Below are 140,643 nucleotides of genomic sequence, written 5' to 3' on the forward strand. Positions count from 1 at the left end.
TGGCTGCCTGGCAAGGAACCAGACAAAAATCCTTCAGGGATTTGAAGCAAAATCTTCCATAATAAGCAACATCATGCTCACACTGCAACTAGAGCTGCTTATTGTCCTATTACATCCTTGACAGAGGAAAAGGATGCTGTTTCTTGTAGCAGTTGAGCTACCAGGCTGCAACTGCTGAGGTTAAGGAGTGAAATGTGTTAAATCACTAGCCTAGCCAAGCAGAACAGTAGCCACTCTTCCCGTTGGGCAGCACCCCACCCTGCACTGTCTGAACAGAGCCTTTGGGGGCACTGCTAGCAGCCCAGGTGAAGACTCTCACTTTGAAATCTTCCCTGTAATGCCTGTCCCGCTCAGGCCAGGATCTATAGCAATGGCTCATCCCCTGTTCTGGACTACCATCTCCAACCTAGAACCTCTTACTCCCTGTAGTGCCTCAGGCAGTGAGTGGCTGGCTGTATCACTCTACCTGCAGGATGGGAAGAAAGCCTTTCCATTCGTACAGCTCGCACAGCGTGTCTGTTTGCTCCTGAACCACCCAAAGGAATCCAGTACTAATCCAGCCAAGCTTTGTGGCACACCTGAGACTGGGATTGCAGCTGTCACTTTTGACATGAAGGAAGTGAACAATGTCACTTGAGAACATAAGGCTGCCACCTAAGAGAACCTCCCCTTCCAAGGGCCAGCCTTCTACATCAGCATGAGAGCAGGAATTACCAAACAGCCCCTTGGCCCTGGCCAGCATGCTGAGCCCCTGGGAAGGTGTCAATCCCACAGTCCCCCCTCTGGCTAAACTACAAATAGCTTTGATAGACCTCAAAGCAGAAGGTGCCCATCCAGGCATCCTCAGCTGAGAGAAAGATCTTAATGCTAGGCCTAGGGGGACAGCGGGGAGATAAGTTTAAGCAGAGAGGAAGAGAAATGAGGAACCTCCGTAGAGAGCAGCTGAAGAGAGAAAAGCAGAATTCTTAAGTCCCAGTATTACTCCTTTCCCCAGCCAATAGTAAGTACTGAGGAAAGGCAGAGACTGAAACCAAATCTTGCCCTTGAGCTGCACGTTGCCCCATCCCAAATCAACTACACAAGGACAGTGGGTGGGGCTGGGACATAGCTGGTAGTCAGGCTCGAGAAGACCCGTTCTCTGCCTCTCTCTCTCCTCCAAACTACCAGACACTCTACATCAGCATCTCTTTTTTCCCCAAGAAGGATCATTTCTGCTCCAAGCAAGTCTAGGATACTGAAACTATCCCTTACGAACCAGAGCTCAGAAGCTGGGGACACTCCCAAGACTAGCTCCAGCACTGATTTCTTGCCAGTTTTTGTAGTGTGTGGGAGAAGTGAGATTTAGTGACTCTGCATCAGGAGTTAGCAGAGCCTGCAGGTTCCTAGGAGTTAATGGGTCATATAGCACATTGCTAGGGGGGCACATCTTTGAGGACTTCACAGCTCAGATCATCCAAGTGCTCATTCACTGTGGTGCAGCCAAATGCAAGCCGCAGTAACACATCTACTAAAGAAAGCCCTAATGCGAGGAGCTAGTTCATTCACTCCAACAGAACAAGTGGAAGCAGGCCAGACCTACAGCTCCATCTAGGTACTTAGATGGCTTCATCACCAGAGTGCCTCAGTCAATGCATTTGTAACTTCAACACCCCTGAGTGGTAGCAATGTATAATCCCCATTGCACAGATGGGAATGGAATCACAAGGTGCTTTAAGTAATTTGGCTAAGGTCACACAGGAAGTCTGGCTGAGCCAGGAAGTGAATCTAGTCTCCCATCCACTAGCCCATCTTCCTCCCCACCCAGCTCACAGGAGAGCAGCATGTGACTGCAAAGGGGTTGACACTTCGCATGTGCATTTTTGACCTCAGCCATATTAAGAGAGTAGCTTCAATAAAGGTTAATCGACCAATAAGCCAGGTACTTTTGAGTGGTAGCGACATGGGCTTCCCAGCCATACTGTTTCATGAGAGCTCTCTCCCACCTGATTAGCTTTCCTCTTCGCTCCATTACTGGCCATGGCCTGGCTCTCACCCAATCAAAAGCTGCTGGCTATATGCCATGGCACCTTAAACTAGCCACACAAGGCTCCAGAAGCCTGGGGGACAGAGGGAGGGAGAGCACACAAGGAGAAGCTGTTCCTTAAACCTGTCCACATTGCCGTTAAGGCGGCTAATTCAGTTACAGTACTGTCCATGCTGGGAACAGGAGTGTTCACTGAGCATAAGCTTGACAGAACTGTACTAAAGACCCTTCCTAGTGGAGTCTGAACATGTTTGAGCTTGCAAAGCATAGATGAACTGTGTTCCCATTTTAAACCCTGTTCGTATTTGAACAGATTAGAACTGTGCTAAACACTGGCTCCCTGCAGGCCTGATTCTCCTCACCCACAGCAAGCATCAGGAGTGGTTCTCCATCAGCAGCAGCAGAGGGAAGCTGGTAGAAAATAGAGAACCAGGCTCAGAGGATTAAGACTCTTCTTCCAAAAGCTCTCCAGAATACAAGGGAACCAAGAACAAAGGCAGCTCTCTGCAGCTCCAGGGTTCCCTAAGGACAAGCACAGCTGCATATCTATGATTAGTGTCAACAGTAATTTCCAAGGGGGGATAACTGAGTTCAGGTAAGGTAATTACAGACAATTGGTTGCTATGGACCATCCCTTGGCAAGAGATGGGTATTCCAAAAAGTCAGCTCTCACATATCAAAGAAGCTGCTTGTTCCAAAGGCAGATCCACCCTGCACATCTGAGGGTCTGGTTCCCTGGTCTCCAGTGTTCACATGCTGTTCTATAGCAGAGGGAAGCATAGGCAGAGAATACTGTACGCTATCCTGGATACCTCTGAATTCTCTCATTTCCTAGCAAAGCACAGCAATGAAGGAATTTATTTAAAACATTGGTTCTCAGACTCATTTAATCAGGCCCCCCTTTTTTGTGTCTGTAGTCAGTCATTTACGCCCGCCCACCCCAAGTACATATACCACCACCCAGCTCTGAAGGCAGAACAGAGAGCAGCAGCTATTGGCCGGGTGCCCAGCTCTGAAGGCAGCGCTGCCCAGCGGCACGTAAGTAAGGGAGGCAATGTGAAAAGTGATATTTGTTAATATCACTTTCCACAACAAACTTAGTGCCCCACTGCCATCCTTCTGTGCTGCTGTTGCCACTCCAGGGCTGACAACCCCCAAGTGAGGGACTGGGGGAGGGCAGCCTGAGTGGCAGGGCTCCAGCTGTCCCCTTTATTCCCCACTTCCTGGGTGTGCATGGCCTTTCTGCACAGCCCCAGCCACCCAGGGCTGACAGCCAGAGCATGTTTGTTTTTTTTTAAAATTATTATTTAAAAAAAGAGGGCAGCAGCTCCGTTGACACATTCCCATGCCTCCCCTGGGAGGCCCATCCCATAGTTTGAGAATGGCTGATTTAGAGGTATTGTTCAGCTAAATCACCATCAAGGGGCATAGGGGAGAGAAGGCAACTGTGCACAACTATGCAAAGGGCATAAGCATCAAAAAGGGAGCACTATTTAGAGTGGAGGAAGGGGCTGTAACTAGGAGTAATGGGAGAAAATGAAACAGGGAAAAGTTTAGAGAGAGTATTAGAACAACATTAGCAGCATGGTCCAATAGACTGCAGAGTAATCTTCCAAGGCAAGTAGCTAAAAATCATTTAACTCATTGAAAACTAGACTGGTCAAAGCCCTGCAGAACAATCCTGCATTGTCTGGGGGATGGAAGACTGATTATGTCATCCAGGCCCTCTCTAATTTATCTGAAATTGCCCTGTTCCACAGGGTGTTCCCGCTCCTTCCTCTACTTGATGCCACTGTCCCACACTAGCCCTTGGAACTTGGGAGGTGGGGGGAAGGAGAGAGATGAGCCTCTCTCACACTTTCAAGATACGCTGGTTATGCAAGATGTTTCCAAATGTGGATTTTCTCAGATTGAGGCTGCCCTGATGGGGCAGCACAGAGCAGTATTAGTAACAGGGACCCTGCCAACCACTTCAGAGTTGACACAGAAGAGTCCAGATGTCAAGTATATTGGGACTGGATTATTCAGCAACTCATTCTCAAGCCTCTTGTAAGAGTCTGAGCAAAAATCCATTGCAAGCCAGTAAGCAGAGGATTGAATTCCCATCACTATAGGCTCCAATATCAACCATCCCTATGTTCTCTACCAGGCTGCTTCTGTCTAAAGGTTGCACACAAAGGACAAAAAGGTTAGTTGTGCAGTGAATAAATCCCTTTATTTTCTTTACAGCTGGTGGGCTGCTCAAGACACCATCAGCATTTCTAAAAGCCCTGATCGCCAAAGCATGCAGACACACTGGGGAACCTACAGACAAATACTGTTTCAACAATCCTCAGCCAAACCAGCAGCAAGAAGATTTCCCCATACTGCCTTGTAGCTAACAGGTAGTTCTTTCCAAAGAAGATAGCTCTAGTGAAGAGAAACTATGTGAAGGGTTACATAAATGGATTCCCATTTGCCCACCTTACAGCTGTCCTCTTCTACCTCCCACCAACTACAAAGCTTGCTGGCAGTATTAGACTCAACCAGCTCACCTAGCCCAGCTACAGGGCAGATGCAGCTAGGGAAGGCAACAAAGAGGGTTAGGGTCTAATTGCAGCCATAAACAGAGGTGGAATTGTTTATTGGTCCTACAAGGTTTCAGGCAAAAGGGAGCAGGTTATTAAGTGTTCTGGGATTTAGATGTGTGTCTAACAAGCTAGAACTTGCAATGTTAGTTTCAGTTCAAACTGCATCAAGAATATTTAACAGTTTCAAACATGCCTAATACATGCAATGAGTTCAGAAACACCAATTCTCATTAAGAATCCAGATTTGGCACAAGTTGCTTAGCTCACTGGATTAGTCTTGAATTCGATGACTAACTCTTGGAAGATTTTACATTTTAAAATCCACTTGTCAGGGCAATGTCTAGAAATTAAGTGAGAATTCAATGAATATTTATATCCACAGAACAAAACTTTAAATAAAAAAACATGTTGCAATTTAAGAACAGAGAAATTGTGAGCTAGCGCCACCTCGTGGGAAGTATCTGCGTTACCACTGTGCAAAGCTTTTCAGCAAAAAGTGCTATTTGGGTCAATGAACATTTCACACTGGTGTTGATGCTGATGTTTTTCAATTCACCAAATATTCTGAAGAGTTTTAGTTTCTATTTGATCTGAAACTCCTAGCAAACTAAAACAAACAGTTATTGGCACAGTTCTAATTTGCCCCTCCATATTGTATATTTTCGGTCTGACCATACAGTCAGCTTTCCACAGATATCCTGTGAATTTCATGCCTGTGAAAGATGCTGGACTGACAACACAGGAGCTGGGTGGCTAGTGGAGACCAACCAGGTATAGCAAAAAGCAGGATAAGTTTCCTCCACTCTGCCCTGAATGCCCACCTCAACCCAACACAGACTCCAGGGATAAGATAGTTCAGTCTCCATGGTGCAGTCAGTTCTTGGCCTCTCAAACACTGTTAAAGATAGGACTGATTATTAGTGGTTTGTCTGATGGGGACACTTATCTATTTAGTTTCTGTTTAGGTCCTAATCATTTCACACAGAACAAGGACATCAACCAGTAACAAGTTTTGATCAATACTGACTTAGCCCACATTTAACCATCAGCCTCAAGATGAAGGGTCCTGAACCCCATTCTCAAGCCTCTGTGCCATTAGACACCCATTTTCCTCTCCTTTACCAGTAGGACTAGTGCACAGGGGCCCCAGTCAGATCAGCGCCCCTGGTGCCAAACACTGTGCACAAACAGTAAAACCATAGTGCCTCGAAGAGTTGTACCACGCTACTGTTGAACCACAGCAGTGTGTACATCATGTGCCCAGTGGCATCCTGACAGCCTTCCTCCAGAAGAACAAACTACTTGTACCTGGACTAGAAATGAGAGCTCTGAGCTAAAGTGGAGGCGGTATGTGTGCACACATTGGTACGCTACCGCAGTTCAGAGGCTCTCTCTGAAAAGAATCTGAATGGACAGGAATGCTGGTGCACTCTTGGAAATAAGGAGGTGGGAAGTGAGCTGAGAACTTGGATCCAAATCACTCATTCTAGAGAAACAAGCCACAATTTCGACCTCTCGCCTAGGCCAAGCTGTCTGCTCAAGTGATGCTGTTCATAGCTTAGGACTCGCGGGTAGTGAAGCTTGGTGTGTCTGACTCACAGGAAAGAGCAAAAGACTTGAATCAATACAGTTAAGTTTCATCACAGAGCACAAGGCTACCACTCTCCTTACATGTACTGCCCAATTGGATGGCAGCTCTATCACTTTCGCTCCTGATCTTTGTGGCTGTTCAAATGCTGATGCTTGCTGGGTAGCAGCAGAGCAGATGAACTTGTTTCTGAAAGCAAAATTTTAGTCCAAGGTTGCCCCTTGACTCAGGGCACAGAGAAATAAAATACTAAGCAACCCCTTGGGTGAAGCCAGCTAATCTGTGCCCATCAAAAAGGTGCCGGTGAGTAACAGTTCTGTTTGTAGGCACTGTAAAGAGGCGCAAGGAAGAGCTGTATTAAGGAAGAGTGAAAATTAGAGACATTCATCTTTCTGTTCTAGCCTGGTGCCACAGAACGAGAGACCAGTGTCAAAGGTGTCTCTGCAGGCTATGGCAGTGACTGAACAGCAAACACAGAGTGCAATCCCACAGCGAAGGGAAGCAAAACATTTTTTTCCATTTTCCTTCAAGGGAAGAAGGAACTTTGGAGCATTTATAGAAACTGACAAGAGGCCCAAATATCAAAAGGCTTTGCAAGATTCCTTCTCCATGGCCCTCCTCAATGCACCCCAATCCAGACCAACAGCGTCCCTGTTGGTCTTCAGCCACCTGCGTGTTATACTGGTCTGCAAAGGTGAAAGGCAAGAGCAATGACTCCAGGCATCACTTAACTCAGTATACCCTATCACAGCCCAGCTACTAAAGTTGCATTTTTGCCAGTGCTAATGCTGGTCCAGTGTGTCACCAACTTGGAGAGGTTCATGAAAGAACTTCCACCCCACACCTAGCCAACAGTGGCACTTTGCCATAAACACCCATGAGAGCCAACTCCATTTAAATTATATTTATTTGGCTCGGTTAGTTTTAACAGTTAAGACAAATGTTTGTACAGCGCTTACAGCAAGGTCCATCTTGCCACTGCCACACAGGAGATTCAGACACAGATCCACCCCTTGGGAGCACCATCCCAGCCCAAGACGTCTCCATTTCCATTCTGCAGGAGGCACAGCCTAGAAACGGAGCCAGTACATGGCGCTGCGGATCCGGTTGTAGTCTGGGAGCTGTTCGATGGGACCTGAGTAGGCAGAGGAGAATTAGTCACTTAGAATAAAGTGAAGAGATCCACCGTCAGCTTCTCAATTCTATTGCTCTCTGATCCAATGATGCCACCACACAGACTCAAATCCTTACATTAAAACCTCAGTCCAACAGTAGGAAGAAACAAGTCTATAAAGACAGTTTAACTGGACAGTGGTTTTTAACACTATTTCCCATTTGTCTTGGAAACCCCTTTTCTTATAGCTCCCCTTTGAAGATTCAAACTTAATCTTGGAGATCACTGTGCGGAGGAGGGGAATCCACCAGGCCCTTAAGGGAGGGAAGATGCTTGGGCAAGTTTTCCAAGGGGAACATCTCCTTGGCCGACAGACAGACATGGCAGAGTAGCACTGCAAGGAGTCCAGCCCATTGATTCTTACATTGACTGATGTCACCACAGAGTAAGGAGATGACATTTGGCGGGCACTATTGCGGACCCCACTCAGATTGAAACTCCATTGTTAATCACATCTCTGTAGCCTGTAACAGAGTGGGAGGCTAGCCAGCAGCCCAAAGCCATTGTCTTAGCAGCTGTACCTAACTAGATTTTCAAAACATACTCTGATGAACATGCTTCAGCATATCGATGCACAAAGGCAGGGGAGACAGTAGTGAAGTTACCAGAAGGGTAAATTAGAGGGAGAAAAGCCAGAACTACAAAATTACTTTATACAGAAAACTGCCAGAGATCCACCAAGCAGACACCTTGCTCTCCATTATAAACAAAGACTCAACAATGTTGGTTGCTTTTCAACCTGTGCGTATAACCAGGTCACTTACCTACTGCTGCAACTGCTGGGCATTTGTCATAGATGTATTTGCTGCAGACCTCCTGTACCATCCTGGCATCCACAGCCTAACAGGAAATGACAAGAACAGGCAACAAATCATGTTTCTGATAGACACACATTTACACAAACTAAAAGCCACTCACTCAACTACCACACAATCAGACTGCCAAAGACCAAGAGATTTGACCCTTTCTGCTTATCTGTTCAATATGATGCTGCTTTGAAGTTATTTGGCTACTTGTCTGCCAGGACAGCTTACAGTCTCCATGAGAAATTCCTCTTGGCAGGATATGGAAACCCGTTCCGGTCTATGTAACTAAAGTCCCTCAAGTTATGTATCAGATGTAGTGCTCCACAAGTGCCAGAGATTGCACACACAGGGCCAGGCAACGAAGCTCCTTATTATATGGCTCTTGCAAGACTGCACCCACTATGTATCTTACAGAGGGAGCTTGGGGATAAGTATTAAAAATGAGGGAGTCTGACAAATCAACTTAGAAGTGAAGATTAAGAGTTCAACAAGAGCCATACTTGACCAGAAGGAAGAGTCAGCACAAGGGGAGCCTTTAGGGAAGATGCCCTGAAATACCTGTTAAAGAACACTTCCCTCTCAATATTACTCTAATGCTGCAATAGCAAAGCCAAATGGATAAGCAAAGGAGAACTTTATGAACCAGCTTTCTGCTCATGAGTAAAATATTCTGGGTGGAATCTCTCAAACCATTTCTAGTTCCGGCTTCTGGTTAGAGAGGGTTTAACTGGCATATACTCACTGAAACCTTTCCGGCTGAAACTGTATCCTGGCCACCTCCTCAGAGGTGGATTCACTCAAATGAGGCACATCACTAATGCTATAGGCACGCAAGTCACTTAACATGGTTATATGTTGTACTACTAACCTACAAGGGACGAACCAGCATCTAGACCTAGGGTGCAGGAAGGTGGTGTGACAACACAGAACACAAGTATAGCCTTATTTTGGCAATTCCACGATACATATATTTCAGTTGTTTAACACTGACCCTGCCTCTGACTTGCCAGGATAAACAGTCTAACTAAACAGGTAAGTGCCTTAGATGCCCAGTTTCTCAGCAGCAAGTTTTATGCCCAGTAACAAACATCTGGAGTAAGGTTAATTGGGCTCCCGTAACAACTGATACGTACAGCAATTCTGGCATCCCACTCAGCTAAAGATATACGGCGTCCATAGTTCAAAAGATGACTCCCAATATTTTCACATAAAGGTGTGGTACCTGGGAAAGATGTAGAGATTCGTTAGGAAAGACCTCACGTTTTGAGCAAGACAGTCAAAGGCCTTCCAACACATCACAGCTAACGTTATGTTTATGTCCTGGAAGTCATGGAATCTGTGACTTCCAGAGACCTCTGACACATTCTCTGCTTCAGCCCCAGCGCTGCAGGACTCTGGAGCTGGCAGCCAGCGGGGCCCTGGCCAGGATTCTGGTGACAGCAGCAATAGGGGGCCCCCTGCAAGGTTGCAGTGACAGACTCCTGAGGAGGCCCTTTCTCAGGGTTCCAATGACAGGTGACAGCCTCGCATGGGGGATGCCTTGGGCGAGTGGCTGGGGGTGCCCCATTTTCTCTTTGGGAAATATGGTCACCTTGTAGCTCCCAGCTGCCATGGGTGGAGGGAACCCCCCCCCCCTGCAGTTTCCAGCTGCTGCCAGCAGCGTGGGGAACCCCACAGCTGAGAGCCACCACGGTGGCAGGGGAAACCATGGAGCCAAAGCAGCAAAAGTCAGACAGGTCACGGCTTCTGTGAATTTTTGTTTATTGCCCATGACCTGTCCATGACTTTTAGTAAAAGTAACCATGACAAAATCCTAGCCTTAGTCATAGCATGACCACCAGTTTGGAAAAAAGTATGCAAGCAGCCCATACCATTAGCCAGCTTCCAATAACCCAGCACCCACGTGCTCCTTTAGTAGGCCATCCCAGGCAGCTCCAGTGGGGAACAGAGAAATGCATTATGACTTCCACCTCTGGAGACCATGGTTCACACCTAACTTGGGTCATAACTGAAATCAGCTTGATGGTCTCAACCTTGCCCTTGGTCGGCATCACAAGGGTGGTGCCTAATTTGTTTTGGCACTGCCACCTTTGCTCAGGAGAGACCCATGGATTCAGGATAGCATGGAGCGTTACAGACTAGGATTCAGAATTAACAAAGCTGGGGTGGTAACCTAGGACAGAAACAGAGGATACGCCAGGTCAGGGCTGAGGAGCAACCTTGCACACTGCTTGCCAGTAGCACCTTGCTTCTAGCCAGAGCTCCTCCTTTCCAGGAAGGCCAGAACTTGGAGCTGTTAAAAAATGCAAAGCAGCTGTTCCTTAGATTAGAACATACCATCCAGCTGAGCCACCAGGGCATTCCGTAGGATGTTCTTGGCTCTCTTCACCTCCCCATCTGTTGCACTGGTGCACAGACGCATCCTGAACAGGAATCAGAAGGAATAAGGGGCTCTCAAAGACATTCCACTAGTACAAGATGAGAAGCGATTACCTCCACCCACATTTATTTTGAACACTGCCCCTCGATTTTCAACCTCTTATACAAACTGAATACTAGGTCTTCAACCCTCTTGCTACTAACTAATACACCAAGAACTAACCTTCCCCATGTATTGTTCAGAGTGGCTAAGAACTCAACAACAAGTAGCACAGAAAACTGACAGCTGACTGAAGCAAGCTCAATGCAAGTCTAGTCAGAGCATACATGGGGGGAAATGACAAATACCTTACCCGAGCAGTCACAATTGGGAGCACCTCAATGGCAGGTGTGTCACTCCAACTTGGCAGCAACAAGAAAGCAAAGGGACCAGGGCATGCTGCCAGCTGTTAGTCCTGTTATAAACTTCAATCACTCACAATCTCTGCTGCTAGGGTTGTTAAGGGTTGCAAAATGGGAGTCAGTCACTGACCACTGTCAAGGGATTCCAATTCCTGAGGGTTCTGTGCAGTTTGGTAGGTTTCCTACAAGTCTTACATCCCTTTCTCCCACCCAGTGTATTTAGATAGCAACCTCTCGGGGGCAAGGACTGTTTCCTGCTCTATGCGTACAGTTCCTAGCACAGGGGGCTTCTCCAATTCTGGTTGTAGCCTCTAGGCACTGCTGGAAGACACATCAAACTCTAAGAAAGACTAAACAATGTAAAGTGCCTTTACATTGCCTCCTGGCAATGAATGGTCTCCAGCACCAAGGCATTTACCAGTCAGTCAACAGGACTCAGACTGTGCATTATGTATCACCAGGTCACCTTTCTTAAGTGTAACATGATGAACAGACTGTGCCTTTCACATGCTCTGGGAAAGGCAACCTTGTTTGGGGATAAGAGACCCCAACACTAGAACAACCTCTAATGCACCAAAACAAACAGGGACCACAGCCATCATTCAGGGAGGTCAGGGGGATAAAACTAGAACAATGGGGTGAGATTAAGACAAAGGAAGATTCAGGTGGGATATGAGGAGTCATTTCTCTTACAGCCTGAAGAGTTTCTTCTCAAGGTAAGTTGTGGAAGCCGCACAGGAAAGGATTAACATGAGATAAAACTCTAGAAAGCACAGGACTCTTCTTGACAGTATGTGGGCTTGAACTTTGTAGGATACAATAAGTTCTCTGCTAGATCTAGTCTCCATAATAGGGACTGATTACATGCAGCAAATCACACTCACCACTCTCCCTGAGCAAAATGCAGTGTATCTTCTATGTTCAGAGCATCAGAAACAAAATGGAGTCCAAAGAGGCCTGTGTCAGAGTAGCAAGTGTTGAAGGTCTGGAAACTTTGACAGAGTTTATTCTCTACTGCAATTGTAGCCAGCCTGCTGGATTGATTCTGCACATAAGTAAACACCCTCAGTGATTCAAATGCTCACCTTTCCTTTGACAGTTCAAATGCCTCCCCCTGAGTGGTTATAGGGTTAGAAGAGCAAACAAGGTACAGAGCTCACGGGGGCACTCCAGGCTCTACCCTACAGAGATGACAAGCTTTCATGGTAGAAAGAGTGTACAGCCTGCTGAAGGCTTTTACATCTCACTAAACTTCCTCCTTTCCCAGCACTGCACTCTGAAGGTGGTACTTGGTACCATTCCAGAAGGGTACCACAAGAAAAGTGGGGGGATATAGGGAGTAGGTGGCCTGAAATTAGAGTGGACTATACTACAGGCATGCCCTGCCAGAGGGAGTCTCTATACAGAGATAAGAGAGGTGTACATTGGGTTTTAAACAGGTCCTCACCACACTGCAGTTGTAAGATGTGCCTGTGTCTTAGGGATACACATTACCCTGCCCTGCTTAAATACTATCACCACTAAATGAACATTTCATTGTTGCATCACAGGACAAGTTTACGGAAAGGATACTCAGGGGTGCGAGCACCTTGCTGGGAATTGTCCTACTCAGTCCTATTCTATATTGCTGAGGATCTGCTGTGCAGCAATCCTCTCCGAGAAAGCTGCATTTAGCTCTCCAGAGACAGCTAGCAGGACCTCCTTGCCACACCCCATCCAGCCCAAGAGGTGTCCCAGATCAGCCCTGGTCAGCATTTCTATCCTGCCTTCTGGATTCACAAACTCCATTTCATGGGAACATTTCAGAATTCAATATTATACATAACAGCTTCCCGCTCAAGGAGATCATAATGTTAAGTCACTACAGCTGACTCAACGCCATGCTCCCAAGTTTCTTACCTTACCACCACCAAAGGTGCGGTCATAGCGCCCTATGATCAAGTTAGCTACAAGAAGGGGAATATTGTCTGGATTGGACCATCCTGGGCCCTCCACTGCAATAGCAACATGAGCCAAGGGTAAGGCGTCATCTCTGACACGGATCTGAAAAACATCAAGGGGCATGGTAAGAGCAGAGTGAGCATTGTGGCCTTCTCTCCAGGGTCTTATACAAAGCATGGGTTGATAAATTAGGGGATTTGGTGCGGTCATGGGCAAGATCAGCTAGCCTTTCACCTTTAAGTTCTTGTATGTAATGTCCCATTCACATCACCAGATGCATCTGGTTTCTAGACTCCATTAGGTCATAGATGAAAGTACTAGCCTCAATAAGTTCCTAGGGGATTTTGATCACATCTACAACCAAAACATTTCTGCAAGACTGGCAGAGCTCGGTAGGGGTCTCAAGACTAGAACAGCGGGGCCTGCTGTTGGTCAGGACTGAGGTGCCATCTACTCACATAAAGAAAACATACAAGTTTACACAGAGATTTCATCCCCTAAGTGACCAGGGGATAATGTCACAAAGGTATGCTTTGTACTCAAAGCAATCTGCTGTTGCTGAGAAGAATTTACCTCACTCCCAGTGAAACGGCAGGGTGGGGGGATGGGCACCGCATCCTCCTTGTATTCAAAGGGAACTCCACTCAAGTGCTGCCTAGCAAGGTCTACCAATTCTGTGTGGGAAACACCTGGAAAGGGGAACAGAAGGTACAAGAAATCAGTACAGCTGCTTGAGCCTCTGAAATGCAAGGAAGAAAAAAAAATATTATGTTCCATATGACAGAAAAGAGCCTGAGAGAGACCACTTTGGAGTCTAAACATCAATTTTAAAATATCAAGACTTCCTAGAGCATTGTTTCTCAAACACGGCCACCATGGCTGCCTTTTCTTGTGGCCACAGCCTCCTTGGTGGTGATGGGGGGCGGGGGAGGTGAAACTGCAGCTCCTCCCCTGGGGCTGCCAGTAGTGATTGGGCCCTGCCCCACTCTGAAACCAGAAATGCCAGAGGAACAGGCAGCTGGTGTGAGTTCCCCACATATCCTGCGAGTAGTGGGGCTCAGGCTTCAGCCCTGGGGTGGCGGGCTCTGGTCATGGGCTCTACCCACATGGCAGTGGGCTCTATTCCCAGGCTCACCACTCCCCCCTGTTGCCCTGGTCCCCACTGCCTCCTCCAGCCCTGGGCTCCGGCTGCATGGCAGCGGGCTCCATCCCCCAGGCTCTGGCCAAATGGCTCCAGGATCTGGCCCCAGCTGGGCGGTGGGTGCTGGCCTCCGGCTCACCACCCCGTGCCCGTCGCCCTGGGCCCCGCTGCCTCCTCCAGCCCTGGGCTCCGGCTGCATGGCAGCGGGCTCCATCCCCCAGGCTCTGGCCAAATGGCTCCAGGATCTGGCCCCAGCTGGGCGGTGGGTGCTGGCCTCCGGCTCACCACCCCGTGCCCGTCGCCCTGGGCCCCGCTGCCTTCTCCATCCATGGGCTCCAGCAGCAGGCTCATCCTATCTCCATCATCCCTGGCCCCCATTGCACCCTCCAACCCCGGACTTCAGCTGCACAGCAGCAGTCTCTGGTCCTCGGCCCCAGGTGCTGGCCCCCCACTGCTTCCTTACCTACCTCCCCAGAGAGGGCTTAATTTAGCCCCAGTAAGCTGGGAGCTGAATAAATCTGCCATGAAAAGTGATATCTGTATGTTAGTTAATATCACTTTTCACTGCCTGTCACCCAGCTAACAAATCTTAAAAAAAAAACAACGGAAGACAAGAACACGCAAAGCACCTTATTTTTGTTTCTTTTCTGTTTAGGTCCAGTAAAGAACAGAGACAACGGTACATTACTTTTATTACTGAGTTTGAAAATAACCCCTACACAAATCACAATGCTTTGGACGTGTATATGTGCATATTTGTTTGTTTTTCCTACAGTTAATTAAGTATTTTAGGAAAAATTGTCAGCAGCCACCAGCAAGAGTTGGTGGCTGCACTCTGAGGCCACCAAAAATTTTGTTGAGAGAACCCCGCTCCTAGAGTCCCAGAAAACTAGCACTTACCTCCAGCAGCTGCGAGGACCATGCGAGGGGCCTTGTAGTGAGTGTCAATGTAGGCGGCTAGATCTGCACGAGTCAGACGCCTAAAGAGCATACACAACATTTTAATATCCCAACAATCCAAGTATGGAGGAGATAGGTTGAGCTGTGAGGGCTGGGTGGTCAGGGAAGGCAGGTACTCAATACAACGGAAGAGACAATACTCCCTTGGTTACAGTAAGAACATCTCCTGGGAATCGGTCATCTAGCCCTCCCCTGTGCTGTACCCTGGAGACCACAATGCTTAGGGAATTGGGACTAGGATACTGAACCTTTCACTTCTATGTCTCCAGTTCAAATCCAGCCTATATCACTTGTGACCAGAAATCATTACTTTCCAATGGTTGTTTAGTAGCCTATGTGAAGTGACGTGATCTCTATCTACTTGCTAATGGGTAAGTGTCCATGGTCAAGGCCACCACCATAATGGCACTCCTAGCTGGTGATCTCAGAGGCACCACAGACTAGATACAGGAGAGGGCTGCACTCTTGGCCTAAACAGTCAATCCCCCCTAGTTAGGGCTGAGGCACAATGGTGGAGAATATGTGAGAGAAGCTTGTGTAGCACTGCTCGCCCTAGGATCAGGCCTAGTACAACAGGACTTCAAACTCCAAAATTGATAATACAGCATCCATCACCAGCAGTGGGAAGCACAGAGTCAAGGCAAAAATTGTAAGTCTATGGTGAACAGATCAGCCACGTGTATAGCACTACCTGCTGCGTGCAAATGGGTAGGGTTGGCTTGCCTTCCTTGTGCAAATACTTTTGTTGCTGATGTGCTTTACTAGCAAAGACCTTTCCACCCTCACTGCACACAGTTGCATGTAGTTGTGGTTATGCAGCTCCCTTTTTATCAAGTTCAGTGATCCATAACAGGAACTGTGTGCTCCCAAGCATTGTGTGTTAGCGGAAGGAGGACTGTCTTTGGGTGTATATCATACTCCAGACCTAAAAGAGTGGATTTGCTGCTCACTTGATGTTCTCAGTGGTTCCCTCGACAGTGCGGCTCAGGGCAGTGCCTTGGAAAGCAGTCGCATGAAGATAGTCAAAGACTACATCTGTCAAGTTGCTGTCAATTTCCTGCAGCTCCTGAAGGATGGTGCTCCGTTCCTTCTCGATCTCAGAATCCTCTAGGCTGCAGTTCTGCACAATGTCAGCCAGAATCTCGACAGCTATAATACACACACACAATTTCAGCAATTTCTTTACCTGGCCACTACAGACTGCAGCAAGAAACTGAAGACAGGTCATAATCTGGAGAAGGAAGGGGTATGGACTGAAATAAACACTCTACCAAGACTCAGCAAAAAAGGGGGAATGTAGGAGACCATGATGGGATAGGGTATGTGGGGCAAAATGGGCTACATACTAGCTGTTCACCTAGGTTCAAGTCTCCATCGGGTCACAAAACAGATAAAATTGAATGGTTTCAATAGGTAGAAATTTCAACATTAAAAATCATTTCTCATCTTGGCATAACAACATTTTGCTTTTCAGAGGCATTATAAGACTGGTACAGGAATTACATAGCAGTTCAGGGGTTCCGTACGCTGGCAATGCAGTGTGGGTGCCTAAAACTGGAAGAGATGAGGCTGCATGTCAGGAGTCAAATGTGTAGGACACTTGCAAAAAACTTGCTATGTCTATGGTTTGTCATAGCTAGTCCTGTAGGTCCTTGCTCTTGTGGGAAAATACTACTTCCCAAAAGACACATGAAATCTGCATATGGCAGCAAGGAGCTGCACTGAAAACAGAACCCACAGGAGCTCCATTGAGCATTTCTGACCGTTAATCATAGAATCATAGAATATCAGGGTTGGAAGGGACCCCAGAAGGTCATCTAGTCCAACCCCCTGCTCGAAGCAGGACCAATTCCCAGTTAAATCATCCCAGCCAGGGCTTTGTCAAGCCTGACCTTAAAAACCTCTAAGGAAGGAGATTCTACCACCTCCCTAGGTAATGCATTCCAGTGTTTCACCACCCTCTCAGTGAAAAAGTTTTTCCTAATATCCAATCTAAACCTCCCCCACTGCAACTTGAGACCATTACTCCTTGTTCCGTCATCTGCTACCATTGAGAACAGTCTAGAGCCATCCTCTTTGGAACCCCCTTTCAGGTAGTTGAAAGCAGCTATCAAATCCCCCCTCATTCTTCTCTTCTGCAGGCTAAACAATCCCAGCTCCCTCAGCCTCTCCTCATAACTCATGTGTTCCAGTCCCCTAATCATTTTTGTTGCCCTTCGCTGGACTCTCTCCAATTTATCCACATCCTTCTTGAAGTGTGGGGCCCAAAACTGGACACAGTACTCCAGATGAGGCCTCACCAATGTCGAATAGAGGGGAACGATCACGTCCCTCGATCTGCTCGCTATGCCCCTACTTATACATCCCAAAATGCCATTGGCCTTCTTGGCAACAAGGGCACACTGCTGACTCATATCCAGCTTCTCGTCCACAGTCACCCTAGGTCCTTTTCCGCAGAACTGCTGCCTAGCCATTCGGTCCCTAGTCTGTAGCTGTGCATTGGGTTCTTCCGTCCTAAGTGCAGGACCCTGCACTTATCCTTATTGAACCTCATCAGATTTCTTAACTGAGTTAACGCTACCCATCTTCCCAAACCTCACAGTACGGCAAAGGATGATCAAAGTCACTCTCTCACCCAGCAACATTATTAAAGGCTATATACAGTAGTATGGTAGGCCGCAAAGGCTTATTTTAGAAGAATATGAAGCTGAAGGCTTGAGCACCATTCCATGACTATATGCTCATCAATTAACTATTCAGGATCTGCAAATGCTCAGATTCCCTGGGTACTAAGTGAATCATAGCCTTGGAGTCCCTGCTTTATCCCACTGGCACATAACAAGAGACATTAAAAACAAACAAACCAAAACTAATATTTCTCTGCCCTCAAGCTCTTGATCAGAGACTTAATAGACCAATGGTCACACTACCTCTGGGCAGGTCTTTGGACAGGGCTTTCATGAAGTAGGCAGTCTGCTCCCGGGAGGTATAACAGTTGAGGTGAGCACCCATACTCTCCAATTCCTTTTCAAAAGTGGCACAAGGACGTTTCTTTGTGCCCTAAAAGAAACAAATGTAGCTAGAAATTGGTTAGGTTTTTCCCTGACAACTAAAGAACTAAATTAATGACACAGATCTTCACAGAACTCAGGGTGCCATTTTAGAAGTAGCTATGTTTCATTCCCATCAGATGCCAATAGGTACTTACTAATTAGGACAAATGTAATTTTCAGAATGCCCTAAAATGCTTGTCACCATGAAGTGAGGCTGATCTCCCAGTGAAAGCTACCATAGTATGGCTACTATTCAGCAGGAAGGCCTGCTTGCACTAAAAAAGTGCTGCTCAGCAGGTGGCTGCATTATTAAAAGGCTAGAGACACTCAGCCATAAGGAAAGTTATTTACAGCACTGTTTATTTAATGTGGGCTAAATACTAATACAAGTTTTCTACACTGGTTTCTCCAGTAAATGAGTTACCCCAATATTAGCAGGTTTCAGAGTAACAGCCGTGTTAGTCTGTATTCGCAAAAAGAAAAGGAGTACTCGTGGCACCTTAGAGACTAAGCAATTTGAGCATAAGCTTTCGTGAGCTACAAAATCTGATGAAGTGAGCTGTTGAGCATAAACTTTTGTGAGCTACAGCTCACTTCATCGGATTTTGTAGCTCACGAAAGCTTATGCTCAAATAAATTGCTTAGTCTCTAAGGTGCCACAAGTACTCCTTTTCTTTTCCCCAATATTAGCAGTAAGTCTCCAACTTGTCATATATCCAAATTGTGAGCAACTTCCTTTGCCACAAACTACACGAGTAGCAAAGCAAGAGTGCTTCATTTTTAGTAATTTTCATATATTTACACACAATTCATATAAATAAAAATAAAATTACTGATGTTAAGTTTAAATAAATTAGGGTTCTTTTTTTTTTAAAAAAGTGGGCTAAATTTGCATTGTTTAAAATACTTAACTGCATAGAAAAATTGTTCTGGAAGTTCAGGAGTTCGTCACAAGGACCTCTGCACACCCTTCTTGTATGCAGCGCACTGCCATTGATTTTCATGCCACTGACTGGTAAATTCGCTGTTCAGAGCCAGTTAATATTATCCCATGACTAGCATGGGAAACACTAGAGAGAGTTAGGCACGTAAATCCCCTGGGTAGTGGCAAGAGTAGAGTCCCCTGAACACTGACTATGGGAGTCAGTACAAAGATTCAGTGCACATTCACAGATAAAATGCCTTTTTAACAGAGAGGGCAGCTTGAACTTTTATTTTGCCCTCATAGGTACCTAAAAAAGCCCCTTATTTGTATTACAGTGGAATCCAGAGGTCCAGATCAGGATTGGGATCCCATTCTGCTAAGCAATATGACAAACAAGAACACTTCCTGCCCTGAAGAGCTTAAGCTCATTTTCCTTCTAACTTACACAAAAAGGTGTGTTCATGCTTTGGTGCCCACACATCTTAAGCAGTGGCAAGTGGAAGAAGTCCAATTTTCTAACATGTATTTGACCCACAGGAATCAGAACCACATATAAATTAAAGTCAGACAGAAAAGCTCAGAGCCCAGAGTGATAGTTCAATCGTAAGTAGTTACATAGGGTCAATTCCCATGAAAAGTACCAGACCTAGCACATCATCTCACCTTGAATGCCAGATGTTCCACAAAGTATCCTGCTCCATTGTTCTTCTCACTTTCGTAACGGCTACCTACCCCAATCCACACACCCACCTAACAGAAGATAGATGAGGTGAATAAATACAATTAGGAAATACAACTAGCAAAATATGCAAGTTTCCTGTCACTAAGTGTAACACCTGGAGTTTAAGACAACCCCACTGCTAGTACCAGGACATGCCCTTCAATGCTGGTGGCAGTGTAAGTATTTTTTTTTTTAAATAATCTAGTCTATTTATACCATTTACCTTGCCACATAAGAGAATAATTTTCAGAATTTTATCAAAGATGTATTAAGCAATGAATGGCTGTCAGAGTTAAGCGTAAGTAAGTCTGAAAGCTACTTCCATGCAAACGCAGGTGGGAGATCTGGGCAGAGCATGAGAGCATCAATGGACTTTTGAGACATTTGTCGACTCATTCCAAAGCAAGTTGTGCCTTTTATTTAAGCTCCAGTTTGCCTAGAGCCACAGACAAGTAAACACAAATGGCTGAATCTCTGCTGCTAACCTTGGTTCCAACACGGGCTTTGAAAGACTAGTACATTACCTGAACTAAGTTAACAGTGATCATGGGATGATTCCAAACCCATCTTAAACTTACTGTGCACGTAGGCTGGCCGGATTCCTCAGAAGCCACACGGAGGCCATTATCCAGAGAGGTAACTTGCGTCTCTGGAATGTTATGGAGTGCTTGGGCATAGGTAGCTGCACCTCGATTTCTCCCCAAACTCATCAAGGCTGGCTAAAGAGAAAGCCACCATCAAACAGCAACTCACTATAGTACAGAGCTACCAACATATAGATTGCCAAGAGTCACATGACGGTGCAGACATAATAAACTAATCCAGCAGAACACAGTTTCACTTGCTAAAGCTTTCCCACAGTAGGTCCCTAACCATTAACATATATATTTTAAATTATAAGATCTGCCAGTTTCTGAGATCTCTGGATACATGAGCATGGGGGTGGGGGGGGGGCGATCTTCACAGGTTGAAGGGAAAAGGATGAGAGCAATCAAGTGGGCTCAAGGCAAACCCCAGAAGCAGGAGTTTGGAAGTGGTCCCATTGTTAGGCATTCTTAACATAAATTGAGATCTTTTGCAGGGCTTTAACCTCATCCCAAAATCATAATCTACACCATGGGTCTCCAGAGACTGATATCTGTACCTCTTTACTTTTCTTTCCTATGCTAAGATTTGGGACAGATAAGCAATGAGAGTTTATGTTGTCCTTCAGGTTTGTATATCCCCATTTATCAAACACTCATCTCACAAAGTATATATCTTGGTAGATCTGTACCAAGTGTACAGTGTACATACATCCTCTCCATTGTAGGGATAACACAATGAAAGCGATACATTATAAGCAGCCACTGTAAAGAATCAAGATCTATGTATTTACAATATATGTAGCAGATTAAAATCAACTATGTCACTTCAGATTCAAAGCCCTTACCCGTTCTTTCAGCTTCAGCATAGAGCAACACCACTTATTATTGAGGTTAAGATTTTGTCTCAGTTATTTTTAGTAAAATTCAAGTACAGGTCACAGGCAACAAATAAAAATTCACAGACTCCCATGACCTGTCCCTGACTTTTATTAAAGATGATGGAGACAAAATGGGGCTGATGGCAGGGGGAGGACCGAAGTGTGTATGGCGAGGGTAAGAGGAGATGAGATCCCAAGCACCACTGTGGAAGATGGGGGGGGGGGGATCCCCCAGCACAGCTTAAGGCTCAGGTCCACTTCCCCGCCCCCAGTTCTAACTGGCCATGAATCAGTAAGATAAACAAATTAAGACAGACTTAATCCACAAGCAACAACAAACATGGTAGAAATGGGTCTTCAGGAAGCTTTTGAATGTAGAAAGGGAAAAGGCCTTGCAGACCAGCTCATTTTTAGAGATGAGCATGGAGTAAGGCATGCAGATACTCATAGGAGAATCAGACAAAAAGAGAGTTGAGGGTGGTATCACCAGCAGAAGAGGCAATAGATGGGCAACACAAAATATGGGCCAATAAGAAGGGAAGGGTGAAGAATTATGCAGAGATCTGAAAACAAAGACAAGAAGTCCTTACTTGATATGGAGGAGAAGATAGATTCAAAGGGTGAGAATTATTTTCTCCAATTTTTTTACATTTAATTTGTGTGACAAAGTGGAAATTTTATGTAATAGTTTTGTGAATCCTGTGTACCTCCGTTTCCCCTATATTTTGTATGGCTATGGGGTGGGGGAGGATGGACGACCATTTGGTCTCAGGGCAAGCTAGGCCCAGAAATACATTAGGAAATTACATCAGTATAACTACATTGCTCAGGGGTGTGGAAAATCCACACCCCTAAGTGACGCAGTTAAACCAACCTAACCCCCAGTGTAGACAGCGCTAATTTGACAGAATTCTCACGTTTACAAAGCTACTGCCTCTCAGGGAGGTGGATTAACTAACCTGACTGGAGAAGCCCTCCCTGTCAGCATAGGTAGTGTCTTCACTGAAGTACTATAGCAGCACAGCTGTGCTGTCAGAGACATAAGAGAATGTTGACAAGTGTCTGAGCTTGAAGGGGTCAGAAGACTGACAAGGGGTTAAAAGACTGACATGGCCAACCCCATATCAATGGCAAATCCAATCACCAGAACACTGACACCCAGCAACCAAGGACCCACAGAAAGATGGCTTTCCCCACTTCTCAGCAGGAAAGCAAAGCAAAATCCCACAGGTCGAGAACAAAGGACCGTGGGTGGGTTAAGAGTTGGCTGCTGGAAGGAGCAAGGGCTCTCACCTGAAAATGACCAGGGAGGTCAGATGGCTAAAGAGAGACACAGCCTGAACATGAGGGTTCACAACAGCTTGGCTGGGCTCTGGACTAACCAGAATGGACTTGAACTATGCTTTAAACTTCAGTTCTCTATGCTAATTTAAGGACTTCCAGTGCTGTGCTCCAGTTCAGCAGTAAACCTGAGTGTTTTGATAGTACTGTTTGAGCATCCCTGTAAATACCTGGGGAGGTGCATTAATTCCTGAAAAGCATAAAAGTCTCTACCAGGGGTTTCCCTCAGGTGGACTTGGTGAACAGAGCTCACAGTATGAAGTAGGAGTGCTGAAGCCACAGAGGTTCAGTCTAAAGAGGTGGCATAGCCTGCTCTGAAGGAAGAGCAAGACCTGTACATGGTCTACCACACTGAACAGGTTCCTCCTGGAGATTGCTCCAAAGCCAGGGCATAGCAGCACTGCTGTGGATCTGTGACAGTTTGTTCTGTGCATTTTGACAGTATTTTCCATTGTCTGCTACATTGTTTTGTCTAGATAACTGGCTCTTACCCATGTGGATTCTGCACTCAGCAAAAGGGGAAAATTTTCAAAATAGGAAAACATAACTGCAAAACTAAAGAGTTTGGCAGGGGGACTCAGGGCAGGTGTAGCACCTGAAGCTACTTTGAACTGATTTTTAAAAACTGATTGACATTATGCTGACACGGTCATGGTTGAATGATTGGACCTTTGCTGTGGTGGGCTCTAGGAGGTGGAACTTGCTCCCTGCTGAAATTCCCCTATTTAAAATAATCATAATACTGTCAGAATAAAGAGTTGTTGCTTTAACTATCCCTGCTACATCTGTATTACTATTTTCCTCTTTCATCCATTTTCCTCTCTCAACTACAATTTGTTAAGCTTTTACGGGCTTGTCTTAATAGTTTTAAAATCATTTTATTCAATAGAACCCCAAATTGGATAGAAGGATTTCCTTGGATTATGAACCTCAAACAGAAGGTGCAGTACTCTGCTCCCCCACAGCATCAGAAACGGTACCCAGTTTTAACATACACTAAATGACTTTAGTCAGGAAACAAATGTCTACTTATAGATGCCAACTAGTTGTCTGGTTAAGACTAGCGTCTTAGCCAGAGACCTTCTACTACACAGGAGCAAAGCCTCCCTAATGTATACAGCATCCCAGCACAAACATGGGAACTGGGCGCGCTTCAACAAGCGGCTATACGAGCTTTTAAACTTCTTTGACGCTACCGGGATGTATAGGTGCTGGAAGTAGAGGTGCTGCAGCACCCTCCAGCCGGAAGAGGTTTCCATCATGTACAGGGTTTACAAGTTTGGTTCAATGGCTCTCAGCACCTGCACTGCACAAGCTGTTCCAGGGCCGCTGGCTGTATCCCTGCCGGGTGGGCAGGGGCCGTGTAGGATTCAGCCGCCCGCAGGTGCGGCGTTGGCGCTCTGGGTAAGACTGATCGAACAGCAAGAAGCAACGGGAGCAGCCGCGCTCCTTCGCCAGCTCCGAAGCGAAGCCCGCAGGCTGGCTAGGTCCGGCCGCGGGTGTACCGGGGCTCTCGGCAGTAGGGGAAGCGGAATCCGACCGGGCGGAGTTTGGAGCCCGAAGGAAGGGCCCGCTTGCCTCGGACCAGCCAGCGCGGCAACACGCCCCCCCGACAGCAGCGCCCTGTCCCTCCCCCAACGGGCACGGCTCCTCCGGCCAGCCCCGCGCACCCCGCTCCGGGGGAAGGTCACTGCGAACAGGGACCCTGCCGAGGAACGGCCCCCGCACCGCACTCCCCATCCCTTAGCCCAGCCGCAGCGGGGGGGCGCAGACAGAGCCAGGCCTGGGCCACTGCCGGTCCCCAGGGCCTCGCCGTCCTTGTGACCTTCCCGGCGGCCAAGGCGGCTGGGCCTGCCCCGGCCCCATCCGCATCCCCTCCCCCAGGCCCCGGCGGGGCAGAGGCGCGCGGCCACTCACCGAGGAGCGGGGGCCCCGCAGAAGGGTTCGGCCCGCGGCACAGCCGGCCCGACACACCGAGGAGGCCGCCATCTTATCCCCTCACCCCTACCGAGGCCGAACTGACCCCGAGCGGAGAGAAAAAGACGCATGCGCAGGAAGACGAGCCCTAAAAGCACAGGAGCGCACGCGCAAGTAGGCAAATTGCCGGGTGATACGCATGCGCAGGGACAGACGCTCGCATGGGCGGAGACTGGGACAGCTGTCTAGAGCAGAAAGGCGCATGCACAGAAATGGGTCTAGCGAGGCTGAGACCGTGTTGCGCCCTCTGTTGGTTGGAGGCCGATGCCGATGAGAAACTGTTCTCAGCCGGCGGGGCGGGTCCTTCCTTACCCGGGCAAATAAGGGCGCAGGGAGGGATCGCACTGGGCACGCGGCCCTGCCCCTTCGGGGCACTGGCTTGCTGCAGCCCATGAGCCCCTGCCCGGTTGGACGAGCCCCACCCTCCCAAGGGGGGGTGGATACCTACAGCCTGGGGCAGATAAGCCCTTGCCCTTGCTCATGCAGCCCCGTAGGAACTGGGCAGGGGCAAGGCTAGTCTCCTGCTAAGCCTTGGGCTCCCCTGGCCAGGCTTCCAGCAGGCCCCTGCCAGTGACAGGCCATAGGAGGGAAGCACCTGCTGCTTCTTGCTGGCCTTGCTCTGCATGGTCCAGTCTGCAGGCAGGAAACTCATCAACCCAGAGCCAGGGCCGGATTAACCTTTTGTGGGCCTCTATGGGGGCAAAGGGGCATGGTGCGAGGGGGCAGGGGCATTGGTCCCAGAGCGAGGGGCTGTTGGATCATATTAAAGAAGTTCTGTATTAAAATCACAAATGAGTTTGATTCCCCAGAGTTTAAATTCCAGGGTATTACTAATGAAGAGGTCTCTTCGTTTTTGGTCCTGTTTCTCTCCCTCTATGTGTGAAACTTGCAAGCTGCTAATTGTGTTAGTACATTCTAAGACAGAGTCTGTTCTCAAAGCAATTCACAGAGAGAGAGACTCAAAGCAATACTCTAACAACAGAAACAGCACCCAGAGACTCCCCGCCCTTTTGTTGTATTAACAATTGTGATTAAAATAGAGATAGAGGATGTATGTGGATGGATGCTTGGTGTGGATAATAACTGAATGATCAGGGAGGTGCCAGCCTAAGAATCCAGTGTCCATCGGCTGAAGAAGGCGTCAAGTGGAAATAACCAGAGGACCCCCGGAGGGTAGACTGGAATCCACCCAACAGCCTCAAGAATGGGAGAACCAAAGAACAAGATAACATCTAGCAGCAGGGAGCTGTCAGGAATGTGCTATCTGCTGATTGATTCAGCAACAGCATGATGAAGCAATTCCCATAGACTGGCATAAGAAGAAATTCCTATAAAAATAGACTCTAAAAAGTGAGAACTTTGCGGTCTGATTCTGCAAACCAACTTCCAGGAGCATCAGATGTGCATCTGACAAGGCCCTGCTCCCTCCTCATGTCCAGGCCACCTGGCCAGTGGCTTAGCATGAGCAACTCTCAGGCTGGTAACTATGATAACAACCTTGCAGAACCTGTGTGTGTGTGTGTTTGTATGAATGAATGTGTGAATAAATATGAGATTGAATGGAATGTTATAACTATAACTAACTGCTTACTATGATTCTTTCTGTATTCACAATAAATGTGGTATTTTGCCTTTTTCCCTTTAATAAGATCCTGCTGGTTTTTATTTTATTGCTATAACAGGGCCGCCCAGGAACGATGGGGCCCAGCCCAGGGTGGACGCGCTCTGCCCAGTTCAGCGCAAGGGCAATGTTTACAAACCAGCAGCTGCCAGATGCACACTGGCCTGCCTGGCCCTTTTCTGCACCACACACCCCTCCACCACCCAGTCCCCCCAACTCCTTATGCCCAGCACTTATGCAAAGCCCCCGACTCCCAACAACTGCACAGCACTCCATAAAGACCCCCCACTGCCCCAACACACACAACCCCCCATTGCCCAGTGTCCCCTCCCCCAGATCTCCGGAGACCCACTCCCCTGCACCCTGCCCCCCAGCTGCATTCACTGGCCTCACTGGGAGATGATTGTGTCCGCTGGGCTGAGCCGACAGTGCACCTGGGGCAAATCAGGGATCACTGTGGCCTCTCGGGAGAGGAATGATCAGGGCGGAGTGGCAGCATGTCCGGCCTGGGCTGGGCTCCCTCAGGGCTCAGTCCTGAGCCACCTGAACTCCCACCTCTTCCCCTACTGGCTGAGACCAGCTCAGCCTCTGCACCGGTCCCAGGTGGCTCAGCCCTGGGGAGATGGGAAGGGCCACACAGATGGCAGGCAGCAGAGACTGTTCGGAGCTAGAGCCACACTGGGGAGTGGGGCAGACCCCTAGGATGCAATCCCCAAGAGCCCACCCAGCCTGACTGTGCCCACTGGCCCCGTGGCCAGTAGCCCTGCTCAGCCGCATAGTGAAGCCTAGCTGCTGGGTGGCGAGCCCCCTACAGGTGAGCGGGACCCGCTGGCTGGGAGCCACTCACACAGCAAGGCCTGGGCCCTGGACTCCCCTGGGCGAGGTGCCAGACCCAGCCATGTGGATGGATTAGACAGGTCCATAATAGGCCCTTTCTCAGTGTGGGCTTGGCACTATTGTAAACCCGGTTCTGCTCAGAGCTCAGCTGCTCCCTCTCCCGCACCTCCTACCAGTCAGCACTGAGTCAGGCCCCAAGGCATTACCTCCATCAGTTTATCTCCAGCTGACAAAATACTCAGTCGTGTATAAAGCTGCAGTAGAATGGGGCAAGCTTTCCAAACAGTGTTGGAGCCAAGCAGGGTGTGAGTCAAGCCCCAGCAGTTTGGGTCAGGTTGAGCTGTTTTTTGAGCACATTAATTTTGTATTTAATCTGGTCACTCATACCCTGTTGCTCTCTGTGCTTCTTAGTGGCTGTTCCAAAGCCGGAGTGGCCGTGGCACCAGCTAGCATTAGCCTTCTTAAAACAAAGTCAAGCAATTGCAAAAAGTATTCAGAGAGCCTGGCAGAATAAGGCCATGATTATAAATAAGGTAGGCCAAAAGGACATAGTATTTAACAGTGGCTATAACGATGAAATCTGATGAAATGGTCAGCACTGACATGGATTTGAGGCTAGCCCTGACAAATGTCACATTAATAAATGACAAAAATAGCTGCTTTGTGTAACAACACAATTTATTGAGAAATATTCATAGGTGATGGGCTTTAAGTCAGATCATGTTTTCAAATTAAGTCTTAGAAGTGGAACATGAATCAGGCTAGATACTAGTTAATTATCAGAACTAATTCCTGCTTTCTGTCAACTCCTTTACAGGTCTAATAGTCTATTCACTGACTAAACACATTTTTCAGGTCCTGTATTTACTAGATGCATTAAGCTGCAGAGTTCTTCAAAGGAAGTGGTGGGGCTTGGACACTTGAAAATATTCTGTAGGAACAATCCTGTCCTGGGCAGCTAATGGACTGGATAATCTAAAAGGTCTTTTCCTTTTCTGGCATCTATGATTTTCTAAAGCACTACAAAATGTACAGTATTGATAATAAATAGTAAGCAATACCGCTATGTCACTGAATGAACCCCTGTATTCACACCCTACACAACTGTAATAATCTTTGTACAAAATATGCCTCGTGAAGTATCATTTGAAAACTAATAACTCGATCAATAATGTCATGGTGAAGTGTATGTAGTAACATTATATGGAAAGTTATGAATATAAGCTGAAGTTATGACTGAAATGTGTTTATCAGACAAGTTTGAGGAGCAGGTAAACCAGTTTCTCAAAGGCAAAGGACAAACTGACACCTCTAGCCAGGGGCAGGGCCGGCTCCAGGCACCAGCTTTCCAAGCAGGTGCTTGGGGCGGCAATTAGAATGGGGCCGCAGTCCATGTCCCGCAGCGGCAATTCGGCAGCAGCTCCGCCGCTTTTCCTGGAGCAGCAGCTTTTGGGCGGCAATTCGGCAGCGACTGCTTGGGGCGGCAAAATTGCTAGACCCACCCCGGCCAGGGGTCATTAAAGTTGATTGGCAATCACTGGTCAAGTGGCCATTCTTTGGCAGTGAAGGGGGGCAGTAACAGACCAATTTACATTTTAACCAACACCACAGAACCTCTTTCACAGCTCCATCCTCATAGCTGGAAGGAATTTCATCTAGGGGTAACTCTCAGGAAAATGCATTTCAAAGGGCAACCAGCCTATAAAAGGGGGGGGGGAACACCCCAGATACATTCACTCTCTCTCACTCGCTTTTTCAGCTGAGAAGATAAAGGAACCTTTGAACTCTGAGAAAGGCTCTACTTGAAAATTTAGTCAGCCCTGGTGCTGGGAACATTTGGTAAGAATTTACCTTAAACCAAGTCTAGTTTGTTTAAGTTTAGTTACTAGAAAGTGATTTATCTTTATTTCTGTTGTAACCATTTCTGACTTTAATACCTTTAACTTGTACTCACTGAAAATCTCCCTCTTTGTAACTAAATAAACTTGTTTTATTCTTTATTCTAATCTAATCCAGTATTGTGTTTAAACTGAACTGTTTGGTAACTCCAGTTAAAGTAGCAACTGTTGTACGTTTACCTCGTACAGGGACAACAGACAAATATCTGGACTGTCCAGTAAAGGGCTGTATGGTGCCGAGCACACATTCTTTGGGGAAAATCCAGGACTGGGAGTGAGTTGGAATCACCCTGCAAGTGGTAACCAATTCTGGTGGAAGCCAGGGTGTGGCTGGAGCGTGCTGGCAGGCTGCAGCTATACACAGACACTCAGGCTGTGACCTGCGTGCTGTTTGTGAGGGGCCCAGACTGGGAGTTTCAGCAAAGCATTGTGAGGCACCCAAGGTTGCAGGGCAGGTGATGACAGCCCCTTACTGGTCTGGATTGCACGCCAGAGAGTGATACTCTGATTTTACTGTTCTCTCTCTATCATAAAATCTGTGCATAGTCACAGCTTGCCCCATGTGGCAAGGTCGGATTTTGCTCTTGGTTATTTTACCCACAAAGTTGGAAATGGGATGCAGGGAGGGGACAAAATCTTAGCCTCCAGACTGCGGGCTGGTTCAGTATTGCTCTTTGCAGGAAGTTTTGCACTGTCAATAGAACTGTTGTCTATTTCTATTGAAAAGCATCATCTAATTAAACAGTCAAGTGGAAAACTCTCAAGTGCAGCTTCTCTCCAGTGATATTTCATAAGAATGGCCACACTGGGTCAGACCAAAGGTCCATCTAGCCCAGTATCCTGTCTTCTGCCAGTGGCCAATGCCACGTGCCTCAGAGGGAATGAACAGAACAGGTAATCATCAAGTGATCCATCCCGTCACTCATTCCCAGCTTCTGGCAAACAGAGACTAGGGACACCATCACTCAAAGGAAAGAGCCGCACACGCACACAGACACAATCAGAGATGGTTCCTGGGTCTGAGGGGATTCACAGGGTCAGAAAATCTTGTGTGTGAAGTGGATTCATAAGCCCGTGAGATCCCAGATCTCCTGTGTCTGGAGAAGATTCCCAGCAGAAGGAAATTTCATCTTTGAGATAGATTCCCAGTTTGTCCAGTAGCTAAGTGGGGTCCCAAGGGCAGATGATCTCAGGTCTCCAGTGCCCAAAGCAGATCCTTAGCAGTAGGAGATCTTGTGTCTGCTAGATTCCCAGTGGCAGGGAATCCCATGTCACCTGCCCTTGTAAAAATCAGCCAGCTCAAAGAGTCCTCTGGAAACATGCCTTGGTGGCTCCCTCTCACCTGTTCAGCTCCTGGGGACAGTAGATGCTATTTCTGGTGGCTACAGTTTAGTGCTGGAATAAGTCTAAAAAGTCAAATAATAATAAGAGATTGGTTTGGTTTCCCCAACTCCCTGGAATAACTCCACATTCCCGTGGCTTCCCCACCACCACCTGAAGGCTCTGCATTGTGATGAAAGTGGGGTGCAGCTCATTAACATTGTTCTGTTAATCAGCCAGCAGGAGGGGACCAAGACCAATGTGATGTGTTCCCAGCTCTGACTGGCCTGAAGAATGGGTCTCTCTCTCCCGCAGGAGCTGGGTTTTTTCTCTCAGCAGGTCTCCTAGTCCCTGCTGACTCAAGGATTTCGGGACATGCACTTGATTTCCTTGCATGGCTGCATGTGCAGTAGCCCAGAAGGCCACCTGAATGGGGTAGTGTTAATGAAGGAGTCTGCTCAGAGGTCTGCATAACTGAGAAGCAATTAAGAAAAAGGACAGCAGATATAGTGGTGGTGGTGGAGAGAGAGCACATTGGCTAGGCAAGGATGGGTAGAGGAGGCACACACGCTGGCATGGCTGGTGGAGAGAAGCATGCCGGCCAGCAACTGGCAACAAATGCTGCTTTCACATCTGTAAACCTGGTGGACTACCAAGGAGACTGTTTTTCCCTAAGTGAAGCAGAAAGACTGTGCTTACTGTGACCGGCTGTGGCATGTTCTGTCCCTTCCCCCTGGTGACATAGGTAATAGCATCGTGCACGGAGGCAAAGAGGTGGTGCTTGGTGATGGTTTGGCTGAAGAAGTTGCCCTTTTCCAGCTGGTCAATGACAGAAGCTGAGGGGGAAAGAAGGTGGCACAATAACACCAGGACATCCTAGAGTGAAAGCATGAGGACTGGCTGAGGTGCCCAGCCTTGACCCCCACCCTCCACACACAGAACCACCTCTCTTTTTCTTCGCTTTTTACTGTTTGCCTTGGGGATTCTTTGCTTTGGGAAGTGCTGGCAAAATTATCCAAGCTGGAATTCAGGGAAACAGGAATGCTCCCCTGGATGTGGTCTCTGTTCTGGGGTATAAACGGACTCTGGCATTGCACCTTGGGAATTATGCCTACATGTAAGGGCTTTGGCTGATCTCCTGAATGGGGCTTGGGAAAGATTCCCCATGCACACACGCCGGCTCAAATTCAGCTATGGCAGAAGCTGATGTCAACACGAGTCACCTCAGAGGGATTTACAGCAGGTCTGAATTTGGTTCCTAACATGGGATCTGAACTATTAGTCACACTGGGTTTGAAACCAGTTCTGTGAGCAGTTTCCATCTGGGTAACATCTGAGGCTGGTATGATGTGGAGAGGAGAGGAGGCAAGGGAAGGTGAAACCAGAAGGAAGAAGGGGATTTCAGTGCAACAAGATACATCCTCCTGAAGGGAGGACTTGCTATCAAATGGAGGGTCTACAGTTTTGCTGCACCCGAGCTTTGAGGCCTCCTTACCATGGCAGCCAACAAGAAACACATCCACTTCTATCTCCCGGAAATCTCTGAATATCTGCAATGGACACAAGCACAAAGAGATGAGTCGAGCCCCTCCACAGACTCCTGTCTCTGGGGGCCATGCCCCATGCCCAGCAGCAGCAACACACGCAGAATTGGATGGGGTATGAGGTTACTAGCCAGCTGCCCCAAAGCAGCCCCAGATGTCCCCTTGGCCCCCTTTGTGCCCGCTGCTCGTTGATACCACTGACCTGGAGCCAATCTCCTGTGGGCTAGCAGGCTGCCTGGAAGACAAGTTAGGGATGTGAAACATACTCTACATCTTGTTGCCCAATTTACAGTTGACAGGCCTGGGCAAACAAGGTGATGCAGAAGATGTTAAAATGCCAATATGAGGGAGTGGGTGTGTATGTTTGAGAGAACAGCTCCTCTGTCACACACAGCAATGGCTCAGAGGTAGGGGTGGTGGGTGATGGGATTAGGGAGGGGATGGGGACAGGTTGGAGCCAGTGTCTGGTGAGATTTCACCTTAGCTGGTAGCAGAAGAACAGCGCTGAGGCACTCAACTTCCCAGCACTGGGTGTCTGAATGCTCCCAATTTGCAGAGCTCTGTAGGAGAGTCCCCAGGGCAGTTGTGCCTGGGACATTTTCCCTGCCTTTCCCCTTACGTTCTTTAGGATCTTTATGCAGACAGTATCCACAAAGTTGACGGGGGTGAAGTCCAGTATGAGGGAGTGCAGCTCGGGCTTTTTGAGACCTAAAGACTCCAGGGTGGGTTCATTGAAGGCTTTTTGGGTGCTGCTGGCTTGGAGCTCCAACTCTATCTCGCTTCCATTGGAGTCAACCACTGCAGGGCCAGATCCATTGCAGTGACTCCCCAGCTCCTGTGGGGAAGAAAACAGTCCCGCCCCCCCTGCATCAAATGAGATTATGGCATTCCTCAGGGAGCACCTCAGCCAATAGCAGACGAGCGTCAACTGACTGACTGCACCGTATCAGCGTAGGTGGCAGCAAGAAAGAGGTCTGGAAAATATCTATTTCCAATGTTGAGAAACAAGGCTTTGAAATGAGACATTAAACGGAGGCCCTGACCCCTACTGACACCAATCACCCCAGCACATGTCAGAGTGGAGTGGGAGGTGGCCCAAGCCCTAGATTAGTGACATATCTTATTCCCCAGGTGTCTGGGGAGGAGGAAGGGCCGAGGGCTGGGAGGGTTTTGTTGCTTGCTAATGGAGGGTTTGTGTTAATGGTAGAGAAGACCATTGTGGTTGAGATTTTACCATGACATTCAACTATGTCAGGCACTGTGGGTATGGGTTGAGTGAGGGCTTGGGTTTTTAAAGATCAACATAGATAAATACCTGCGTATTGGTGTCCATGTCAATATTTACAAAGCCAAAGTCATTGCTGCTGGGGTCAGATGCCTCTGAGAGCTTGAGGGTAGTTTTCTGTTACCAAAACCAGATGGGGACAGAGAACGTTAAAGAGGGGTTGGTGTAGCTGCATGGCCCACATCACCCCACAGGAGGCTTGTCAACCCCAGCAAGGAGGTTTGGAACAACGTAGGTTACAACATAAAAGCAGAACCTGATTCAGTCCAGTGAGCCACCTAGTCCAGTCTCTGATCATGGGCAGGTCAACAGAAGGTATAAAGCTGCCAGAGTGGACATTTCTGGAATAACTTGCCCATGGGGGAGGTTTCTTTCCTAGCCCAGTGTGACGAAGTGGGACTGTTCTTAATGTTTCCTCTGAATAGTGTGGGGGTGCCTCAGTTTCCCCTGTGCAGTTCTTAAGTATCTAGGTGGTGGGGTAAGGGTGTATGATCATGGCAGAGCCCTAGAGGGCAGGTGTGTGCAGGGGTCTGGACACAGAGAATGGCCGACACCCTCTTTCCTGGCAACTGATGGCCTGGGCCCTTCCCCCCTGCAAGGTGAGAGCTAAAGGGTTGGAGAACAAAGGAATCAGGTGACCTCCTGGCCCAGGAAAGGGACAAAGCCCAGAGGAGGAGGGGCTGGAGGGAGTTTCAGTTTGGGGCTGGCTGGGACCTGGAGTGAAGTGCAGACGTGGTTGTCTGGCTCACTGCCCCCCAAAATGGATCCAGCTGAGGGGTCCTGATCTCTGCACCTACAAGCTCTGTTTTAGACCATGTTCCTGTCGTCTAATAAACCTCTGTTTTACTGGCTGGCTGAGAGTCACGTCTGACTGCGAAGTTGGGGTGCAGGACCCTCTGGCTTCCCCAGGAGCCCCGGCTGAGCAGACTCGCTGTGGGAAGTGCACTGAGGGGCAGAGGAAGCTGAATGCTCGGAGGTCAGACCCAGGAAGGTGGAAGCTGTGTGAGCTTTGTGTCCTGAAGACAGGCTGCTCACAGGAAGGCGACTGCTCCAGTTTCCTGACTGGCTTCATGGGGAGCAGTTTCAGAGCATCACCCAGGGACTCCGTGACAACTGGTGGCAGAGGTGGGATCTACTGCACCCCGTGGATGGCGCTTCCTGCAGTAAGTGACTGGGGAGCAGTAAAATGAAGGGGGATTGATGGGGACCAGGCGTGCTGAAGATTCAGAGAGAGAGACAGTTTCAGGGGGCGGTTAACTCCTGGGAGTGTGTGACCAGAGAGAAGGAGGACTTGTGGCACCTTAGAGACTAACCAATTTATTAGAGCATGAGCTTTCGTGAGCTACAGCTCACTTCCTCAGATGAAGGACTTTTGCAGTAACAGGGTTCCCCTGGGGATTGCAGCGAGTGGTCCCAGGGGCGGAGGAGTCTGCAGCTTGACCTGGCAAAGAGGTGGTGACCTTGAGAAGGGCTGGCACACTAGGGGTTCTCCCTGGAAACCATGGGGAGCTGAGAGCACACAGGCCTGTGAGTCCACAACAACTTGGGAAGAGCGGAGTGATGGCCTGTCACCATCTCCTTAAGAAGCACATTATAACCCTGTGCAGAAAGAGAGGGTTGAGCATTGGAAAGTTCACCAAAGCAGAGTTAATCAAGCAGCTGGAGTAGTAGCCAGGCATCCCCAAGACTCCTGTCCCCAACCAGATGAGGGTCTTCACGATCGGGTTCCCCATTGGGGGATCTGAGATGCATGGGATTTGAGCTAAGTTCAAGAGAGCAAGGGGACTGTGAGAGACAACAAAAGCCTGAGAAAGAGCTGCAGCAGCAGCATGAACTGGCCGTGGTGGAGCGGAGAAGCATAGGGGACCTCCCAGGGGTGAGTGGGGATAGACCCCGGGGGGCCAGTTCCGCAGGGAACCTCAAGACTAAATTGCTGCCCATGGTTAAGGAGGGGGGGGGATGTGGATGCCCACCTCACTGCCTTTGAGCAGGCTGGAGATTTGAACCAGGGGGACCCTGCGGAAAAGCCCCGGTGTCTAGCTCCCGTGCTGGGTCCCAAGGCCATAGACTCCCGTCAGCCAGATGGGTGGGGTGGTGGACAGGCTCCCACTCCTGATCCCAACCTATATGTCTGTGTGGAGTTTCCTGGGGTCAGGCCCCTCGGATCCCCAGGGGGAGTGGAAGGTGATGGTCAATGGGAAGACATTCCTGGGGTGGCAAGATCCTGGGACAGAGAGAACTGTTGTCAGGCCCTGGGTGGTGCAGCCTCAGATGCTGAGGGGCTGTGTGAGCTGGGTGAGGGTCCCAGGGGCAAAGCCCCTCGCCCTGCCTATGGCCCAGATCCCTGTGCAGACACAGGAGGGGTCGGGTTGGCTGGTTGCTGGGGTTCTCCAGGACATCAGCTGCGAGACCCTGTTGTGGGGTGACTGTGTCTCTTTGGGACAGGATCCAGGCCTTGTTCTTGTAATTCCCAAGGGTTTGAATTTGAATCCAGGGAACCAATCGGTGGAGAGGGAAATGGTCAGTGAAAATGCAGATGACCTGGCTGGCAGCAGGGAGGAGCCGCTAGGCTCAGGCTACCTGCCTGCCTGTATCCAGACCCCTAGGGCTCCCCGCCCCCTTGCACAACGGAGAGGGGGCTCACGCTGGCTCTGATGCAGTGAGGAAAGCAGCAAAGCTCGCTGCCTACCCCCACTGGGTCAGCAAGGGCAGCGCTGAGCACGGTGGGAGCTGAGACCCCAGTTGAGTGGGGGGAGACACAGGCAGGGCAGGGTATCTGTTGGGAGCGGCAAGGTGCTTGGTAAGGAAAGTTTGGATGAGCCTAGGCAGCCTTGTGAGATGATGGCTTTGTCTAGTCAGCAGGGTGGGAAGGCAAGGAGAGTGGAGGATGAGTGTCTCTGGACCTTACCTGTTAGCTGGATGGAGAATTGTGACAGTGAAGGAAACGTGCCTGTGTTTGTCAGGGGTATTGACTTGCCTATGGAGGGAGCTACCCTGATCTCCAAGCAGTTGTCTGTGACCAGCCTTGTGTGCCGGGACAAGGGGAATGAGATCCCAAGCTGTGTGTCTGGGAAAGGAGAAAGTGTGTCTGGCTCTTCTTTATCTGTGGAGCAGACAGAAGGGGCCTTTCAGCTTGTGATGGTTGAGGGTAGTGCAGTTGTCTCAGAGTTTGTTCTGGATTCAGCTAAAGCCCAGGAAGGGAATGGCCCTAAGTTTGTGTCTGCTCAGGAGAATGGCCTTGTAACTAGGTCGCATCCAGTTAGTGTCTATGTAAAATCCCAGAGACCAGACAATTCTGGTGCTTGTATTTTGCCTCTTGCTAGTGTGTGGCTGGGAAAGGGTGTAGCAACTCTGTCTGATCAGGGTGAGATCCTAGCCAGGGCACAAGGAGAGCATGAAGGTGATGAGATTGTGTTACCTACTGAGGGTCTGGAAACCTGTAGCAAGAAGGAAAAGATTCCTGAACTTGTGTGTGGCAAAGGGAAGGAGAATGCTTCTGACCTTTTATCTAGGACGTCTGTAAGTTTGCCTGAAAGGGGATTGTGTAGGAATCCGCCGGATGGGCCGGAGGTAATTCTGGATGTAAGGGAGACCCAGAAAGCATCTGTTGTTGCTCAGGAAAGTGTTCCTCTAGAGCAAGCCCTAGGTGAAGAGGGTAAGAGCAGAATTTCTGTGAGGGGTGAATTGTTGCATAGAAAAGCCCTAGGAAAAGGAATCCTCATGGAGTCTTTGCAAGCAGTTTACTGCAACTGAAGGGTGTGAAAGTGATTTAATCAAGAAAGTTTCAGTTCCTAACAGCCAGAAATTTTCTGTTGTGAATGGATCCACTGACTTTCCTGTTGAAAGATCCAGTGTGGATAGCTCTGAGAAGGTCTCAGATGAAGTGAAAGCTGTTAAGAAAGTTAAACAGTCCGAAAACCAAGTGGCTGTGTTTGGCCAGCTTGTTGGGGAGAAGACCCAATCTCAGTTTGACCCCTTGGGGTTTTGGGGTGGCCAAAGGGCACGGGCCGCATAAACCTTCCCACATGTGGCCTGCGAGTGCTATCGACCACCCCCGACCTAAGGGAAGGCATGAAACTGGAAGGGCCTGGTGTAACTCCTACCAAGGAATAGGAGAGATGCTGGGGCATCCATGGGAACGTTGGTGGCTTCAAACTTCCCCACGTCACCGACTAAAGTGACCCTGCTCAGTTCGATCTCGAAGGGGGGAGAGATGTGACGAAGTGGGACTGTTCTTAATGTTTCCTCTGAATAGTGTGGGGGTGCCTCAGTTTCCCCTGTGCAGTTCTTAAGTATCTAGGTGGTGGGGTAAGGGTGTATGATCATTGCAGAGCCCTAGAGGGCAGGTGTGTGCAGGGGTCTGGACACAGAGAATGGCCGACACCCTCTTTCCTGGCAACTGATGGCCTGGGCCCTTCCCCCTGCAAGGTGAGAGCTAAAGGGTTGGAGAACAAAGGAATCAGGTGACCTCCTGGCCCGGGAAAGGGACAAAGCCCAGAGGAGGAAGGGCTGGAGGGAGTTTCAGTTTGGGGCTGGCTGGGACCTGGAGTGAAGTGCAGACGTGGTTGTCTGGCTCACTGCCCCCCAAAATGGACCTAGCTGAGGGGTCCTGATCTCTGCACCTACAAGCTCTGTTTTAGACCATGTTCCTGTCGTCTAATAAACCTCTGTTTTACTGGCTGGCTGAGAGTCACGTCTGACTGCGAAGTTGGGGTGCAGGACCCTCTGGCTTCCCCAGGAGCCCCGGCTGAGCAGACTCGCTGTGGGAAGCACACCGAGGGGCAGAGGATGCTGAATGCTCGGAGGTCAGACCCAGGAAGGTGGAAGCTGTGTGAGCTTTGTGTCCTGAAGACAGGCTGCTCACAGGAAGGCGACTGCCCCAGAGTCCTGACTGGCTTCATGGAGAGCAGTTTCAGAGCATCGCTCGGGGACTCCATGACACCCAGTATACAGTGGTTGGCTTTATCCATCCTAAGATTTCGTTTGCTGTTAGGACTGCCCTTGTGCAATGAGAGGAGGTTTTCGCTGAGCTGTCTGCAATGGCAGCTAGCTGCCTACACCCACCCCCCATTCTCTCCCCTACGAATATTACCATTAGTAAATATATTCTACACCAGGCCTAGAGTGGAAGCTTCTGGGGCACCCCACTGCTAACATTTGCAATATGGAAAATTGATCATTTATTCAGGAGAAGTGGTGGAGAGAGGACTGGACCTGGGTTCTATTCCTGGTTCTGCCACTTGCCTGCTGTGTGACCTGAGGCAAGTCACAGCTATGTGCCTCAGGTTCCCCACGTATAAAATGGGAGTAAAGATCTGACCTCCTCTGTGAAGTGCTTTGAGATCTTCAGCCAGTTTTGATCAATGACAGAACTTTAGCTCACCCTATGACAACTTAGGGTCCCTAATGGCCTCTTCTGAGAGAATTTGCCTTTTGAAAGTCCAAATAACTTTTGCCAACTGAGTCTCCTTTATTTGCTCTTTACTTGACACACTCAAAGGATTCTAATAAATTAGAGAGGCATGGTTTTCTCTACAGATGCTGTGCTGGTCTGTTCCCATCATATCATGTCCATGTAGGGGGTGTATAAGTCACTCTTTAATTATTTGTCCTGGCACTGAGTTAGGTTCATTAGTTTGGAATTCTCAAGATCACACCTTGCACTTGTTTCTAATAGCTGACCACTCACCAAATGTGAGTGAATCAGTGAATCACTGGCTCCTTAATTATTAACACTAGTAGCCTCCTCCCCAACCTTGGACACAACTCCAGTGTCAGGTGGTTCCCTAGGATTTCTCTTCCATGCCTGATGGCTCCAATCAGAGTACAGATGCTTGTCAGGCTCAGGAACATTCCCCAGGGGCCAAGGCCTACCCTTGGGTTCCCCAGTAGGGAAAGATGAGCCATTTCCAGTGTGGGTCCATCTTTGATTCTGAAGAGTAGGGACAGCCAGTTATGTCTCAAGAGAGGGATTAGGGAAAGAGAGGGAGAAGTGGGGGCAGGGAGGAATGGAGACCTCGGAAGAGGGAGTGAGACGAGAGAAAGAGGAAGGAGGAGACCAAGAGAGATGTGTACGGAGAGAGGAGGATGAGGATATGGTTGAAGGGAAGGAGAAAGAGACAGACTGGAGGGAACCCCAGAAGGAAGGTTCTGGGAGGGATAGGATACAGAAGGACCTAGACAAATTGGAGGATTGGGCCAAAAGAAATCTGATGAGGTTCAATAAGGATAAGTGCAGGGTCCTGCACTTAGGACGGAAGAACCCAATGCACAGCTACAGACTAGGGACCGAATGGCTAGGCAGCAGTTCTGCGGAAAAGGACCTAGGGGTGACTGTGGACGAGAAGCTGGATATGAGTCAGCAGTGTGCCCTTGTTGCCAAGAAGGCCAATGGCATTTTGGGATGTATAAGTAGGGGCATAGCGAGCAGATCGAGGGACGTGATCGTTCCCCTCTATTCGACATTGGTGAGGCCTCATCTGGAGTACTGTGTCCAGTTTTGGGCCCCAGACTTCAAGAAGGATGTGGATAAATTGGAGAGAGTCCAGCGAAGGGTAACAAAAATGATTAGGGGACTGGAACACATGAGTTATGAGGAGAGGCTGAGGGAGCTGGGATTGTTTAGCCTGCAGAAGAGAAGAATGAGGGGGGATTTGATAGCTGCTTTCAACTACCTGAAAGGGGGTTCCAAAGAGGATGGCTCTAGACTGTTCTCAATGGTAGCAGATGACAGAACGAGGAGTAATGGTCTCAAGTTGCAGTGGGGGAGGTTTAGATTGGATATTAGGAAAAACTTTTTCACTGAGAGGGTGGTGAAACACTGGAATGCGTTACCTAGGGAGGTGGTAGAATCTCCTTCCTTAGAGGTTTTTAAGGTCAGGCTTGACAAAGCCCTGGCTGGGATGATTTAACTGGGAATTGGTCCTGCTTTGAGCAGGGGGTTGGACTAGATGACCTTCTGGGGTCCCTTCCAACCCTGATATTCTATGATTCTATGATTCTAAGCATTTGGCAGAGAACCTTTTTCTTCTTTGCCTCTTCCTTCTTGTCCTTCTCCTGCTGCTTCTTCTGTTTCTTGAGGGCTTTCTTCTTCTTCCCAATGAGGTAATCGACATTAATGCCACTCTGCAAAAGATACAGCTCCCTGGGATACGGAAGCCACTGACCTGCTGTCTCCCAACCCACTTCCCAGTGCAGGGAGTCCCTGCAGCTGTTCCTGCACAGAATGGAGCTCTCTCCCTCCACAGTCTTTTCTTGGCTTCTGGGAACAGGAGAGCTTGGAGCACTGATTAACTGTGGGAACAGAGCCCAGGAGCAGGAGAGGAAGGGTTGGCTTGCAGTTTATGCAATGGACTGGGCCTCAGGAGAGCGGGGTTCAATTCCTCCCTTGGGCCTGTGTCTCAGTTCCCCGCCTACCTCAGAAGGGTGCTGTGAGGAGAACATTGCTGGTGTGTGAGATGTTCCAACACTATGAGGATAGAGGCCATATTAGCCCCTCGCTAGATCCACTACATACTGGGGAAGGGAGAACCCCTGCACTGTAGCATGAGAGCAGAGAGAATCAGGACTGTGCAGCTGTGCTGCTCTCCCAGCTAGACTGGAGAATGGCACCCCAGGCCTGAGATGACCTCCTGGCCAAGGTACTGGAGACCAGGCTGTAGAGAGGTCAGGCCTTGCCCCAGAGTGTGCTACGTGAACCCATCTCTGCCCCTGCCTCACCTTCTCCTTCAGGGCCTCTGCATACAGCTCAGCGTTGGCAAAATACACTGTGGCAGAAGAGCGGAAAATCTTTACACCTGGAATTTCCTCAGTCTGGAAACAAAGGCATGGAGGAAGTTGTGGGAGGGACACTGCCTCAAAGAGGGGGATCAGTAATAGGGAGAGCTTGAGACATCACAGAAAAGCAAAGCCACGCCCCACAGTATCTCTGGGCTCCCCTCCTCCTCAGCTCCCTCCTGAGGGCTCCCCATTCTCCTGCCGCTCCACCTCAGGTACTTGGAACTGCTTCCCTCACAGCAACCCTTAGAGCAGTGATTCTCAACCAGGGATACGTATAGCACTGGGGGTATACAGAGGTCTTCCAAGGAGTATATCAACTCATCTAGATATTTGCCTCGTTTTACAACAGGCTACATAAAAAGCACTAGTGAAGTCAGTACTAACTAAAATTTCATACAATGACTTGTTTATAGTGCTCTATATATTATACACTGAAAATGTAAGTACGATATTTATATTCCAATCACTTTATTTTATAATTATATGATAAAAATGAGAAAGTCAGCCATTTTTCAGTGATAGTGTGCTGTGACACTTTTGTATATTTATGTTCGATTTTGTAAGTAGTTTTTAAGGGAGGTAAAACTTGGGGCAGGCAAGACGAATCAGATCCCTGAAAGGGGTACAGTAGTCTGGAAAGGTTGAGAACCCCTGCTTTAGAGCCCCCAAAGTCCCTACAGGGTCCCACCATTAGCAATGCCTGCAGCTTACACAGCTGAACTGGAAGGGGACCTGGCTTTCTAGGGGTTTGTAAAGTGCCAGGCACACTCCCAGTGCTCTGGACAGGAGGAGCTCCCCCTCCCCAGCTGGAAGGGAAAGTGGCATCCAGTCCCTGAAGGCCAGTACTCACAGGCACAGATAGACAGGGAATCCCCAGCTCCTTCTGGGAAGGACAATGCCTGGGAAGGACTTTAACCCTTTTACTCCTGGATGTGCCCCATCTCAGCTCCCCTGGCTGCTCATGGCAGATTTGGCCCCAGTATCCTGATTTGCCTAATACATTCAGCAGCAGCAAAGGAGCTGGTCTGTCTTCCTTCATGGGTCCCCTCTGGCCACTCCCTCAACTATCTCACCACCTGCTTGTACCTTGTTATATTCCACCATGTCTCTGTAGATGTCTGTGTTGGAAACCTGCCCCAGGATGGAGTAGCGGGGCCTGAGGGGAGACAGAGAAAGAGAGCAGGGTTAGCAAAGGTACTGTCTATCCCTCGGGGAGTGATGCTGTGCCTTACACGCAAAGTATTGCCCCAGTGACCTGGTGGTGATATAAGACTGACAGAGCCATGCTGTGAGAGGGCAAAGTAGTGCTAAACCAGGCTAAAGCCTTGTGTGCGCCCATGAGCTGCAATTAGTTATTTGATTCATCCCTGGGTGGTGAAGGTGGGCAGGGGTACAGAATTAATAGCAACTTTTCAGCAAATGGGCTTCTCGGACTGTGCTGATGTCATCAGCGGTTCATATGTGCCTATTAGCAGCCTCCTGTGGTGTACACACGAGTATACAGACAGGGCTGGGTACTACTAGTCGCTCAGTAGCACTTACTGGAGCACAGAGGGAGGTGCATGGTATATGGGGACAGTGCTACTCACAGCTGGGTCCGAAAGATGACTGTGAGCAGGGCAAACGCCACAGAGACCCCCAGCCCCATGTCTAGGTTCAGCAGGAAGGTGGCCACGAAGGTCACGAGCCAGATGAGCTGTAGCAGACAAAGGCAGGATAAGTGCTGGGGAAGAGGAACAGGTTTGTGGTAGACACTGGCTATTTTGGTGTGACGTTCACTAGTGCACTGGCCATCACTGCCAATGCTGATGCTGCCATGCAGTCCCAGGGAGAGCTGTACTGTGGGAGGGACCTTCCTTCAGAGGAGATGTTAAAACAAGGCCCTGCCTGCTTGTCTCTAGTGGGAATCCAGGGTGGAAGTTAGAGATCCCAGGATGCCCTATGAAAAGGGGACGCCAGTGTCCTGGCTGGCATCCCCGCTTTGTTAAAAGCGCCCTCTCTGATGTACCAAGAGGGATAAGCTCATGCTGAGTGCAGATTGGCTATTGCATTTGCCTGCAGAGTCTCTGTGCTGCTGGGATCCAGTTCCCTGCTCTGAATCCTGTGGGGATCTGGTTCCCTGCTCCGAAGCCCCCAGGGCTGCAGCAAGGTGAAAGCAGAGATGGGCTTGAGCCATGGAGGTTAGATTTGGATCCAGATAGCTTGAGTTCTAGTTCAGGCCCATTGCAGAAAGAGGCCTGCACTGTGAGGTCCAGAAACTGGTCCCTGTGGTTTGGGGTTCAGAGTCAGAGTCCTGGTTCTGACAAATTTCTATGGCCCAAATTCTATACTCAGTTGGTTCAAGCCTGGCAAGTTTCCTGGGGGAACTGCCACCTCCCTTACTAAGGGGCTGCCAGGAGCCAGATCAGGGCAGCACTGAGGACTTGCCCTTTTTGTGCCCTCCAAAGGCAGAGCCCTATGGGGCTTGTGTTAGGGGAATCAGGCCCCATGGTCCAAGGCCCATGAAGGCCAGTTGTGTTCCTTACCAGATCTATGCGATTGGATCTCCATAGCATGCAGAGGTCTGTGAACTGCTTGAACATGCCCTTCAGGTTCACAATGACGATGGCAGCTAAGATGGCCTGGAAGAGAAATCCCCAAAGCTGTAAGCATCAGCGGGCACTGATGGCTCCAGGGGCCTGCGTTTCCCACAAGCACCTGCCTGAACAGAAAAGGGTAGCCCTTCCCCACTATTACTCTGTCCCTCCACATGGGACCTGACCTGACGGCAGAGCAAACACTGAGTGAGGAAGCTCAGGCTTTGACCCCCAGTTCGGTGATTCAGCTAAAGTGAGGGAGGGATAGAAAGGAAATGCTGCCAAGGAAACAATGACCTGCCAGTGGAAGGTGAGACCTAGGGCATTCCCTTTTGCAGAGACCATTGAGTCAAACAACACAGCTGGATTTTTAAAGGCAGAAATGAAGCGATGGTAATTAACAACCCCCCCTGTAATTAAGGGAGCTGTGGTAATGCAAAGGGGACTCTAGCCTCATGCAGCAGAATACTTGTCAAAACCATAAGGGTAGCCTAAAATTCCTCCTTACCTGTAAGGGGTTAAGAAGCTCAAATAACCTGGTTGACACCTGACCAAAGGAACCAATGGGGACAAAAGATACTTTCAAATCTGGGTTGGGGAGAGAGGGTTTGTTTTGGGTTCTTTGTTTCTGTGGCTGTTCTCTTGGGACTGAGAGAGGCCAGACACAAATCCATCTTCTCCAACCCATCCTAATCCACGTCTCCAATATTGCAACCAGTATAGGTAAGCCAGGCAAGGCGGATTAGTTTATCTTTTGTTTTGCTTGTGAATTTTCCCTGTGCTAAGAGGGAGGTTTATTCCTGTTTTCTGTACCTTGAATTTTCCCTGTGCTAAGAGGGAGGTTTATTCCTGTTTTCTGTAACTTTAAGGTTTTGCCCAGAGGGGAATCCTCTGTGTTTTGAATCTGAATACCCTGTAAAGTATTTTCCATCCTGATTTTACAGAGATTATTTTTACCTTTCTTTTTTTCTTTTTAATAAAATCTTTCTTTTAAAAACCTGACTGATTTTTCCATTGTTCCAAGACCCAGGGGTTTGGGTCTTTGATCATTGTGTAACCAATTGGTTAAGATATTATTCTCAAGCCTCCCTAGGATAGGGGGTGTAAAGGCTTGGGGGGATTGCTGGGGGAAGAGGAACTCCAAGTGGTCCTTTTCCCTGGTTCTTTGTTAAATCACTTGGTGGTGGCAGCATACCTCAGTCCAAGGACAAATAGAGATTTGTGCCTTGGGGAAGTTTTTAACCTAAGCTGGTAGAAATAAGCTTAGGGGGTCTTTCATGTGGGTCCCCACATCTGTACCCTAGAGTTCAGAGTGGGGAGGGAACTATGACAGTGCTAGCTGGACTCCTGCAGGAGTCAGGATGGGAGCATTTCTCTGTGTGTCACTGCATCACACAACTGGATAGAAGGGTTATGGATGGTTTATCTGTCATCCTGTGATGCCTCGAATGCCGGATAGTGCTAGAGGAGGGACACTGTAATAGATGCACCAATGATCTGATCCAGTGCGTCGGAGGAGGATACTAGACAGGATGCATGGACCAATGATCTGATCCAGTGTGGCAGGGGAGGATACTTGGGAGGATGGACCAACTACGGGAACTCACTTGTCCCTATATTTTTATTGGGCTTGTGACCCATTTTTGTCCTTCATGGGCTGATCTATAAGTGGTGCCAGTAGCTGTAATGGGCCTGGAGACTTAGGGTAACTGTACAGACGGACGAAGAGGCAGGAAGGCAGGCAGAGGCAGGCAGGGCTAGGACAATACGTACTTTGGGAAGGTCTTGGAAGAGCTGCCCAATCTTCAAAATGGTCACCAAGATGAGAAGTGAGGCGATAACCCCGGCCACCTGGAGACGAGAGAGGAGAGATCAGTGAGAGAAGGGTGTGCATGGACATTTCCAGCTCCCATGCAGAGACACCACCTGTATGTTGTGTCTGAGGTAATGGGCACCATGCTGGCCCCAGAGAGAGCATGCTGGGCGAAAAGGGGATGCGGGCAAGCTCATGTAGGAAGGTGTCTGGCCGGTGATCCAGCATGTCCCCCTTAGGCCCTCTCTCATGTTCCCATCAGCTCTGCAAGTGCCAGAGCAAATGACAGGCAGCCCTTGCCCTGCGGGTGGGAGTTATTTATGAGAATTGCCCCACTGCCCCCAGCTCTCTGCTCCCAAAGGAGCATCAAAAACAATTAACCCTTTAACTACTCATTTGGTCTGGCAGATGATCCAGCCCATGAATGGTGGGTAATTACCGCCCATCCACTGCCCACTGTCACCATAGGTTAACACCCTGCCTGGTTTTCAACAACACCTTCCTGGGGTTTTCCCAGTCAGGCCAGAGATGATAGGGGAAGCTTCCTTGCCTCATGATGGAATCCTCCAGGATTCCTCAGGGCTGAAATTAACGGGAATACCAGCCTTATGGGACTCACCTGACTGTTTCCTCCAGTGGCCTCCTGCACCAGGGTCCGGGACATGGAGCAGCTGATGCTGAAGCACTGGAAAAAGCCGCCCACGAAATTACAAATCCCCAAGGCGAACAGCTCCTGCAAGGGGCAAAGCAGTGTGAGGGGTCAGGAACTGCATGGAGGCTCCAGCCCTTGCTGGGCAAAGCAGAGCAGGCCCCCGCCTGGTGTCATGAGAGACCCCGAAGAGAGGGATGGGCACTGCTCAGACTCAGATTCCTGGGGAGTGCAGGTGTCGATGACAAAAACAAAGAATAAAAAAAAAAAAAAAAAGAAAGGGAAGAGAGGCTGGAGGGGAGAGCCCAGAGCGTAGTGGGGTCCTCACCTGGTTACTGTTCACCTTGTAGCCATGCTTCAGGGCAAAGATCTTGCCCATGGAGATGGAGATGGCATAGCCCACCACGGCGATGGCAAAGGCATTGCCCACCACCTGCCCAAAGTAGCTGACATTGGGAGCCACTGGTGGTTTCATCCTGCAGCCAAGAAAAGGAAACCTGGCTGGAAAACGGCATTCCCTAAGGGATGACAGCCTGCTCCCCCAGCACAGCCCCGCCGCGCCATCCCCATGTCACAGAGGCTGTAGCAGAAAAACGTAACATTCTCTGCCCATAATGAAGTGCCTGCTAAAGAGCCCAGGCTGCATCCTCACTCACCCACTGGGGATGTTGCCCACAACAGCAATCCCAAACTTGGCCTTCAGGCCAGCTCCATAGGAGATCCCCGTGGAGACGACGATCTGAAAAGAAGGCACGGTGTGAGGCAGAGTGTCCCTGCCATGCAACCCCCATGAGCCTGATAGAGAACAGCAGATGCGTGCAGGGGTCTGTGCAGGGCCCTCCTTGGAGGGGATCAATGAAAGGGGCCAGCCTAGCTGAAAACCCCAGACTGGTGGGTAGAGCCCACAAGCAGCTAAGTGCATCCCCCCAACCAAGGGAAGAGCCCCAGGTCCAAGAATCAGACAAAAAAGAAATAAACCAGACCAGGAGCACTTTGAAATGAACCAGACCAGGTGAAGGGTTTCAGGAGGGGATGGGATGGGGACAGTGAGCAGAGAACCCCAGATAGAGCCCACGGCCCCATGGAGTAGGCAAGGGCAGCTGAGTCTCCATGACCCATTTCACCCAGAGACAAGCAGGGGCCACTCAGGTCTGGTTGTGGGTTTGGGCTGAAGAGGGGCTGGCTGTCCAATAGGAACTGAACTCATTATGCACCGCCAACAGGCACTGCTAGCCTGGGCCAGATTTAACTCGGGGACCTGCAGATGGAAGGCGATAGGGCTGCCCTTCTGGGCTATGAATGCAATTGTCACCCCTGGGGCCAGTGGATTTGCTGGCTGAGAGACCTGGCTCTGGGTGCTCCCAGCTGCACCTCTCCTGGCAGCTGATGTAAGAGGAGCCCATCAGCAGCCCTGACCCTGGCACAGCCCCTGCTAGCGAAAACTGCTCTCCTTGGACCACTGGTTTTCAGACTTTTTGTATTGTGACCCCTTTCACACAGCAAGCCTCTGAGTGCGATCCCCCCCATACATTGAAAACAGAGGTGGGGGATTCATTTAATTTAATGGAGGCTCGGGGCTGTCAGCCCCATAGAGCTGACAGCTCGCAATCCCCACGTCACCACCTTGCAACCTCAAGGTGTCATGACCTCCAGTTTGAGAACCCATGCTTTGGACAATCCCAGGGAAATCTCAGCCAGAGACAGCCCACTCCCTGGCCGGCCCCAGCACACACCCGCTGGGGGAAGCATTCTAGGAAAACCGGGGCTTGCATCTGGAACACCAGCAGTGAAACTAAGCCAAAACCTGGCCATCTTTGGGCCACGCTGCCTAACCTACCCAAGTGCCAAAACCTCCCGACCTCACCAGAGGAGACGAAACACTAGCATGAGGGAGAAAGGGGCAGCCACTAAACAACAACCAGTACAGGCACCCAGCAGAGAGCCGAGACCCTGTTCTGTGGGGTGACAGCCTGCCCTGTGCGGAGTCCCATGGGGCTGGGGTCTCTGAATGCCATGCAGTTCGTGACACGCCCCTCCTTACCATGATGAATTCTATTGGGATGGGCATGGGGAGCTTGGAGGCGAACTTGGCACTGAGCATCTTGACAGGGAGGATGGTGACCATGGCGATCAGGTTAGTGACCAGGGCGCCCACGTTGGTCTGTGGCAGCTTGGTGCAGATCTCAATGAAGGCCTACAGGGAGAGGAGGAGGGGAAACCATGACACCGAATCCGTTCAGGAGACAGAGCCCCGGTGCAGAGGGGCCACCCACTGGCTACGTCCCGTGGAATCAGAGAGCATCAGTACGTGCCCACGTTCTCATCTCGGCACTGGCTGTGCTATCCCCCGGGCAGGGGTCCTGTCATCCCCTGTGTACATTTGGCAGCTCGCACAGAGTGGGCCTGTAGTGGCTGGGGTCGCCAAGCACTAGTGCGATACAGTAAGTAATACAGACTGCATACCCATAGGGTGCTGCACTGGCCACATCCCAAGGAAAACCAGCCCGAGAAAGCCCAGTCACTGCCTGATCCCAGTGAACACCCAGAGAGCACTACTCGCCTGGGAGTTCTAGGGGAATCCCAGCTGCTGAAGAGACCCCCCATCCCATATAGCCCCAATGCAGACCCCATCAACCCTGGTCTGGCCTCAGCACAGGTCCCTATTAGCAAACACTGCTCCCCTTGGAAATCCCAGCCCAGTCTGACCCCAGCAAACCCCATTAGCAAACGTTGCTCCTCTGGGAAAGTGGCAGGACTGGATTCTTCCATGGTTAAGAGATTTATCAGAAAACATTAGTGGCAGCATCCAAAATCCTGGGGGCGGCAGATCCCCTGCTGGTGTATGTGGTCATAGCTCCACTGAAGCCAATGGATCCCACTGAAGTCCATGCAGCTATGACCATTGACATCAGCTGAGGAACTGGTTATATAAAATATGAGGAGCTTGGTCCCTTTCCATGTGACTAAGATCTGGCACATGACACCTATTTACCAATCAGCTGCCAGCAGTTTGGGTTGGTTCACAGCTTTCATAGAATCAGCCAGCAGTTTGGGTTGGTTCACAGCTTTCATAGAATCATAGAATTGGAAGGGACCTCAGGAGATCATTTTGTCCAACCCCCTGCTCAAAGCAGGACCAATCCTCAATTTTTGCCCCAGATCCGTAAATGGCCCCCTCAAGGATTGAACTCACAACCCTGGGTTTAGCAGGCAAATGCTCAAACCACTGAGCTATCTCTCCAGTAAATACAGAATTTTGTCCCTATCAGATGTTCCTTCATTTTATGGATGGAACAAGTGGACCATATCCTGACCTCCTGATTCAGGCAAATTCCCATGAAAGTCAACAAGAGTAAAACTGAGGGAGGAGGGGACCAGTGTTTGGCCCTTAAGAATATCTGCACTCATCAGTCTAATTTGTCACTGGGGATCCCCAGGGGTTCTCCAAACTGTGTGCAGCCCCAGAGAATGTTTTTGTGCACCCACACCTCTTGTCTGAAAGTGTTCTGTAACAGGAGATGTAGGATCAGCGCTGGAATAGTTAAATCCCCCCATCCCCACCTGCCACCTGCCCTAGCTGGGCTCTACTTACAGCGAACATGGAAAATGGCCCTGACTGCTCAGCCACCTCCACCCCAAAGACGTACTTCAGCTGGGAGACCAGCACGTGGACGGCAGCGGCTGTGGTGTAGCCCCGCACCAAGGGCTCGGACAGGTAGGTGACCACAAATCCGAACTGCAGCATCCCCAGGGCTATCTGGAAAGAGACCCAGCAATTGTCGGCAACCAACTTCCTCTCGTAGGGTTCTCACCCCGACGTCAGCCTCGTCTGGGAATGGTGGGGCATAACTAAACATAAGGGTCGCCTTGGGCAGAACTACAAGGCTTGGGGGACAAACTACAACTTCAAGGCTGCCACCTCTTTCAGTTTTCCTGAGGAACAAATAGAACACTTGTATTTTTGCCCCAACAGCCTTGCTTGCCCTGCAAATTCAGTGGGACAGAACTTGCAAGGGTCTGTGCTGGGAGGGCCAGCCCAGGGGGCACCCAAGCTGCACAACTGTGGTTTGTGCTCAGGGCAGTCTATGCAGCAGAGTACACAGGGAGGCTGAATGACATCTCTAGCACTTGACCAGGTGGCTGTTTGGGGTAGCAACCTTTGGAAAGGATGGGGGACAACACAGAAGTCTGGTGTGCTGGGCAGAACCTGGGACCCCTGGTTCCCAGGCTGGTGGGACTGAGAGTGGAGATCTCACTTCACACACCATGCTGATTGGCCTAGCCACAAGCGAAGCAGGAATCAGCCTCAGGGAGGGACAGTGTCCCCAATCCTGCTCTGGGAGGGGCTCACAAACATCACCAGGGGGCTGCAGTGAGCCCAGCCTCTGGACTGGTGCCAGGATGGACCCTTCAGGAATCAGCTGCGTGGCATCTCCCCGAGGACCAGCTCGAGGTCTCCAAGGGTAAGTACAGCTTCTGCCCTTCAGGTAGTGCCCAGCCACTGAGAGACATGATGTGAGCAGCAGGGCTGGTCTTGGTGCTGGGGGGTGGAGGAGGAATGCCCCCTGCCCATGCTGTTCACCTGCCCTGGGGGGGAAATGGGAGCAGCTGAGGCCCAAAGGAGGAAAACAGAGCAGGGAGCATGAGCCCAGCAGCACAGAGAGGTCAGGCCTGGTCAGGGACAGATGAGAGATAGGCATGGCCCTCTCTGACTTGGATCTGTCAGTGTCCCAGGGTGTACTGACCACCTCCACCCCTTGAACACTGGCTCTGCCCATCCACCAGCCTTTGGAAACAACCCAGCCGGGATCCTGGCCCAGTCTCCTGCCTCCCCCAGAGCACCCTGCTCACCTGGAAGACACCCACCAGCACGGTGAGTGTAGCCACTAGTTCCACCCTGGCGCTGTCTCTCCTTGCCTCGTTGAGGACTGTCTCATTCGTGCCATTGACCGGATCCATGAAGTTGCTGTTGGGCATCAGCGAGCCTGTCACGCTGCCGATCATGATGGAGATGACAGCGAAGGGACCTGCGTGGAGGCACATGGTGAGGTCATGGAAGTCGTCAACTCAGGCCTGTGCCCTGGCAGATGATGCGTAGCCGAGACCTGCCCACCCTGCATCCTCTTGAGAGCGGGGTCACACCCAGGGTGTCTCTGCTTATCACCAGTGGAGGGGCTCCCTCGTGTAGCCAGCACAGCTACCCAGCTGCTCACTCATCTGGATCTGGCTCACGGCGTCACGCTGAGCGCTCAGCTAGGGATGTGCAAGAATCGCCCACAGGGGGCGTGTGGCTGCTGGCACAGCGACTGCTGAACGCTTTTTGTGTGGGCAGAGAGAGGGCTGTGCGCAAACTCCTCCAGTCCTGGCGGGAGGACGCGAACCTGGCCAGTTCCCTGGCAGTGGTGAATGTGTGGGCCTGAGTCTGAGCTGTGAGCATAGGCCAGGGGGAGGTTCCTGCTTTTCATGCTCTACGCTCCTGGCTCTGGCCACTTTTGTTTCCTTGCCGATGCAGGAGTGCAAGGTTCCCACAGGCCCCTGCCCTGGGCACCCCCAGCTCACCCACAAGCCCCCCATCCTGGGCACCTCTAGTTCACCCACGGCTCACCCACAGCCCCCTGTTCCCCCTCACCCACAGACCCCCATCCTGGGGACCCTGGCTCACCCCAATCGCCCAACTGCCTGCTCACCCACTGAGATGTGCCTAGATGTCCCAAACAGGAAGTACAGGACGACAGGATATAAGGATGTATAGAGGCCGGTGACGGGAGGCACCCCTGCCAGGAGTGCATAGGCCAAACCTAGACACAGAAATGCAGGCAGGAGAGTTACTAGAGGCTCCCCCACATCCCCTACACCCCCACCCCAGCTCCTCACCCTCCCACATCCCATGCACAGCTCCCCCCAGCTCCCCACCCTCCCTGTCCCATGCACACCCCACCCCAGCTCCCTGTCCCTTTCCACACACACTAACACCAGACCCACCGCACTCTACACCCACCCCTGCGCCCACCCATACACATGAACCCCTAAAGATATATTCCTCCCCCATGCCTACAGCATGTACCGCAGGGCTACAGCCTTTGGCCCACAGGCGAAAGGGATGAGAGACGCCTGGCTGCGCCCCAGAGTGATCACCCCCAGACGAATGTGTTTGCAGGCACTCCCATGGCAGAGGTGGGGGCTGTGGTACTTACCCTGGGGGAGGTGCATGATTCCCACACTGAACCCCGAGGCAATATCACCGAGGACCCAGTCTCTGACTGGGTACCGGGGCAGCCAGCTCAGGACCGGCAGGAACCGGAAGAGAAGGGACTTGGCAGCGCCACATGAGCACCTGGGGGAGGGTGGGAAAGCCACGACTGAGGAGAACGCTCTAGTCTGCACTAGGGCCCTACAGAGTCAGGCAGGCTGGAGTAAGGGGCTCCGTGCCCCGGCAGAGTCCTCCCCTGCCTGAGCTGGGGTCTAGCCCTGCAGTAAATGCATTGAGAGCACTCTGATATCAGCTAAAGTCCATCCTAAACACCCCCTGTGGGACTCCTGGACTCCCTCCCAATGCCTCCCTCTGAGGGGCCCCTTCAGTAGGGACTGGAGAACCAAACTGCAGCTTTAGAAACACCTTGCCAAGTCCGCGTGCAGTGGTGGCAAAGGCCCATGCAGACTACTGGCCCAGGGCCTCCCTGGCCTTCCTGTCCCTTCGGCCCTGGGGCTGGCCAGGGGCCCAGCATGCGCTGGGGGGATGCCTGGCGCACAGCACTCTCCACCTGGCTGGCACTCGGCTGTGTGTGGAGTCAAGGAATAACAGCTCCTGCGCCCCAGAGGGCATGGGCCAAAGGGCAAGCATGGCATGGGTGCATCCCAGCCCCAGGGGCTGGTGCCTTTACACCCCTTCTCCCTTCTCTGGCTCCAGCTTTGGGGCCTGGTGCTGGGCAGTCCCAAACACAGTGCTCGCTCCTGGGGACAAGAGCCATTTCGGCCCTGGGCCCCTGCATATGGATGGGGCAGGAGACAGTGGGAGACTGGCTAGGCGAAGGCAAAGCACCCTGCCAGGGTCGTAAAACCCCTATCAGCAACCCACAGGGCGGTAACACTGTCCCCCTTGTGCCACTTCCCCCTGTCCAGTGACTGGGAAGGGGTGTGAAGCGCCCCCTACCTTACGTCCCAGACCCTGCTGCAGAGAGAGGGCCGCGGAGCCTGGGTTCTCGGTGCCATCTCCTCGAGCTCAGCCTCGCTCAGAACCTCGCGGTCCGCCAGGGACGCCCAGGGGCGGTGCCGCAGCTCGCTCTGCTCCATCGCCACAGCACCAACCCCAGCTGCGCTCCTGCGCGACCTTCAGGCTGAGACGAGAAGGGGAGATGGGCTGAGTGCTGGCAGTGCTACTGTCCCATGGGGGACGCCTGTCCCTGCCCATGCTCTGCTGCCACTGCTTGGAGGCCAGGTCGGCCCTGTGTGCGGGAGAGGCCCTCTGGCACAGCACCCAGGCCACTGGTGCCCCTCAGGGAGCTGTTTCCCCTCAAGCTGAGGAACTGTGCCAGTCTCCACCGCCCCATCACCAGCTAAAGCCAGAGTCTAAAGCTGCTGAGGGATCCAGTGGGTTGGTGTGACCTGGCACACACCCACAGTTAGACTCTGACCCCAGGAGCCAAGGAGAGACCCAGCCTTTGGGAGCTCCCAGAAGCCATGGGGGGCCAGGAGAGAGCCAGGGTTCAGTGGGGGTGCAGGGAGCTCAGCAGTGCTGGGGGCAGCGCAGCATGGACCTGCTGTCTGGGGAGGACACCGGTAGGCAGACTCACTTTGGGGGCACTGGGGCAGGGCATTCAGGAGCAGAACTACTCCCTTGGAGCAGCCCTAGGCGACTAGCAGTGTAGATGGATCTAGGCCCTGCCTCTTCAGGCTGCTGGTGCTGTGACTCCCCTGCACCTTATGATTAGGGGGCACAAGGCACCAGGATTTGGCAGGGGGAGCTCCCTGCCTCTCTCCCACTCCTGTTCCTGCACCAGAATCTGGGCCCAAATCTCACCCCCTGGAACACTGCAGCCCAGGCGCCACGTCACTGCAGGGCTCCAGGCTGGAGTCGGTGCCGAGCCCAGCCTGCTCCCTCAGTCTGATTCTGCAAGGAAGTTGCAGCCCGATGCTCATTACCTCACAGCTGGCTGCTTTGGAAATGATTCTGCTGTCCCAGGTCCTGGTGGCTGAGGAGGAGCAGCAGCTGGGCTGAGAGGAGTGCGAGGGGGTGGTCCTTGGGCAAATCCAGAGTGATTCTGGGCTGCATCCTGGCTACAGTGTGGGCCCTACACTCACTGCCGTCTTTGCAGTCCCTGGCATAGGGGCAGGCCCAGGGGCTGGAGGGTGCATGATCAGTGTGCTATGTATTCCAGCTATTCTGGACTAGGGGATGGTCCGTTGGGGATCACTGCATCCCGAGTGCAAGTGCAAACACCCCAGTGGGTGGCTGCTCCGTCTAGCGTATGCCAGCAGTCACTGTTTGTCCTTAAGAGGCCAGGAACAGGCTCCCTGCAGCCAGTCCAGCTCCACAGGACCGTCCCGTGCTGAGCCTGCACCTTCAGACTTTGTCCTTTTCACATGACGGGTTTTTGTTCTCAGCAAAAGTAACTGACTTTCTAGGCAAAACAGGCAGCCATTGGTGGGTTACCCATCCCCTCCCCCCAGACACACACGTACAGCTGTGTACCTATACCCTCCATCCCCTCCCCTCAGACACATACAGCTGTGTACCTATAGCCTCTACCCCCTATCCTCAGACACACACGTACAGCTGTGTTCCCATACCCTCCATCCCCATCCCCCAGACACACATGTATAGCTGTGTACCTATTCCCTCATCTGCCCCCCCATATACACACATGTACAGCTGTGTACCTACACCCTCTGCCACCGCCAGCCATACATGTACAGCTGTTATACCTCCACACCTGCCCCTCAGACACATACATGTACAGCTGTGTATCCATACCCACTGCGCCCCTTCCCTCAGATGCATACAGATACAGCTGTGATCCCATACCCTCCACCCTTGGCCCTAAGTCTCACACATGCACAGCTGCATACTTATACCCACCCTCAACACATACATACAGCTGTGTACCTAAATCCACACCTCCCAGACACTCACATGTCCAGCTGTGTACCTATACCCTCCCCCCCGCATGTTCAGATAGACAAGTGGATGCACATATGCTTGCACACACCCCTCTCCAGTCAGAATTAGCAAGGATTTTAGTTGCCAGGTGAGTTCAGTGCTGGTGAAAGGGGCCAGAGCGGCAACCCTGGAGTCTCCATTTCTGCAGGCAGAGCCTGGCTTCCCTGGAGGAGTCATGGGAGGGATAGGCACAGCCAGCCATTGGCATCCGTTGCCATTGTTAAGCCCTGGCTGCAGGGTGGTGGGAGGTGCAGCAGGCCCTGCTCCCAAGAGCGACTGTTTGTCTCTTGGCCCTGGGCTCAGTCCGCTGCTCCATTTCACACAGGCCAGACCTCGGGTAGGTGGGAGACGCCCAGTCAGAGGGCAGGCCCCAGAGGAATGAGGCAGAGCCCATTGGGCTGTGGGAGTGGCAAGGCCTGGCCAATCTCCTCTCCTTGCTCTGAGCCCCTCGTGAGACCCCCTGCCCACACACACAGCAGCAAATGAGCTCAGCCCTTCGCCCAAGGCGTGATCCCTGCTCAAGGTTTAGAGCTACAGCCACCAAGGAGAGCTTGGCCTGCGCAGCTCCCCAGGGGCCTCGCAGGGCTACAATAGCAGTGCGGCCATTCCTGCTCTGGCTGGTGCCTGGGCTCTGAAACCCAGCCAGCATGGGGAGGGGAGATGGAAGGGTTCTCGGAGCCTGAGTGGGAACAGCTATGCTATTTTTAGCACAATTGTGCGAGCCCAGGGTAACCACCCATCCTTTATGTAAGGGGCATCCCTGCACAGCAAGCACAGCACAGGCTGGGGTTGGCGTTAGGGTCCACAGCTGCCTGTGGGGCACAGCGCAGCCCCAAATAGCTGGGCATGATATACTGTGTCTGCCCGCAGGCAGCCCCCCAGCGTGCCCTCCGCTGGGGACCTGGAGGAGGGCAGTGTCACCAGCTGGGACGTTCCCCAGGGACCCTCTTTGTACAGCAGTCAGGCCCCTTGCTTTCACACCAGCATCCCAGTGAAGGCAGTTGCAGCAGGGCACGGTGGGGATACTTCCCTGCGGTGCCCCGGCTCCTCGCAGTGACAGGGCTGATCAAGGAAGTGGGCTATTTCCTTCCCAGCCAGCCTAGCTCAGGGAGAGCCTAACCCATCCGTCCCGTGGGGCTGGGCAGAGCCAGCTCTCCGTGCTCAGGGTCTGATGGCACGTCTACACTGCACACACACCCCCATCCTGGCGGCGAGACGCAGAGGCCAGGTCTATGGACTGGGACTCCTGGGGCTTGCGAAGGGTGAGCCCCTTTTGTGTGTGTGTGGGGGGGGGATAGAAATAAAGGGAAACCACATGAGGGACAAGGGTTTATTTTATGGGCGGTTTTAGGGAAACCCCATTTTCCTCAGCACATTGTGTATTTTTTCCTCAAGTGTACATTCCTACTGCCCTCCACTACACCGTACAAGTCTCACAAGCTTCAATTTAATGTTAAAACGGTGCAGGAGGTCCCTTAAAATAAAGGACGGGTGGTTACCCTAGGCTCGCACTACGGTGCTAAAAATAGCAGCGTAGCTGTCCCCACTCGGGCTCGGAGAGCCCTTCCCGGCTGGATTTCAGAGCCCAGGCGCCAGCCCAAGGGGGAATGGTAGCACGGCTACTTTAGGCTGGGGTCTCCTGCCTAGGAGCCTTGCTCTAGTGGGTCGTGTGCCAAATGTCACTACTGCCTGGTTGCTCTGGCAGAGGCCAGGGGCCAAAGTGGGACACATCACAACAGCTGCATGACAACCCCCTGACAACCCCTCCGCACACAAATCCACCATCTGCACCTAGGGATCTCGTACCCCATGGAGACGGGAGCATAGCCCCCATGACTGCTAACGGGGTGTCCCACCTCCCATGATTTGGGGCACAGCCCCAGGGACAGGTAATGGAGTTGCTCTGTGCACACTCAGCTCGGATACAGTGAAGCTGAGACCCGGATGAGCTGCTCCTGGTGCTATGCTGAGATGGCTGGAGCAATTCTCCTGCTGGGTGAGGTGCCCCTCTGCCCTGTGGCTAGTTGCAGCTCTCCCCCTCACCGGAAGAAGACTCTCTCCCGCGATTGCTGGTGCTTACCTGATGTGGGGTGCGAGCTGCTGTGCCTGACAGCCCTCCAGTGAAGTGTACACTCTCCTTCCCACTATTAATACTTGACTGTGATCTTTGAGACACCACTCCCCCCACCACCCTCCTTTGCCTGCCAAGAGGGCACCATAGCCTCATGTGTCAATAGGTTTAAAGGGGCAAACCCTGACAGTGCAGTTGCCAGGCTGGGGGCCCCTAGGTGGGCAATCAGGCCTCAAGGAGACTAGCACAGAGGTCTGTGGGTCATCTACAGGGGGATGCCTCCCTGAAATCCCTTCCCTCACTGCACACCCTCCCATGCCTCTGTCATGGCCCCACAGCACAGCTGCCTCAGGAGAGCTGGGTGGAGAACCTAGAAGCCTACCAATGTGGCACCTCAATCAGCCACAGGGTGGCGCTGCCGAGCACAGCCCTGTGCTTCCATGATAGGGTAACCAGACGTCTGCATATTAGGGGCTTTGTCTTATCTGTGTGTAAGGGGGACTGTTGCCCCTTACTAACATTCAGTGGGGGTGTTTTAGTTGCTAGCTCCCAGTACTAAAAGGGGGAAGGGTCGATGGGGAATCAGGACCCTGAGGCTGACAGTGCCTCTGAACAATGGGGAGAGGCCGATGCTCCAGGTCAGCCTGAATGACAGGGCAGGCAGGCGAATCAGGAGGCCAGGGAGGTCCTGTCTGCCGTGTGAGCTGGAACTGCCTGGGTCAGACAGAGTGGGGACAGCTAAGGAGAAAGCAGGGGCCTGAGCTGAGCTGGGGAGCAGAGCTGTGCCAGATCCAGAGGCACAGTCCAGAGAGAGCAGACTTTCCCTGGGAGCAGAGCTGCAGCAACCAGAGCTGGAGGGGCCAGAGAAGCAGCCCAGGGAGCTGGAGGCAGAGCAGCAGCTGGGGCTGAGGCAGTCCACAGCCAGGTGTCGTGAGCAGCTGGGGAGAGCCGGGGGGACCCTGGGCAGTGGGCCCAGCACAGGGAGACGCCTCAGACAGGCGGCTCTGCAGGCCAGACTGGAAGGGGGATTGGTAACCCCGACAGGGCGGAGGCAACGCTGGGAAGAAGGGCCCTGCCACCTAGAGCCTGTGGCCACCACCAGAGCGAGTGTCCAACCCACAGCATCCCTGCAACACAGCCAGGGTCTGAGAAGGCATCCTGGGATTTCCAAGGAACAGACTGTGAACTGCCCGGACATTCCAGAGACGCTGTTTGTGATGTTCCCTGCCTCAGAGCGGGGTGATGTGTTTCCTTAACCTTTCCCATTTTCCCTTATTCTTTTCAAAATTAATTAATTGTTGATTAAATAACTTGCATTTGCTTCAAATTGTATGTAATGATCAGTAGGTCAGAGAAGTGCCCAGTGCAGAGAGAGTATCCCAGAATGGGGACACCCTAGCCCCTGTCCTAGGTGACCACAGCAGGGTTGGGGGTTGAGCCCCCCAGGAATCCTGGGCCCAGCCTTGTTGGGGTTATGAGGACTCTGCCAGACAAGAGAGTAGAAGGGGAGTCCTCAAGGGCAGGGAGGCCACTGGGTAAAGGAAGTGGGAGTAAGGACTCAGATCCTTTCTCTAGCCCACTTCACCGGGGTAGTGCAGAAGCTAGGAAAGTTCCCCACAATAGTGGGACTATTCTCCCACTTACATATGTAACTGTATCCCCTCCCCCTGAAAAAAAGTGCTCCGATTTTTTCACACTTGCTACCCTACCCCAGGCTGGCTGGGCGAGACCTCAGGGTGAAATGTTCCTTCTGGCCTGTTCAACTCTTCAGTCCTTGCCAGTCGCTGACCCTGGGGATGGCCCTCTACCCCTTCCAGAGGCCCTGGCTGAGAACCCTTCCCCTGGGGTGTGAGGTGGGCACTATTCATCCACAGTGGAAGGACCAGAGGCTAGTAGCAGCTCCAGGAGCTGCCTGCAGAGGGTGCCTCGGGGGCAACTTTTATGTTTCCTACCCAGGTGCAAGTAGCCTCAGTCTAGGGCTGTTCCCCACTCAGAGCCATAGGAAACTTGCTCCCAGAGGGTGGGAGCCTTGGGCATTGTCAGACCATGCTGGGGCATGTGTTGGAGTCTAGAGTCTCTCACAAAGAGACCCCAGCAGCAGGTCTTCCCATCCCTCAGGCTGCCAGATCCCAAACCATACAGGGCTTTGTAGGTCACAGCCAACACCCGTAACCAGAGGGGGATGCTGCTCTACTTTGTACCAGCAACAGTTTGGCTTCAAACTGCCCCCCAACCTTGCAGGCCTTGGCCCTGCTGCCAGACAGCTCATCCCGCATGCCCCCAACTTCCCTTCTCTCACATTCCCCACTCTGCCAGCTCCACTCCCTATCACATCCCCAAGCAGCTCTGCACCTTTTCCCATGCTACCCCCAGGTGTAGATCCTTCCTGAACCTCCAGCCATGCCCCCCCCACTCCTTCAAACTCTGCCCCAGACCTACTCCTCACAGACAGCCCTGTCCCATTACCAAGGTGCCAATCCAGCCTTTTCCTGGGCACTGCCCCTGAACGCACCACCAAGAAGCGCCTCTCAGGCTCTTTCACTGCCAGACCCCTTGATCTCCCAGCACTCCCTCATGTCCCATCCAGAGTGCCAGATCCTCAGTGCTACAGACATCCCTGGCTCAGCAGGAGTAACCTTAGATGGTCCTATAATGCCCTTGCCTACAGCCTTGGTCCCATAGGCCACTGAGTTCTAGGGCAATGCCCACTGGCAAAGGTGGGTGCTTACCAGAGTGTTCTACAAGGACAGCTGTACCCAGTGGCCTATTCTATGTGCACTCACTGGGTACGTGAGCTCAGAGCAAGGAGTTCCCTTATCTCATTCCAAAGTTTCCTGTGAGGCTCCCTGAGTTCAACTCAGCCTTTCACATCTTCCAGCGCCCTGGGGTGCGAAGGGATTGGGTAAGGTTTCAGTCTAGCATTGCCGAGTGATAGCTGGCCCTGCACTTGCATTACTCACCCAGCATTACTAGAGTGCTTTTTGAGCTCCCATTAGGCGCTGGGCCACTCACAGACACAGGTCCCCAAACCGTCCCTGCCCCCAAGGGCATGCAGCCTACCCGTGACTGGACGCAGCAAGTGAATCGACATGCGGCACTGACTGAAAGTACCCCAGTGCTCATGGATGGGGCTCAGCGCTGCCTGGTCTCAGCAGGAACCCATCATCAGGTGAAACAACCTGTGGTTAGAAAACCCAGTGCAACCAGTTCCCATGGTGCAGACACTTGCATGGTTATCCTGCTTTCTTCCTCTCACCATTTCTGCTAGAGGGCAGCATGCCCACGTATCCACCCAAGCTAGGGTGGATTCTAGATCCTGCAGCATCTCAGGCCAAAAAAAACCTCACCTCCAATCCAGAGCATGTGCACTCCTCATGCCTTCTCTGGTGGCAGAGCAGCTGCTGGAGACCATCTCCTTCTGCCAAGAGAGATGCTCATGGTCACAAGACCCAGTCTCTCTCCAGGCACTGTCAGAAGTGGCACACTGCACGGGGTAGCTCTGCCTCTGTTTGGCCTCTACGCGTAGGTGCTGAATGGCAGCAAGGCTTTAGCTTTTGTCTTCGTGCTTCAGCCCATTTCTCTAAAGAACAGGCACCTCCTCACTCAGTGTCCACTGACTGTTTTCTCCAGCTGGCCCAAACCTCTCCTACCAGAATGTTTATTGCCTGACACCCAGGGCTACCTACAGCTTCTTCTCCAACCCGTTCCCTCTTAGAGCAGCATTTGGGATACTTGTCTTTCAAATATCAGCCACAGGATCAGGTTGGTGCATTTCCTGAGCTGGCTGTCAGTGATCAGCTGATGCGTCCCTTAGCACCAGGAGCCTAGGAATACCACCCGCCTAGCAATGCTAGTGCCCACAGCATCTCTGACTGCACTGTGCCCATCAGCGTGGTGTTTGGGTAGAGCCGGGTCAACGTTTCTAACAGCTATCCAAGAGCATTTGATCAAATCAAGCCAGCAAACTCCCTTGCTGGTATCTCAGCCCTTCCAGTCACTCTCAGGTGAACACTTGCACCAGCAAGAGTTGATTTGCAAGGATGTTCACAGGAGGTGAGAGTGCCACAGATGCTTGTGCACTTCCTGGGTGTGTGCACAGAGGAAGTGTCAGGCACACACAGGGTGTGTTTTCTCTAGGGAGTTTTAATGCTTACTTGGCAGTGGGGGCTAGGAGACAGACAGACCTTTGTACAGCACCCAGCACAATGGGGCCCATTCTCTCCATGGGCTTTGTGCAGTACAATCATAATAATATTTACTGCTAACTCATACCAGCATGTTTGTGAGTACTCCCCATGCACGAGGTACCCCAGTCCCATGGGCAGCCCAGGGCAGTCGCAGCAATGGGCAATGCTTTGCCAGGAAGATGGAGCTGAAACATTTGCACACAACACCCAGTAGGAATTCTGCTGGGGAAGCAAGGTGTAAAGCCCAGGTCCAACAGTGGCTGGTCTATGGGGTGGGGCTGACAGGGCAGCGTGTTCCAGCATCCTGCTCTCTGCGGAGTCCACCCCTCTCTGTCCGGGGTCCATGGGCCACTCTCAAACACGCATGTCCCAAAGACCATGCAACTCCTTGTCTTCCAGAGGCCCCATCAGCTGGTGCAGACTGTCCCAACCAACCAGGTGCTCACTGCTATACACTTGCCCTCCACCAGCCTCTATACCAGGTGGATGTGTCCCTGGGACAGCTGGTCTCTGGAAGCACCTGCCCCAGAAGGGTTCCACCTGGCTGTCTGGACATGCTGGGATGGCCCCTATGCCCTATTGCTGAAGCTCCTCCCACTGAGCAGCACTGCGCATTCCTTCCCTTATCAGGGACTGTGTGTACCTGAGCTGTTCCAGCCCCCATAAAGCTATAAGAGCACTGCTACAGGTAGCAGCTCAGGGCCCTTTACAGCCTTTTTATTGCCCCTTCCTGTCTCATTGCCCCACTACTACCCCCCCCCCCCATCACTATCCCCATCTCTCCCCTGTCTCTGATCACTGAACTTCCAGCCAGCTGGGCTCCCACCTTCCTCCCCACAACTGGCTTACAGTTACACTGGGCCTGGACCCACTGGTAAGAGGAGTTTCCCTCAACACTGTGCCCCCAACTCTTCCTCCCTGCAGTCCTTCCACACCCTCTCGTGGAGAGCTCTTCCTCCCTGCCCCCACTGCCGCATGGACGCTGGGGCCTTTGCCTGCCAGCTTCCAGGATGGTCACTTGGTTTCTCATGCCTCCATCCTAGCTCCAGAGAAGGAAGAACATGCTCCTCACATTGCATCAGTCTTTGTCCCCTGCATCCCTGTGAGCCACACTCAGCATCCAGGAGCAAGCAACCTGGACCCCACACTCACAGCCTAAGATTGACCTACAGTAGAAAAGCCACCTGTTGATGCATCCCAGTGGGTGACAGTGATGGAGGCAGCACAAGGCTCCCCTTGGGAGGAAGATGCTCAGAGGGAGAAGTTCCCCGATTCTTCACAGACCAGGTTTTCAGGAGAAGGGAAGCAAAGGACTGCAGTAGGGCAGGGCTGCAGGCCAAGATGGAGGCACACCAGCAGAGCTTTGAGGCAGGGTAGGAGAATGAGTTTAGGCCTGGCTTAACAGGGGGCTGCGGGCCAGGATTGAGGGGCCATGGCAGAGCTGTGTGTAGGGGCCCAGGACTGAAGCAGCAGGGGCCGCAGCTCACGCAGCAGGTACACTAGTAAAGCTAGGTGTAGGGGTCTGTGAACAATTCCCTCCTGGCCCTTCTGGGCCCTCTTGCAGCTGAGCACCCTCATGCAGCTGTTACCACCCCACTTCTTTGAGGTCCCAAAGGATGCCATGCCAGGCTCCCTTGCCTCACAAATCCCCCTCCTCAGGGTCAGTGTATTACTAACCCTAGTGCAAATCTCCCATTCAGGAGTAGGGTGGCCAACTTTTTACTCACACAAAACCGAACACCCTTGCCCTGCCTGTCCTCCAAGGCCCTGCCCCCATTCACACCATCCCCCCTCCCTCTGTTGCTCACTCTCCCCACCCTCACTCACTTTCCCTGGAGATGCAGGCTCCGGGGTGGGACCAGAATGAAGAGTTCAGAGTGCAGGAGGGGGCTCCAGGCTGAGGCAGTGGGTTGGGATGCAAGAGGGGGTGAGGGATCTGGGGTGGGGGCCAGAGATGAGGGATTTAGGGTGCAGGAGGGGGCAGTGGGCTGGGACCAAGGGGCTTGGAGCATGGGAGGGGGCTCTGGGCTGAGACTGTGGGGTTCGGACAGCAGGAGGGGGATCAGGGCTGGGGGAGAGTGACAGCTCTGGCTGGGGGTGCAGGCTCTGGGGTAAGGAACCTTTTTTCTGTCACATGCCACTGACCCACAGGGAAAAAAACAAACAAACAAACAAACAAAATCATTCATGGGCCACTCACCCACCCGGGGTGGGGAATGGAGGCTCACGGCTTCCCCCCCACAGCGGGACAAGCTGGCACTTGCAGCTCCAGCCCTGTGGGATTGGGGGGAGGGGAGGGAGAGACTCAGGACTTCCCCCTGCAATGGGGTGAGTTGCCACTTGTGGCTCCAGGCGGGCCACAAGATTCAGGGTTTCTGCTCCCTGCAACAGGGGCGCTTGTGGCTCCAGCCCCATGGAGGGGCGGGGGGCACTGCAGGCCAGATAAAATTAACCAGGGGGCCAGATCTGGTCCACGGGCTGTAGATTCCCCACCCCGTCCTAGCTGTAGGAGAGCCGGGCGGGGGGGCGGGGGGAAACAAACATAGCGGCTGCTTCCCAGGATCCACGCAGAGTGGAGGCTAGCGAAGAGCCTGCCAGCCCCATTGCACGGCGCTGCCAGCCAGACTGTCGACTGCCTGTTCAGCGGTGCTGACCGGAGCCACCAGCATCCCTTTGTGGCCGGGTGTTCTGGACACCTGGTTACCCTGTCCAGGAGTTACACAACATAGTCCAGGTCTCACCCCTAGGGTATACAGCCCTTAAGAGGCCCCTATCAGCAAGCAAAGCATGGACCACGTTCAGACACTTCCACCACATCTGGGCTGCTCTTCTGTCCTCTCCTGCTTGGCCCTTCCAGCTGGGAGTTCATCCTCACCAGGTGAGCATCCAGCACTGCCCATGTTCCATTAATCTCCCACCACAGGCAGGCTAGAAACTGGGCCTGGCCTGGCTCTGCCCTCAGCAGGCTGCTAGCTCACCACAGAAACCCCCTTCCTCCCCCTCTGTTACTCCCCTCTTCAGCTCTGGCTCAGCAGATCCTGTACTGCCTTCAGCCCTCTCTCGTCCTGGCTCTCCAGCTTGGGGAGATCACAGCCAACCCCTCTACTCATCACCTGCCTTCCCCCAGGAGCTACCTCACTTGCTGAGCCTCCCTGACCCTTGATAAGCCCAGGTGCTGCTCTGCCATCTTTATTGGCCCAACTGGGAGCACCTGTTCTGGCAGAGGGGAGCTGGGCCTGCCTCTTTTAAAGGGGACAGCCACCCTTGCCAGGGCCTAACCAGGGGGCTGCAGGGCTGGACTGAAATACATGAGGAGGCATTGGGGGAAGGGAGCTCAAAACCCAGGTAACTTAGTAAGGAATTTAGAGATCACAGCTCTTAGAAATTGTTTAAACTGACCCAGTGGGCCTAATTCTTCTCCCCACTATACAGATTGTACCTGGAGTAACTCTGCTGGCTTCAATGGGGTTACTCCGGACGCTGCAACGCAGCATGGAGAGGAGACTCAAACCCCAGCTAGCCAAACCTGGCAAAGGGTGCTCTGGGAAAGGCCCTTTTTTCAGTAATAAAGGAGAGGCAGGTGTCTAATCTAGTGGTGGTCTACAGTACCCTTTGCACTCGATTTCATGGCTTTCTCCTGGCCCCGCTCTTACTCCTGTTCCTTGGAGAACAGGATCTTGTGTAGGAGTGCTGGCAGGAGAGGGAGGGGCTGTTGGTCAGACAGGGCTCAGGCATGATCTCTAGCTTGTAAACACTTACTGATCTCCTGCTGTCAGTGGACTGTGGCTTAGTAATGGTGCTGCTCCCCTGGCACAGAGCTGACCCCTTGGTTCTTGAGAAGCTGCCGCTTTGAACCATCTGATATTATTTGTACCCACTCGTCACTACAAATGCGTTCAACTCCTGAGGCTCCCTCGGGCTGACTGCTGCTGGAGTTGCTCACAGCAGGGCCCCATGAGTGCAAAATGCTGCCCACTCAGAAAAGCATTTTACACCCCTTGGCTCTGGGGGATGCGGTGGCACAAAGAGCCAGGTGGGGGAATTGGCCCACAATCACACACTGAGCCTCCCTTACTGGGAGGGGCCCCTCAGCCCAGAGCAGACCCTCGCAGTGCCAGGAGGCTCTGGGCTGCAGGTCAGACTAAAGGGGCCTGGGCAGGGCTGTGTGGAGGGCCCAGGACTGGGTAGCAGAGGGTTGCAGGTGAGGCGCCTGGGGCAGTGGCTGAGCTGGATGGGGGTGGGGGAAGCACAGTAGGGCTGAGGTGCCGTGCAGAGCCTGCCCAGGCTGTCGTGGCCTGGCCAGTGCTCTCGGCCCTCACCTTCACATGCACTAGAATAGGGGTCCCCAATGCGGTGCCCATGGGCGCAATGGCGCCTGCCGGGGCAATTGTGTGCGCCCGCAGGACAAATGCCGCCACTGAGCACGGCCGCCAAAGAGCCGCCCGCCGAAAAGCGTTGCTGCATTTCAGCGGCAGGGTGTCTGGCGCCCGCCACAGTCTTCTGGGACTAGGAATATGCTGTTCCCACAGAAAGGTTGGGGACCACTGCCCTAGAACAACAAATGAGGAGACCTAGAAAAGAGAAACCTGAAGGGAGGCTCCTCTGGGTCTCTGTGGCCACTTGTCTTTGTGCAGGGAGAAGCTATTCTCCAACTACAGGCTGGCGGTGCAGGAATCACAGAGCTCCGACATGGCTGTGCGGGGCTGGACGTTACAAGGAGCCTGCGCTTGCCGGAGGGATAAAAGCATATTGTCCCACATCTCATGCACTCACCCAGCTCGAATGCCTCTTGAAAAGGGGGAAATTGACCCCCAGCTTTCTGGGAACACATCCTGCCTGCAGGATCCCTGCTCAGCCAAGGACAGTTCTGCTGACTTAAGGCTTCCAGGTCGTGATTCATGGGCTGTGCGCCTTGGCACAAGGGAGCTGAGTGGGGGAGTTTTGCAGAGTGCCTGCCCTGCTCCTGCAATTGAATTCATCTCACAAGGGCGCTGGGCTGCCTACCAACTTTAGCTTGGGCATGGAGTCTGTCCTCTGCTACGGTGCTGGGGTGTTTGGCTGTGGGGTCTGGATGGGCCCAGCTGGACTGTAGGTGTTTATATGGCCCTAGCACTGCAGGAGGCTGCAGTGTCAGCTTTCCAATTAACTGCTGGGCTCTTCGCTATTACTCCAAACATCTCCTACTCCCAGTGCCCCCCATTTTTCCCTTCTCACACCCCAGTGCCTGCACATCCCCCGTCTGTCTCATCCCCTCCCACCCACAGGCAGACTCAGAAGCTCTCTCGCTTCCATCCACCCACCCTTCTTTTGCATAGTGCCCTTTTAAGTGGGGCAGCTGGAGTGGTGGGAGGGCCCAGACTCTGTGCCAGCTGATCAGAGTGGCAGCTGGCTGGCTAATCCAGGAAGATTAATTGATGTCCATGCACTGTATGGTACATGGGTCTTTTGGGTCAGACTTTCAAGCCCAGGTGCCCATCTCCTCTGCACAGTTATTAAAGAGCTTGGGGTATTTCTCCAGAATTGGGCTTTCCCACTTGCATCCTTGCTTAAATTTTCCCCTTCCCCCACTCCAGTGTGCAGCATGCTGTGTTCCTGCTGGTCTCTTCCCTCCACACCCGATGTGGCTGGTCACAGCGGTGCTGTTTGCGGACAGGCTGTGGAGCACGCTGGGCTCCTGTGCTGTAGACGGCTATAGCGATGGAACGAACTGAACTCCGGAGCAGAGAGAGACGCAGGAGGGAGCCCACGACTGATTTATAGAATTTTATTTTCAAATCTGGGGCTTTCATGGTACAATTTTACACAGCCAGGGACGGAGCCCGTGGGCCTCTCCGCTCCCTGCCAACAAACCGGGCAAAGGAGAGGAGACAACCAACCCACCAGAGGATGCACTCCACAGCTGAATAATCTGCAGAGTCACTAGCTAAGCACAGCTTCCAAAGATGGAGGGGGGGGGGTCTCCCCTCCCCAGAACATTCTGAGCTGCAAGGCAGCAGGTTGGAGTGGCACAGGAAAGGCCAGCAAGGCCTGGCACAAGGCTAACATTGTTGCTGCTCTCTCTTTTTTGGCACATGTCACTAGCTCACCATTAGGCAGTTGTGTGAATTCCTGTCATCTACAAAGAGTCAGAGGGAGGCACCTGCGGGCCTGAGCAGGATCCTGCCCTTCTCCCCAAAGTCACAAGCTGGCTAGTGTTGGACAGGGCTGAAGATGGGGGCTGTGTTCACTCAGCAGTGCAGCCAGCGTGGAAAGCTCTGCATGGATGTTTCCTGGGGAGCTTTCGGAGGTGCGGATATAGCCTGGGTGGCAGGCTGGAAAGCAGCAGCGTTCTAAGGGTTAATGGCTATGGTCTCAGAATCAACCTGCCCTGCCCTTGTCAGCTAGCTTCAGCCCAGAGCTATATTGGCACCTGCCTCTCCTGAACACAGGGTTGTGATCTCCCACAGCCATCCCTCACTGAACAAATGCCCCTGGAGTGTAAACAAACCATTCATCCAACCAACCCCTCCAGAAAAACAATTCCACAGAAAATTGGTTCCATTCAAAACCCAGTTCCAAGCCAACCCACCCAACTTTTTGGTGATAATAAGTGGCACAGATCCCCATGGACTCACAACAGGATGGACGGTACAAACAGCATTTGAAGAAAGATGCAGTTGTAGAAATCAGTGTAACAAACAGAGCTCTAGGTCCTGGTTATATACAGCCTGAAGAAACAGTGTAAACAAGATCTTTCCTGAAAGGAACATGGCACTGAGAACGCGCCAGAGGGTGACCAGCACAGATGGGGAGTCTGCATTCCCCAGTGTTGTCAGAACCTGCTATTTCAAGACAGAAGGCCAATATCGTGGCCTGTGCTTTCTGCTCCACTGCACATTAGAGCTTCATTTCTGTAAACAAGTAGGTGTGTGTAGCCCTCTTGCCCATCTGCCCATCTTGGGGGGCGGGGCTGCAGCATGCTGCCCTAGTCTCCACAGCCAGTCGAGGAGAGTGAATGTGTGAGCTGCAATGCTGCGGTGGGCAATGCAACCAGGGCAGGTGCGGGAAGTTTCCTCCACTCCTAAAGGGCCTTGCTCACGTCAGACGCAGGCCATGAGGCAGCTCTGATCAATCATTTCCAAGGCAGAGGTTCTCCTCCTTCTGCGCACACTTTGCTCAGGCCGCAGGCTGGAAGGTCACCAGGCCCTTTGCACCAGCTGCCAACTGTGGAGTGTATTTGAGAATACAGTTGTCAATCACCATTAGCATTTCCAAGGCTCCTGCTAGTGGTGGCATCGGCAGCACCAGGGTGGCCAGGTCTCAGAGGATGCAAACCACCTTCCATCCTGTTTGCTCAATCAGTGGAAAAACTCTCCTTGTGTAAACATTACATAATTCGAGTCAACGTTACGCTACAGTGTTCTATGGTAATAAGGCAGTAAATAGGGTGTCATTACTCTCTAAGTGGGTGATAACCAGAGCAAGACACACGAGGCCACTGAGGGCTGCAGCCTGGAGAGAGAGAGACAGCACCCCATGCTCACTTTAGTAAACACATTGCTTTTGACAATCAAAATGGACGGCATTGGTGGTTGAGAGAGTACAGCCAGGCACAGACTGTTGCCCATGGCAGGGGGAGGTAATGCCTGTGCCTCTGGGGAAACCAGCAGCAATACACCAGTCAAAGAGGGCTGGGGGGAGGTGGGGGCCATTGGCAAGTTTTCTTTTACTTCCATTTTCATGTCGGGTTCAATTAGCACAAATCCAGCATATAAAATAGCAGGGAGCACGAGGGAGTCCTTGGGATAATCGAAGCCCTCATCCCCTTTAGTGTGGGGAGGAAGGATAAGCCGTCAGGGTGGCTTAAATGTCAAACTACAGTGTGTTGAAAACAGCTGCCCTCTCCCTCTCAACTTTCAGGCCGTTCTGAGCTGTGGGCCTTTGCAGCAGACAGAGCAGCTACCACTGCTGCCAGGGGAGCCTTGGGACGGCGGGGAGGGGTGCACATGCGTGGACATGCACATGGAGCCGCCAGGGGATAGGCTTACTATGAGTGCGGCCTGCAGTACAGGCCAAGGGAGGCTGGCTCCTGTGCGCTAGGGACTGGAGTATAAAATGGAGATAAGAGGCTGCTCCTCTATTGCAACAATGCTGCCCTGGCCAGCACCCTCCAGCCATGCTCCCTGGCTGGCTGGGCCCATCTCCAATCTCCTCCCCTGTGGGCCACTTGGTGCTAACCTGGGACTTGGGGAATTGCCCACTCTGGGAGACTGCACAGGAGAAATTTCCCCACTATTCTGCAGTAGATCTAGCTCCCATGGAGAGTGGTGTCCATCCTCTCCCCATGAGCCAGTCTGTAACGCAGAGGCTCCTGGGGATGTGAGGATGGAAGGGGTTTGCTCCAGTCAATACTAGGAAAAAAGAGGACACTGCACATATGATGGTGGCTAACAGAAATCAGTGTTCTTCCCCATCCTCCCTGCTGAGAGGGGCCTGCTGGGGACTTGGGCGTTTGGAGATGGACACTCGGGGAGAGGCGCAGAGTGGAGGCTCCTTGGGAAGGCTTCTCAGGGGCTTGTTTCATTCGGCAGGAGCTCTCACAGATCGTTTTTGCCTTCCTGCATTCTAACCCTATGAACTCAGCAGGCGTTCCCACTCTGCCCCTGTTTCGAACAATGGCTGTGTGACACAACACAGCTCTAACACAAACATGGGCTTCTACCCAGCACAAAACTCAGTCCAGCTGGACGCAACTGGTAGCCTCTCCTCAGCACTCAGACTGTAGGAGACTTCTCCTGAGAGCTGAAATGCATTGATGAGCTACAGTATATGCAGGACTAGAAAATCCAGGATGCTGGGAGAGAGTGGGACTGGCCCTGGGAGCAGCATGACAGGGGTGTTGGCAGGAAGAGCAGGGAGTACTGCAGGTCAGGATGTGTAGTGCTCACCCAGGGCTACCCTTTCTGTCCCATATGTCTGCTACTGTGATCACTAGTGTGAGCCAGACATGGGATGGGAGGGGACAGGACACAACACAAAGGAAAGCCTGGAGAAAGCCGCTCCCTGGGATCTGGGCTTCCACACGCACAGCCCCACTGTGGAAAGCCCAGCAGCAGCCCCTCTAGTCACAGCTGGGAGTCGCTGTCAAGACAAACACTGTCAGCATCACAGCAACGGGAACAGAACATTCCGTAAAAATAACCATAGAAATTCTCTTCTCTCTGATTACAAAGATACAAAATGTATAAAACCCTCCCCTGCCTCATCTTCTGTGGCCAACCCCACCCCGCCCTCTCTCTCTCTCTCTCTCCCTTTCTCTTACACACACACACAGAGTGTAGAAATGGTTCAGAAAGGAAGATTTCTGTCTGTTTGCTTTTGATATGTAACCAGCGGCACCAGCCTGGGTTTGCTCATGGTGTTGTACTTCTCCCCGCCTCTGGGAGTGCCCTGTTGAGCAGGCGATAGGTCAGTGCAGCTCCATTCTGGTGCAGAGGTACCTGAGACCGCTTCCTCCCAGAGATGGTTTGCCTGACTCTCCCCCCACGAGTTCTCCAGAACCGATGGGTGGGAAGGGCGGGGTGAATTTGGGCCTCTGACCACCATCATCAGTTCTTTCCTTGTAGGTGCCTGGCACCCAGAGACTCCAAACCTCTGCTGAAAGTGTCTGGCCAGGCAATCATCCCTGCTTCTTCCTTTGCTCTCGCAGCAGCTCGGGCCCCTCAGGAATGACCTTCACTTCTTGTTATTCTTCTCGGGGAAAAGGAAACAAAATTAACAAATGTAGCCTCTGGTACCTTACTCCCCAGGCCCAAGTGACCCTCCCTGTGCTCTCCCTGCTTGGCCAGGGGCTTGGGAAAGCATCATGCTCACCTCCTGGTGCGATAAATAGTGCTAAGGATGAGGGCAGGGTCTGGCTGTGGCTCCCAGAACAATGACCAGGCCAGGCACATATAAGAAACAGAATACAGATCTTTTCCCTTGGCCATACCCATTCACCCAAGTGCCTGTGCCGTGTACAGCTGAAGGCAACAGACAGATCTGTACCCTGCCACGCATTCTAAAACGCATAGCTCAGAGCCACTTCCCCTCTCTCAGTACCCAGAACGTGTGCCAGGATGGATGCTAAGCCCCAGCATCTTCAGGTGCCAGAGGAGCACGGGGCGCCCCATGGGACAGCTGCCCCTTTAGAGACGTTAGCACTTCCACCCATTGCACCGGTGCGACGGGGTACTACAGAGCATCACAACCAGTAGGTACTTTTAGGACCTAGTTTCATCCTACGGGGGTTGATCCCGTTTCACCAGGAAGCTTTGTGCTTTCAGATCAGGTGGTAATACTCAGTTACCACACAAACCAGGGGCAAAAGAGCAACCAAGTGGCTAGAAGATACAAACTATCCTCTGGCTAACTCACAGCATGGACTGGACTGACCCAAAAGCTGCCTTGGAGAAGTGGAAATACTTACTCTGAATCTGGCGACAGCTCAGAGATACTGTGGGATGTAGCAGAGAGAGGTGGTGATGGGCACAGCACAGAAGGCGTTGAGGAAGTCTGCACAGCAGAAGGAGTTGCTGTGGTCTGTGGGCCAGAGGGAGTACTGGAGGATTGCACAGAGGACAGGACAGAAGAATTAAAAGAAGCAAGGATGGAAGAAAGGATATCTAATTGCTCAGTGGAAGGATGTCGGCTAGGGATTGCTTCCAGATTTTCCCTAGAAGGCTGTCTCCTAGACAGAGGTTCTAGATTTTCTCTAGAAGGAAGCCTTCTAGAAAGTGGTTCTAGATTTTCTCTGGACAGCTGTCTTCTAGAAAAAAACTCCAGATTTTCCCGTGATGGATGCCTACTAGGCACTGTATCCAGGTGCTCTCTGGAATTAGATCTTCTGGATAAAAAGTCCAACTGCTCTCTTGAAGTTTGTCTAGCTAATGCTAGCTGGTCCCTTGAAGGCTGTCTTCCTGAAAGCAGATCTAATTGTTCTCGAGAAATGTCTCGACTTAGTAAAGTGTCCACTCGATCTCTAGATACTTGCCTGTTAGGCAAAGTGTTGAGCCACTCTCTAGAGACCTCTCTTACTGGCCCACAGTCTAGTAGTTCTCTTGAGCCAAATTGACTGGGTAAAGTATCTAGATGGTCTCTAGAACCCCACTTCCTGGGTAGTGTATTCCCATGATCTTTCTGATCAGGCCTGGAAGCTAATGTATCTAAGTCTTCTCTAGACCCATGCCTGCTGGGTATATTTTCCAGATGTTCTCTAGACCCATGCCTACTAGGGATAGTGTCCAATTGCTCCCTTGATCCAGGCCTGTTGAGAATGGTGTCTAGTTCCTCCCTGGACCCATGCCTGCTGCGTACAGCTTCCAAGTATTCCCCAGCGTCGTTCCTGCTCAGCTGTTCTCTGGACATCTGCCTTCTCATCAGCAGGTCGAGTTGCTCCCGGGAAGAGTACCGGCTAGCTGGCTGAGAGAGGCTGCCTGCACCAGAGTAGATTCTGCCATAAGAGGCAGCAGGAACAGCCCTGTGACCCAGGGTGGATGTTTTGTACCATGAAAGCTCATTGGTCATTCTGCCAACGGATGGTAAGCCTTGCAGAGCTGGAGGGTACTGGAGGCGATTCTTCAAAATCCCTGTACAGAAACAAAGCAGAAAGTGAAGAGAATCTCTGTGACAGCACAAACAACCCTCCTCACTATCTGCAAGAAAGCAAGGACAAAGAACTCGGCTTGGCAGCCTGGGCGGCCCTGCTCCTCCCCGAGATCACCCCAGGATGGAGGAAACTGCCACCTGTGTTTGCATGTTGCAAAGCTTTCAAGATCACACCACCATGTGGCCCAGCACCACCTCACCTCCACAATGGACGCATGTCCCAGTCTACTAGACATGAGGAGAAGCCACTCCTGTGAGTGGCTTGCCTCTAAGAGTGCGGCACTCTTGGCTTAAAACAGCAGAGGAGACATTACCAAGACTGCCTCCCATTCTGTCCCTTGGCAACACGTAGGGGAAGTTATAGCTCCAGTCCAGCCAAGGGAAATTTCCCCCTTGTCTCCATTCCTTACACCTTCGCTCTCTCTGAGCCTCTCAGGCTCTCTCCCCTCTTTCTGACTACGGGTGGATGGCCAGCTCAGCACTGGTCTGCACTCTCCTGCCTGCAGCCTGTTGTTTCTCAGTGCAGTTACTTATGGCCTTGGCCCAAAGGGCAGCTATTCTTCAGCTGTCGATTGACTGCCAAGCCCACTGTTACATTCCCTGTTTGCTTTGGGAACTGTCCCAGCCACCGGGGCTAGAGCTTGTAGCTGAATAAAAGATTTAGAAGAGAAGAACCAAGCATCTCCATAATAGCTCCTGTGTTACCTCCGCTGAGAGCCGCAGGAGCCTGCTGTTCCCTGTGGGCAATGAACAGACTGTCCGGGACAAGGACAGGACAGTTCTAATGCGGCCTGCCAACCTGTCAGCAACAGTCACCTGGATGCTGTCCCCCATGACATCCGAGTGCTCGGGGGAGCGACGTGGCTCTCCAGCATCAGGCAAAGGATTCACTGACTGCTCTGCTCAACACCATGAGTCTGCTGAGCCCAGCACTGCCAGGCAGATGCTGGGTATGCCAGGTAGGGGCCATGGGGAGACTCTGGGGGTGCAGCCAGTGGGACACTGTGCTGGCTGGCAGCTGGATATGTGCCCACCAAGGGAGCACTAGGTTGACTGCTCTGAGTCTAGTTACCTTTTCTCTGGCGCTGGGTCTGGGTGAGGGAGTTCTCATCCCCACTGGTCAGGGCCAGGTCTGGCTGGTTGTTGTTGGCAGCATCCTTGTTGATGTCAAAGCCCAGCTTCCGCTCAGACCCCCATTTCTGCAGAGAGCAGGGGTGAACCTCACATTCGCCCAGCGCTGGCCAATAGGACATCAGGTCATTGCCATCCACATCTGGAGAAGAACAGTGCAACACAACGGGGGAGGGGGGGCATCAGAGTTATCCCGAGTTGTAAACAGAGCAGGGCCTGCTACGATACTCACTGGGATACAGTCCCAAGGGCTGCTTAACCACCAGTAACGTGCTGTGGGGCTTGCAGGAGCAGAACCAGCAAATGGGAGGGATGAGGCAATTTCCCTGCCTCTGCTGGAGTCACCGCATCTCCAGGTGGTACTAACCCCTCCCTGCCAATGGGGACTGCTCCCAGGACCTTGGACCTTTGCCTTTGGGAGACCTTGCATCGCATCAGACAGCAGCTACATTGGAAACACGCTCTGTGGGAGACCTTCAGCTTGGTCCCCCCATGCTCCCTCCCTCCCAAGCTGCTTAGACCCAGTTGGGCCCCTAGCCCGTGGCAGGGCTCTTGCGTAGTCCTTGCCTTTGGGAGTGGTGCTGGAGGGGTTGGTGAGGAGCCGCTCGCTGTGCGCTGCCCGTTTGAACTGGCGCTGGAATCGGCCCCGGAGGCGCACGTTCTCCTCGCTCTCCGACGACGGGATGGAAAGGCTGCGCTCCTCATCCAGGGAAAGGTCACTGTCTGAGTCAGAGTCTTGGTCTGCCGGGGCACATGCAGGATGGAAGCAGTGGGGATGGGGGCAATCGGATGGCTTTTGAGCAGGGCAGGGAAGGAAGGAAGCTTGGTTTTGGGGTTTTGCCTGCTAGTGTCCCGGGGTTACATCCCCCCAGTCTAGCACTCCACTGACACAAAACACAGACCCTGTGTTTGGACATTGCCTAGCTGAAGCCAGGGCCCCAGCATCCTGGGAGGCCTGTGCTGTTGTTTTCACCCTGGGAAAATAATTGGCCCAAGGGGGGCTCTGTTCAGTGACCCTGGACACTCCCTCCTCCCCACAGGCTGAGCGTACTCAGGAGTTGGAGTGAGGCTGCTGGGAGTGGCAGGTGCTCAGTGTGCAAAGGCTGCTCACTAATGGGGGAAATGCCACTTGCTAGGGCAGCTTCTGGGCAGCAGGGAGCCTTCTCACATGCACAGGCAGGTCCCAGGGGTGAGCCGGCTGGGTCTCAGCCTTACCTCCCCCTGCATCACGGTGAAACATGGCCACATCGAGGTCCGTGGGGCCGGTGTGACCAAGCAGGCTGTGATCCAAGGCTGAGCCCTGACGCGCCATCACATTCTCTCTGAAACACACATGGCAAAAACGCTCAGACCCCAAGTCCTCACCTGGCAGCACCTGTCCCTGTCCTGGGGTAAAGGAGTGCTCTCCTCTCATCTCCCATACTCATATCTGTGCCTGGCAGAGAGGTCAACAGCCCTGCAGGGGGGAGGGGGTGTGAGGGACTGGAACAGCAAGGAATGCTGCAGGGCAGGAGTGGGGGGCACTGGCAGAGCTGTGGAGAGCTCAGGACTGGAGTAACTAGGGTCTGTAGTGGGTCAGGAGTGATGTAAGTCAGCAGAGCTGTGTGGGGAGTGTCAGGATTGAAGGTCATAGCAGAGGAGGCATCGGTAGCAATGGTCCAGAAGGGCCAGGAGGTGACACCTGCATTTCCAGAAGAAGGCAATGCTCTCTCCATTCCATGGTGGGCCCCACTCCCATCCCCCTCCATGTCTGTAGTTTCTCAGCTGTGGCTGTGAGCCAGTGGCCAGCCAGATGTCTCTTCCTCTGGCTGCTTCCTACCTGAGGTAGCCCCTCTGGCTGGAATGGGTGTGGGCTGAGCGCACGCTGCTGACTGAGGAGATGGTGGAGGCCCCCAGGGTGATGCGAATGAGGCCGCTCTCCTCAAACAGGGCCGTGTTATTATAGGCATTGGGGCCCTGGCAAGGAAGAGACACATGGAGAATTTGTTAGGAAGACTTCAGCAGCTGGGTTTCGAGATTCTCTCCCTGCCCAACACTGCAAAGGGTGGGGGTGGCCTGTGTCCATTCAGGAGTCTCCAGTCTCAGGCACCGTGAAGGGGTTCTCTTCCTTCATTGGCGAGGGTCCCACCAGCCTCTTCGGGAGGCACAGGGCTCCCAGGGAATGACAGTACATGAATTCAGACATGGCCTGAGGGGCTAGGACCCGGCTATGGGGTGGCTGTCTGGCTGAGGTCTTTCCCACTGACCTCCTGGAACAGGCAATTACAGACCGGTAAGTCTAACGTCAGTACCGGGCAAATTAGCTGAAACAATAGTAAAGAATAAAATTGTCAGACACAGAGAACATCATAAATTGTTGGGCAAAAGTCAACATGGTTTCTGTAAAGGGAAATCATGTCTTACTAATCTATTAGAGTTCTTTGAAGGGGTCAACAAACATGTGGACGAGGGGATCCAGTAGACGTAATGTACATAGATTTCCAGAAAGCCTTTGACAAGATCCCTCACCAAAGGCTCCTATGTAAATTAAGTTGTCATGGGATAGGGAAGATCCTTTAATGGATTGAGAACTGGTTAAAAGACAGGGAACAAAGGGTAGGAATAAATGATAAATTTTCAGAATGGAGAGGGGTAACTAGTGGTGTTCCGCAAGGGTCAGTCCTAGGACCGATCCTATTCAACTTATTCATAAATGATCTGTAGAAAGGGGTAAACAGTGAGGTGGCAAAGTCTGCAGACGATACTAAACTGCTCAAGATAGTTAAGACCAAAGCAGACTGAAGAACTTCAAAAAGATCTCACAAAACTAAGTGACTGGGCAACAAAATGGCAAATGAAATTTAATGTGGATAAATGTAAAGTAATGCACATTGGAAAAATTAACCCCAACTATACATACAATATGATGGGGGCTAATTTAGCTACAACTAATCAGGAGAAAGATCTTGGAGTCATCGTGGATAGTTCTCTGAAGATGTCCATGCAGTGTGCAGTGGCAGTCAAAAAAGCAAACAGGATGTTAGGAATCATTAAAAAAGAGATAGAGACTAAGACGGAGAATATCTTATTGCCCTTATATAAATCCATGGTACGCCCACATCTTGAATGCTGCATACAGATGTGGTCCCCTCAACTCAAAAAAGATATATTGGCATAAGAAAAGGTTCAGAAAAGGGCAACTAAAATGATTAGGGGTTTGGAACGGGTCCCATATGAGGAGAGATTAAAGAGGCTAGGACTTTTCAGCTTGGAAAAGAGGAGACGAAGAGGGGATATGATAGAAGTATATAAAATCATGAGTGGTGTGGAGAAAGTGAATAAGGAAAAGTTTATTTATTTGTTCCCATAATATAAGAACTAGGGGCCACCAAATAAAATTAATGGGCTGCAGGTTTAAAACAAATAAAAGGAAGTTCTTCTTCACACAGCGCACAGTCAACCTGTGGAACTCCTTGCCTGAGGAGGTTGTGAAGGCTAGGACTATAATAGCGTTTAAAAGAGAACTGGATAAATTCATGGAGGTAAAGTCCATTAATGGCTGTTAGCCATGATGGGTAAGGAAAGGTGTCCCTAGCCCCCGTTTGTCAGAGGGTGGAGATGGATGGCAGGAGAGAGATCACTTGATCATTACCTGTTAAGTTCACTCCCTCTGGGGCACCTGGCATTGGCCACTGTTGGTAGACAGGATACTGGGCTGGATGGACCTTTAGTCTGACCCAGTATGGCCATTCTTATGTTCTTAGGATAGAAAGGACTAGTTAACCTGCATGCTTGGTGGGGAGGGTGGGCCCAGGGAGGGATTCCCTCTCAGGCAGAGTGCAGGCTCAGGTGCGGAGAAGGCCCTTGCCTTTGGGCTCGCTTGCTGGGGCAGTGCCCTTCTACACCCACCTGCACAGATCTAGCTGCCTCCTCGCCCTGACTCTTCTTGCCAAGGCAGACCAGTTTCCAGGCCTCCTGGACCTCTTCATTCAGGACACAGAACAGAACCAACACGGCCAGGCCCTGTGAGGGAGGGGAAGAGAGGCTGTGAGCCTGAGTGAGGAAGGAAGGGAAACACTCAGCACAGCCGGGGAGCCTGCACTTCCACTCTTCCTGGCAATGGGGCAGTGCTGAAGGCTGAGTTTGGCCATTCAAGAGTGTGCTAACAGAGTCAGTCAGCTCTCCTCAATCGCACTGCCTGACACTGCATCCAGCTATTTGTGTTTCAGTCAGTCACGTCTACACCGCACCCAGGCCTCCAGCATAGTGCAGAGTGCTGCATCTAGACCCCTGATAGGGCAACAGGGCCACAGAGTGGAGGCATTTCTGTGCTGACCAGACTCATGACTCATTAGCCTGTAACAGAGGAAGGGACAAGCGGCTCCCCCTTGGAGAGTGCTTCCTGCTGGCCAAATTCACTGTAGGTCTCTGGTGGAGGGGAACAGGTGCCTGCCATGCTATCCCACCTGCTGCATGAGGCCCAGCAGTGGTTGAACCAGTTTCTTCCCTCAGGAACCAGCGTGTCTGCTCTGGGGTAGAATTGCTAGCGACTGACAGAGCTGTGGGCTACAGACAGTTACTAACATGAATACGCTCCAGCCAGCACAATGACTCAGTGCTAGGAGCTTGGTCTCACAAGGTTGACCTAGCTGCTTTCTGGGCCACCAGAGTCTTACAAGGAGGGCCTGATTGCTGCAAGCTCCTGGGCCTAGTGGCATTGAAGAGGAGAGAGGAGAGTGGCTGCCAAGGGTGATGGGGTAAGTGGAAGAGGAAAACTGAAACTGGACTTGGCTAGGCAGCTCTGATTCTGTGCTGTGTGCGCAGTGACTAGGGAGCAGTCTGAGGGCACACAGCAGAGGTTCCAGGCCCACTGCTGCTAGCAGGGGGCCACAGTGACAGCAAGGAGCCTTAGCAGGCCTTGGCTTTGGAGGTGATGGGGGATAATTGGCTATACAGAGAAAGCTTGGGATGGTAGCTCAAACAGTGGGTGCTGGTGGCTGTTAGCTTTCCCCTGCATGCAGTTCCCAGCAGCCCTTGTGCATCCACTTCAAATATAGGCCCAACTCTTTGCTGATCCATTTTATGAAAACTCCTCTGAAGATGGTCATTATTGTCCCATTATGTCTCAGAGCAGGGCTGGCTCAGAAGGGGCATCGTTAAATCATAAGGACCAACTCATTTGGGCTTACAACTGAAGTCTCTTCTTGGTGCAGCAGGTCTCTGCTCCTTTACAGCAGTGGTTTTAGCCTATGTCCAAGGGGTCCACAAAAGGTTACCATAGAACATAGAAAGGTTACCATAGAACAGTGGTTTTCAAGCTGTGGTCTGCAGACCCCTGGGGGTTCTGAGATTTCCAAAGGGGTCCTCACCTTCATTCGAAATTTTGTAGGGGTCCACAAATAAAAAAAGGTTGAAAACAGCTGAGCTAGGCTATAGAATGAGAAGGCGAACATGGACAATGACCACTAGAGGGGGCAGTCAGTTCATGAGTGAGCGGAGCAGCAAGAGGGTCCCTGAAATCAGGAGCTCCAGGGCAGCACAGGGCTTTAGCTAAAGGAAGCCAGAATGTCCCGTGGATTAGTGAGCAGAGAAGGAGAGTGATGACAGAACAGAGGGGCACAGTCACTGCTGGAGGGCAGCTGCTCTAAGGGAACCCCTCTGTCTGTGTAATGCTCCTAATGAAGGGGGATGGCTCTTGAGGGCCAAACCCACAGGGTGACTGGCCGGGGGAAGCTCAAGGCGCTGAGGGGTTAATGTCTGCAATGTGTTTGAAGTGTGCACCAACCTCCGCTTGTCTCTGTGACATGCATACTAGAGAGGCATGACCAGCCATTGCGTGTGCATGCACATGACAGAAAGCAAGCCCATCAGCAACAGGTGTAGTCAGTGTGTGCATGTGCACACGCGTGTGAGTGACAGAGCCCATCAGCAGGTGTAGTCAGTGTGTGCGTGTGCACACGCGTGTGAATGGCAGAGTCTATCAGCAGGTGTAGTCAGTGTGTGCGTGTGCACACGCGTGTGAGTGACAGAGCCCATCAGCAGGTGGGGATTTGAGATGTTTGGAAGAATCTGTTTTGTGTTGCTTTCCTAAAATAAACCTTCTTGCTGAGTAAAAGCTCAGTGTACAGCAGTGCTTGAAGTGGAAAGAATAAAACATGGGAGCTGCTGTAATACTGCAAAGCAGGTCTGAGCTGGGGAGGAGCTGGAGAGCAGGGGAGCTCCAGGGAGGCTCCAGGGCCGGGCTGGGCCATAGAGCTGAGCACAGGGGAGCTGGAGAGCAGGGGAGCTCCAGGAAGGTTCCAGGGCTGGTCTGGGCCATGGAGCAGAGCACAGGGGAGCTGGAGAGCAGGGGAGCTCCAGGAAGGCTCCAGGGCCAGACTGGGCCATAGAGCCGAGCACAGGGGAGCTGGAGAGCAGGGGAGCTCCAGGGCCAGGCTGGGCAATGGAGCAGAGCACAGAGGAGCAGGGGAGCTCCAGGAAGGTTCCAGGGCTGATCTGGGCCATGGAGCAGAGCACAGAGGAGCTGGAGAGCAGGGGAGCTCCGGGAAGGCTCCAGGGCCGGGCTGGGCCATAGAGCAGAGCACAGGGGAGCTGGAGAGCAGGGGAGCTCCAGGGCCAGGCTGGGCAATGGAGCAGAGCACAGGGGAGCTCCAGGAAGGTTCCAGGGCTGGTCTGGGCCATGGAGTTGAGCACAGGGGAGCTGGAGAGCAGGGGAGCTCCAGGGCTGGGCTGGGCTGGGCCATGGAGCCGAGCACAGGGGAGCTCCAGGAAGGTTGCAGAGCCGGGCTGGGGACGGTAGCATAGAAAAGCTGGAGGAAGCTCAGGTGAACTCTGCAGAGTGGGTGCCATCAGACTCCAGCTTACTGCTTTCCAGCTTTCCTCTTGTCTGTTTGGTTTCCCTTTAACCTGCCTTTCCACTGTTTAAATTTTCCCATCACTGTTCCTTGTCCAAAGGCACCAGTGAGAGATGCTCCCCTGAGGGGAGGGGCAGAGCTGCTGCTTGGCCTCCGGGGCAGGCTGGATGGAGAGTTACCTGGAGACTGCAGAGGACAGTGTGGAGGTAGTGGAAAGCCAGGACACTGTTGTTGACAGCCAAGAGGCCAAAGAGCCAGGTAGTGCTAATAACTAGAAGCAGAACAAAGGAGCTTCGCAGCGTCATGCTGGAAAGAGAGAGAGAGAGAGAGAGAGGCAGACAGATACACACACACAGACAGAGACAGGGACGCAGAGGTTAGAATCTCTTGTTAATCTACAGTCTATCACACACAGACAGAGGCAGAGGGGAAGTACACTCCTGTCCTGAGCCACCAGCTCCCCACACCACTTGCCAGCACCACAGCGGGACAATACACTCCCTGCAGTACGTCTCCACCTTGTGGGCCCACACCCAGTCTAGACAGATCACTACTAGCTGAGCACTGACAAAGCACGTAGGAAGACACGGCCCTGGCCCCAAGGAGCTTCTCTTCTGGATGAGACAGACAGGACAGTTCAGACCCCAGGGTGACCATTTGGGCTCAGGGGAGGCTTAAGGGGTGGCTTGGAAGAAAGCAGTGAAGGCATGCATGGAGAAGATGCAGAAGGGGCATTTAGGAGGGCTGGGAAGAGTGTAGGCAGCAAGAGGGGGAGAACAAGAGACAAGCACTGAGATGGAGGCTGGATCGGAGCCCTGGATACAGGGACAGGAAGCGGAAATGGCAGGTGATGGGGAGCCAGTGATAGGGTTTGAGCAGGGGACTTACATGGACAGAGCAGTGGGAGAGGAATTACCTTTCAGCAGAGGGCAGATAGACAGACTGGAGAGGAATAACGTGAGATGTGGGGGCCTGTCAGGAAGGGGCTGTGGGAGTGGGGATAAGAGAAAAGGACGGATGTTAGAGAAGCGACTGATATTGGCAACAGAAGCAGTAATGGCAGGCGACTTCTAGGCTGAATCCGGGTAACAGGGAGGCTAGGCAGATTTTGACAGTGATGAAGCAGGGGATGGCTTGTGGGGAAGGGAAAGAAGTTCAGATATTTGTGCAAGGGATCAGAGCAGCAGACCCTCCACTGAGATCCTGGCCAATCAATACTCACAGAACTGATTTCTTCTTGGTCTCCTTCTGGCCTGGGGAACATGACATCTTGGCCACCAGCAGGAACATCACCCCGTTCATCTGAAAGCACAGAGAGTGGTTAGATGCTGCTCTGCTGCTCCTACACTGAGGCTTTCACTCTCTCCAGTCCTGGTGTCTCGATCATGTGCCTCCACAAGGTCCTGTACCTGGGAAGCTGAACTCTGTGCAGACCTGGACTCATCCACCTCCTCCTCTGCCTGCTCTACACAAGCCCCACTTCTCTGGGCTACATACTGCTGCCTGGGCTTGGGGACGTGTGACAAGAAAGGAAGCCCCGTGGGAGGAAGAGAGCACAGGAGAAAGGAGCAAAGCTCCAGGGATAGAGGAAATATAAATAGAGGAGGGACAGCAATGAGAAGAGGAAGAGGCAGTAGAAACCAGAGGAAGGTAAGCAGAAGGCAAGGCAGCAGACACATGGAGTGCAAAGAAGGGGAGGACATGTGGGGTGGGCCGGGACACGGTATAAACACGGGAGGAGTTTACCACAATGACGACAGTAATGGGGCCTGCAAAGCTCCAGACCAGCTTATCGTGAATAGAAATCCAGCAGAAATCTGGGTTCCCATAGCCCTCTGGGTCCAAGCCAACGGCCAGTCCTGCGGGGGGAGAAAAGGGAAAGGTCAATTCCATGACACAGCCACCTAGGAGACATTGGGATCATTTTGCACTTCCACTATGGCCTCTTCCACTAGAGGATCTCAAAGCAGAGACCAAACATTGGTCAATGCAGCCTCAGAACGCTCCTTGGAGATCAGTATCATTGTTCTCATTTACAGATGGGGAAGACTGCAGGACAGAGGAGAAATGACTTGCCCAAGGCCACAGAGAGCTGGGACAGAACCAGGGACAGAACCCATGTCTCCTTACTCCCCGTCTAGTGCTCCTCCTTCGCCTTGGTTCCTGCCAGTGCCTCTGGCCAAGTTGCCATAGCAATAGAAATATCTAGCAATGGCTAAGCTGACTCTCCTGCTTTGTGAGGTCTGTGTCCTATGCCTCACTGTCTCAAGATGTCCACCTCAGCAGAGCCCCACAACAGGGCATTTACTGCCAGGAACACATGACCCCAGTGGTGATGAACCTTGGGAAATGGATCGAGATGATTAGCCAAAGAACATTTGCATCTCATGCTGTGAATCCTAGAAGGGCAGGAGCTTCATGGCCATCAGGCCAGAAAGGGTGAAAAGCCTTGTAGGTTCTTCTGAAGGAGTGAGACCCCAGCTTCTAAACCCCACGGACATTTCACACCAGAAAACTACAGCACACCCTCTGCTGTGGCACCTACCACGTCAAACACTAGGAGTGGTATAAATGCATAGTGTCTTCATCGCTGCCTTGACCCAGATAACTCCTGTACATATTGTAGCTCACTGACTGTATCTCCATGGTCTAGAATCTGTCTGCAGTGTTGCTCCTGGCTAGACCCATACAGCACAAACACACACACAGTGGCAAATATGGATGCCCACAGACATGCACATACATCCCCTCCACTCACGTTCCCCCACCAGACACTCAGGCTGGCCAATGCCCACGGAATCAGAAAGGAGACAAGTTCTTAGGCCCATGCCCATGCCTGAGGCCCATGCCTCTTTGACCAAATGGGGTTTCTGAGGCCAATGCCTTTGGCATCGCCCAAGGCCAAGGAGTTTCCATGCTATAGCGAGCTTTATCCATTTCCTCCCCCCATCCCTCAGAGAGGGAACCTGTCTTCCCAAGCATCTTTGCCCAGCGTGCGGTACCCACCGGTGATGATGGCAGGCACCCCCCAGCCAATGGCATAATAGAACCTCATGGCTCCGAAGTTGATGTTGCGGGCTTCGGTCTGCATGCGGTAGATGTGGAGGCCCTGCACGAAGAGCCAGGCGAAGGTGGAGAGGAAGAAGTAGTGCAGCAGGATGGCAATCACAGTGCAGAGGAACTGAAAGGAGCAAATCACCACTCAAAGAGTGGACAGCCCATCCAGCTGGGAAAGGCCCTCCCTTGCCTGGCAATCTCCCTTACTGCAGCAGAGTCACCCCCAGAGCATTTCTGACATCCCCATTCTGCTCTACGCCCAGCAGGGAGCTGGCATGTGGGACTCCTGTATCTCTGTTGCATGCCCCTGACCTAAGCTGCTGATTCCCAACCTCCTAGAAAGGGGCTAGATCCACAGTCAGTAACAAACCCTGGAACAACCCACCCCAAAGAGCCCACATCCAAACCAAGCAGCCTCATAACCCTGCTCGTATCCCTCTCCGACACGCATGTCGATATCCACTGGGTAGGTGGTTTGAGTGATGCCTTCTGTTCTTCAGGGATGTGGGGAACACTCTGTCACTTCTGGGGCTTGAACCAAAGACCTAGCTCAGATCCAGGAGCTCCTCCGTTGGTGCTGCAGGAGAATCTCCTGTAGTCACCTGCACTACAGCCTCCAGGAGAGAGAGCTCATCATCCCGTCAGATATGGGCCTCTCTTGATTAGCAACAGCCTGTCCTAAGTTGCAACCTACTGCCCTGTGCCTGAGAGTTGGCACCACGACCCAACGCTATGGCTGGTGCCAGGGCCCTAAAAGGGGCTGGGATTCCATGGTGAGGAGCGTGGTATGAAACACTAGAAAGAAAAGATTGGATTACATCGAAAAGAGGATTTAGGGGGAAGATTCCTCCCTGGGGGAATCTCCCACTCTTCCCCCATGCGTCCCAATGAACCCAGGAGGGTGCATCCTGCAGGATGATTCCAGCGCTCAGGTTGATTTAGGCAAGACTCCCAGGGGCACCATTCAAACTAGGTCAAAATATGAAACACTGGAGACTGAACTAGCAAAGCATTTACACTCCTGCTGCATTCACCCAACAGTTCTGTTCTCCTGGGCCTCCTTCCTACCCTCTAGGTCTCCCCGGTCTGACGACGCCATCCCACCCAGCTGCACTCAGGACTGTTTCCTCCTCCCCTTACCTGATTTTCAGTGCGGTTGATGCCCAAGAGGAAGAGCAGCTCGGAGAAAAAGAGGGTGACAGATATGTTGGAGTGGATGCCCCTGGTGTTGGACTTGAGGCCTTTCAGACATGTCAGGAAGGAGAAGGTCAGCAGCAAGGCCACAAGAGAAAGAGACACCAAGGAATAGGTGACAATGGCCAGGGTCTCCAGGTCACCCTCCAGCTGCTGCAGATGGAAGCCAAAGACAAAAGACAGAGTCAGGCAAGAAAGCATGAGCGTGTGTTGGCTTCAACGGTCTCGCCCTCCGGCTGGGAATTGGATGGGAGAAGCAGCCTGGGATTTTCTGCTACATTTCTGCAGTGGGCACTGTCTGCACCTGTGTAACCCAGAGTTCTACCCTGAATGTTCTGGATAGATTAGATCTATCCAGCGTTTAGATCGTGCTCCCCACCGCATTAGGGCCTGCTCCATTCTGCTCCTTGTCCATGGTGTGGCCAGCACAACCTCATGGAAATACATCCTCTTGTTCTGGTTTTCACCACTGCGTATTCCCCGCCACCCACCCCCAGCCTTCCCGCTCCTTCCTCCCCTCCCTCCCGCCTCTGCAGAGGTAGGGTTACCTCCCGGTGGGAGCTATCCATCAGCACCCCAAAGGTGCCAAACTGGGAACACTGGCAGCGCACATGCGTGGTGTTTCTGAACACGAGATCACAGTCCCTTGCTGTCCAGAAACCGGAAGGGTCAGTCCTGCAGCCGCAAGAGAACACAGAGAAATCTCAAAGGAACAGGTCTTCAAAATCACATCTCCTGTCAGGCCCTGGAGGGTCTGGGGGTGCATAGGTGAGGAGCAGCCTGCAGAGCATCGGGCTGCTCAGAGGTTCTTTGGCTGCCTGGACAGGTTCTCTACTCTTCCTAAGGTGGCAGGGTGTAACAGGATGTTTCCATGTTTGGATGTTGAAGCATCTACTCAGTGCTGCCTGAAGTTGGTGACCTCTGCCCTCAGCAGTTGGGACAGTGCAATGTGCCAGAAGGCAGCACCTTGGTGGGCCAGTTCCACCACCCTGGTGATCCCCCACTTCTGTCCTAGCAAGGGGGCTATGTGACAGAGCTCTGCCCCAGCACACAGAAACAAGGATGGTTCAGGAGAGTCAGGGAACTAGTTAACTTCTCCAGTTTCTTTTACTAAACCTCTCGAAAGCTGCAGCAGTGAATGACCCCGGGGCTAGTGAGAATCTTGGCCTGGAGCATGACGCAGGCAGGCTGGGCACTTACTGGCTGGAACGATTCCACTGGACACAGAGGGGCTTGCTCCGGTTGGCCGTCTCCAGTAGGCGGAACTCCAGCACCAGGGGCGTGTCCAAAGTGCCCTGGACGAAGGTGTGGTTGCTGAACACGGACACGCTCACTATGGGGGAGTTCATGACGGGGTTCTTGGGCAGTCTGCAAGAGACGACAAGGGCCTCGTCACTCAGCCCATCAGCCGCCCAGACCTGCCTGGCATTTCAGAGAATGCCAGGGGGCTGACAAGGGCTGGACTGACAGCCTGAAACCCATCCGCTGCTACAGGACAGGCTGCATGCTGCATGCTGCCCACCCAGCCTCAGCCCTGCCTTAGGCCGTGGGGAGAGGGCAGTTCATCCTCTGTGGCCCATCCAGTCCTTGTCCTCTTTTAGAAGGCTGCCAACACGGGGGGGCCAAGCAGGACCAGTTGTGCTAGTGGTTTCACTGTTGCAGACACCAGCTCTGGACAGAGCCCCCAGCCTCCAAACAGGCCACTGCGCACAGTTAGATGAGCCAGGCTGGAACCCTGAAAAGTCTCGCACCCCAGACCTGCATAACTGGCAGTACCCAGTTGCTTGCTGCCTTCTCTATAGAGAGTGCATGTCCTGGCAGGGTGAAAAAGTACCTGAGACTGCGGCGATCCACCTGATAGCGGGCTGGCAGCAGCCCCCCCAAGGTGCGGTAGATAATGAGGATGATGATGGTGACGGCAGGCTCGGGCTCCGGGAGGGTCAGCTTTGGGGAAGAGCTCTCCACTGTGTCGTTCACTTCCCTGCTCATGGGCATGGCGGCTGCTGTGGGCAGAGCTTGGGTCAGAAAAGGCACCTGTAACAACGGTCTGAGGCAGAGTGTAGGGCCAAGGGGAAGGAAATGCCTGGTGCCACTGGCCATCTCCGTGGCCATGGCTCATGAGCCACGTACCAGGGCTGGGCACTACATAAGGGACGCAACGGTGTCTCTTGGGAAGGAAGTTGTACAAAGCCCCATCCATCTTTGCCAGGGCTGCAGCGAGGAGTCCAGAGAAGTCCAGGGCCATAGCAGTTCTCCCATTGTGGGAGGCATCTAAGACATGGATACCATCTGCAGGGTCCCTGCATCATGGCGGCCTCCCAAGGTGCTATTCCCAGAGCTCGCCAGGAAGCAATTCTAGACACTCCCTGCAAGGGCGCAGCAGGCTCCCAGCTTCTGTGGGCCCGGAGGACAGAGCACCAATGGGATGCTCCCTCCCAGCTCAGGAAGTGAGGAGCTCTCTCCTCTAGTCCAGGAAGAGGTGCCAGCAGCCTTTGGGGTAAGACATACAGGTGGTCTCTGACAGACCCTGGAGACAGCCCAGGCTGGGGATCTGGCAGTTGCATGTCCCCCGACCAGCCACCCTGCATGCAGTGCTTGTCCCTTGGGCAGACGGTACTGAATACAGTGCAGGGCATGAAGAGAGGCCCAACAGAGCCTGCTGGGGAGGCAGCCAGTACACCAGGGCCATTCCCTGTGGCTCAGGGAGGCCGTTCACTTACCTTCCACTTTGCGGGGTGTAAGCACTGAGAGCGGGAGCACCACGTGGGTGTGTAGGTCCCACATGGCCTGCCCCCGGAAAAGGCTGCTGTGGTAGCGGGGATAGCGTTGCCGGACGTGGGTCTGGTTCTCCATGCGGTCAATGCTGAGCACTGTGTGGGGAAGAGACAGAGGAATCAGGGGCCTGGGAGAGCTCAGGGAGCCAGGGTCGTTACTCTGGCTGGACAGCGTTGCAACGGGATGGGCTCAGGGTGCCAGGATGAACACGTTTGCGTCTATCTTTGGAGTAAGCAATTCAAATGCAGCTGAGGTCACAAGTGCAGTGTGATGGGCTCAGACCAGTCACTTGTGGATCCCCGGTCATGTCTGTACTTGCAAAGCGGAGGCAGGGAGCAGTGCTGTGGGGAGCAAGAAGGATGTCCAGCTCCCATCTGCGCTCGCTAGCTCTATCTGTGCTCGCTTTCAGGAGCGACGCACTCACTGAGTTTGCTGGGCCTATAAAAGGGGACTATAAAAGGCCCATGTGCCCTCCCGTACATACGGTCCCTAATGGGACCACATGAGAGACCCAGCTCCATGTGAGACAACCACCTATGGATGCACATCCCAAATCCACATGTGAGTTTGGGGAGAGTGGAACCAGTCAGCCTTCTAGTCATCAGAACCCCATGGCAAACCCTCAGCAAGCTAACAGCAGGTAGCCAAGGGTATGCTGGCCCCTTCCGCGGGGGTATTTACTTAGGAGGAGTTGTAGAAGGTTGTGGTCAGTGGATCCTTTCCTAAAGGATTTATGGAAGACTGGGAATAACACATAGGCAGCAGCTTTACCATGGTAGAATCACCATCCCAAACCCAGCTACTGGCTTGCAGCTCCCCTGGGGGAGCATTCAGGGCAGCAAGGAATAACTTCTTTAGCTGACACTGCTGGGGGAATAAACTGGAATGGAATTGCTACCACTGCGATTTGGCCAGGACAGAGGGGGTAACACCGCGACTCTCACAAAGAGCAACGGGAGCTATCATGACCCAAAGGGGTGGGGGCCATGAGTTTAGCTTTAGATCTCCTCCAGCAGCACAGCACCCCAAGTCTCTGCTGACTCAGAGGAAAGACCACCACTTTCTGCAGCACTTCAGGCTTTCCTGGGGGCCTCCCATTCAACAGCTGACCAGCTGCACCCTCCTCAGCTGACAATCACAGCTGGAGCGTGGCCTCCGATTGGCATTTGTGCCCGTTTTAACTCTTTGAAGTGTGGTGTCAGAGTGTATGCCTTGCACCACTGCTCTCCTGGCAATGCTTCCAGCCTGCTGCCTACTCACTGATGTTGGGGGTCACCACGCCAAGGGGGTTCAGGTAGGTGAGTTTCATGTTGCTGGCGAGCGTGCCCGTGTACTCTCTCAGCTGCTCCATCAGCCCCATGCTGCCATGGTCGCTCTGCAGCAGCACGTCCCAGTGCTCCTGGTTCTCCAGGGCCAGCACCGAGCTGCCTGCCCTCAGCAGGTTCTGCAGACAGAGGGAGAGTCTTCAGCAGGCTTGAAGGGAAAAGACCTTTCTTTGAAATCTTCTACGCCTCCTCTCTCCGTCACCTCCCCTGCCTGCTGCAGGCGAGCCAGGAAAGAAGGGGGATGGGGTGTGCTCGGAGCTGAGCGTCGCACCACTGGGAGACGATCCCAGGCTCTCACCCTTTGCAGGAATGGGAAGGGTTTCCTCACTCAATTCACACTGGCCCTTGCTCGGTCGCACCCCCTTGGCTCTCCCCTGCCCGCCATGGGCTTCACACCCTTTAGCTACTCAGAGTAACAAAGGGACAGAGCAATGAGATGGGGCAGGCACCACCCATAATGGCTCACAAGCCGGGACAAAGGCTGCAGCCATCCTACCTGGAGGTAAGGGTCCCTGCTCCGCAGGGCTCAGAGCCACAGTCCCAGGCTGGTGGGGCTGATGAGGCTGAGAAGGCAGCATCCTTAAGTCCCAGAGAAGCTGTGCTGTGGCTGACCAAGGGGCAGCGCCGATGAGCTCTGCCTTGCTCAGCAGGGAAGGGTAAGGAGGAGGGCTCCTCCCAACCAGAAGGGCGCTCACCTCGTTGAAGTGGGCGTCCTGGGTGGCGGTCAGGCCAAAGCCATGCTGCCTGCTCTCAAACTCCATCAGGCGGGACAGCAGGCGGTAGGTGATGTGAACGTCGTTGCCGAAGTAGCGCTCCATCTGGTCCGTCACTGCGCGCAGCCGGTGCGCCAGCTTCTTCGCCTCAATGGTGTTCAGCTCCGTCTCGTTCCTCTCCAGGCCCTCCAGCTGCCAACAGAGAGAATGGAGATGGGATGAAACGGTGCAATGTGGAGCTAAAATCTGGTCCCTCTCTCCCCAGCTTTAAGCCAGGGGTAACAGGGAGAAATGCCGATGCACTACAGACCCAGCGTCTGGGTTTGGGGATCAGATTGCCCTTGGACTGTGCTGGCCATCTCTGCAAGCCTGTCAATGGAAGGATTATCTCTAAGGACAGTCACAAGGCCAACGGCAGGTGCTGGGACCAAACAGTCGCTCGAGTGGGCAGCAAACTGTGCCTCAGGAATCTGCTCCCCTGGGGGAAAAGAAACCCCTGAGGATAGCTGTGTGTCATTTAACTCCATGCAAGCAGGTCTGATAGTTATAGAGACCCCCCTTCAGCCTGAAATCTAGTCAACTTCAAAAAGACATTTTCAAAGTGGTTTCAGGTTCCACATCTGCACAGGTGCCCAGACGACATTTGTTGTAGTGTTACCATCACATTTTCCTGTTTTAAAATAGACACTCTTTTCTTCTCCGCCGTTGTGTGAAAATCCACACAAACCACCCGGTGAAACTGACTATACTAGGGAAAGCGCTGTGCACAAAACAAACAAACTGCGGGAAAAGAGCAGCTAATACAATGTTTTCTCTCCCATCTCATTTAATTACAAGAATCTTCAGTGTTAGTCATAACTGAGGTGGACTAAACAATATTCAGAGAGAATTTTGATACTGACAGTTGAGAGCATCCCTTTAACTCTCCCCTGCTACATCTACAGGCTGCTTAGACTTTGAGCAGCGGAGCTCGGTATTATTGAACCCCAGGCAAACAGCAGCTACTGATATGTTGTTATCCACTTGTGTGACAGAACTGTGAATTAAAACAAAAAAGTAACTTCAGAGGAAGCTCCCCAGCAGGGCAAAGGAATTTCAAAGACAGGCTAAGAGTTGAAATTAGCAATCCAGCAGTAATGACTTGTCCCAATGCCTGGAAACTCAATTGTTAGAGGAACCTAAAGATTTATCATTTAATCTTACTGATCAGCCAATAACTAAGGCGATGTCTACACTAGACAGCTTACAGCAGTGCAGTTGTATTGATGCAGCTTTGCTGCTGGAAGCTCTCCCTTGTAGTCGCCCTATGCGGATGGGAGAGAACTCTCCTGTTGACATCATTAATTCACCTCCAACGAGCGAGTGATGGTAGGTCTGCTGGCAGGGGAAGCTCTCCCACCGACGTAGCACTGTCCACGTCGGCACTTCTGTCAGTGTAATTTATGTCGCTCAGGTGTGGCTTTTTTACACCCCGAGGGATGTAAGTAGTTGTGTAGATGTGGCTTAAAAATGAACACGCTGAGGGTGGTGAGAGAGCGGCTGCATGACCATTTATTGCTGTCGAAACGGAGGATGCTGAATCATCTGATCCTGTGGCCCTCTTGGGATTATTGATGCTTTCTCTTCGAATACTGGGCTGGGATTAATGCACTTATCCATCAGGGGCAGTTTGTGCTTGTGATAGTCTGACAAATTAGGCTAAAATTAAATCCCTATTTCAAGGAAGGGCAGGTCTGGAGGATCCAAGTATTGAGAGGGGCTCCTGATGGAAACAGGGTCATGTTCTGGTCCCCTCTAGGGCTGGATTTTCAAGAGCTCAGCACCCATAATTGGGACCGGATTTTCAAAAGAGCTCTGATGTTGGGTGCATGGTGGGTGCTGAGCACTGTGGAAAGCCCAGCCACGAGTCTCACCAGGGTAGCTGCTGAGCACTATGGAAAGTCCAGCCCTTATTTAGGGGCCTAAATGGGAACTGAGCTCTTTTGAAAATGTAGCTTCCAAGAGCTACCCCCTCCCAGTGAGCTGCAGCCTGGGGAAGGAGTAAAGAGGGCAGTTACCAGTGTTGAGAGCTCCTTGAAGGCAGGCGATGTGCAGTTGAAGAGATCGGGTTCCAGCCAACCCCTCTCTCCATCGCAGTGGCGAATTGCTGCACCTGAAAGAAGAGGCGTTGCTGATTCAAAACTCAGAGATGCAGGACACAGTTTCCCAGCTCGTTAGGACAGTGCCATTCCCAAACCTAACCCACCATGCTGTCAGTATCACTCAGAACAGCACCGGGAAGTAACATCAAAGCCCTGGATTGCTAAGGGGACCAGCTGAACTACCCATTCTGAATTCAACTCGCATTCATCTGGGAGTTGTCACTGGCAAGTCTCTCTGTGAACAGTTCCAGTTTCCATAACAATTCACCCAATAACTGGGAAAAATCATGATCAGACTTTGGGTTGTTTAGAAGCCGCTCCCTTCAGTTATTTCCTATTTGTGGCATGTGATTGGTTACCCGTGTTTCACGGTGTAGCTGACTGGATGAGACTTTTAGAGAGGGGAATAATGAATAGCAAATAACAAGCAATGTAATTCACGAGGTTATCGGGGCTCCATTCTATGCACCTTTGCATATTGACAGACAAGTATGTACCTCCCCCAGTGCTCACCGGACCCCCACAGCTGACGAAAGACATGACTGACAAATCCCAGTCCAACTGGCCTGGTGCTTGCATTCACTGAAATCCCTGCTGGGATGTTGCATCTCTCTCTCACAGCCTTTGTCTGCTTAGAACTTTGAGACACGAGGAAGTTTACTGGCATAACTACACTGGTGTAATTATATGGGTTTAGTTAGACCAGTATATCTCCCCGGGTGGCCACACACATTCTGGAATGAGTGTCCACACAGGGAGTTACACCTGTATAGCTAAAGCTGTACAATTATGCCAGTGTAGTTATGCTGGTAGCTTTCTCTGTGTAGAAAGTCCTTAAATGATAAGCTCTTTGGGCAGCCACCATCTCTCACGCTGTGTCTGGACAGTGCCTAGCACAGTAGGGCCCTGATCCTGGCTGAAGCCTCGGCGCTCCTAGAATATAAATAATAATATATGTGCTATCAACCAGTTCTGTTTAAAAACCACCCACACAATCAATATCCTCATTAACAGCCCCCCAGCAGGGTCCACGTTATCCATCCCAAAAGCAGCACAATGATCATCATCAGCAGCAAGTGCATCATTAATGCCAGTGAGTATCACATCCCATTGACCTAGCTGTCATATGAAGCTCACCATGCACAATTGCCATGAGTGGCACCAGCACTGCCCACGTCAATGTCTCGAACAGGGGCAGTGCCAGCAGAACAACAACTCAGCACTTAGGGGGCTAGACACACAGTGACTAATGCGCCTCCCACCCTCAGCAGGGTCAATGGCACTATCTCAGTTTTACTGATGGGGAAACTGAGGCTCAGAGAGGGGAAGCAACTTGCCCAAGGTCAGACGGGTTGGTGGGGAAGCCAGGATGAGAGGTCAGGAGTTCCTGGCCCAATGGAGCTCCCATGTTCAGCCTTCCAGCCCCTTCATCATCATCATCACTGCTATCTTCCCCTACAGGCTTCTCCTCCTCCTCCATATTATCAACCCAGCCAACCAGGCCAGAGACAGAAGGGGCTCAGTGGTGGAAGCAACCAGCAAAGGGGGACCCATTCTCCCTGTTCTCTACTTCTTGCCCTCCCTTCAGCAGAAGAATGAGCCTCAATCCCTGTAACAATCCCAGTGGCCTCGCTGAGTTGCCATATTTTGGGTAGGATCCTGCAGAACATTCTTGGTCATTGGGCTCCTTTATCATGGCTCCCTCTACGATGGGCTAACTAGAGAATGGCCCTTCCCACCCAGAAGGGTGAACTGACGACATGGCATGTGAGATAGGTAGGGTTGCCAACTTTCTAATGGCACCAAACTGAACACCCCTGCCCCGGCTCTTCCCCAAGTCTCTGCCCCTGCCGTGCCCCTTCTCTGAGGCCACTCCTCTGCTTGCTCCATCCCCCCTCCCTCCGTCACTTGCTCTCCCCCACCCTCTCTCACTTTCACCGGGCTGGGGCAGGGGGTTGGGGTATGGGAAAGTGAGGAATCTGGCTGGAAGTGTGGGCTCTGGGGTGGAGCTGGGGATGAGGGGTTTGGGGTGAAGGAGGGGGATCTGGGCTGGGGCAGAAGGTTGGGGTGTGTGTGTGGGGGTGAGGGCTCCAGCTGGGGTGGGGGTGGGCTCCAGCCTGGGGCAGGAGGGGGCTCAAGGCTGGGGCATGGTGTTGGAGGGGATGCAAGGTGCGGACTCCGGCAGAGAGTTTGTTGTGGGAGGGGACTCCGGACTGGGGCAGGGGTGCGGGAGAGTGTTCAGGGTCCTGGCGGCGCTTACCATGGCTCCCAGGAAGTGGCCGCCTGGTTCCTGCAGCCTCTGGGCACATGGGTGGCCAGGGAGGCTCCGTGCGCTGCCCTCGTGCCCACAGGCGTCGCCCCACAGCTCCCATTGGTTGCGGTTCTCAGGCAATGGGAGCTACAGAGCTGGCACTTGGGGCAGGGGCAGCGCGTGGAGCCTCCCTGGTCACCCATGCGCGAAGGGGCCACAAGGACCTGGCAGCCGCTTCCTGGGCCTGCGCGGAGCTAGGGCCAGTAGGGAGCCTGCCTTCGTCCCGCTGCACCACCAACCAGACTTTTAACGGCCCCGTCAGCGGTGCCAACTGGAGCGGCCAGTGTCCCTTTTCAGCCAGGCATTCCGGTTGAAAACCAGACAACTGGCAACCCTAGAGGTAGGGTTGGGGCCACTCTACTTCGAGAACATGGGCCATGAAGAAGCTAGGTCATGGGTTGCAGTGATTCCCAGTTGCTCTGGCCCCAGGCCCATAAGCCAGCCTGCTAGGCACAGAGAGCTCCTCTTTGACAGCTGTGCCTTTGTTTCTGCTCTTTGTGTACCCCAAAAGATCCTCTGCCTCAGCCACACATGGCCCCCACCTTGATCAGGGCAAATGTCCTCCTACTGCCACTTCTTTCCATGGACTCTCTAATGGCCCTTCATCTGCCTTCCCCAATAGATGGCAGCTCCTTTCCTCTGGTCTGAAGGGAAGTGCCCATTAGCCTTTGATGCCCATAGCACCCTGCGAACCAACCAGCAGCAGGTGCTAGCAGAGCAGACAGCACTTACTCTCCTCTTCCTACAGTTACTAGCCCTTCCCCCTCAAAGCCTAAACAAGTGAGCTCCTCAGTAGCCCACCGCCGAGGCTGACTGCAAACTGGCACACATCTCACAGGGACAGGAGCACTGCGAGATCCCCGCACCGCAGCCTATTGGGCCACCCAGAGCAAACGATACACTGTAAAGGCAGCAAGACATAAAGGGGTGGGAGAGAGGGGGGAGCAGAGTCTGGCTGCAGTCGAATCTCTGCAAGTTAGTTTGCTCAGGGATAGGAAAGGCAATCGAGGGCGGACATGGGTATAAGGAAGCCAATGCGAGGTGCAGCGTTAGTAACACAGTCAGCAGCCCTGGAAGCATGGGGTCTGCGGGTGTCTCAGGCAGTGAGAGGGGAATGGAAAGCCACGCAGAGCGGACCTTGCAACACATAGTGAGGGAAACGGGACAACACCGGGTCCTTACCTGCACCCCGCAAACCTGATCAGGAGGGAGTGAAAACGGGGAAGAGAAGCGACATGGTTAGGAGCTGAAACCCGGAGTGGGAGAAGAACGCACGTCCCTGGGGAAATGTCTGGAGGAGGGGAGGGGCTGAACTGCCCTGGATTCCCAGAAGCCAGTGATTCCCATCTCCCACTGGCCTGGAGGTCGCTGTCCTTCCTTTCTCATGTGGCACTCTCCAAAGTCAGCCACGGCTGAATCGCTACAACGCGCTCTAGCTGGGGCTGCCTTTGAAGCCCGCTCGGGAGCTGGGCCGGAGTGTGGCTGACAGGGCCACATCAGATCCCCACTCTGCACGGACTCATCTTTGCTTCAAGGTGCTGAATGTCATCTCAATGGCCTGGGCTGCTGCTCTCTTCCTCCGCCCTACGGTGGCAGTTACAACTGACTGGGACTCTGGCTCTCTGCACTAGGGTTGAATTCGAGGAGGAGGAGTGAGCAGCAGGGCATTGTGGGTGCAGAACCTTCCTCTGCGTCCCAGGGTGCAGTGCCAGCAGCATCTGCTCAGTCAGCAGTGGATGCCATGATAGGTGGGGCTGGAGGGAAGGGATGTTCCTGGGTTTTTTGTATGAGTGATGTTTCTGGGCGTACATCTAGGCTGCTCACAGAAGTGCCCCTGCACTCCTGGCTGTGTTGAGAAGACCTCCAGAGAAGCTCTGGTCGGGGAGCTTGGATCTCATTGTGAGGTTGCAGCCCCACCTCTCTGTCTGGACTAGGGTCTGTGAAGATCTCCTCTGCTCTCACAGCTCCTCCTGCTCTCTGTTTTCCAGTCCATTTCCCCTCAGACAACAATTCTCCGCACCTCAAAGCCCTGAGACACAGGCCTCCACGGCTCCAAACCTGACAATCACAGCAGCTCCTCCTGACTGCCCAGGGCAGCGCTAGCAGCAGGAGCTGGCCATCGGGGATTTAGAACCTTGTTGTGGGCTGAGGGGGGGTTCCACTTTTCTGAGGCTGATCGACGTGGCAGGATGTTCCCTCTAGGGGTCCAGCCACATGTCCCTCTCTGCAGCCTTCTCATGAGGATCACTTACCCAAGGAGCCTTTGGGACAAGGCACTGCAGCTGGGAGCCCAAACTTGGTCTGAGGCCACCAGACACCAGCTCTCAGGGTTTTAGGGCAGCCGTCATAGAGCACTGCAAATGGAAATGAAGGAGCCGGAGTTAAGCGGGAGCAGAGGGGCGGGGTTCTGTCCCAGGAGAGTGTCCCGCAGGAGGGGATCAGGGGCAGTGCCCCAGGAGACTGTCCGGGGAGTTTTGGCTGGCACCGTCCCTAAGCGTGTAGTGCCTGAGCTCAGAGTCAGGCCATGCTGCTCTGGCCGCAGGTTGCTGTCCCATGCAGAACACACATGTCTCTCCAAACTCACCCTCACAGCCACTTGGCGTCACCTCTGCAAAAGGGCTGTCACAGCTGTTGCACTGTCGACCTATCACTCCGGGCCTGCAGAGGCACTGGCCCATTTCCTGGTCACATGAGCGCGAGGAGGAGCCAATGGGGTAGCAGTCGCAGGGCAGACAGGTGTCACTCCCTTTGGGACGGTAATGGAACTCCTGGCGGAGAGGGGCAGGGAAGGGGGTGAGACAGATGAATCATGGGAGGGGGAGCAGCAGGGTGGCCAGAGGAAGGGCCCGAGGGGAAGAGTGAGGGCCCTGGTAAGACGGGGAAGGACACAGTGGGAAGGGGAGGGGGACCAGCCAGACAGCAAGAGAGATAGGCACCTAAATGTCAGCTTCTTAGCACTGCGCTGGCTGACACAGCCCCAGCTTGGGGATCAGGGCCAGCCCCAGGTTGGTGTGGCAGCATCCTATGCAAAGCAGCACATGCTGGGACTCTTCCAGCTTCCTCCCAACTTACAGACAGGTCCCCCAAGTTCTGTGCGCACGTACGCCCCACTTCCCACCTGCCTGCCGCTTCCCTCTCCCCTCCGCTCCTTGTGAGGCTCCCCAGCAGCAGGGGGACTGAAACACAGCTTTCCACGGGAGAGCAAGGACGGCCCTCCGGGAATTCACACTCTGTTCCAGCTGGCCAGTCACGGAGTCATGCAGGGCCAGCGGACTACGAATGGTGCTGGCAGGTTGGACGTGTGCAAGGGGTGCGGGCCATCGAAGAACAGGGGAGATAGTGGTTGCCTAGAGTACTACAGGACGGAGGAGGCCACTGACAAAGGCAGACGGGAAGAGGGCCACAGCTCAGGTGCTCGAGGGTGGGCGAGATGAGGGGTATGTCTGCACAGCTGCCCCCTCACCTTACAGTGGCACAGCCCGTTGGTTTTATTACAGTCTGGGTCAAAGCCCTTGTTCACGTCGCAGTTACAGGGCCCACAGGTCGGGTTCCCCCACCAGCCCTTCGGACATTGCTGATCCACCCTGAGGAAAGAAACCCACAATCACCCGACAGCCTTCTCTCACGCACCGTGCCCTGACACCCCTTCCAGGAGCATGGCCACTTTGTGAGTGCTCATGAGCTCCTGGGAGCAGAGTTTGGCTCCCAGGCTTGGCCCCCGCCCCTGGCAGGCAGCAGGCTTCCCCGCTGGGGTTGGAAGGAAGGACTTGCATTGGATTTGAGCAGCCCCACTTGGACAATATTCAGAGCAGCACTGATGGGTGCCAATGAGAGATGGATTCAAACTTCCCTCAGCCACAGAGAGAGAAAAAGCCACATGGGGTCTCTGAAGAGAAGCAGAGTAGGGCACAGGGAGGGGAGATCCCAGAGGAGTCCCCATCTCTCCTTTAAAGCCAGCCCGCCTGTCATTGCACTTGAACCAATGAGTGCACTCTTGTGACTGGCCAGAGGGGGAGCGCCACCTCCCAGGAGAGCCGGGGAGGGAACACACAGAACAGGACCAATCGCCTAGTGCTAGAGCACATCTGCTGCAGCAGCCTATTCTTCACCCAGCGTCACCACCCTCCTTCACGGCTGCTTCCCCACTAGCCATCGGTAATGCTACAAAGGAAGGAGTCTGACCTCAGCAGGGCAGTAACAAGCAGTGGCCGATCCCAAACCCCGACTTAAACACCAACATCCTCCGAGCACCAGGATCCCTGTGAGGGGCCTGGAGACTGTTGCTGGGAAGAGAGCCAAGTCCTGCCGAGGCAGAGCTGCCCTTGGGCTCACCTGTGCTCGCAGTACTGCCCAAAGTGGTTTCCTCCACACTCACACACGTAGCCAAGGGGAGAGCCTGGCTTCCGTCGACACACTGACTTATTCTTGCAGGGGTTCAGGTGGCACACATCCACGCAGTCCCCACCGTAGTATCCTGAGAGGACAGACACAGACCTTCAAAACAGGGAGCGAACCCCCGTGGCTTCCTAAGGAAACACTGTGAAAATCCAGTCGTGCTGGGGTAGAGGCCAGAGGGAGATGGCGTTTATTCAGGTGGATCCCAGGGCATTTTGCTCTCTACTGAGCCAGACCAACCAAACTTCTGCCTGCCGCTTTCTAAAGGGATTTCCAGCCTCTGGCCAGGACTGGGTTTTAGCCTCGCAAAGGTGAGCAAGCTACGGAGTGAGCCATTGCTCGTAGTGCTATGGCCCAAGGGAGCATTGCTGTGTGTAGAAATAGCCCTGAAGAGTGGTGGCAGAAGGAGAGAGAAGAGACAAGCCAGGCAAAGGGGAGAAGTAACGAATGGAAGAGAAACAGAATGGAGAGAGAACAGAAAAGGGGAACAGGGAGTGAAAGGAAGACAGAGCTGCCTGCCGCTCTGTTGGATGGGCCCTACCTGGCTGGCACACGCAGGAGTAGCTCTGCCACTCATCCCTGCAGATACCGTTGGCAGGGCAAGGGCTGGAGTCACAGGGGTTGGGCATGCTGCATCCTGCCTCCATGTTCAAAGCTCTGTTGGGCTTAGGTAATGCCATCCCAGAGGGCGTGTCACCTAGGCGCACCCCCTGAAAACCAAGTCAGAAATACATGGTAAAGCCAGGTTCATTCGGGAATGGGGCTCAGGGCTTCAGTAACAGGAGCCTGGCCAGGGTGACCCAGCTCGGCTCTAAGGGAGGGACCCTGGCTCCACCCTTATGGCTGCAGGAGGCTGACTCCTGCAGATCTGAGAGGTGCTACTTTAGAACCGAGCTCCCCAAGGGCTCTGAAGAGTCACCCAGCAAACATTGCCAGGCTATTCCCATCAATTCTCCTTCCCTCCTGCTCACATCCTGCTGCTCTGCCCAGTGATCACCTTCTGTTCTTCCAGAGCCCCCCATGCAGAGTGCTCAAGTCTGAAGCATGTCCACAGGGGCTCTGGGTGCAGCCCCTGGGAGCAGAGGGCCCTGGACTGGATTTCTGTGTGCATCTGGAATGGGCTCTGGGAGTAGCCTCTGCAGCTAGGTCTGGGGACTCAAATTTCCCATCTTTGAACACCGCCCAGCGTGGGAGGCTGCTGGAGCTGAGCACTCACCTGTACGCAGCCCTTCAGACCACTCTGCACCTCGCCAGACCCTGGGATCCCCCCAATGTGAAGATGCTTCATCTTCAGCCCATGCAGCTCATTTCCAACAACCACTGTGTCCTGCAAAAGAGGCCAAGAAACAGGATCTTCACATGCCATTCCCAGACCCCAAATCTGCAGGTCACCGGACTCCCTTCCCACTCCACACAACCCTACTGTGCAGAGATCTAGCCAAGTACATGGAGATGTACATGCCCAGCTACCCCGGAGGCCAGTGAGAAGCATAGTAGCAGCACCTACACAGACAGATGGAGTCAGAGATTACAGGACACCAGCCCTCACACTCTGTTCCCCAGCCCCCCCGAGTGATCCCCATGGCTGGGGGTGTGAGGCTACAGACCTGGTAGAGCCCAAAGTCCAGGCTGACAGTGATGATATAGCGCACGTCGCGCCCACTGCGAACATCCCGCAGCTCCAGCTGGAGGTCGTGCCACTTCCCATCGCTCAGGTGCATCTGGTCCAGGAGGAGCTTGATGGTATGCCCAGAGCCTCTACTCACCGTGAAGGACAGCATGCCAGAGTCCAGCTGAGGAGAAGGGGAGCCAGCAACAGAAGTGATGATCAAGGCCCAAGCCAGCTCAGGTTACTCCCCTTCCTCCCCATCACTCTTCACATGTGCTTTGTACATGGGGATGGGTCCCCAGCTCAGCCAGGAGCCCGCCTGAAAGACTTCCCAGCTCTGCACCAGCCAGCAATCTGCTGTGACACATAATGTGTCAGCCCTACTGCTGCAACCCTGACAAACCCAAGCTGCAGTAGCTGCTTCTGGACCCATGCATGGAGCTACCAGGTGTCAGGCTCCCTCTGTATTCAGTGAGCAGGCTTTCCTTGCAGAGCCAGGAGGAGAGCACGGGAGGCCCTGCTGTCCATGCTGTGTTTGAGGCTGCAGTGGCAGTACCTGGCAGAGGATGGTGGTGTACTGGCCGGCATGAGCTTGAAGCAGTGCCCCGTCCAGCTGGCGTGTCCGGAACGCCAGCCCCGCGTACCATGGTATGGAGATCTTCACCTCATTCTTGAAGTCCCAGGAAAGGATGCTGTTGCCATGGAAATAGTGAGCATGGTGCATGGCTGGAAGGGAAAGCAGGAGCATGAGGCCGGTGGAGCTTTGGAGCAATGTGAGGAGCACTGATTCCTGCCCAGGGCCTTCACTCACACTTCATTTGGCAAGGGAGACTAGATGGCTCAGTCTTTGCAGGGCCTGAGCAGGCCAGAGCCCAGCTGTGCCTCTTGCCAAAGCGGGGCAGGAAGCTCCATGTACTGCCGTTCCCAGGAGGCGCCAGCCTCTCAGTGGAGTTATGTATTTATTTCTCCAATCCCTACTGCACCCGTTGCCAGGGCAACTGGCTACTTCCCTTCTGTGAAATAGAAGGCTGGTGACACCACACACTGCAGGGCCCCGGTGGGGAACCCCTGTGGAAGGGAATCCCACTGACGCATGGACAAGTCCATGCAGGGCCTTCAGCCCCCCCCCTCCCCGGCTCCTTCTCACCAGAATGTTCAGGGACAGTTTCAGGCCAACATGTCGCTGGTGTGCCCCAGCCTGCCTCTCTGCAGGGCTCACTCACCATGCCTGCAGTCCTTGCCCCCGAAGCCCACGGGGCACTCGCAGGAGAAGGTTCCCCAGCCCACTGAGCAGGTGCCACCGTTCTTGCAGGGGTTGGACTCGCAGAAGGTGTGCTTGGTGTGGCATCCTGGGGACATGGCAGAGACAGAAGAGGGGACTGTTACTTGCAATGGCTCAGCCCTGACCTTCCCCTCCCAGCACCCTGAACACTGAGATGGGGGAGAAATCTCAGCAGCTCCTCAGAGTGACCAAAGGTGGACACAGTGGCTGAGTTCTCTAAGCCCCTGTCAGTACACAGTCACCGTACTCTGCCCGCCTAGCCAGGAACAAGGGCCCCTTATTGCGTGAAAAGGCAGCTCAGAGCTAGAGTGACTTTTGCCAGGGAATCACCTAGGCCCCCGAGGGACAGGCTGACTTTGCAGTCCCCACATGTGCTACCGGATGTAAAGCTCCTGAATGGTGCAGCATGGCGAAGCACTATTTGAGGTGAGAACAAGGGCTATTCGTGAGATCAGGAGTCTTTCACCACTAAGATCCTGGCTGGAATCTGGCCCAGGTCTGGACTATCTAATGAGGTGCGAAATAAGCTCCTGTCTGTTCAGGTCCTTGTGCAGAGCAGAGGCGTCTACTTCGCAAAGAACATCAGCACAACTGCATGGGGTCTGGAGGCCAGTTTCTCTCTTTTTCCTGGAAAGGGTCGGGGTCCTGCAGGGAAGCTGGTGCTACCTGTGCTGTTGTTATGAGGGCCTGGGCAGCCCTGTCTATGGAGAGAGGATTCTGTGTCCTGGGCTGCCAGCCTTGGTACAGAGCAGAGGCACCACACACTCGTCTGTTACCTGCAGAGGTCCCATTGTTTGCAATGTAGGTAGCCAGGTCGATCCGTTTGTTGTCGATGTACAGGTCTCTCATGCACCCCACAAAGTCCCTGTGGGCCACTGGGAAGTTCTCAGGCAGATTGGGGACCCCTCCGAGGAGCAGGGGCCCTGTGAGGTCGAGGGACCTGTGAGAAGAGGCCTGTAAGAGGCATTTGTGCAGAGATCCAGGCCCCACACAGCACTACACTGGTCAGTTCCCCTCAGTGCAGCAGCAGGCTGTTATAACCCGCTGGGCATGGGAACAATAATTGAGGCCCCATCCTGGGTCCCATAGCCAGGGGAAAGAGGTGGAAGCTCCATGCTCAGGCTCTGTGGCAATGCCATCATGCATTAATGCCAGACCTTTGACACTGTCCTGCCAGCCAGGCATGCAGGATGTGGGACAAACCAGAGACAACCAGGGCTGTAGGGGACTTCTGGCTCCATGGCAGCCCAGCTTTCCCAGGTCAAGTGGAGTATACACTGAGTGGGAGCAGGACTTGGGGAGCTCCTGCCAGGACTTGGGGAGCTCAGAGCTCCCTTTTAGTCTGGTTATCACTGTTCCTGAGTCCCTCACTCCCCGCCGTGAGCAGCAGGCCCTCAGGACACTCACTTCTTGGAGCTGGACTGCGTGCCCTCTGCTGCACAGGAGTAGTTGCCAATCTCACTGCCGAACTGCAGCGCCACTGATGCATCGCATTCGTCCACGATCAGGATGGCCACCTTGTCTTTGGAAGGCCCCTGCACCACCCCCAGGGAGCCAATCTTGGGCTGAAACCAAAAAACCAAGGAGTTAGTAGGGGGGTTCCCTCAGCGCCAGCTCCTTCAGCACAAGGGGACACACCATGTGCATGGCACAAACATGCCTCAGATCTGCAGGTCTCTCTGGGTGGCCCCCTTGCCTGCATTCCTTCTACTTTCACAAAGATAGAAAAATTAGACCCAGCTCCCGTCGGCGACGAAGCCTATCAGTAGGACAAAGAAGGCGAGAAGATAGGTCTCCTGGCTAGGAGAATCTCAGAACTGGAAAGCTGAATCAAGGCTTGGAAGGCAGGACAGCAGGGACCTCCCTAACGAACTGAGGGCCTCCTGTCCCGAACATCCAGCCTGGACATCCCCAGCCCCTCAGCACTGCTCAACTCCCGCAAAATGTGCCTGCTGGGGAAGCCTGGTCAGTGTTTGCAGCTCACCAATTCCAGACTTGCAGCCAGTGGGACAAACAGGATAATCCCAGGGAGAGAAAACAAGAGGGGGCACGTACCTTGTTGTAGTAGTGGAGCTGCACTGTATGCCATTGCCCATCACTCACACCCCCCGGCAGGTACGGGGTCACCAGGGTGCTCGACTCACCTGCAAAGCACGACACTTTTACAGACTGTAAAACAGACGCGGTCAGGCAGGAGGGAGCAGAGCAGTGACGAGGCTGTGAGTTATGCATCCACAGGGCCACACTCATTCCCTGCAAACAGTCCCCCATGCACCCAAACACCCCCCTGTAGCCAGACAGCCAGCCCCACCCCCCCTCAGACCAGCATTGCTGGAAACACAGGAGGAACAGGGCACTTAACATATATTCCAGCACAGCCTTTGAAGCTGTGAAAGCACAGGTGTGCTGCTACAATGTGCCTCTGGGAACAGATACAACGATTAAGCTCACAGCAGGCAGAGGCCCTGTGACAGACATGGCTCTTAGCCCCAACTAAATAGCGTGATGCACACACACCAACATCCTAGTTGGGAAAATATTTACCCTGATAAAAGAAATGTCCAGTAGTCGACACTTATTGTTTCTCTCCTTTGCAAGTGTAAACTACTCTTGCGAAAGCTGGCGTCACCCCGACAGACCAGCCTCAATTTGGCATAAGAAAGGAGAAAGAGAATAAAGGAGTACAGAGGTATAAGTAGGGGACCTACAGCACCATGACTTTTGAGTGCTTTTCACTGTCTATCTGCTGGTCAGATAAGTGACAGCCTCCCAAGGCTTCTGCAGCTAAGAGGGTCCCTACGCCTTGTCCCGAATTGAGTGACCGATCCTGGCTTGGCACCGCTGGAATCGAGAGATGCAAGGAGGGTAAGAAGCACCCACACCTGATCTCCTATCTTTAGTGTACACATATTTTGAAATAGAGCTCTATACTTTGTTTTCTTTCTTTGGGATTGTGGCTTCAGTTTTGTAACTTGTTTGTGTGTGTAACATCTCTACATTTAAATAAGTAGGCACTAGCAATTTTGTAACCACATGATTAGAATCTAGCTTAATAAATTTTGGTAACCATTTGTGCATAAGCCTGACTTGTTTTCTCTGGTTTACTGTAAAGCAGCCAACACAATTAAAGAACCTCAGCCGTTTTGGCTCTAAAGCCTGGCCATTAGGTGAGAGTACTAAGAGCCTAGCGTTGAGTTGTGCCGCCTCCACGGGGCAAACTCTTGGGGCACCTGTCAGTCAATCCTGGCTGCCCGCTGCGAAGGAGCTCTGAGCTCTAGCAGTTAAAGTCACGGGTGTGGAGAGGCTCTTAGTGCTGCCATTGGGGCACCTGTCAGTCAGTATTGACTGCCCGCTGCAAAGGAGCTCTGAGCTCTAGCAGTTAAAGTCACAGGTGGTTAGGACCTTGGGGCATCCGTCAGCCTAGCCCGGGCTGCCCGCCGTGAAGGGACAGTGCGTCCTAGCGGTTAAAGTCACGGATGGTATAAACGGGCATAGCTGGCACCTCACCAAACATCCTTGGCCGTCGGCTAACACCCCCTCACACACCATGTCATTTTCACATACACACATACACACACACTCCAGAGTAAACACCCACCTGGACCACTAGGAACAACAGAGAATCATAGATTTTCAGGCCAGAAGGGACCCATCTAATCTGATCTCCTGCATGCCATAGGCCACAGGACTTCCCTGAATTAATTCCTGCTTCATGTCCAATAGCTGTGGTTGAACTAGAAAAGATCTTCCAGAAAAACATCCCATCTTGATTTAAACATTTCCAGTGATGGGGAATCCACCTCAACCCTTAGTAAGTTGTTCCAGTGGTTCATTCCCCTCACTGTTAAAAACTTTGCCTTATTTCTAGTCTGAACTTGTCTAGCTTCAGCTTCCAGCCATTAGAGTTTGTTATACCTTGTCTGCTCGATCAAAGAGCCCACTGTTATCACATTTCTGTTCGCCACGTAGGTACTGTTAGACTGTGATCAAGTCACCCCTTAACCTTCTCTTTGTTTAGCGAAATAGATGAATCTCCTTGAGTCTATCACTATAAGGCAGGTTTTCAATCCTTTAATCATTCTCATGGCTCTTCCCTGAACCTTCGCCAATTGGTCAACAAAAGAGGTTATGTTCACTAACCCCCAGTTGTTGGCTAAATGTTTTCAACGTCTCCTCCTAGAAGATGGATCAGAGACAAAAATGTCACCCTGCATGTATCAGTACATAACAGGCTGGGTCACTGCCTCCCTGGTCACAGTGTTGAGTGTTGCTCTTTGATTCACCTGAATTGCAAATGTGTTTGCTTTGGTGTTTCTCCGGCAGGAGCCCGAGCAAAGAAACCAACCTTCACATTAATGTTCTTCCAAACTTTCTCACTGTTGGCCTTCTTCCCACTAAGCGGCCCTCACGAAAAGAGCTGATGCACAGACAGGTCACTCGGAGGCAGTGACATTACAATGAGCTCTCTGTTATTTTTAAGAGAGGAAGGAAGCCCCTGCTACCTAGTGGTGTGAGCTACAGCGAGAGGCTGGCTGGATACTGAAATGAGGAAGGAATGAGCTTGCTCTGCACTCTCAGGCAGCTAAGCCAGAGAGCTAAGGACTCGGCCATTTCAGGAGAGCACTAGTGAGCAGATGAACAGCATCAAGGGAGCTGGGCCTGAGAGGATAGATAATGACACCACAGGAAGGGGCTGGTGATGCCTGCCCAGATCCCCGCAGGATGCAAGCAGGTAGAAAAGATATGTCTGAACAGACCTGAAGCACAGTCACCCAGAGCAGAGGCAAAAGAGGAGCCTAGCAGCCCAGCTGACCTCCCATCCCCTGTTCGTACAGACCCCTGTCTGCACACGACTGACACTCGCAGCCCATCATACATCTAACCCCATCAAGCTTCCCTGGCATTTTTCTACCGCTAAGATCTAAGCAGCACTAGAGCTGCTGCACTTGCATTTCCACTGGGAGAGCGGCCTGCCTGCAGCTGAGGTCACCATCCGGAGACTATTACAGCCACACAGGTGAGAGCCGTTTCCTTTGGTAATTGTACATTAGCTGATTTGCAGCTGATTGGCTTTGCTGAGCTTGAATTGCTTGTGAAGTGTTTTACTGCGCCTGCTGAAACCCATGAAAGGGAATGTGGTTGGGTATCTTGGCATGCAGGGTGCTGAGCTGGCTTTAAACCACTGCTCAGAAATTAGGGCTTCTGGACCATATGTTATTTTGTCTATGTTAGGCATCAATTTTAATGTAGAGCACGTTTTCCTTCTCATGGAGCTGAGCCCTTTATCCGGAGAGCACAGCAGCAAAAATGGGCGTTCACGGGCCTTCAGATTTCATCTGATTGGAATGTAAGTGATCTTTAGCTCTCTAAACATCTATGTGTGCGCACACACCCCCCCCACGGCCTTCAACGGCAATGACAGGTGCACATACACCCCCCTCCACTGTCTTCAATGGCGATAACACACACACACCCCCACTCCTATGCAGGCATACACACTCACATCCCCAGTGTATGCTCCTACACACACACACAATTCTACGCAAACACACACACCTCTGTGCTCACACCTCTGATGGATGCCACACAAACACACAAACGGGTGTGCGCGCCCACTCTCAGAGCCAGACCCCTGTGCACACACCCCCTCTCTTCCACGCTCACACACGCGCTGAGAGGCTCTCGTGCACACGCACCTGTGGAGTATTTCAGCTGGACCTGCCCATCAACGATTTCCACGGCCAGGAAGTCGTGCTTCTCATTCAGGCGCCCATTGTAGAGCAAGAGGCCGCTGCGCTCCAGCGTGGCGAACCTGACACAGAGAGCAGAGCACAGATCCTGAGTGTTGGCGCATGGGAGTGCGGAGGGAACAGTGCCCCTTAGAGAGTCACAAGGAATTAACCGATCCAGCCGTTCCACCCCCTTTCAGCGGGAACCAGGGACAATACTTTCCAGAGTGCATTTACCCACAGCAATGTGCATTTACTCCGCAGCGGTCAGTGATTTGCAGGAAGACCTGGACACCAGTACAAAAGCACATTCTGGTCGGTGGTTCCAAGTGGTGAATGAACTCCCTGCTAGAAGAGCTCTATACTCACACCAGAACACACACCTGAGGAGGAGGTGTAAGCTCAGCATCTTTTCCCTGGGGCACCCTCCAGAGGAAGGGCAGGCTGGGGACAACAGTAGACGGTATTCCAGGGCGAAATGCCCCCTCGAGCAGAATGGGAAATCACAGCAACAGCTGGCACATCTGTTACTCCAGTTAAACTCCTTGATTAAGAGCACTGAGAGGCCCTCTGGTGAGAGAGAGCCTGCCAGGGCCCCATGCAGCTCTACCAGCAGGGCTCCAAAGAGGAGTGGGGGTGTGTGTGAGAGGGGGTGCTGAGTGCAATATCTGGAGAGAGTGTTTCCCTGCAAATCCCAGGAGTGAAGGGTTTACAGAGGGCAATGGAAGTATTTCATAGGCCCCGCGGCTGGGCAGGACCAAGGCATTTCAGTGGGGAGGGCTCTGGGCACTTCAGCAATTCACTGGACGGGTGGGCCCAGGGCCCAGCCCATAGTTGGTGGGCCCTAGGCACTTCACAGGGGCCTCTGGATAAATTGACACCCACCCCACCCCGGGGCCCTGTGCTTCGGCAGGGCCCTGGGCTGGGAGAGTCCTGGGCTAGGTGGGTCCCAGATGCTTTGGCAGAGCCCTGGGCACCCACGCCAACCCCCTCGAGGGGAAGTACACTCACGTAGAAGGAAGAGCAGGACTTACGAGAGGGAAAGGGTGAGGTGGAACCTCTGGCGCAACCCACGGAACATGATGAAGGACTTGGGGGGGAAGGAGCGCGTGGAGACTTCACAGTAGGGCTTCTCAAAGCCCCCGGAGGGGCACTGGCATTGGAAGCCGCCATCCGCAGAGTTGGTGCAGGTGCCGCCATTCCTGCACACGCCAGGGAGGCAGCGCCCCGAGCGGCTGTCCACCTCGCAGTTGTCACCTGTTGGGGAAGAGAATGGAACAAGGGGCTCAGGACACAACCAGGCTCCCAGCATTGCCCATCCAGACTGTGGCTCCCAGCAGTACGGGACGGAAGTCACTGCCCCCAAGTTGTCTGGACAGGAACCAGCCAGGCTGGAGGCCAGCTGAACAGGTCTCCCTTCCCCATAGCTGCACGAGCATGTGACAGCAGCCCATTGCCACCCCAGTTCCATTCCCCAAGCACCAGGCCCCACGGTGGGCCTGGGCTTGGGCACTTTGCCCTTCCCAGGTCCTGTAAAGAATCCCCCTAGCATGAGAGCTGGCCAAATATCCTCCCTGACTGTGAGTCACACAACATTGGGTCCATCAGCCTTGGTGCAGTTCCCTGCTCCCCAGTGCTGGCCAGTCCTGCCCTGATGCACTGAGAGACCGTGTGTGTGAGACACGCTGCCTGTGGCTCCAGGACAGACATGCCCCAAGGACGGCCAGGGCACTCTGGGTGGGCAGGATTTACCTGCCCCTTAGGGCTGTAACTCTGCCCCCTGCGGGAATATGATGGACTTGCAGCTCTGTCTGTTCTTGCTCCTTAGTGGAGGGGCATAATTCACATACCAGGGCGAAACCTAAAGGTCGCCACGTGTCCAGGAGGCACCATCGCAGTGGTGCCCAGCTCCATCACCTTGAGGCTGAGTGTTTCCCATTGCTAGGCCTGAGGCAGCTGGGCACAGCTGTGGGTGCAAGGTGCACAGGCGGAGCTCTGCAGGAGGATTCCCGCCGAGCTAAGAGAGCTCCCTCCAGATCTCAGCAGAGGCACAAGGCAGGTCTTTGCTCCTCACCCTGGCCTCAGGGCTCAGCTGTCACCCAAAGCCTCGTCCCTAAGGAAGAGATGTTTCCCAGCCCTGCCTGCTGCCTTCAGTCCCCGGAGAGGCTTTCCTGCCCCAGATCCAGCACAGCCCAGAGAACAGTGCCACAGCGAGGTCAGGACAGTGTGGGCAGCAGAGCCTGCAGGCAGCTGCTCCCCAGTTGCACAAGGCTGTCCCTCACCCTTCCTAATCGCCACAGGGGTGAGCCTCTCACCTCCCAGAGCTCTGGCTCTCCAGCCCAATGGGATCACGGAGGTTGCAGGGGGGGTCCCTTTGGGGTTTCAGTCCTTCCACCCCTGAGCTGAAATACATCTGCCTTCTGGGCTGCCAATACTGCTGCCAATGCTAGTTGTAACCCCATAGGCTAGGAGAGGGGAACAGCCTGGAGTGGGATGTGTACTGCTCACCAACGACCCACCTCCCAGCAGCCCTGACAGATGAATCTCCAGACAGTGCCTCCCAGCTCCTGCTTGCATCTGGCCCCCTCGCCCTCAACTGCAGAGGGCCTCTCATAAATCCTCCCTTCTTCCTCTTGTGGGACGGACCTGGTGCCTGGCTGAGACAGGTCAGAGGGTTCCTCCTATGATGAGCCCAGACCCAAGTCATAACCCCCTAACGCAGAGAGTCTCAGGGACTGTGACACAGTGAACTGGGCCCCATATGTGCCTCACTCCACAGAGTTCATTCAGTGCAAGCACTTCCCTTTGGAGCACGAGTGCAGGGAGTTGACCTGATCCCTGCAGGCACCTGACCCCACTGCACACCTGGCCAGGCTTCGCTGGTGGTTGGACCCAGCAAATCTGATCTTACCCCCTAGTTGGAAGCCACTAGAGATCCTCTCTGCTCCGGGTGAGATGGGCACTTACGGCCTGGAGATTCCCAAAGCTTTTCCCACATCAAAGCCCCTGCTACCACAGGGTCCTACATCCTGGCACTAAGCACTAACAGGTTAGTCTATTGCATAGCAAAAAGGTCCAAGCAGATGGAAATGCTTTGTAAAAGCCAGTAAAACACTGCAAAGGCCTTTCACTCTGCTGCAGCACTCCTCCAGAGCCCAGAGCTCACAGCTATAAGTGAAATGAGTTTGCTGTCCTCAGCCTAGTCCATAAAGGATGTTTGTCCACAGTCCAGAAGCTACCAGGGGTCTCTGCTTGGAGAAGAGTGGGCCTGGATAAAAGGGAGGTTGCAGGTCAGAAGTGAGGGACATCGGCAGGGCTAGGTCGAGTCCCAAGAATGTAATGGGGGGAGGCTGCAGGTCTGGGCTGCGATACATGAGTAGAGCTTTGCTGGGACCAGAATTAGAGTATCAGGGATGTCGCAGGTGTGGACCGAGTTTCATTGGCTGCATAGTGTGCAGGCCCACAACTGGAGCAGAATGGGGTAGTTCAGGCCAGAACTGAGGCGTTGCAAGGAAAGACAGGAACAGCAGGGGAACAAATTGACACAGTCAGATTTTGCTGGCACTGACTGAAGCCATCCCATTTCCTTATTTCAATCTGTTGCTTTGGCTGTGGTGTGAGGAGTAAAGGGCACACATTACTGCTCCCATGAAGGGACTAGCAAGGAGATGAAATGGGGTTAGTGCCCCGGAGTAACAGAACCTGGGTTATCCACAGGGAACCCAATCCACAGCCAGGAAACCAGGTAACAGGACCTGGCTTTAGTCCATTAGCCTAATGGACTGGGGTATTCATTATAAGCCACCAATGTAAATGCCATCAGATTAACTTTTTGACAGCAGGCCCAGTAGAAAGGCCAGGGACTGCATACACTCTGGAGAGTGAACTCCTCTCTGTCTTTAGAGGGAACCTCCTTTGGCTTGGAACACTGGATTGGGGCAGCAATCCTGCATTGGTTGGGGAGAAAGGTTGCATGACCTAACGGGTCTTTTCCCATCTCTGCTTCCTGTGCTGTATGTTGAGGTCTGTCGTGCATACGCTGTTAGACAAGCAAGGTGGGTAAGGTAACGTATTTTATTGGACCAACTTGTGTTGCTGAGAGAGACAAGCTTTTGCACTTACACAAAGCTCGAGAGCTTGTCTCTCTCACCAACAGAAGTCAGACCAATAAAAGATATTACCTCACCTACCTTATCTCCAATACCCACAGCTACAACAGCGAATGCACTGTCATCATTTGCCTGCATGGCCACGGGGTGGCGCTGCCTGCCACTCAAGGCCATGGCTGGAACTTCAGCAGGGCCCTAAGGTCACACTTGCGCCATCATTCAGCAAGCTGAACTCTTTGCCATGGTCACTGAGGTAGGAAATGTCAGTTCCACTAGGGTTTCTCTCTGTTACCCGTGGCTGCGGAGAGGGAATGGAGAACCACAGGATCCCAGGGTTAGAAGGGACGAGTCCCTCTCTATTTCAATACTCATTAGCTCCCGGAGCATACGGGCTTTATGGCATGGCTGAGAACACCTTCAAACTCGTAATTACTGGGGCTCTTACTGCACACGTAGCCCTGTAGACCGGAGTTCACAAGCTTGCTCGGGTCACCAATGCAAAGAGTCCTGCTCTCTCAGCCTAACTGCATACGAAAACCAGCTCACAATTCTGACAGAACTGGAAGTCTCTGCCCAAGGGAGGCTGGAAGGGGCCCCTGCTGCACGAGGGGGCTGGATCTGTGGGTCAGTACTGTGAGGCATCAGCAGAGCCATATGGGGAGAGCCGAGGGCTGGACTAGTAGGGGATGAGGTGCATCAGCCGAGCAGTAGTGGGATGCTTCAGTAGCTCTTGCCCACCCTTTCCTGGCAGTACTCAGCGCTCCAGTCCCTCGGTTTCACATGCACTCGTTTCATCAGTTCCACTCAGAAGAAACCCTCATGGCCGTGCCCTGCAGCATTGCTAGTGGAGCATCTCACCGGCACGCAGTATAACATAGCTAATGGAGGAAGCTGGGTCTCCTTTCCTCAACAGGAAACTTCTTTCTCAGTGTCATAGAATATCAGGGTTGGAAGGGACCTCAGGAGGTCACCTAGTCCAACCCCCTGCTCAAAGCAGGACCAATCCCCAATTTTTGCCCCAAATCCCTAAATGGCCCCCTCAAGGATTGAACTTACAACCCTGGGTTTAGCAGGCCAATGCTCAAACCACTGAGCTAGCCCTCCGGACCCTGGGATGGCGAAGGTTGACAGGCTCCCTTTGTCCGTAGGGAAAACACCCTGTAATCCCCAGAGTGCTGCCCTAGGACAGCTCCAGCGAAGGTCTCTGAATATGTTGGCCCACACCTCCAAAGATATTTAGGCTTTTCACTTCCACTGACGTCAGTGGGAGTTCGGACCCTAACCGCGTGGGAGGAGCTGGGCCTGTGACCCTACTGGTGCAGGGTGCCAGGTTGGAGAGCACCAGCTTTATCTACCCACCGAGTGGGCATAGGCCAGGCAGTGGTAGGGCAGGCTTCCCTCCCATGCTGCCCTGCCTGTGTGCCTCAGCCCTGCCCTGGAGGGACTCTGTCCCCAAGAGGTGAGGAGTTTACTCTCCATGGCCTCTCTGGTATGAGCTTCCCCACAGGGGGTGATTAGCACTGACCCGTGTGATCCTGCAGGAACCAGACTGGCACCGCACACTCAATTCACATTGGCCATGGCCACAATTACAGCTACGGCTGGCCTGGAACCTGATGGAGCTGGTGGCCTGCAGGTGAAAGGCCCTGTCTCTTTCCTCCAGCCCCTGGAACAGCCAGGCCCAATGACCTGAGCCCCCCTTGGAAGGGGAGCACTGGACGCGGAAGGTACTATGTCTAGTGCCCCGCCCCCAAGCCAGCCACCGCCCCTTTCAGCCGGGTTATATTTGTAATGACGCCACACCACACAGTATCTGGAAACGTCTGTCCCTGCACTGTGCCTCCGCTCAGGACGAACCTCACAGCCTTTCCAGAGGGGTGGAGCCAGACACCACATGCCCCTTGGGAATCCCCACATCCTGGTATCTGCAGTCTAAGCCCCCACAGCTGCAAACTGCAAACCGGGTCGGAGCCCTCTTCAGCACCCCGCTGCGAGGACGGGGGATTCCCACACACACCTGCCCTGCCTGCTGTAGGTTTGCAGCATCAGCCCCCTGTTCTCTCTTCCCCCGCCCTGTGTTTCCCTTCTACCACAGATCAAGGCTGATCCATGCAGCTATCAAAGGGGGAGTTCCTGTCACTTTAAATCTGGGAACAGGCAGCCATGCACCCAAGGGAACCAGAGACATTTTTCATTGTCTCTGAAATGAAAGCACCCTCCCTCCCTTTGATGGGATCAGTAATGTATTCCTCTGAGCCGGCACTGTGGGAGGAGGGGGGTTGGAAGGAAGGAAGCAGCAGCCATGTTTTATTCATCCCAACTGGAGGGCTGGGAAGTCCTCACTCTCCTCCCCTCTTCCTCAAGTGGTCACAGGTTCCAGAGCTCCTCAGAGCCCAGGGCTTGCAGTCCTGGACTCTCTACTCTCCCCTCTTGGTCTGTCTCTCCTCTGTGGTATCTACTACACTGGCCCTTCCCCCACACAACAGCAAGTGTCCCCCACACCCACCCAGGGCTGCCTCTGGAGTACTGCCCCATACCTGTCTCATCTTCAGGGAACTCAGGTGCAACAGCTATTCACTTCCCTCCCAACACTAGCCCACCCTCTTTGTGCTGAAGGAGCACAACCAGGGCCATCCCCAGAATGCGTTTCTGGGTGCTGACGTTCAGCCTAGGATTAGCCTGGGCCCATCGCACAGGCCTCCCCTGGTGACACATATCGGCACAAATCAAACAGCCCTCGAATGGGATAGGGCTACATCATATTGGCGACATGCTGTGGGGCAAGCAGCCTGATTCTAGTGAGCACAGAAACCCAGGGCCACCCCAGCATCCTTCCCAGTGCACAGCGATCCAGGAGAGTCCCCAACTCATTACTCCGAGGGAATCAGCATGCAGGGAGCTAGGTCATTGGGGTCATTAAAGCTCACAGGGTCAGGACAAGAGCAAACCAATGTGGGGAGCACAGAGCCCAGTGGAAGGCCCAGGTCCTGGAAAGACCTGGAGGGACTCCTATCCAGATGGGTGTGTAACCAGGCTGGAGACACGCTCCTGCGAAGGAAAGGGAGAGAGCAATGGGCCATGGACAGCCCATGAGAACCCTGTGCTTGAGGGAGAAGGAACAGAGCTAGGAGTAGGAGGGGGCGAGTCCTGGGCACTGGCCTGGCCCTGCTCACATCCAAAGGCCCAATCTGCAACAGTTTCTGGCTGCTGCACACACCCAGGCAGGGCAATGCACTCTGTGTGCACACAGGTGCTGGCTGGCCCAGGCTACCGGCCAGGCCCTCCCAGCAGGCTGACACTCCCTCTCCCTACTCGCCGGCTGAGCTATGCTTGCCCATGGCAATCAGCCCTGACAAGGCTTTGACCAGCCCAGGGGATAATGCTCAGAGCTGGGCTCAGGTGACAGAGCAGGCGATAGGGGTTGGGAAATGAGGTGATAAGGGCCATGGAAGCACTTAGACAAGCAGACGGACAGAGAGAACCTGGGACGGAGGGTGAGGGGGAAGCTGCCTCTTCCCATTTTGTCTCCTTGGGGCTTCCAGAGCCGAGCAGGGAACCACCCGGCACTAGGTCCTGTTACCTGCCCGGCTGTTTGTGGGGGATGGGGAGATGGCGGGAAGTGACAGAGAAACGAGCTCATTAACCCCTCTGCTAATGTCTGTTCACACTTTAAATGCTGGGGGTTAATTACTATTGACTTTGCTTATCTCACCAGTAACCACAATGCAGGAGTTGCTCACAACCCTGCCATCTGCTACCCCCCATCCCCCACAGCAATTCTTCCCAGCTGAGGGGAGCCACAGGCCTGGGAGCCAGCCAATGAGATCCTCACTCCACCAGCAGCCACAGGCTCCCTTTCCACTTCTCCATGCAGCAAGCACAGGGCTAGTTTAGGAGGCCAACACCTCTGCTAGTCCAGTCCTTGCACCTCTTCCCATGTCCCTCAGTCCTGACCAAAAACACCCCTGTCTACTGCAGTCCTAGTATCCCCACACAGCTCTGCAAGGCCCCTCACTCCTGACCTGCAGCACCTCCACTCTTCCAGACCTGGCCCAGCCCACCACAGCTCTGCCAGTGCTCCCCAGTCCCGGTCACACTCCTGCAGTGCGAGCTGTTCCTCATGCTCCTGGGGGCTGGCACTGGGGTACAGATTCAGTACTGGGGTACAGATTTCAGCCCAGCAGCCTCTACACCCTTATTAGAATCTCCTTCCCTGATGGACAGCACAACTCAACCTCTCCATTCCTTCCCAAGCAGCAGGGGTGCTGGCAGTTCTGGAGTGATGCTCGGTCTCCACATTTCCCCCTGTGGAATATGCCATGCACCAGCCAGCCTTACTTCCCCTCCTAAGAATGACTCCCTCCCTGCCCTCCCACCTGCTGGGGGAAGGGACCCAAATGCACTGAGTGGCTCTGCCAGATGCTGATAAACTGACTGGCTGGGGGGATGCGCCGGAAGCTGAGCGATAGATCTGGGCATCTCTGCCAGCAGCACTGTGTGACCGTCACAGGCTGGAGCCCCCTTCACAAGTGTCCCGACTGCTGCCTCGTGCACCCTGCAGCAATGGCTCAGAGGAGCAGGCTCCTCAGCAGTTTGATTTCCCCAAGTGAAATGAAACTTTCTGACTTGTCAGGGACAAGAGGCTGCTGAGGATGGAAAGCTCCAGCCACTGCAGAGCTGAGGGTGGATTCCATGTGTGGGAGGCACCTGAGTGTCATGTCTGCCAGCCTGGAACATCTGTGGCATTGCAGCCATGAGCAACTGGGAGGATGAGCAGAAACAGCTGCCTCTTTCCTCCCCATCCCATGGACATTCCCCAGCCCCTGGGAAAGCGATTGAGAGAAGAGGAGAGAGTCCCCTCTCCATGAGGTAACCCTGAAATCCCCACTTCCTGACATACCAGGCTAGGACAAGGCATTTTGCTTTAGTCAAAGGGTTTCAGCCTTGTTACAAACAGCTCCATAGAGCTGGGAGCTCCCTTGGCATTGATTCTCTTGTCAGGGCTGGTGCCAGGCATAGGGCCACAGCATTTTGTACCTAGTGCCTCCCCTCCTGGTTAAACCAGCAAAACACAAGCCAGGGGACATTTACAGACTCAAAGCAGCAGAATCCACTAAGTCTGCAGCACTAGCAGCTGATTCCTCAGGAGCGAGGGGGATGGGAAGGACCCAGGAGACTGCTTTACAGAGCGAAGAACCAGGATTACTGCTGCTGGAAAGGTGTGTGGCAAAGACTGGTCAGAAAGCAGGACTCTTTATCCTGGGATAGCAGAGACCCTCTTCCCCACTGATGGCCAGGCCTGGCAGAGCCCTGCCCACAACACAGCGTTGCCCCTCCACCTCAGCAGGGATCAAGCACTTACCTGTGAAGTGCTGGTGGCAGATGCAGGTGTAGCCACCCTCCCTGCGGGTGCAGATGCCCCCGTTATGGCAGGGGTTGGAGTAGCACAGGTTGATCTCGGTTTCACAGTAGTCCCCAGTGAAGCCCTGGGGGCAGCGGCAGCGCAAGCCTGTGATGGGGTGGATGGGCCGGAAGAGGGTGGATGGGGAGGCGATGAAGGGGGCCGAGCTGTCAAACTTGAGCACGGAGATGCACTTCATGTAGTTCTGGCATGGCTCCCGCAGGCAGACGTTGTCATCGAAGGGCAGCACCTCCAGCATGGAGACGGAGGTCAGAGTCATGCGCTTCATGTACAACTGCTCCTGAAGCTCCTCCGAGCTGAAGAAGTGGCCACCCCGGGGAGCCAGCGCTGAGAAGCTGACGTTCAGCACCGAGCCACCCACATCCGTGTCGTTCTGGATGTTGAAGATGAAGACATCCTCCTTGGGTGTGGCCAACACAGTGGCCACGCCCTCCAGGAAGCTGGTGAGCAGCGGCGAGAGGAAGCGTTCCTGCCACATGTTCTCCAGCCGCACTGTGATGCTGTTGGCTAGCATGTCCTCTGTGATGATGATGACACGCAGGACGCACTGGGCTGTCACGCTGTGGATCCCATCTGCAGAAGAGACAAGGGAAACATTAGAGCACGGCAACAGTTTGACTGGTTCATGAGGGCATGAGTGGGATAGAGCTCCGAGTAGGGCCCTACCAAATTCACAGTCATGAAAAATACGTCATGGACTGTGAAATCTGGTCTCCCCCATGAAATCTGGTCTTTTGTGTGCTTTTACCCTATACTATACAGATTTCATGGGGGGAGACCAGCGTTTCTCAAATTGGGGGTCCTGACCTAAAAGGGAGTCGCAGGGGGATCACAAAGTTATTTTAGGGGGGTTGCAGTATTGCTACCCTTACTTCTGCACTGCCCTCAGAGCTGGGCAGCCAGAGGGCGGCAACTGTTGGCCGGGTGCACAGCTCTGAAGGCAGCAGCGCAGAAGTAAGGGTGGCAATACCATACCACAAAAGCGGCAAAGAGTCCTGTGGCACCTTATAGACTAACAGACGTATTGGTTCATGAGCTTTCGTGAGTGAATGCCCACTTCATCGGATGACATGCATCCGACAAAGTGGGCATTCACCCATGAAAGCTTATGCTCCAATACATCTGTTAGTCTATAAGGTGCCACAGGACTCTTTGCCGCTTTTACAGATCCAGACTAACACCGCTACCCCTCTGACACTTAATACCATACCATGTCACCCTTACTTCTGCACTGCTGCTGCTGGTGGCTCTGTCTTCAGAGCTGGGCTCCGGGCCAGCAGCTGACGTTCTCCAGCTGCCCAGCTCTCAAGGCAGAGCCGCCAGCAGCAGCAGCAGCGCAGAAGTAAGGATAGTAGGACTGCAACCCCCCTCCCACCCCCAACTCCTTTTTGGGTCAGGACCCCTACAATTATAACACAGTGAGATTTCAGATTTAAATAGCTGAAATAATGAAATTTGTGATTTTTAAAATCCTATGACCGTGACATTGACCGAAATGGACCAAGAATTTGGTAGGGCCCTATCCACGAGTACCCAGGGCTCCACAGATCCCACTCCAAGCTTGGCCTAAACCCCATGGCCAGGCCTAATTTCTGTGGCTACTCCAGCACACAGAGAGAAGTCTCTGCAACAACTTTTGATACATTGAATAGTGGAGGGTGTCACTGTGTTCAGTGTGAACAACCCACTTAGCACAGCCCTTCCCACACTGGTATTTAACTGGATATTTTTCAGAGTAACAGCCGTGTTAGTCTGTATTCGCAAAAAGAAAAGGAGTACTTGTGGCACCTTAGAGACTAACCAATTTATTTGAGCATGAGCTTTCGTGAGCTACAGCTCACTTCATCGGATGCATGCCGTGGATATTGATTATCCTGTTTGTTACACTACCTCTGCATGTACAATTCCCAGTGTGCCACCGACCGGTGTACTAACAACACACCACAACCACCACAGAAGCTGTCAGAGGGAAGCTGAGTCTCTGGCAGTTGAGTAGGGCAGCGTGGGTTGCGGCCTCAGGATGTTACTTTTCAAATGATTGACAGTAAAATAGTCAGCAATGGTGCCATTTAAACTGTCATAATTAAGTTTGAGAATTAATTCTCCACTGAGAGTCAGAGGGCACTTCCACTACAGAGTTATTGTTTCAGGCACTCTGCAGACTCAGGCAGACATTCCTGCACTGATTACGTTCAGGTCACATTTGGAAGGCTTCCCTTGCTACCATGAGGGCTAGATTTTTTTCTTTTTTAAATGATAGCTGAGATTCTGGAGCATGATTCTGTGCCACCACTTAATATATGGAATCAAAGAATACATGAGGCCCATATATATATGTCACAGAGTCCCTGGGCGATGCTGTGGAACTGCTCCCCATGAAGCCAGTCAGGACTCTGGGGCAGTCTCCTTTCTGTGAGCAGCCTGTCTTCAGAACACACAGCTCACACAGCTTCCACCTTCCTGGGTCTGACCTCGGAGCATTCAGCATCCTCTGCCCCTCCGTGTGCTTCCCACAGCGAGTGCACCCAGGCGGGCTCCTGGGGAAGCCAGAGGGTCCTGCACCCCAACTTCGCAGTCAGACGTGACTCTCAGCCAGCCAGTAAAACAGAGGTTTATTAGACGACAGGAACATGGTCTAAAACAGAGCTTGCAGGTGCAGAGAACAGGACCCCTCAGCTGGGTCCATTTTGGGGGGCAGTGAGCCAGACAACCACATCTGCACTTCACTCCATGTCCCAGCCAGCCCCAAATGGAAAACTCCCTCCATCCCCTTCTCCCCTGGGCTTTGTTCCTTTCCTGGGCCAGGAGGTCACCTGATTCCTTTGTTCTCCAACCCTTTAGCTCTCACCTTGCAGGGGGAAGGGCCCAGGCCATCAGTTGCCAGGAAACAGGGTGTCGGCCATTCTCTGTGTCCAGACCCCTGCACACACCTGCCCTCTAGGGCTCTGCAGTGATCATACACCCTTACCCCACCACCTAGATACTTAAGAACTGCCTGGGGGAAACTGAGGCACCCCCACACTATTCAGAGGAAACATTAAGAACAGTCCCGCTTCGTCACAATATAAACAAAGTATGCACCAGAGGCAACCTGAACGCATGCCTGCTGTGCTCAGCACACACTGGACCTGGGCAGAGTCTGCCACTAAGCTTCTGTTTGATTTGGATGTTTGCACACTTGGGAGCAAATTGGGTGCTCAGAAAAGTGAGCAAGCAATAGTGCTGGCTAGCCATGGGCACAGCTGGGGGAGGGTCTGAGGACTAAGCAAGCACTGGGGTGGCAGGAGCTAAGAGCAGATAACAGGGTTTCAATGTGTTTTGGCTACTAGTATTCTGACAATTAATTCTGTCTGCTTTTCCCTCTCCCCTTCCCTCCCCATCCCCTTCCTCTCTTCTGGGTCTCAAAGGCTCTATGCCTGTCTCACTGCTTCCTTCCTCCTCCTCTTCATCTGCTCCCCATCTCACTCTGCTCTTCCTTCCTTCCCCAACTTGAATTGTTTTATTCTCTTTTATCTTTATCTTTCTTGCAAACAAACTCCAGCCCCTGGGATCCTGTTCCATGCACAGTTCTGTGCACATCCATGGACCATGCTGAGCTGGCTGCCCCTTCCCCCTGGGGTCCAGGCTACTAGCAGCTAACACTCAGCATCCGCATGACTTCAGATTCAGAGCCATCAGCTCACCAAATGCTCAGGGGCAAGCCTGCCTCCTCTGGAATGACAGTAGAGAGGGACCCTTCCTCTAAGCCGCAGATCTCAGTGAGCTACGTGCAGTCAAGGCAATGGGCTGCATGGGACTCCCTTCAAAGGCCAGCAGGGATGGTGTGGAGTCTCCCTGGCAGTGAGAGACTGTCCCCCTCCACCCCCCAGGGCCTGCCTGCATGGCAATGCAGACAGGAGAACATAAGGCCACAAGGCAGGCTCTTACTGTTACTACTCCATTGTTATTAACTGGTTTCTACAGGGCATTTCAAAGCTTCAACTATTTCACAGAATTCAATTCATGTGGGGATCACTTTCCACACACTGTACATTCTGAGCTGGCTGCCTCTTCCCCCTGGTGCCCAGGCTGCTCCTGGCAGCCGACACAGAGCTTCCCTCGACTTTAGACTCGGCATCACTCCACTTTCCCTACCACTAAAACACACCTAGCTTTGGGTGGAATGCAGCAGCACTTCCCAGCAACACGACACAAGAGTTTAGCACAGGAAGGGCTTAGAACTTAGGTACTATGGTGATGAGTGGGAAGGTAGGTAGATAGGGCCAAGTTAGGGTTTAGCCATAGAATAGAAGAATATAATTACCCAGTTGGGGTTTTGTCAGGACAATGAGACTAACACCCTGAATCTTGCAAAAATGCCATGGGTTCTTTATTCATCAGGAGCGCCCTGGGCTATAGTTTTCCATCCTGCTAACTACCCTACCCTGTATTAAGCCTGCTGGTCCCTAGTATGGCTGTTTTTAACCTTCCCTGATCTAACTAGGGAAAAGTAGGTTTCTGTTATGTCTACACTAGCACTTTTGTCAGTACAATTGCTATTGCTCGGGGGTGTGAAAAAACACCCCTCTGAGTGACATAAGTGCCACCAACAGAAATGCTCTCCCCTCCGACATAGCTACCGCCGCTCGTTGGGGGTGGTTTAATGATGTCGATTAGTGGCTTTGTCAGGAAATATTCCAATGCCCCATTTGATCACAAGTCCAGCCCACTCACACCCCACACCCAACGAGGGGGCCCATCCCTTTCCTCCTTCAAATTTTTTCCTGGAAGATGCTTCTTCCCACAACCCCTGCTCCCTTCAGGCCCCGCTCATTAGTGACGTCAGCTGAGTTACACTGTGGATGAATCTGACCCTTCTTCTCTTCATGAGTAACCCCCCACATCTTCCTGCCCCTTGTGCATTTTTCTCTTCTTGAGCCAGGAAGCTCTTCAGGGCAGGGCATGTGCTCTGCTGATGCTCAGCGAGGCAGTGGGGAAATTTACAATGCTATAGGAATGTTTTATAATAATCATAGGAAAACTTGCAATTCACCATCAAATGGAACAATCCGTCTTCAGACTTACTAGACAACGGCCCTGGTGCCATTTGGCATTTACGCTACACACGTACAAGGTGCTATTCCTCACTTGCCTCCTCCCTGGGCGGCTGTGGTTTGACCTTCTCCTCTGGGCAGCGACAAGCTGCATGCGGGTATCAGATTCAGCACCATATGCAACACAGATTCTGGGAAACTCCGGATTTAAAAACAAACCTTCTTCAGCAACAAGACTGGCCCGGGTGAGCCAATATTCACACCAGCGTCAGTGTTTAGAACGGCTGCAGCAACTCATGCCAAAGCAGCACCTCGCTGGACCAGGGGAGGTGACTTGCACCTGAAACCAAGCTCAGCCACCCTGCCTCCAACCCCAATATCCCTTAAAAGTGCTAACACAGGAAGAGGGCTGGGAAACGGATGGAGCTGGTCCCCTATAGCCACACAAAAGGCCTGAAGGCTTCAGAACCAGTGTCCTTCCCTCTGATCTCCTCCCTTTCCGCTTCCTGAGCCAGTGTGATCATCTCTGCAAAGCACCACTTGAAAGAGCCTTGATCGGTTTCCTGAAAGGGGCATTACTCTTCCCCTGTCTGCTGCAGAAAGATTGGGCCTGGCGTCTGACAGGAAAATGGATCCCCAGGAATGGCCTCGCACATTCCCTTTCACAGGAACACAGGGCATCTTTAATCCACACTATTGTTAACATTTTTGTGCCAAGTTCAAGGAATATCTTGAGGCTCGGGACTCAGCACACACAAGGGAGGAGAGCTCTGATTTATGATATAGCTTAGGGTTCAAAGGGAACATTTATCTCAGCAGGAAAAGCGAAGACATGCGAGTGGATTTATGGGGCTGTGCCCCTGTGACTAGGACAACTTACATGGTCTGGGAGGGAACCCCACCTTCTGCAACTGCTTCCCCTCCTCCCACTCACCCTGCTGTGGACCACCAGGGAACTCCTGCAGCACTGGGGAGCCCCACGCACTGTCAGTCCCTTTTCTTAACCTTCCTTCCATGCCCTGGAGAGCCCCTACAGCAACTGGGGGGGCACGTTCTGATAGTGCCTTTGGACCCTTCAGAGGAGCTAAATCAGCAATGGGCACCTGCAGGCCAATATCCTAAACTCGAGAAGCTGCAGGTCCCTCAGGACACTCCTCTGAAGGTCCCTCTTCCAAGAGTTACCATTTGCGGAGGGTGTTAGTATATTGGTGCCTAGCAAATGCTAGAGCCCAGATAGAGGGGGACACAGAACCATCCCAGAACTGATGCAAACGGACTCAGGGCTCTGGGAGGGCTCTGGGTGGTCTTGCTGGAATGCCCCCCCTTCCCCCCCAAGCAATGACATCCTTATCAATCCCCCAGCTGTGCTAAGACGACATAGACTATGCATCAGTGACTCTCCTTGGAGGTTTCAGTGTTGCTGGCACGATGATCTGCCTGAGCTCACACAAACAGCAGCCTCCTAGACCTGCCCATCAACCCAATTCTGCCAGGCCTCACGGCCCTGTCTTCTACAGTGCACTGATGCATTCAAGCTGAACTCACAGCAGCCTGTTCCCCAGACTGGTGCAGCCACCCGCCCTGCTTTTTCCCGGATACTCCCGATTCCCAGGGGATGCTGCTGTTTGCAGCATCATTAGATTGTGCCCCAAAAGGATTGTGGCCCAGCCCAACAACCTCAGCTCCCCTCACCACACACAATCACACAGCTGAGATGCAGGGACTTTCTCCTGCACAGCCAACCTGCTAGAGACACAGGACTCAGTTTCTCTGCACACAGCTTCCTGCTGTGTCACTACCCCTAGAGCTGTGGCAGGGCCTGGAGGAGAGGGGAGCTCTACCTTTTCCCTGAGGGCTCCTTCCTAGCCTTTCCCTCTTCTGTATCCCATGCACAATAGTAGGGCCTGTGATAGCAGCAGTCCCAGGACAAAGTGATTGTGATGGAATGGTTCTCTCCAGCAAAAGAGCTTCCGGAGAATAAGAAGCCAAGTCATTACGCTCTGGCCCATACATCTCCGCCCTCTTTGTGCTTTAATTTATACACCTTTCATATTTTTTCCTGCAGCTGAAAACTGAAAGATGAGTTCGCAGCTACTCTGCCTATCTATAACCCATGCTGCCTGCTCCTCTCGGCTATAACAAAGCACCTCTGGATCCTCAACCAGTGTAACTGCTCCATTTGCAGGACACCACACCAAAGGCGAGATGCGGCCCGCATGCAACAGTCAGAATGTCTTCTACCATTTCCAAGGGGGGAGCTGCCTTAATTACTAGTGTAAGTGCACAGAGCTTTTTAACTCACATTAATAATCTCTTTTCCACCCTCCAAATGCTCCTGCTCAGCGAAGCATCATTGTGTTCTCAGTGGAAGGTTTGGGGGGGACCCAAAAGGCCTTCTGGTCTCCCCCACATTGTTCATGTCATGGCCTTGTGAAAGGGAGAGCCAGGGTCACGGGCAGTTCTTGGTGCAGACAGAGCCATTGTATCCTAGGGACAGCACAGCAGGAAGATATTGTCAGCACCTCGCTCTGTGTCTGTGCTGCCAGGCCTGGCGAATAGGAGATAATTGCATTTGCTATCTCCTGCAGCACTGACATAACCTGGGCTTCCATGCATTACATACAACCAATGGGCATTGTTGCTGGGATGCGCAAGAGGGCTGACACTCCACTAGACAGCTGCAGTCAGATCTCACAAGTGAAATGAGTTTGGGGGACTCAGTCCAATCCCTGTTAAAGGCTCCAAATCATGGAGCCCAGCACAATCTGTCACAAATGGCCACATCGGAGGTTGAGGTTGTAGGTTTGTCGGCAGCACTGGGAGCTGCAAACCCTCCTGAGCTCTAACTGGAAGCTCAGTCTCAGGAGATGAAGGGCCAACGTATCTAAGTACCAAGCTCCCCATTTCACTGCAACACTTCTCCAGCCCCCACCAGGCCCACTCTGCCTCTGAGCTGCCTGTGCAACTTGTCTGTATTGTTTCGCTCTCTCCAGGGCTGCTGCGCCGAGACACCAGCTCTTTAATTTCCTCAGCCCCGTTTGAAGTTCAGCACTTGGGAGGATTTAAAGATTGAAATTTCTCCCTTTTCTCTCTCGCTCTCAAAGGTGACTGCTTTTCTGCAACCCTGAAAATTCCGGTGGAAGCCTCCCCCACAGACGTCAGCACTGGAGATAAGATTCAAACAGGGCTGAGAAAGACGGGGTAATGGGGTGGTGGGGGGAGAAGCACCATAGCAATCACCTAGGAGCTAATCTCCTGGTGCATGGCTTGGGGGCTTGCTTTTCATTTTAAATCCAACTCGTTACATTTCATGTGGAATTGAGGCAGAAAATCTCCCCTGAATTCTCCTTGTGAAGCCCCCACTGCTGACTCCATCTGACGCAGAGGAGGTGGCGGTGGGGATAATGGAGGGAACCATCGCCACCTGCCCAGTATGAATAGAGGTTAACACAGGCTGGCGTAGGCCAGAAAACAACTCGGGCTCCAACCACTACCAATAGGATGCTTTCTACCTGCTTAGGTCTCAGGGAGAGAGGCAACGTGATCTAACCAAGAGCCCCTCCATTTGGGTGTCCTGAATGTGTGCTCTCCTCCTGCTTGTTGGGTGGACTTGGAATCCCAGACAAGAATGCGGTGACAAGAAGTTGTCAGAATTGGATGGCTGTTTGGTGGCCCCTGGGTGAAATGGATTTGGGGACTGGTGGACAGGTTTCTGAGTCACAAAGGCCACATCTGTCAGAGAAATCAAAGACTGGCTAGGCCTTGGAGCATAAACTCTGCTTTGATCGTTACAGGGCGTCTCTCTGTTGGCAGAAGGTGGTGGGTGGGAAGCCTCCCCCACCGCTGTTTTGCTCTGTAGGAGAGAGGCCTTCAGTCCACAGGACCATCAGTCTAGCTTGGAAATCTAGACCTCAGAAGTTAGAGGAATGGTCAAGGGCTGTGAAACACCCAAATGCCAGCTCTTCCTCTCCGTTGGGGTAACTGAGCACCACCCACTCTACAGTGAGTGAGTCTTTTCATACCAGACCCTAAAAGCTGAGCTCCCGTTCGTCCTGTACGGACAAGACAGATCCCTGGGAACTTTCAGAAGAACTGAAATTTGCCCCATTCCTCTTCCCTGCAGGTGCTGGATGTTGACTGCTTCCTCCCCACCCCAAAGGTGGTGGTCGTGCCATTTCAGGGGTACTTAGGGTAGTGAGGTGGTGAGGCACTCTAGCAGGCTGCCTTCTCTGCCCTTTAGACCACCACAAACAGGCTGCATGCTTTTGAGTTTATAGACCCCAGTGCTTTTCATTAGGTTCCCTCCACCAGTAGAGCCCTGTGCAACAACATACAATTAGAAGTACATGTCCTCTCAGTCCACCCTGGGGAGAGGGAGGGCAAGATCATACCCTGCTGCATTCCCTTACCCATCCTTCCTGTGCTTTAACTGTTCCCAGCTGACAGGCTGATTGCTCTCATTAGCTCATCAGCCTGCTGCCTAATTAAGTCATTGAGCACCCAGCCTCCCCAATTAAATCCATTCCCTGAGGGAAGTAGCTAGTATGTTGGCTTAGGGGACATCTATGCTGGAAAAAAACACCGTGCAGCCGTGAGTCTCAGAACCCAGGGCAACTAACTCAGGCTCCTAGGGCTCATGGTCTAGCAGGGTAGGCATTCATGCTCATGCTGGGGCCTGGGCTCTGGAACCTGGCGAGGGGGAGGGTCTCAGAGTCTGGGTTCCAGCCTGAGTGGGAATGTCTACATTGCTGCTTTTAGCCCTGTAGCACAAGCCCAAGTCCATTGACCTGGGCTCCAAGACTTGCTGCCACAGGGTTATTTTGCAGTGTAGCCATACCCTCGGTTCTAGGCTCCTAGCACTCTGTCACAGGCACGTGGGGATGCATGGTGCCAGGCAGAGAGGAAATGTTAAATGGGATTTTTTACAAGCCCTAGATATGAAGGTCTCCAAATAAACAGCAGCCCTTTGGCCCTTTCTGCTCAGCTTCGTCAATCAGCTTTTCAGGGAGGTTGTTGCTCTAGCACTGATTTTGAAATCCCCTATAGTACCCTTGTCAGAATCAGGAGGGGCTGGGGTCCCAGCATGGCAGCCTCTTTGTCCACGTGAGAAGGAGGTTGTTAGGACCTTGCATTGCAGCCCACTGTCTGGAGGAAGGGAGGGGATTTGAGACTGTGTACTGCAGGCCCCTTGCCTCCTCTTTCCTTGTCCATTTTCTTTTCCAGTAATTGCAAATACAATGTGTGTGTTTGGTTGGTTCCGTCCCAGTTGGCTCCCACCCATAGACAGAGGAGCACCCTTCACTATGCGCACATAGTGTTCAGTGCCAATCAATAGGCAGGGGGCGTGTACCTGATTTATGGCTGTTAGAGCTTAGCTGAGGAGGGTCTGAGTTCTGGGTCAGACAAGAGAATGACTGGCAGCAGAACCTCTGAGCAGTGAGAAGGTGACATGCTGGACTGGAGGCAGGGGGCTGGGTGTCTTGGCTTTGGCCTCGTCTGCCCTGAGGCTGGGAAGCACAATTAGCACCTGTCTAGAGAAGCCTTTGGATGAAGGAAACAAGCTCTCCATCCCCATTCAGATGCTGCTGGCTAGACTTGGGATATGCCCCTCATCCCCACTGCCCTGTATTTGAGCCCTGAACTGCTGCCTTCAGGCTATGGTGAGTAGGAGGCAGAGAGACATGGGAAGGGAGAGGCAACAAAAGTCACTGTAGCTGCATCAGCACTCCCAGGCAGAAAGAGCCTAAGGAGGGAGAAACAAGGGGCTTCTGCCCACCCCCCAAGTATGCTGCTTGGGCCCCCTTCCATCACTCTACACCTGATGCCCACAGATCTCTGCACCCCCCTCAAGCCTTCACTGCCTCTTAAATAATGCTCATGTGCTCAGGGAGCAGTGAGCTCTCTCCCAGTGGCTCTCCCAGTGGCTGATGTGTGCCTGGGGAGAAAGGGATGACGCGTCTATCCAGCATTAGACAGCGGGACTGTCAACACCTCAGACTGATCGACCCAGTGGGTCCCAGAAGCTGTGATGAAACAGGGAATTCCCCACGTGGTGCAGCAGCTGCCCAGCAGCTGCTCCTATGTTTCTGCTTAGCATATCTGACCCGGTGTGAAGTGCCCTGCATGTGTCCCGTGCTACAGAAATGATAACTCAGCTAGTGGGGCAGACAGCGTTGGACTCCTCTCAGGACTTCCCTCATCTCTGGAGACCTGGGAGATGAAAAAGCAGCCCTGATGTCTCCTGAGGGGAACTCAGACTCAATGAAAGGGGATCCCAGTAATGTGACAGTTTGGACTGTGTAGAATCAGCCCTTCTCACCCAAGTGCTGGGATGGTCATTCCGAGGGGCACTTCCCCACAAATGGAATGTGCCTGAGACCAGATTTCTGGAGGATCCCCTATTTCCCCCTGTCCTCACAGAATGGCCTTGTGCCATATTAGTGCAGCAGACCAGGGATGACACGGAGACTGGCAAACTCATTTCACGTCTGACAACAAGTGATACCAGAATCCAGACCATAGATGGTGCTTCTGAAGCACAAAGCGGTGATAGAGACTCCACCAGGCCTTGACAATGCATTCCCGGCTTGCCCCAGCCCGAAGATCTGTTCATTGTGACATACCACCCAGCCCCTGCTTTACACAAGGGGGGGGGGGGCTAGTCCAAGTGACCCCATGTGGGCTGTTCAGTATTCACTGTCTGCACAACACAATGCATCCCACTTGACAGTACTGCCTGTAATGGAGCTCAGGCCTTTGCCTGGCCTCCCTGTCCCTGCCACATTAAGGGGACGCAGATGGCTCAGGGAATGACCCTCCAAAAAAACAAAGAAACCCCAAAGCTGACTGGAGGCACTAACACCCCTGGGAACCATTTAATCACAGACTCCTCAGCCATTCTGATTAACTCCGGCCCTGGTGAATGGATGGCGAGCCAGATATTGGTGACTATTCTTGTCCTACAAAGAGGTGTGTCCTGGAAACTTGCCCACAGGGAAGGTAGGGAGGAGAGGCAGGAAAGAGAGTTTCCAGCCTCAGGGCAAACCCAGGTTCAGCAGCAGGGAGGAGGGATTGCTACTTTTGCATTGAATTGAGGTTTACAATAACCACATACAAAGCTGGAGAGGTATAGAGCTATAGAGACTGAGGGAGCAGATCAAAGTGCTCCACCCCCTCAGGATAAACCCAACTATCCTGAGAGAACAGGGGCCCTGGATAGGCCTGCATGCCTGAATGTCCCAGGTGTTTGCAGTTTTGTTGTAGATGGGTTGGTCCCAGGATATTAGAGAGACAAAGCGGGGTGAGGTAATATTTTTCATTGGACCAACTTCTGTCGGTGAAAGAGACAAGCTTTCCAAGAGGAGCTCCGTGTAGCTTGAACACTTGTCTCTCTCACCAACAGAAGTTGGTCCAATAAAAGATACTACCTCACCCACCTTGTCTCTCTCACTTACCCAAGGGAGAGCCATCTATACAGCTGGAAAGCTGCTCAGCCACCCACTCTACCCACCTATTCCCAGAGGAGATACCCATCTATATGGCCTGAGAGGAAACAGTTGTCAGCTCCTCACTTCCCATTCTTCTTCCAAGCTGTACCACCTCCTATCCCTGTCCCACACCTACACCGCTCTTTCTCCTTTCAGACAGGTTGAGATGATTAGATCTCATTTGAGGGGGGTCAGGGAGGGTTCTTCTCCATTCATTTACCAGCCTGGCCTTGTTTCAGTCCATGAAGTACTCAGTGCTGCATTATGATGGACCATCCCAGGCTAACTTTGCAAGTGAAGAGAGGCTGTGAGGTCTCAGAGGCTGCTCTTGAGTTAATGGCCTGAGAATGGAAGATAAAATTGCAGTCACATTCTGTAAAACACCCTCTGAAGAGGAGAGGGAAGAAAGGAGTTGAGCAGCATGGCCAGACTTGCTAAAGCAGCCTAGCATCTTTATCTCCTCTTCAGTCACACTGGGGCCTCTTCTTTTCTCAAAGCCTTGGGGCTCCCTCGGTTTCTCCCCCCGCAACATATACACACTTTGCTGTGTCATTCAGCACCCTGGAGCAGAGAGTGTTAGTGTGTGAGAGCTATGCAGAGGCTTTGTGTCCCACTCTGCCAGAGAACACCTCCATAACAGTAGGTTTGGGTCCATCCATGGTGGAAGCTGTAGGCACTATACTGTTAAAGATACTGGGTAAGTGAAAGCCAACGGACCTAGCAGAAAGCCAACCACCAATCACATTCAAACCTCTCACCCCAGAGTGAACATCACTAGATGCTACATTATGACACAGTTACATCTGCTCATGACAAATGCTGCCTGACGAAGCAGCCATCAGAGACTAGTGCTGCACACTTGGAGCCCATCTCCAAAGTACAGGGAACAAGTTCAATTCAGGATATCCCAGTTTATGGTTAATACTCAAGCCTGAATGTCTCAGTAGTCCCTTTCCCCCAATGATAGCTTAATGTCTCTTTTTCTGGTGTCCAATGCCACGCCAAGCAGAAACAGCGAGGGATGCAGAATATACAATCTTACTGTTGTTTTTCCTAACACTTCAATCACCAGGCCCCATAAACCAAAGATACAGAAGAATCAATGCCTCATAGAAAACATTTTATTCAGAAACAATTCTCCCTGAACACCAGCTTTTCTGTATGTCCTCTGGGACCTTTGTCTTTTAGGAGCTCAGCAGCCTCTGATGTTTCTTTCCCCATCTCATGTCATAATCCTGTTTGTAGCCTCACAATCAGTTGCCTAAGAGATGATGATGCCATCACAAATAAAGATTCACAACATTCACATTTGGGAATAAGGAGCAAGAGAGATGCCTGTGTTGGAAAGATCTTGGTGTTTTTTATGAAAATGTCTTTAGGAGTAAGGCATGAAAGGAAAGAGAAACTAAGAGAGAATTGTTTCTGAGGTAAATGTTCCTCTCTGTTTTCCAGGAGGCATCAGCAGCTCTTTCAAGTTCATGATATATATAATTTGGGGGAATTGTGAGATCTTGTGAATCTGGTCAAATTTAACTTGCGGAGTGTATTATCACTAAATTAATTACAGGGCCTCTTGCCTTGGCAGCTTTAAATATGGAGATTAAAACATAATATCCAAGGACACTGCCAAACTGTTACTTAACACCTAACCTAAATAAGTGTGTGTTGCGCCATGCCCTAAAGGTTACTAATAATGGACCTGCAAGGGGAGCAAGTTCCAAAAGCAGGGCCTCTCCAGAGAAAAACTTGGCAACAAACAATGGAGGACAAATTCAGCCCTATGGTAACTTCATTGACTTCAATAGAGGGATTTGACTCAGTGTTTAAACTAAGGACCTGACAACAAATGCACCCCATTTGATCTTAAATGCCATGGTGAAGTATAAGGTAAGAGGCACCTTAGATAACTGGTTCCCAGACCTTTCCGAGCTTTAAAGAGCATCACCACCACCTTGAATGGCACTGAGAAGCAAACAGGAGTCTAATTCAGAGATGTGAATGAACAATGTTATGTACTCATTGTGAGCCACCCAGGCCCTGCATACTGAACCAGCCGGCATTTCAGGGTGGACTTCAGAGGTAGCCCTAAATAGAGCATATTACAATTGTGCAGTCTGGAGTAACAGAGGCACGGATGACAGATGCAAGTTCTCAGGCTCCTGGCCACTTGGTAAAGACTAGTCACCAGAGCTGTCTGGGAGGGGCAACAACTGCTACAGTCGGACTCCAAAGTGCAACCCATTTTGGTTTGAGTTGGGCATGCACTCTCACCACCTGCCAGGATGTGGAAGGTTTTGTGCATTGATACCCACTGTGAAAGATTTCAAGCACTGATGAGACAAAGTTTCATGCAAAATGCTAGCTGCCATGAACTAGTTAGCTATTGTGCATGGTGGGTTTGATCTTGTCACTTCCGAGGAAAAGGCTCACGCAGTGATGCCTGCCATAGGACTTGCCATACCAGGTCAGACCAATGGCTCATCTAATCCAGTATCCTGGCTCAACTGTGGCAGATGCTTAAAATGAAGATGCAATAACCCCAAAGTGGGTTTTATGCACAGAGGACACTAATGATGATTGGCTCCATTGGGAGCTGCATCCAGCCTTCTTTGGACAGAGTGTAGGTCTGACATTGGTTCTTTCAGAGGCATTATAGGGGGATCCATCCAATCACCCTCAGGAAACTCCTGTACGTTTCCCTTTGAGACCTGCCACTCCAACTCAAACACTTTATGCCTCTGAGCCAAAGTCTATTGTTTTTGCTGCCTATCAGTGGTTTTGTTATTTCAGTCCCTGTGGAATAATATTGTTTTAGTACTATTACAGTCTTCCCTTCCTCCTCACGCCATATTAACCCTACCAATGACACGATCCTAGTAGATAACAAATACAGCTGGCAGCCAAACAGAGATGGAGACTGAACAGGCACTTGGTATATTCTGTTTCATATATTCATATATTCAGTGTAGTGGTAATCTATTCTTTAGTGTAGTGCTACATTCGAGCCTTCCTTCCAGTCTGTAGCCCTCTAGCATTTTACGAAAGAGACCAAAAACCCACGCAGAGCAATGAAAGCTTCTCCCACACTGGGAACGTTCTTGGTCTGTTATATGATAATAGCTCTGGGTATCTTACCAATGTGCTTTTATTGCTGTGGATCTTCAGAAATGAATGCACTTGGGTTACAGAAGGAAGTTCATTTTGGTACAGCAGCTTTAAGACTGCACTGTATAGAAATGAACAGTGTAATCAAATTTTAATTTAAGTTCATTTTAATCTGCAAAATGCCCCTAGCCCTTTCTTTAGATGTCACTATAATTTTGTGTTGATTCTGACTGTGAGCTTTGGGCCTTCCATCACTATATGTTTATAAAGTGCATGGATGGTGCTCAGTAAATAACAGAATAATAAAAAATGCCAGGGCTACAGGAAGGTGATATTCTTACAAGCAGGATCCAAACCTAAACACCCCTAGTGCCCACTGAAACCAACAAAAGGCACATTTTCCATTCTGCTCCCCTCCTGCAAGACTGGGCTTTCTTTCTTATCCTTCTTGCCACTGTGAGCTTAGCTTTTTCTAGCCTCACTTCCACTGGAAAATAATTACATGGTAATTTCAAGAGCCTTGTTGTTCTAAGGTAGTTTAGTGCAAGGCCTTGAAATGTGATTTCCCCCTGCCTTTGTGCAGGGTTAAGTGTGTTAGGAGGCAGAGCCTGCATAAACATACTCTGGCAGAAGCAAGAAAGGTCAGCATGGCTCCCCCCATCTCTAGTAATCAGTCTGTGCATGTGTGTGTCTGAATATGATATTACCCTGCCCTGCAGTTACAATTAACCCCTAAAGAACCTCAATCTAGTGAGGCGCTGGAGCTGAGTACGCTGGCCTGGACTGAACATATCACCATTTAAAGCCCATACTCCATCTTTTGAAAGGAACAAGGGCCTTATTTTCCAAGCTCACTCACTAAATGAGCTGGTAGGGTGAGGGAAGGAGGAGGAAGGGTTAGATGGAAGGTGAGGATCTGTGGAAAGTCATGAATAATGTAAGCCTCCCTAGACACAGCTACATAACTTAGTCTGTGTCACTGATACCCTCCAAATGGACACCTCCCCCACCTCCTTCTACAAGTCACACATAGGTTATTTGGTATTTCAAGAAACAGCCTCTACAAGGCAGGAAGGATGGTCTTGTGGTAAAGGCAAAGGACTGGGACTCACAAGATCTACATTCAAATTTGGTTCTGCCATCAGTTTCCTGTGTGACCTCGGGCAAGTCACTTAATCCATCTGTGCCTCTGATCCACATCTGTAAAGTGGGGATAACAGTAACTCACTATGTCACAGGGGAAGTGAGTATGGATACACACATTAATATAGGGGATACACATCACACAAGGGCCTACACTGACAATTTAGGGGATACATTGTAAACCTCTCTTCTAAAACTGTGCCTGCGATCTTTTACACCCAATTTCTGTGCAAGCAATAACTTGGATTCCAAAAAATGAATTCAAAATTGTAGAAGCTGCTTTTGAAATGTAGCCCTAAGTATTTGTAGTATTAATATTCCCAAACCAGAATTTTGAAACATGAACTATTTTTGGAAGGGTGGGGAGAACAAAAAGGGAGTTGAAGACAAAAAGGGGAATGGTAACAGCAAACATTTGAAAAAGATTTTTTAAGGGGCTGAGTTTGAGACCCAAGCTTGGTCCCTCACTCCCTGAATCAGCAAAAGCTGAGAGCACAGTGGCAAGAGCATGCTCAGGCCCTGAAGGATGGGAATGGCTCACTCTCTGACTTAGGAGGGGCTCAAAGCAAAACAGAGATGGCACATTCAGCCCCTGGGGTCAGCAGCCTCTAGGAACCAGCAGGAGCAGTCTGTTCAGCCACCAGGAAAAGCAGTGTGCTTCCCAAGCCAGCATCCTATGCAGTGTATCAAAAATACCAGCATTTACTAGAGAGAGCACCTCATGCTTAAAGCTATAACGAACTGATCTTCTAGCTAAATAGCAACACTTTGCTGTTATACAGCATTGTCATCCTAACATTTCAAACGCTTTTCAAGATGCTCCAGTAGTATGGATACTATCATACCCACATTTATTTTATTTTATTTTTTCAGATTTTAAGTAAAATAATGGCCCAAATGCTGAAAACTCAGCACCACAAGATACATGTTGGAGTCTCCAGCCTGGAACCACCTGAACATCTCTAGGAAATGTTTAAATTATCACAGTCATCCAAAGAGTTTAAATATCTTACCTGTGACCGTCACCAGCATGGAGGCCACCAGGGGACGATTGTTGTCCAGCTTACGGCTCAGCCTCAGCTCACCACTTGACTGATTTACAATCAACAAGTGCAGCTCATTGCCCCGTTCAAAAGTGTAGAAGAGCCTGTCGGACACATCTGGGTCATAAGCCGGGATCTTCCCTATGACCCCCGAAGGGAAGGTGTTGGACCTGTTGGAAATGTAGTTGTTGAAGAGGATCTGGAAGTTCCTGAGGACAGGGCTATTGTCATTCTGGTCAATGAGTTTGATGTGGACTGTGGCTCTGCTGACCAGGGGGGCAGACGTTGCCTGGACCACAATTACATATTCGGGCTTTGTCTCATAATCCAGGTCAATCAAGGCAGTGAGCTCCCCAGAAAATATGTCCATCTGGAAGATCTCAGGGATGTTGCCTTCCACAATCTGATACATGATCTGGGCATTAGGTCCCTCATCTGGGTCAATGGCTGTGATCTGGGCCACCACAGAGCCCACAATGCTGTTCTCCTTCACCAAAACCTCAAACTCTTCAGCTGGGAAAACAGGGGCATTGTCATTCACATCTTGAACAGTGACTTGAATGTTGACTGGGGTTCTTTGCGCGGGGACCCCCCTGTCCACAGCATAGGCAGTCAGCTCATAGACTGGGACACTCTCTCGGTCCAGCCTGCGGACAGTACGGATAATCCCAGAGGTGGGCTCTATGGTAAAATCCCCATCCCCATCCTCCCCATTCTGGAAGGTGTATTGTACCCGCCCATTGGTGTGGGCATCGCGGTCAGTGGCAGAGATCTGGAGCACGCTGGTGAATGGAGGGGCATCCTCTGATATAATGCCTTGATAGTGAGCACTGACAAACTGAGGGGCGTTGTCATTTACATCATTCACCATGATTTCTACATAGGTGGTGTCCGCTTTCTGAGGGATCCCGTTATCTTTGGCAGTGATGGCCAAGGTGTAGGTGACCTGGTCTTCGTAGTCCAGCTCCGCCTGCAATGTGATGGCACCAGAGTCCGCATCAATACGAAACTGAGGAATATTGTCCTCTAGGTAATAAGTGATCCTGGCATTTTCCCCCACATCATCATCGGTGGCACTGATGACCACCACAGTGCTGCCCACAGGACGGTCCTCATTGACACTCACTGAATAGTGGGCACTCTGGAACACAGGCCGATGGGTGTTGGCATCAGTGATGTTGATATGAATGTGACAGTTGTCATGCAGTGTCCGGTCAGAAGCAGTCACTGTTAGCACATAACGCCTCTCTTGCTTGTAGTCCAAGGGTAGAGAGAGAGTGATCAGCCCCACTCCTCCCTGAGTACTGATAGAAAAGCGGTTCCGGGTGTTCCCCCCAGTTATCTGGTAGCTTATGGCACTGTTCACATCCCTGTCGATTGCCGTGACACTGAGAACACTGGTCCCCACAGCAGCATCCTCATTTAGCCGGATGAAATACTCCTTTTGGGTGAATTCAGGTCGATTGTCATTCACATCCATGACAGTGATGGTGACACTAGCGGAGGCAGATAAGGATGGAGAGCCATGGTCCCGAGCCTCTACCCCAAAGAAATAGTGCTCCACTGACTCACGGTCCAAGGGGCCACTCACTGTGATCCACCCAGTGGCGCTGTTCACCACAAAAGGGGTGTCAGCTGAGACCCCAGTTAGTTTATATTCCAGACGAGAGTTCTCCCCGTAATCTGCATCCACTGCCTGGATGTGGATCACTGAATGGCCAAGGGGGGCATTTTCCAGGACAGAGATTTGAAAGGGGGTGCTGACAAAGATTGGGGCATGATCATTAATGTCCACTACTTGGATGCTGGCCATGCCAGTGTTGTTAGACAAAGGAGGGCGCCCTGCATCCTGAGCACGTATCCTCAGGGCATATTCACGTTCAACTTCAAAATCCAAAGGTGCGACCACCTGTATCTCCCCAGTCACACTGTCAATGGAGAACTGGCCTCTGCTGTTCCCACTGATGATGTTATAATGGACTAAAGCATTATTGTCTTTGTCCACGTCAGTGGCAGTAACTCGCAAAATTTCTGTATGGGGTCTTATATCCTCTCTCACCTGGACGATGTAGCGTTTTTCACTGAACTGAGGGGAATTGTCATTCTCATCCAGAACTGTGATATAGACTTTAACTGTGGCAGATCTGGGCCCAGGCTCCTTACCCTGGTCGTTTGCCTCCACCACCAAAGAATATTTCTCCATTTTCTCTCTGTCCACTTGCCCGCTGGTGGTGATCAGACCTGACCTGGGATCTATCTCAAAGACAGAGTGGGCTGCTTGCTCATTCACAAATCGATACCTGATGTTTGCATTGTGTGGGGAGTCCACATCCGTGGCCCTCAGCTGTAAGATAGGGTAGCCTTCTTCTACATTTTCCCTAATAGTCTCTCTGTACTCACTCTGCTCAAAAACAGGATCATGATCATTTCGGTCAGCAACAGTTACAGCAATCATGGTGGTAGCAGAAAGACGGGGGATGCCATGATCCACAGCAGTAACCCGGAAATAGTGCAGGTCCATAGTCTCTCTATCCAAAGCTTTGGTGGTGGTGATGAGACCATTCTTGGGGTCAATGCTAAACAGCTCCATGGACCTGCTGTTCATCAGGGCATCCATGGAGTAGACTAGCTTCCCAGCCTCCCCTGAATCGGGGTCTTGTGCTGCCATAGTTATCACAGGAGTCCCTGGAGGCTGGTTTTCAGCCACCTGAACCTGGTAATTATACTGAGGGAAGTGCGGGTGGCGGTTGGCTGCCCTGCTAGTCCTTAATAATGGTAGGAATGCACTCTCTCGCTTCCTCCTTTGCTTGACAGGCGGATAATGTGTTAGATCAAGCTGCATAGTTGGACTAGGCTTTACTGGCAGGTGACCAAAGAGCTCCAGGGCTGAGGGGCTCCCAAAGTCCACGGCAAAGCAAAGAGTTTGTAAACAGCCTTTGGTGGAATCAAACAGGTGAAAAAACAGACAGGGATCCTGCTTTCTGTGCGGCGTGGGCGGAGCGCGGACTGGATCGAGTCCTCGGGTCGCTCTGGGAGCTGTCCCGGGTGAAGGTGGTGCTGAAACGGCCTCTTCCAACTCACCGGCCTGCGCCTGCCCTTCCGTATCCTTCTCCAACCGCACACTATGGTCCGGGCTGGCTCCCCAGCGCTCGCCTGCGCGCCGGCCGGGCGGCTGTCTCCCTGCACACCGCTGAAGACAGGTCACTAGGGTCAGCCACTCACTGAGGTGCGAGCGGCTGCGGCGGCAGGGTGGCGGCCTCAGCTGCATCTTTGCAAACCAGGAGCGGCTCTCCGAGGCCGGCGGGTACCTCTCCGGGTGCCGGAGCCTCGCCCCCGGGGCCAGGGACTCCCAGATTTCCAGCTGCCAGGGATCCGTGCAGTTGTACGCGCCGGGACTGGGCTGGTGCCTTGCCACTTGCATTACACACAGCCGCTCGCCGTGCAGGGAGTGCCCTGCGCCCGCCGCGCTCAGCCAGCCCCCGGGGGAGCTCGGGGCCCCTGTGGCAGGGCGCAGGGGGCTCTGGCTCGCACAGCCGCAGCAGGCTCTGTCCCTCTGGCCGCCCGCACTGTCCAGGGAGCCAGCCCCATTGTCCCGGCCCCGCTGCTGTCCGCTCGCCTCCTCCCCGGGGCTCTGGGCCCCGCTGCAGTCGGTCCCGAGGGAGACGAAGGTGCCTGGGCTCTCCGGACCCGCCCCGCTCCCTGGCTGCTCGGCCGGCTCCCTGCCTTGGTGCCACGGCGGCTCGGTGCAGCCTTTCCCGCTAGTCCTGCGGCCGTGGCTCGGCGCTGCTGCCCAGCCGCCGGGGCTCTGGGTGCGGGGCTGCCCAGCGCCCTCCCGGGCCAGGCCCGGCGGCTCCGGGGCCAGCGCCGGGGCGTTTATAATCCACAAGCAGGGGGAGCCGCCGGCCCGCTCCCCCTGGGCAGCTGCCGGGAGCGGAGTCCTCTTCGTGCCCCACAGCGGGGGCCCCGAGCCAGCTCGGGGGCCCCCCCTGCCCCGCCGCGGCTTCCCGGGCAGGGCTCCCCTCCGACCCCCCGCCCGCGGGAGGGGGCAGCCGCAGCGACACCCCCTGCCCACAGCCGAGCCCCCGGCGGCCGAGCCGGCTCCGTGCATCCCACCCAGGAGGACTAAGCCCCGCCAGCGGGCCTCCGCGCACGCCAGCCCCCTGCTCGGCCCCTCCTGCTCCCGGCTCTCCCCGGGTCCCGGCTCCCCGCGCCGGGCGCAGCCCCCGGGCCCCTCGGCTCCCCGCTCCCCCCGGCCGAGGGGGAACAAAGGGAGAAGGAGAAGCAGCAGCAGCAGTAGCCGCCCCCGGCGGCTCGGTCCCGGCAGCGGCGACAGCGGCTCAGCCATGTTCCCCCCGGCCCCCTCCCCGCCCCCGGGCGCCCGGCCCTAGCGCTCCCTCGGCTCCGCTCCGCCTCTGGCTCTGCCCCCCGCCGCCCCGCCACCATCTACAGGCGGCGGCTGGCTCCTGCGCGGGCCGGGCTGCTCCGCGGCGGCGGCATCGCCTCCTCCCGCAGCCCCAACATGGCTCCCGGCTGCCCCGATGGTCCGCTCCGCCCTCCCGCTCCCCTCCCGCCGCCCCGCAGTGGTAGCGCCCGCCCGGCGCAGGCTGCAGCGGCCGCCATCTTCACTGTGGGCTGGCTGGTGGGGGGGGGGGGGGGGAGGGGGCGGGAGAGATGCGGGCGGAGCTGGCCAGGGTGCTGCATGGCGCGTTTCACTGGGGAGGGGGCTGCGCGCAGCTGGCAGAGCGGGAGGGGGGAAGGGGAGGGCTGTGGGGAACGGGGGGGGGGTGTTGTGGGTGTGGGGGAAGGGCTGTGGGGAATGGGTCGGGGTGCCAGGGCGGAGGGGCTGTGAGGAAGGGGTCGGGGTGCCGCGGGGGGGGGAAGGGCTGTGGGGAAGGGGTCGGGGTGGTGGTGGGTGCGGGGGAAGGGCTGTGAGGAACGGGGGAGTGTTGTAAGTGTGGGGGGAAGGGATAGGGGGAAGAGGTCGGGGTGCCGATGGGGGGAAGGGCTATGGGGAAGGGGTCGGAGTGCCAGGGGGGGAAGGGATAGGCGGAAGGGGTCGGGGTGCCGGGGGGGGAAGGGCTGTGGGGAAGGGGTCGGGGTGGTGGTGGGTGCGGGGGAAGGGCTGTGAGGAACGGGGGAGTGTTGTAAGTGTGGGGGGAAGGGATAGGGGGAAGAGGTCGGGGTGCCGATGGGGGGAAGGGCTATGGGGAAGGGGTCGGAGTGCCAGGGGGGGAAGGGATAGGCGGAAGGGGTCGGGGTGCCGGGGGGGGAAGGGCTGTGGGGAAGGGGTCGGGGTGGTGGTGGGTGCGGGGGAAGGGCTGTGAGGAACGGGGGAGTGTTGTAAGTGTGGGGGGAAGGGATAGGGGGAAGAGGTCGGGGTGCCGATGGGGGGAAGGGCTATGGGGAAGGGGTCGGAGTGCCAGGGGGGGAAGGGATAGGCGGAAGGGGTCGGGGTGCCGCGGGGGGGGGGGAAGGGCTGTGGGGAAGGGGTCGGGGTGGTGGTGGGTGCGGGGGAAGGGCTGTGAGGAACGGGGGAGTGTTGTAAGTGTGGGGGGAAGGGATAGGGGGAAGAGGTCGGGGTGCCGGTGGGGGGAAGGGCTATGGGGAAGGGGTCGGAGTGCCAGGGGGGGAAGGGATAGGCGGAAGGGGTCGGGGTGCCGCGGGGGGGGGGAAGGGCTGTGGGGAGTGGGGCGGGGTGGTGGTGGGTGCGGGGGAAGGGCTGTGAGGAACGGGGGAGTGTTGTAAGTGTGGGGGGAAGGGATAGGGGGAAGAGGTCGGGGTGCCGGTGGGGGGAAGGGCTATGGGGAAGGGGTCGGAGTGCCAGGGGGGGAAGGGATAGGCGGAAGGGGTCGGGGTGCCAGGGGGAAGGGCTGTGGGGAGTGGGTCGGGGTGGTGGTGGGTGTGGGGGAAGGGCTGTGAGGAAGGGGGGAGTGTTGTAGGTGTGGGGGGAAGGGCTGTGGGGAAGGGGCCGGAGTGCC

General features: G+C 52.8%; 3 protein-coding genes across 6 annotated transcripts; all 3 read right to left on the reverse strand.

Annotated features, from left to right (window-relative positions):
- Window positions 1–7,070: 7,070 nt before the first annotated feature.
- Window positions 7,071–24,565, reverse strand: UQCRC1 (ubiquinol-cytochrome c reductase core protein 1). The gene is made up of 13 exons (XM_084635353.1): window positions 24,407–24,565; window positions 20,262–20,402; window positions 19,626–19,712; window positions 17,915–18,044; window positions 15,935–16,133; window positions 14,925–15,004; window positions 13,457–13,572; window positions 12,842–12,985; window positions 11,827–11,987; window positions 10,499–10,584; window positions 9,295–9,383; window positions 8,120–8,195; window positions 7,071–7,316 (listed from the first exon to the last, which is right to left on the reverse strand). The coding sequence occupies exons 1-13, from the start codon at window positions 24,476–24,478 to the stop codon at window positions 7,252–7,254; spliced, it is 1,446 nt and encodes a 481-aa protein (XP_084491479.1). The 5' UTR covers window positions 24,479–24,565; the 3' UTR covers window positions 7,071–7,251.
- Window positions 24,566–27,613: 3,048 nt separating this feature from the next.
- On the reverse strand, window positions 27,614–57,082 carry SLC26A6 (solute carrier family 26 member 6). 4 transcript variants are annotated; one of them, XM_084633483.1, is made up of 21 exons: window positions 57,026–57,082; window positions 52,939–53,122; window positions 51,983–52,122; window positions 51,476–51,586; window positions 50,640–50,815; window positions 49,381–49,545; window positions 47,830–47,982; window positions 46,445–46,527; window positions 46,117–46,264; window positions 45,759–45,872; window positions 45,100–45,177; window positions 43,276–43,371; window positions 42,340–42,446; window positions 41,837–41,906; window positions 40,691–40,783; window positions 39,992–40,096; window positions 33,002–33,088; window positions 32,306–32,521; window positions 31,638–31,692; window positions 30,842–30,978; window positions 27,614–30,228 (listed from the first exon to the last, which is right to left on the reverse strand). In XM_084633483.1, exons 2-21 carry the CDS (start codon window positions 53,076–53,078, stop codon window positions 30,205–30,207), a joined length of 2,298 nt encoding a protein of 765 aa, XP_084489609.1. In that variant the 5' UTR covers window positions 53,079–53,122; window positions 57,026–57,082; the 3' UTR covers window positions 27,614–30,204. The 4 variants fall into 4 exon arrangements, with proteins under 4 accessions (XP_084489609.1, XP_084489608.1, XP_084489610.1 ...); XM_084633482.1 differs by lacking the exon at window positions 57,026–57,082 and adding an exon at window positions 53,928–54,233; XM_084633484.1 differs by lacking the exons at window positions 32,306–32,521; window positions 57,026–57,082 and adding an exon at window positions 53,928–54,231.
- A 13,393-nt stretch (window positions 57,083–70,475) lies between these two features.
- Window positions 70,476–138,047, reverse strand: CELSR3 (cadherin EGF LAG seven-pass G-type receptor 3). The gene is made up of 35 exons (XM_084634594.1): window positions 134,636–138,047; window positions 116,795–117,427; window positions 108,358–108,580; window positions 107,291–107,406; window positions 103,650–103,738; window positions 103,002–103,159; window positions 102,371–102,534; window positions 101,536–101,661; window positions 100,869–101,038; window positions 100,311–100,496; window positions 99,920–100,030; window positions 99,245–99,413; window positions 98,641–98,782; window positions 97,772–97,892; window positions 96,893–97,076; window positions 96,561–96,662; window positions 91,914–92,008; window positions 89,839–90,048; window positions 89,079–89,262; window positions 87,764–87,913; window positions 86,878–87,046; window positions 86,244–86,411; window positions 85,592–85,718; window positions 84,990–85,196; window positions 83,799–83,973; window positions 82,539–82,651; window positions 82,015–82,094; window positions 80,972–81,098; window positions 77,848–77,961; window positions 75,779–75,915; window positions 75,175–75,281; window positions 74,527–74,700; window positions 73,901–74,101; window positions 71,651–72,809; window positions 70,476–70,932 (listed from the first exon to the last, which is right to left on the reverse strand). The coding sequence occupies exons 1-35, from the start codon at window positions 137,931–137,933 to the stop codon at window positions 70,905–70,907; spliced, it is 9,717 nt and encodes a 3,238-aa protein (XP_084490720.1). The 5' UTR covers window positions 137,934–138,047; the 3' UTR covers window positions 70,476–70,904.
- Between the last annotated feature and the right edge of the window lie 2,596 nt (window positions 138,048–140,643).

This window comes from Lepidochelys olivacea (assembly GCF_965140295.1).
Source record: "Lepidochelys olivacea isolate rLepOli2 genome assembly, chromosome: 7".
Taxonomy (NCBI): domain Eukaryota; kingdom Metazoa; phylum Chordata; order Testudines; family Cheloniidae; genus Lepidochelys; species Lepidochelys olivacea.

Coding starts and splice junctions, on each gene's coding strand:
- UQCRC1 (XM_084635353.1), bottom strand. CDS start 24,478: ATGGCGGCCTCCTCGGTGTGTCGGGCCGGCTGTGCCGCGGGCCGAACC. Junction 20,403..24,406: donor TGCGGGGCCCCCGCTCCTCG/GTGAGTGGCCGC, acceptor CTTTCTCTTTAG/CCAGCCTTGATGAGTTTGGG. Junction 8,196..9,294: donor AGTGGGATGCCAGAATTGCT/GTACGTATCAGT, acceptor ATTTCCTGTTAG/GCTGTGGATGCCAGGATGGT.
- SLC26A6 (XM_084633483.1), bottom strand. CDS start 53,078: ATGGAGCAGAGCGAGCTGCGGCACCGCCCCTGGGCGTCCCTGGCGGAC. Junction 50,816..51,475: donor ATCTAGGCACATCTCAGTGG/GTGAGCAGGCAG, acceptor GCCTCCACGCAG/GTCCCTTCGCTGTCATCTCC. Junction 30,979..31,637: donor GTTTCTTGTTGGCTGCCATG/GTAAGGAGGCCT, acceptor TTTCCCCCTCAG/CTTCTGTCATTGACCAGCTG.
- CELSR3 (XM_084634594.1), bottom strand. CDS start 137,933: ATGCAGCTGAGGCCGCCACCCTGCCGCCGCAGCCGCTCGCACCTCAGT. Junction 117,428..134,635: donor CATGCTGGTGACGGTCACAG/GTAAGATATTTA, acceptor TCTCTTCTGCAG/ATGGGATCCACAGCGTGACA. Junction 85,197..85,591: donor TGGATAGCTCCCACCGGGAG/GTAACCCTACCT, acceptor TTCCATCTGCAG/CAGCTGGAGGGTGACCTGGA.